General features: G+C 54.3%; 10 protein-coding genes across 17 annotated transcripts in view; 4 read left to right on the forward strand and 6 right to left on the reverse strand.

Moving 5' to 3' along the window:
* The first annotated feature begins 8,578 nt into the window (after positions 1-8,578).
* Rela (RELA proto-oncogene, NF-kB subunit) lies at positions 8,579-19,401 on the forward strand. 2 transcript variants are annotated; one of them, XM_051145912.1, is made up of 9 exons: positions 8,579-8,760; positions 8,917-9,065; positions 9,935-10,026; positions 10,562-10,693; positions 11,419-11,523; positions 11,701-11,913; positions 16,464-16,544; positions 16,759-16,833; positions 18,020-19,395. In XM_051145912.1, exons 1-9 carry the CDS (start codon positions 8,668-8,670, stop codon positions 18,637-18,639), a joined length of 1,560 nt encoding a protein of 519 aa, XP_051001869.1. In that variant the 5' UTR covers positions 8,579-8,667; the 3' UTR covers positions 18,640-19,395. The 2 variants fall into 2 exon arrangements, with proteins under 2 accessions (XP_051001869.1, XP_051001870.1); XM_051145913.1 differs by lacking the exon at positions 9,935-10,026 and having other exon boundaries at positions 8,633-8,760; positions 18,020-19,401.
* Positions 19,402-23,022: 3,621 nt separating this feature from the next.
* Sipa1 (signal-induced proliferation-associated 1) lies at positions 23,023-32,453 on the reverse strand. Its single transcript, XM_051145914.1, has 15 exons — positions 31,394-32,453; positions 30,706-30,833; positions 30,447-30,623; positions 28,165-28,339; positions 27,675-27,778; positions 27,230-27,387; positions 26,514-27,123; positions 25,937-26,211; positions 24,315-24,533; positions 24,115-24,226; positions 23,919-24,027; positions 23,732-23,833; positions 23,586-23,640; positions 23,336-23,414; positions 23,023-23,261 (listed from the first exon to the last, which is right to left on the reverse strand). Exons 1-15 carry the CDS (start codon positions 32,064-32,066, stop codon positions 23,115-23,117), a joined length of 3,123 nt encoding a protein of 1,040 aa, XP_051001871.1. The 5' UTR covers positions 32,067-32,453; the 3' UTR covers positions 23,023-23,114.
* A 3,062-nt stretch (positions 32,454-35,515) lies between these two features.
* On the reverse strand, positions 35,516-60,076 carry Pcnx3 (pecanex 3). The gene is made up of 37 exons (XM_051145917.1): positions 59,961-60,076; positions 59,324-59,595; positions 58,330-59,028; positions 57,779-57,966; positions 57,412-57,511; positions 57,254-57,293; positions 57,078-57,173; positions 55,455-56,582; positions 54,726-54,849; positions 54,466-54,644; positions 53,944-54,034; positions 53,424-53,559; positions 51,437-51,558; positions 50,262-50,415; positions 49,991-50,023; positions 49,591-49,762; positions 49,382-49,492; positions 48,578-48,669; positions 48,322-48,431; positions 48,042-48,147; positions 47,833-47,925; positions 47,556-47,706; positions 46,408-46,552; positions 45,919-46,096; positions 44,392-44,500; positions 44,148-44,277; positions 43,667-43,725; positions 43,356-43,571; positions 42,479-42,732; positions 38,310-38,540; positions 38,062-38,165; positions 37,677-37,824; positions 37,351-37,581; positions 36,992-37,266; positions 36,565-36,698; positions 36,186-36,484; positions 35,516-36,109 (listed from the first exon to the last, which is right to left on the reverse strand). The coding sequence occupies exons 3-37, from the start codon at positions 58,480-58,482 to the stop codon at positions 35,915-35,917; spliced, it is 6,087 nt and encodes a 2,028-aa protein (XP_051001874.1). The 5' UTR covers positions 58,483-59,028; positions 59,324-59,595; positions 59,961-60,076; the 3' UTR covers positions 35,516-35,914.
* Positions 60,077-60,522: 446 nt separating this feature from the next.
* On the forward strand, positions 60,523-74,218 carry Map3k11 (mitogen-activated protein kinase kinase kinase 11). The gene is made up of 10 exons (XM_051145915.1): positions 60,523-61,372; positions 65,761-65,941; positions 66,106-66,254; positions 66,344-66,519; positions 66,645-66,888; positions 67,327-67,440; positions 68,037-68,172; positions 68,274-68,365; positions 72,188-72,568; positions 73,384-74,218. The coding sequence occupies exons 1-10, from the start codon at positions 60,631-60,633 to the stop codon at positions 73,719-73,721; spliced, it is 2,553 nt and encodes an 850-aa protein (XP_051001872.1). The 5' UTR covers positions 60,523-60,630; the 3' UTR covers positions 73,722-74,218.
* Positions 74,219-76,817: 2,599 nt separating this feature from the next.
* Positions 76,818-79,893, forward strand: Kcnk7 (potassium two pore domain channel subfamily K member 7). The gene is made up of 3 exons (XM_051147055.1): positions 76,818-77,259; positions 78,847-79,245; positions 79,646-79,893. The coding sequence occupies exons 1-3, from the start codon at positions 76,941-76,943 to the stop codon at positions 79,876-79,878; spliced, it is 951 nt and encodes a 316-aa protein (XP_051003012.1). The 5' UTR covers positions 76,818-76,940; the 3' UTR covers positions 79,879-79,893.
* A 1,366-nt stretch (positions 79,894-81,259) lies between these two features.
* Ehbp1l1 (EH domain binding protein 1 like 1) lies at positions 81,260-99,678 on the reverse strand. Of its 7 annotated transcripts, none has more exons than XM_051145918.1 (20): positions 99,470-99,678; positions 96,268-96,325; positions 95,977-96,072; positions 95,214-95,267; positions 94,943-95,121; positions 94,732-94,862; positions 94,238-94,273; positions 94,073-94,144; positions 93,812-93,986; positions 90,910-93,643; positions 90,273-90,430; positions 90,134-90,182; positions 88,852-89,550; positions 83,454-83,523; positions 83,293-83,345; positions 83,070-83,193; positions 82,708-82,807; positions 81,873-81,946; positions 81,678-81,792; positions 81,260-81,552 (listed from the first exon to the last, which is right to left on the reverse strand). In XM_051145918.1, exons 1-20 carry the CDS (start codon positions 99,571-99,573, stop codon positions 81,453-81,455), a joined length of 5,181 nt encoding a protein of 1,726 aa, XP_051001875.1. In that variant the 5' UTR covers positions 99,574-99,678; the 3' UTR covers positions 81,260-81,452. The 7 variants fall into 7 exon arrangements, with proteins under 7 accessions (XP_051001875.1, XP_051001880.1, XP_051001879.1 ...); XM_051145923.1 differs by having other exon boundaries at positions 90,910-91,071; positions 93,946-93,986; positions 99,470-99,675; XM_051145922.1 differs by having other exon boundaries at positions 90,910-91,077; positions 93,946-93,986; positions 99,470-99,675.
* A 1,854-nt stretch (positions 99,679-101,532) lies between these two features.
* Positions 101,533-103,712, reverse strand: Fam89b (family with sequence similarity 89 member B). The gene is made up of 2 exons (XM_051145925.1): positions 102,699-103,712; positions 101,533-102,311 (listed from the first exon to the last, which is right to left on the reverse strand). Exons 1-2 carry the CDS (start codon positions 102,987-102,989, stop codon positions 102,033-102,035), a joined length of 570 nt encoding a protein of 189 aa, XP_051001882.1. The 5' UTR covers positions 102,990-103,712; the 3' UTR covers positions 101,533-102,032.
* A 42-nt stretch (positions 103,713-103,754) lies between these two features.
* Positions 103,755-105,121, reverse strand: Znrd2 (zinc ribbon domain containing 2). Its single transcript, XM_051147056.1, has 3 exons — positions 104,829-105,121; positions 104,620-104,704; positions 103,755-104,159 (listed from the first exon to the last, which is right to left on the reverse strand). Exons 1-3 carry the CDS (start codon positions 104,886-104,888, stop codon positions 103,816-103,818), a joined length of 489 nt encoding a protein of 162 aa, XP_051003013.1. The 5' UTR covers positions 104,889-105,121; the 3' UTR covers positions 103,755-103,815.
* A 9,238-nt stretch (positions 105,122-114,359) lies between these two features.
* Positions 114,360-130,435, forward strand: Ltbp3 (latent transforming growth factor beta binding protein 3). Its single transcript, XM_051145928.1, has 27 exons — positions 114,360-115,024; positions 117,696-118,025; positions 118,178-118,380; positions 118,563-118,668; positions 118,824-118,916; positions 119,082-119,204; positions 119,596-119,754; positions 119,850-120,035; positions 121,041-121,057; positions 121,134-121,206; positions 121,334-121,432; positions 123,366-123,491; positions 123,619-123,750; positions 123,858-123,986; positions 124,196-124,318; positions 124,454-124,576; positions 125,492-125,614; positions 125,815-125,934; positions 127,826-127,954; positions 128,183-128,350; positions 128,519-128,602; positions 128,833-128,961; positions 129,050-129,187; positions 129,567-129,728; positions 129,803-129,883; positions 129,966-130,097; positions 130,193-130,435. The coding sequence occupies exons 1-27, from the start codon at positions 114,703-114,705 to the stop codon at positions 130,342-130,344; spliced, it is 3,762 nt and encodes a 1,253-aa protein (XP_051001885.1). The 5' UTR covers positions 114,360-114,702; the 3' UTR covers positions 130,345-130,435.
* Positions 130,436-130,807: 372 nt separating this feature from the next.
* Positions 130,808-134,628, reverse strand: part of Scyl1 (SCY1 like pseudokinase 1) — a 12,982-nt gene continuing 9,161 nt past the window's right edge. The window contains exons 9-17 of the mRNA XM_051145927.1: positions 134,402-134,557; positions 132,811-132,999; positions 132,619-132,694; positions 132,218-132,382; positions 131,930-132,066; positions 131,531-131,602; positions 131,201-131,410; positions 131,058-131,118; positions 130,808-130,954 (exon numbers count right to left, since the gene is read on the reverse strand). Of these exons, the coding sequence (XP_051001884.1) occupies positions 130,830-130,954; positions 131,058-131,118; positions 131,201-131,410; positions 131,531-131,602; positions 131,930-132,066; positions 132,218-132,382; positions 132,619-132,694; positions 132,811-132,999; positions 134,402-134,557 (1,191 nt within the window). The 3' untranslated portion in view covers positions 130,808-130,829. The remainder of the gene's footprint in view (positions 130,955-131,057; positions 131,119-131,200; positions 131,411-131,530; positions 131,603-131,929; positions 132,067-132,217; positions 132,383-132,618; positions 132,695-132,810; positions 133,000-134,401; positions 134,558-134,628) is intronic.

Consider the following 134,628-nt stretch of genomic DNA (forward strand, 5'->3'; position numbering starts at 1 on the left):
TATCCCTCAGATTCCCCTACCCCGCACCACACACACACACACTCTGTTTGATTGTTTGGGTCTCAGTCTCTCTCTGTCTCTGTGTGTCTCTGTCTCTCTTTGTCTTAGAGACAGGGTCTTGCTATGAAGCTCAGGCTGGCCTTGAATGCCTGATCGTCTATCTACAACTCCACAGTACTTGGATTGCAGGCATGCATCACCAGGCTAGGTTCTGGCGTGCCATTTGAGCTTTGACATTTTCCTGTGCTCATCTATGCAGATGGCACCCTTGGGCAGCAGAGGTGAGTCATAAAGGATAGCATCAGGCTCTCGGGCAGACTGTGCTGCTAGGGCATGACATTGTGTGGGTGGGCTGGAGGCTTAGGTTTTTAACAAGTCTACTTTATTTAGAGTTCTTAAACACCTTTACCTCCCTTCCAACTCCCAACCCTTGGTAGGAGAGAAAGGTTAGAAGGAGGAAAACAGGGGACATAGACCTCTTTACTTCTTCTGGCTGGGTAGGGCTGTCTGATTCTTTTGCGGCAATGCCAATCTCAGCTGTCAACAGCAAACACAGCAAGCAGCCCTCTGTCAGTCCCCTCCAAACTGCTCCCTTCTCCCTTTATGCTTTCTCTTTTATACCTCCCAGAGTCCTTAGACGTCAACTCACTCCAGCTGGAAAAGACTGAGCCCTGCACAAGACAGTTATCAGCTGAGAACACACTAAAGCCCAAACTGAAATCCCACACTTGGGATTAAACAGAAACATATTTACATAACAGTTTACAAAGATACCAAAACTTCTATTATAGAAGGGTATATCAAATGCTTTTTTTAAAAACATTATTTTAGTATTTCTACGTTATGTATATGTGTGTGGTCCTGAGTGTATTTGTGTACACTCTATGCATGCAAGTGCCCAAAGAGGCCAGAAGAGGACATGAAATCTCCTGACGCTGAAACACAGGCGCTTAGGGGCCACTTGGTGTGGATACTGGGAACTCAACCCAAGTCCTCTGGAAGAACAGCAAGAGCTCTTAACTAGTGAGCCATCTCCCCCAAACCAGCATTATGTACATTTTTATGTTTTGCTTCAAAGTGGGTTTGTCAGGCACGAGCAGTTATAAGTGGAGGAGCATCTGTTTATAGACGCAGAAGAGGAAGTTTACTTTAGCAATTAGTTGATTGAAGCGGAGTCCCTTTGTTGTTTGAAGAGGTTGCTGTTTACAACTGGCCCTTGAGCTTCTGGAAATTCTCCTGTCTTTGCCTGCCATCTGAGTGCTGGGTTTGCAGGTGCTACTGGGTCCTGAGGATTTGAACTCAGGTCTTCATGTTTGCATGGTCAAGCATTTTCCCCATGAGTCATCTTCCTGGCCTTCTGGTTTGTTTTCATGAGACAGTGTCTGACAGTATAGCTCACACTGGCCTGGACTGTGATGTCCTTCTGCCCCAGCTCTCTGGGTGCTGGGGTCCCAGGCATGGGCCGCCACACCTGGCCAGTCGTTTCTTTCACTCTATGGTGCTGAATTGTCCTAGGAACCCTCACACGAATACTCAGAAATGTCTTTTCAGCTATCTGCACATCTCTTGGGCCATCATGTTGACATGGGAAACTAATAATTGTGTATTCACTGGTGAACATTTGTTTGCTTGGTTTTTGTTTTGTTTTTGTTTTTTGAGACAGGGTTTCTCTGTAGATCAGGCTGGCCTGGAACTCACAGTGATCTGCCTGTCTCTGCCTCCCGAGTGAGGGGACCCTATCTCCAAACTTAAGAAAGATAAAGGAAAGAGAGACATCCCTGAGTCAAACCTCGTTTTCTCTTTGAATAAGACCAATAGTAACTTATAACCAACTCTCAGTAAAAATAAATATCTATAGTCCAAGAAAGCAACCAAAAGCCTACCCAACCCCCTTAACGGAAATGGGGCATTGTTCTCTCTTTTTTGGGGGGAGGGTTTTGAGACAGCGTTTCTCTGTGTGTAGGCTTGGCTGTCCTAGCTTTGCTTTGTAGAGCAGGCTGGTCTCAAACGCATAGTGGGGCATCATTCTCTTAAGGTTTCTTCCATCTGATTTGTGATGAATAATAACTTTGTAGGAGAAAAAAAAAAAAAAGAAGGTGGAGGGGAATGGTTAAACAAGTTAGGCACAGCATTTGTGGTCCAGTTTCTAAGTGTTGAGAAATTCCAGGCTTAATTAAAGTCCTGTGTGGGACAGTCTGAATTGCTGGACCACTTGGGATCAGGAGCTTTCTTTGAAGCTGTACTGGGAGCTGTTGTGTTCTGATGAGGAACAGCAGCATGAAGGATACAGGATGTCAGTGTCCAGCACTTGGTGCTGGAGCGTGAAGGATGCAGGATGTCAGTGTCCAGCATGCTGTCAGGTCTGATCCAGCATCAGTGTCCGGTTCTTTTGTTCTGAAAACATAATTCCTCACAAGCATTATACAGCCCTAAAAGTATAAATATATGAGGCCTGCATGATGCACAAAACAATTAAGGCTGATTCTCTACTCTTTGTATGAGCAGAAGAAAGACATCAGGAGAGGCTCTTTTGGGTTTATTTGTTTGTTTTGATTTTCGAGACAGGGTTTCTCTGAGTAGCCCTGGCTGTCCTGGACTCATTCCGTAGACCAGGCTGGCCTTGAACTCACAGAGATCCGCCTGCCTCTGCCTCCCAAGTGCTGGGATTAAATGCATGCACCGCGACCACCCAGCCTAGAAGAGGCTCTTTTATCCATCAGTGGCTGCACCACTTTTCACGCTCCCACCTGCAATCCATAGTTCAGATTTCTAAGTCCTTGTCCTACCTTGTTATCTGTTTCCTGATAAGATGTCCCGCTGGGCTCTCTGTGGGTTTTGTCTCCCTGGTAGCTAATGTTCTTAACTGCCTTTTCATGACCTGTTGGCCATTTGTGTGTTTTCTGTTGAGAAATGTCTATTTAAACTCTGTGTCCGTTTTCCAATTGTCTGGAAGTGTTGTTGGTCTTCTTGTCGATATCAATGAACTACTTTCTGAATAGTGGGCTGGGGAGACAGCTCAGTAGTTAAGAACGAGTGCGGGTTGCTCTCGCAGAGAACCGGGGTTCAGTTCCTAGCACCCATCTTGTGTGGCTCACAGTGCTGGATATGCCCATTGGTCTGTGGAGTGGGTTGGATCTCAGAGGATCCCTCATAGACAAAACAATCTGAAAAGAGAACTAATCTGGAGAAGTAGCACTTCCTCATTTCAAAACTTACTACAGAGCCATAAGACAGTGCAGTGGCATAAATAAATGTGCATTGTAGGCTGGAGGATGGCTCAATGGTTTACAGTGCTTGCTCCCTTGCAGAGGACCCAAGCTCAGTTTCAGTGGGTGGCTCACAACTGTTTGCAACCCCAGCTCCAGGAGTTCTGCTGCCTCTTGCCCATGAGGACACTTAAGTGTGCATGCTCCCATACACACACACACACACACACACACACACACACACACACACACACACACACACATTATTTTCTTTTTGAGACAGAGCCCCACTGTGTCTTCATGGCTGGCCTGGAACTCATACAGATGGGTCTGCCTCTGCCTTCTAAGTGTTGTAATTAAAGGTGTGTACCACTGTACCCAACAATTAAAAAAATAATAAAATAAATAGGGCTGGGTATGGTGGCACATGCCTTTAATCTCAGCACTTGGCCAGCAGACATAAGATGGTCTCTGTGAATTTGAGGCCTGCCTATCATACAGAGAGAATTCCAGACCAGCAGGGCTGCACAGGTCAGGTCTGACTATGTAGCTACGCATGGCCTAGTACTTGCTATGTAGTTGAAACTGGTCTTGAACTTGCATTGAATTCTGTTTCCATTTCCTACATGCAGAAATGATAGGTTTATACCATAGCTGTTTTTTAATTTTTAGTTGCTGCTGTTGTTGTTTAGTTGTTGTTGTTTTGAGACAAGGTTTCTCTGTGTAGCCTTGGCTGTCCTGGCCTCACTTTGTAGACCAGGCTGGCCTTGAACTCACAGCTATCCACCTGCCTCTGCCTCCTGAGTGATGGGATTACAGGTGTGCACCAGCATGCCTGGCTCTAATTTTTTATGAAATAAGATTTATCTATGGTACTTTTTTGTTGACTGTGCTTTTATTCCATAGCCAAAAAATTATTTCCAAATTTGTCTATCCATCTATCTATCCATCCATCTATTTATCATCTATCTTTCTATCCATCCCTGTCCATCCATCTATAATACTGTCTTAGGTTTCTATTGCTATAATACAATACCATGACTAAACACAACTTTTTGTGTAATAAGGGTTTATTTTACCTTATAGCTTCTTGTCTATCATCCAGAGAAGTCAGGGCAGGAACCTGGAGGCAGGAACTGATGCAGAAGCCATGGGAAAATGCTGCTTACTGGCCTGCTTCCCATATCTTGCTGAGCCTGTGTTCTTATAGAACCCAGGACCAGCAGCCCAGTGGTGGTCCCACCCAGAAGGAGACAGGCCCACCCTTATCAGTCTTTTTTTTTTTTTTTTTTTAAGATTTATTTATTTATTATTATTATGTATAAAGTGCTCTGCCTGCACGTACACCTGCAGGCCAGAAGAGGGCATCAGATCACATTACAGATGGTTGTGAGCCACCATGTGGTTGCTGGGATTTGAACTCAGGATGCCTGGAAAAGCAGATAGTGCTCTTAACCGTTGAGCCATCTCTCCACCCCACCTCATCCCCTTATCAGTCTTCAATCAAGAAAATTCACTACACAGGGCAGGAGAGATGGCTCAGTGGTTAAAAGCACTGTCTACTCTTCCAGAGGTCCTGAGTTCAATTCCCAGCAATCACATGTTGGCTCACAACCATCTATAATGTGATCTGATACCCTCTTCTGGCCTGCAGAGGTACAAGCAGGCAGAGTACTGTATATATAATAAATAAATATTTAAAAAAGAGGAAAGAAAATACACCACAGACTTGCCTACAGGCTAGTTTTATGGAGGTATTTAACTGAGGTGCCCTATTCCCAGCGATGTCTCTAGCTTGTGTCAAGTTTACATAAAATAGCCAGCACACATGTGTGTGATCTGCATGTGTTGTATTCATGTTCCCATATGTGGGTGTATGTGTGTACAAGCTTGAATGTACTGGCATATGGAGCTTGACATGGCATGTTTCCTTGACCATGCTCCGTTGGGGACGCCCCCTGCAAGCCTCATGGAGGCGAAGAATGGAACTTCAACAGTGCCATCTTTGTAGATACTGGGTCACAGCCTTCCAGAGACTGACCTCATAGTTTACTTTCTTACACATTTAAACATAGTAGAACTTGTGACCTGTGACCTTCACAATAAAAATGAATTCTATTGGCTATTGGCCTTATGGTTTTTCTTTTCTCCTCCCTCTCTCAAAATCCATTCTGTAAAAAAAAATTATCCAGGCTGGGGGGCTGGGGGTGGGGTGGCACACGCCTTTTAATACCAACACTCGGGTGGTAAAGGCAGGCAGATCGCTGTGAGTTCGAGGCCAGCCTGGTCTACAAAGAGAGTCCAGGACGGACAGGGCTACACAGAGAAACCCTGTCTTGAAAAACCAAAACAAAACCCAAAGCAAAGCAAAACAAAAAACCATTTATTGTTTGTTGGATAGCTCAGCCGGTGGAAGTGCTTGTTGCACAAACCGAGTGACCCAGCTTCCATCCCCAGAACCCACAGAGATGGAAGAAGGAAATTCACTCCTCAAAGCTGGCCTCTGACCTCCACATGCATATATGGAATAGGCACACATTAATAATAAAACTATAAATAAGTAGATAACTAACTAAATGATTTGTGCTGTGTGTGGGAGTGCACACCTTTAATCCCAGGAAGCAGAGGCAGGTATTTCTCTGTGAATTTGAGGCCAGCCTGGTCTACAAAGTGAGTTCTAGGACAGACAGATCTGCAGAGAAACCCTGTTTTGTAAAAACAAAAAAAGGCACCTGTCATCAAGTCTGACAATCTGAGTTCGATCCCCAAGGTCCACAATGTGAAAAGAGAGAAGTGACTTTGACAAGGTGTCCTCTGACCTCCACATGATTATAACATGCTCCCCCACAGATGCACACGTGTTCATGTGACTAGGCTTTTTATTGTTTTTTTGTTTTATTTTGTTTCGTTTTGTTTTGTTTTTCGAGACAGGGTTTCTCTGTGTAGCCTTGACTGTTCTGGACTTGCTTCGCAGACCAGGCTGGCCTCGAACTCATAGCGATTCGCCTGCCTCTGCCTCCCAAGTGCTGGGATTAAAGGTGTGTGCCACCACCGCCTGGCTCCAATTTATATTTTAAATTATGTATCTAAGTGCATCTGTGTGTGAGTATGTGCACATGTGAATGCAGTTGCCCTCAAGAGCCCAGAACAGGATGTGGGGCTCCTGAAGCTGGGGTTACAGTTGTGAGCCGTTCGACGTGAGTGCAGGTTAACTGGACTGACTCCGATCTTTGCAACAGCAGTTACTGATCATAACCATTTCTCCAGCCTGTAGCCATTCTTTTTCAGAGTCTCAAATTACGGACGACCGCAAACTTCTGACCCCACAAGTGCTGGGATTACTGGTGCATCATGGTGTCAGGGTCAAACTCAGCGCTTCCTGCATGCTAAGCAAGCACGCTACTTAGCTGCCATTGCTAGCCCTTTTCCGTTAAGAACACTGGTTTTCGTCTTAAATTATACGTCCATTTTAAAAAGTGGTTCATGAGAGAATCAATGATGGCTGTGTGCCGTTAATCAGAGATCACAATTCATTCTGTCACCTTGAAGTCGCCCCCGCAAAACATTAAACTGCTTTTTCTAATCTGCGCCAAGTGAGAAACTGAAATGAGTGGGAGGGGCTGTAACTATTTTCACTTTTGTCTTCCTGTTTTTTTCAAAGCCTGGGAAAGCAAGTCAGAATTTCCAATCTTTTCCAATTCCCACATGATTTCCTAATTTAGAATGAATTCAGAGAAAATAAGTCTTTTTCCATGTGCTAAAGCTTCCACAGCCCTCGGTGGAGCCTCCTTATTATAGCACTTGGGATGGCAGCCCGAGGTGGAGAGTCCTCCAGCCAGGGTCCCCACATTCAACCAGGACACCTGCCCTTGGCTTAGGTGGCAATGTTTGCACCTTACAAATGCTTTTCGTCACTGGAGCCTGGGGTTAAGGAGAGGCCTTCTTGAGATGCCCCACCACTCCATGGCCTCAGTCAAGCCTCGGTGAAGCAGGCTAAGCGTGCACGACCACCACTCCCCCCAGTTGCTGAGCGCAACTGGATCTAGGTTAGGGAGCATATGGCCCGTAACGTGCCGCGGTCCCCAGGAGGCCCTGCACGGTTAGGAAACCTTGTACAATTCAGTCACCCGCCTCTGCGGGCGCAGCAGGCCTGGGCCTCTCCCTGCGCAGGGCGAATGGCTTCACCCTGCCAGCAGCCCTGGCTCTGCTCCAGACCCGGCCAGGGTGACATCACCAAACTCCTGCGATCAGAGCGGGGCGGGGAACGGGACCCGAAATCCCCTAAAAACAGAGTGAGTAATCGCGGGCCCGCCCTCCAGGCGGGGCCCCGACCCCGAGCCAGCAGCGCTGCGCAGCCCCGGAGCGGCCCTGCAGCCGGGCGAGCCTCGGGACGAATCGCCTCGGCGCCTTCGCGCCGCGCTCCGGCGTCCCCGCTCGCGCGCTGCACATCTTCACGCGCCCCGCGTGAGTTGCGCACTTGCCCTCGGGCCCCCACGCGCGTCGGTGACGGCGGCGCAGCGCGCAGGCGCGGCCGGATTCCGGGCAGTGACGCGACGACGGGCGCGCGCCGCGCATTTCCGCCTCTGGCGAATGGCTTCGCTTTAGCGCGCCGCGGGCTCAGCTGCGACCCCGGCCCCGCCCCCGGGACCACAGCCATGGACGGTGAGGCGGCCTTGTTGACCCCGCGGGATGGCTGCCCTCGAGCCCCCGGACCCGCGGCGGGACACCCCCCACCCTACCCCGCGCCGTCTTCCGCCCCTTTCTGCGCCGCGGGGTGCTGCGCAGCGAGCGGCAGGCCGGATGGTGGCACGGGGCGGGGCGGGCTGCGTGGGGTCTGACTCAGGTACCCCTCTCAGTGGAGGGAGCCCTGACTCAGTGTCCTTTTTGGGTGGGAGTGCTGCGGGTGAATCTTGACTCAGTTTCCTCCGCACCGCCTTCCCCCCCCCCCGACCCCCCCATGTTGATATGATTGATTAGTTCTGGCTTCCTTGTAAGGGAGAAAGTATCTGACTCAGTTTCCTCCTGAAGAGAAGAGGAGGCATAGTGCCCTTCCTCAGTGTCCCTTATGAACGTAAAACAGGCACTGACTCAGTTTCCCTGGGCAAAGGAATGCCTGTATGCCCTTTCTAGAGAGATGCTTCTGCCTTCTTTAGCCTGCTGCTTCCAGGCCAGGTCCCGGGATCCTGCCTCAGTTTCCCTGGGAGGAGCTTGGCTCTCTGTCAGGCCTTCCCTGGTGGGGGTGGGCAATGGAATTTACTGAGGATGTGCCTGTGTTTCCCTTTCAGATCTGTTTCCCCTCATCTTCCCCTCAGGTAAGCGAATCCTCCTTCCTCAGTATGTAGGGGCTGTCCTGGAGTAGGGGCCATGGGGCAGCACCTAATGGCTAGCTGTGCTACCCGCAGAGCCAGCCCAGGCGTCAGGGCCTTATGTGGAGATCATCGAGCAGCCCAAACAGCGGGGCATGCGCTTCCGCTACAAGTGCGAGGGTCGCTCAGCGGGCAGCATTCCTGGAGAGAGGAGCACCGACACCACTAAGACGCACCCCACCATCAAGGTAGGAACGAGCCCCCAGGGGTGTGGGTGGGGGACAGACGTGGTGCTCGAAGGCAATGTAGGGCCCCGGCAGCTTTGCCTCCCTGCCACCGTGCCCCCGCGCCTAGGAGCCAGCTTTGGGATTGCTGGCCCCTAGAGTGCTCTGTACTTTGGACAGATCAATGGCTACACAGGACCAGGAACAGTTCGTATCTCCCTGGTCACCAAGGACCCACCTCACCGGCCTCATCCACATGAGCTTGTGGGGAAGGACTGCCGGGATGGTTTCTACGAGGCTGAACTCTGCCCAGACCGCAGCATCCACAGGTGAGCGCCTTACAGGCCGGGCATGGCGCGAGGTCAGGACAGGAGTCAGGACAGCAGTAGGCAAGGCGGCCAGGCCTCCAGGGTTACTGCAGACAGAGGCAGCATCCAGAGTCCTTTCTGTCCCCAGGCCTCCTTTATCTTAAGTTCTCCAGCAGATAGGACTCCCATGGGATAAGGACCACCATATCCTCTTGGAGCCACAAGGCCCTTGTGGCTGGACAGGCTAGTCCTTTAATCTCTTGTCTCAGACAGATATCCATAACAGACTCTTCTGGAGCTTAAGTACCAGTTAGCAAAAGCGGGCGATAAATAATTGTACAAACAGATAGATGAGATCCTACTGGAAATAATCATTTCCGTAATGAGAAGAAAACAGTAAAAAATTGGAAGGAGAAGGAGGTTGGTCTCGTGACTTGGAGACCAGAGTCTCAAGTAGCCCAAGCTGGCCTCGAACTCACTAGGAGAGGCAGGTGACTGCCTCTTTCTTTCAACTCCAAGGATAATAGGCGTGTACTACCGTGTCCTGCCACAGGTCTCATGCCTTTGGTTTGGGAGGTCACAGAAGGCCTGTCTGCTAACACTTGAGTGCTGAGAAGAAGCAGACAAGTCCAAAAGAGCATTGTATGTGCAAGAAAGCAGTACAGTGACCTCCAGGAGGGAATAAGTTTAGAAGCTTAGGAGGAGAAAGAGCCCCCGTGACTGAGGGCCCGTGTGATGCTGGCTTGGAGGCTCACATGGGCCAGGTCCCTCGGTGGGTAACGGAGTGGGTCTCATCGCAGCACAGCGGGAAGCCGTGACCTGTGGCCCGGGGAGTGGGGCGGGAGGATGGGGTTCTGTGGGGACACGAACTGATGCCTAAGGCACCTCAGCTTCCAGAACCTGGGGATCCAGTGTGTGAAGAAGCGAGACTTGGAGCAAGCCATTAGCCAGCGCATCCAGACCAACAATAACCCCTTTCAAGGTAGGAGCAGGGGGCAAAGACAGGCCTACCTGCGGTACGCACAGCTCCTCCACCTTCCCTGGGCCACCAGCCCTCGTGTTCCTCCATGGCCACCCCAACAGGAATAGCGGAATCTTTTGTTAGGTTTTGTTTTTTTCAAGGCAGGGTTTGTTTTTGTTTTTGTTTTCTGTGTAACAGCCCTGGCTGTCCTGGACTTGCTCTGTAGACCAGGCTGGCCTCAAACCCCCAGCACTCTACCTGCCTCTGCCTCCCAAGTGCTGAGGTTAAGGGCTTGTACCACTATGCCTGCCCAATAGTGGAATCTTGCTGCCAGTTTGATACACACTCACATTTTACCATTGAGAGACCTGTAGACGGGTCACGTATCCCATCCAGGTCACGGTATGGCAGTGATGGGTGTAGAATCTCGTCTTCCTCCCCTAAGACTTCCATTTTACATCTCCTCAAATAGCCCTTCCTCTTCCTTCAGACCTCTCTGCCCTCCCTAACTCCTCCCACACCCTGTTTTTATTTTCTCATTTTTTATTTTTGACAGTTCCCATAGAGGAGCAGCGTGGGGACTATGACCTGAATGCAGTGCGCCTCTGCTTCCAGGTGACAGTGCGGGACACATCCGGCAGGCCCCTCCGCCTCACACCTGTCCTCTCTCATCCTATTTTTGATAACCGTAAGTGGGCAGCTGCAGTTAGGGGAAAGGGTGGGAGGGGGGCTGGGGCGGGTGTGGCCTGTGAGAAAAGCTCTGGCCTCCTCTAGTCATCCAGCTGTGCCACAGCAGGGGGCAGGGCACAGAAGACCCAGAGCTGCCCTCGAGGTGAGGCTTCCAGGAGCCTGATGGGAAGTGGCTCGCGTTGAGATGCTGGTGTGCCCGAAACTGTGCTCATGACTTTAGGAAACAAACTCCCAGGAACCAGATGGTGCTAGACAGTGATAACACAGCAGTAGCAGCCCAGGGGAAGCTCTCGTGACCTGGGCTGACCTTTAACAGGCAACAGGGTAAATGAAAATAAGAAGGCTTTGGAGTCCCAAGGACCGGAAACCAGTATGAACTGGGAGTGAGGAGGGAAGGACTGGTTGCCAGGGATGAACCAGAAGCTGATGATGTGCCCGGCTAGGTGGCGGGAGGTGGGTGTGGTCGGGTTGTTTCCTTTGGCCTGTAAGGTCTGAAGGACGAAGGACTGGAAATTGCGCTTTCTGAGCTCCTGTGCCCCTCTGGTCTAGAACCATGCTGCACACTGCAGGGAGAACAGGAGATAGGAGTGGGTGCGCAGAAGTGTAGTCAGCAAGTGGTGAGAGACCTCGACACAGAGCTGGGCGAGGCGGGGCCGTTACAGCTCCTTTGGAGTACTCTGGAGACCTGATGTTTCAGGGTTTCCTTCGTTGTCACACCCTCAGGCGCCCCCAACACTGCCGAGCTCAAGATCTGCAGAGTGAACCGAAACTCTGGAAGCTGCCTTGGTGGGGATGAGATCTTCTTGCTGTGTGACAAGGTGCAGAAAGGTACACACCAGCTTTTATGCTCCCAAGAGGGGAGGGGTGGGGCTGAGCAGGGGTGATCAGTGTCAGGTACCTCAGGGGAAGCGGGGTGGTATCTCATGGAAAAAGCATCAAGAGTTGGGGGACAGCAGTCTGATGATGGTCAGACATACTAATCCATACTTCCTGTGTCTCCTGCAGAAGACATTGAGGTGTATTTCACCGGACCAGGCTGGGAGGCACGAGGCTCCTTTTCTCAAGCTGACGTGCACCGGCAAGTGGCCATTGTGTTCCGGACTCCTCCGTATGCTGACCCCAGCCTGCAGGCTCCCGTGCGCGTCTCCATGCAGCTTCGGCGGCCTTCTGATCGGGAGCTTAGCGAGCCCATGGAGTTCCAGTACCTGCCAGACACAGGTGTGAAGCTGGGGAAGGGCGTGCCCAGGCTGCCGTGCCCTGCTAGGAGAAAGAGCAGGGCTGGATACCTGGGGCAGCCTCAGCACCCAGACAGACATACTGTGGTTCATCGCACGTAACATTTCTGTCGAAGACAGACCACATACACCACGGTGGTCACACAAGGCTGCACTGTCTAATGACATAGGTGTCTTAGTTTGTGTAAGTAACTGTAGGATGTTCATGTCATAAGCTGGGTGCTCCAGCAAGCATGTGTAACCAGAGCGCTCATGGCATGGAAACAGATGGGCCTCTAGAGCTGATTTGACAGCCCGCCTTGTTGAATCAGGTTGTTCCAGATACAGTGAGAGGCCGGGCATGGCGGTGCGCACTTTAATCCTAGCACTTGGGAGGCAAAGACAGGCAAAGCTCTGAGTTTGAGGCCCTCCTGGCTTACATATAAGTAAATATGGTGTATGGGGCTGGAGTGGTGGCTCGGTGGTTAAGAACACTTGCTGATCTTCTAGAAAACCCAGGTTTCATCTCCAGCACCCACCCGGCAGCCAATAACCGTCTCTAAGCTTATTTCCAGGGGCTCTGACACTTCTGAGCTCTACAGGCTGTAGGCATACACGTGTTGGCATACACGTGTTGCACGTAACATACAAGCCGGCAAAACAGGCTATACATATGTATGTCTTGAAAAAACAATAAGGTGGAGAGTGATAGAGGAAGACACGCAGTACTGAGCTTCGGCCTTGACGTGCTCATGCACACGTCTGCACATACTTGCATATGCCTACATGCACGTGCACATATACCACTTACATACACGATATAAAATATATGTCATAGCCGGGCGTGGTGGCACACGCCTTTAATCCCAGCACTCGGGAGGCAGAGGCAGGCGGATCGCTGTGAGTTCGAGGCCAGCCTGGTCTACAAAGTGACTCCAGGACAGCCAAGGACAGAGAGACCTTGTCTCAAAAAACAAAAAAACAAAACAAAAACAAAAATATATGTTCATACAATGACAAATTTTTAAAGCTTGTGTTAGGATGTGTCTTCATTGTTAAACAACATGTAATTATAGTCAGGATCCATTTCTTCCCTTAATTAACAGAGACACCCGTCTTACTCAGCTCTGTCTACTGTACCTCCTGCCCTTGCTGTGAGAGGTTCCATAAATGGCTTGACTTATTCTCTCATCACCTTTTGAGGGGAAAACTAGCAGTGAGAGGCAGTGGTACATATGAACCAAAGTCATTTGGCTCTGTGGACTTTTTGCCACCTGGTGTCTCTTGTCACTACCATATGACCCAGGTTTGTTTTGCTCAAGGCTTAATGTCCAGTCAGGGCCTGTGCTATGTACTCTAAACAAAACAAAACAAAAGAGAGCCGGGCGTGGTGGCGCATGCTTTTAATCCCAGCACTCAGGAGGCAGAGGCAGGCAGACCTCTGTGAGTTCGAGGCCGGCCTGGTCTACAAAGAGAGTCCAAGACAGCCAGAGCTGTTACACAGAGAAACCCTGTCTCAAAAAACAAACCAAAAACAAACAAACAAAACAAATGAGGCAGGAGCTGGAGAGATGGCTCAGTGGTTTAGAGCGCTGGCTGCTCTTCTGGGTGGAGCTGGATTTAATTTTCAGCATCTACCTGGTAGCTCACATGTGTAACTCTAGTCTGAGGGCACCAGGAATGCACATGGTGCACAGACACATGCTGACAAAACACCACACACGTAAAGTAAATAACTGAATGTTTTGTTTGTCTTGTTTTAATGAGGCAGATTCCCTGCCCTTCACACTGCTGGTCAGTAGACAGATTTGTGAATGACATGCCAAATGGGTGTGTGCAGAGTGCTGAGGAAGTGCAGGTCCTGGGAGCTAGCGATGGGGGAGCCGCACTCACCTGGGAGAAAAACCTGAAGTGGATTCTTCAGGCTAATGGCCTAGGCCTGGAAGGACAGGCTTGTTACCACATCCAGGGACATCCACTGTGGAAACTGTCTTCAGGCAGTTAGTAAGCCCAGACAAAGGAAGCCTTGTTAGGCTTAGCATGGCTGGTGTTTTTTTCTGAAAGCAACAGGGAAACACTGAGGATTTTTTTTTTCTTTTTGAGACAGGGTTTCTCTGTGTAGCCTTGGCTGTCCTAGACTCACTTTGTAGACCAGGCTGGCCTTGAACTCACAGTGATCCACCTGCCTCGGCCTCCCGAGTGCTGGGATTAAAGGCATGTACAACCATGCCTGGCCCAAGCACTTAGGATTTCTAAGTAGAGACTTGACTTGAGCGATCTGATGAAGCTGAATTCAATCCCAGTACCACTCAAACCAGGCGTGGGCCTGCACACTTGTAATCCCAGTACTGGGGAGGTGAAGTCAGGAGGATCAGAAGTTCAAGGTTAATAAGTTTGATGCCAGCCAAGGCTACATGAAATCTTGTCTCAAAAAAGAAAAAGAGAGTTGGCAAGATGGCCCTGAGTAAAGACATAGCAGCCGAGCCCTCGTGACCTCTGTCTGAGCCACAGGACCAAAGGAGATAACTGACTCTTGCAGGGTGTCCTCTGACCTCCTCGCTCTTGCTGTGACACACACACACACACACACACACACACAGAAATGTTTTTGGATTTTGGTTTGGATTTGGTTTTTGAGACAGGGTTTCTCTGTGTAGCTCAGGCTGTCTTAGAACTTGCTCTGTAGACCAGGCTGGCCTAGGACTCATGGCCTGCCTCTGCCTTGTGGGATTACAGGCATGCACCACCAGTACCCAGCAACCCACACATAAATGTAATTAAGTTTTTGGGTTTTTCTCATTTTGGGGTTTTTTTGTTTGTTGTTGTTGTTGTTTGAGACAGGGTTTCTGTGTGTAGCCCTGGCTGTCCTGGAACTCATTTTGTACACCAGGCTGGCCTTGAACTCACAGCGATCCACTTGCCTCTGCTGGGATTTAAGGCATGCACCACCATGTCTGGCTTCCAATAAATTAATTTTTGTTTTGTTTTTCGAGACAGGGTTTCTCTTTGTAGCCCTGGCTGTCCTAGACTCACTTTGAAGACCATGCTGGCCTCGAACTCACAGGAGATCCTCCTGCCTCTACCTTCCAAGTGCAGTAAGTTAATTTTTAAAAAGCCTAGGCTGAAGGCAGAGGCAGGCGGATCACTGAGTTCAAGGCCAGCCTGGTCTACAAAGGGAGTCCAGGACAGTCAAGGCTACACAGAGAAACCCTGTCTCAAAAAACAAAAACAAAAACAAAAAGCCTAGGCTGAGTTGGGTATGGTGGCACACACCTTTAATCTCAGCCCTCAGGAGGAGAGGCAGGCAGAGCTTTGAGTTTGAGGCCAGCCTGATTAACAGAGTGAATTCCAGGACTGCATAGGACTACATAGAGAAACCGTGGGGGTGGGGACAATTTGGAAGACAGCGCGGTAGTAGTTCATGTAAAGAAGATGGAGCAACTGCCTTGCAAAGGATATGGCAAAGGTACAGGTTCAGGTCTCCTATTCCTGTCCTCCTAGGTTACCGTTCGGCACCGTGGCCTCTTTGCCTAGCACAAACCTAGCAGCCTCACTTCAGCGTGTGTGTGTGTGTGTGTGTGTGTGTGTGTGTGTTTTGCTGTGGCCTCTGCTTTAATGCTTGCTTGGCTCTCAAACACTCACGACTGTCCCACGTTCCTGATCGCCTCTTGTCAGACTTCCCCACTTCACCTCCAGCACTGTCCTTACCTTGCGCACATGTGTGAGCTTCCTTGGCGCTCCTGCTTTTGTTTTGTTTTGAAGCAGGCTCTCACTATGCAGTCCTGTCTGGCTTGGAGCTCGCTATGTAGACAAGGCTGGCCTTCAGTTGGCAAAGATCTGCTTATTACCTCTGAATGTGCGTGCCACCACACCTGGAAACACTTTATTTTTTTCCTTAAATGTTTTGTTGTTGTTGTTTTTGTTTGTTTTTTGTTTTTCGAGAGAGGGTTTCTCTGTGTAGCATTGGCTGTCCTGGACTAGCTTTGTAGACCAGGCTGGCCTCAAACTCACAGCAGTCCGCCTGCCTCTGCTCAGGTGTCAGTTTTCAATTTTCTCCTTTCACCATGGATATCCCGGAGATTGAACTCAGCGTTTATCTGCTGAGCCATCTCACTAGCCCAGAGGATCTCTGTGTGGCCCTGGCTGTCCTGAAACTGCAAACTAGGCTGGCCTTGAACTCACATCGATCTGCTTGCCCCTGCCTCTCAAATGTGGGATTACAGGTGTGCACCACCATGCCTGGCTCACATGTCCCTTCTTTTTTTTTTTTTTTTTTTTTTTTTTGGTTTTTCGAGACAGGGTTTCTCTGTGTGGCCTTGGCTGTCCTGGACTCACTTTGTAGACCAGGCTGGCCTCGAACTCACAGCGATCCACCTGCCTCTGCCTCCCGAGTGCTAGGACTAAAGGTGTGCGCCACCACGCCCGGCCACATGTCCCTTAATTGGATGGGAGACTAGGTTATAGGAAACTGTGCCCCCACTGCCCTCCTGCAGGACCTGGGAACCGCAGCCCAGCTAAGGAGTGTGACCCCTACTGTCCCTGTTGTTTTTCCAGATGATCGCCACCGGATTGAAGAGAAACGCAAAAGGACCTATGAGACCTTCAAAAGCATCATGAAGAAGAGTCCTTTCAATGGTGAGATGTGGAGAGCCTGAGGGAGAGGAGCGGGCAGACAGGCCAAGCTCTAGAGTCAGGGAGGGGACGCCTGAGAGAGAGGAGCGGGCAGACAGGCCAATCTCTAGAGTCAGGGAGGGGACGCCAGAGGGAGAGAAGTAGGCAGACAGGCCAAGCTCTAGAGTCAGGGAGGGGTGCCTGGTGTCTTAAAGCTGACCTAGTTTTTGCCCTGTAGGACCAACCGAACCCCGGCCTCCACCCCGGCGTATTGCTGTGCCTTCTCGAAGCTCAGCTTCTGTCCCCAAGCCAGGTAAGGAAGTCCTTTTGTCCTTTTTGAATGAAGGTCATATTTGTTCAGACTGATGCTGAAATATCTTCTGGAGGGGACCTACATAGACACTGGTCTCACCTGCAGACCTCTGCAATCTGCTCTCTGTGGAGCCCATGGTTCTCAGGTGAGGCCCGGGGCTCTGCAAGGGTAATGCAGGTGTGGATTCTGAGCTCTGCCACAGACTGGTAAACTCAAGGCTCTGAAAGTGTGGCACAGTAACCAACAGTCTCTTGAGGGTTTCAGTGTCCATGAGAGTCTGCAACTGTACTCCAGTTAAGCTACGTCCAGGCCTTGTGTTAATAGTCTATATTCCCAGCCATTCTGGAGAGTGACAGGAGGGTCACAGGTCCAAGGCCGTCCTGGACTACATGGTTAAGTACAAGGCCAGCCTGAAGAACCGTGTCTCAAGCTAAGAAGTAAAAGCAGGGCTTGGGTACAGCTCGGTGGTAGAGTGTTTGCCTGGCATGTCTGAGGCTCTAGATGCAATGCCCAGTGCTGTGGGGTCAAGTAATCCCCGAGTTGGATGCCTCGAGATACAGACATCGGAAATGGATAGTCTCTGCCCTCAGCTCTTGATTGAATTTAGAAGAAATCACCTTCAAAGTAGTAAGTTGTGAGGCTGGAGAGATGGCTCAGAGGTTAAGAGCGCTGGCTGCTCCTGCAGAGGACTTGGGTTCTATTCTCAGCACATGCAGGGTGGCTCACAACCATCTTCAACTCCAGCTCTAGGGGATCCAGTGCCCTCTTCTGGTCTCCGGGGGCACTGCCTGCATGTAATGCATGTACATAAAAGCAGGCAACACACTTATATGCAAATAAAATACATATTTTAAAAAGTGATAGATTGTGAGTTCTAGTGAGTGTTTCAAAAAAGTGCCACCTGCTCACCACCAAGCCCACGTTCCATGGGTTTATCTCCTCAGGTAGTTTTGCAGCTGTAGCATGAAAGTAACTTGAAAAGATCAGGGGTGAGAGCTTTATGACCCCAGTAGTCAGGGGACACCTCAGTGTGGCCCTTGGAAGTAGAGCTACAGGCCAGGTCAGATTTTCCTAAAAAGGAACTGATTGCAATGCAAACACTATAGAACTGGGCTGAGTGCTGGTGGATGGGTATGCGTGACTCCAGCCCTTTTCTGACCCGTTGCTCTCTGTCTTTCTCCTGCAGCCCCGCAGCCCTATACCTTTCCAACATCCCTCAGTACCATCAACTTTGATGAGTTTTCCCCCATGGTGTTACCATCTGGGCAGATCTCAAACCAGGCCTTGGCTTTGGCACCGTCCTCTGCCCCAGTCCTGGCCCAGACCCTGGTCCCCTCCTCAGCTATGGTCCCAGCTCTGGCTCAGCCCCAAGCCCCTGTCCCAGTTCTAGCCCCTGGTCCTCCCCAGTCCCTGGCTGCACCTGTTCCAAAGACCGCCCAGGCCGGGGAGGGCACACTGTCTGAAGCCCTGCTGCACCTGCAGTTTGACGCTGATGAAGACTTGGGGGCCTTGCTTGGCAACAGCACAGACCCAGGTGTGTTCACAGACCTGGCATCTGTCGACAACTCAGAGTTCCAGCAGCTCCTCAACCAGGGGGTGTCCATGTCTCACCCCACAGCTGAGCCCATGCTGATGGAGTACCCCGAAGCTATAACTCGCCTGGTGACAGGGTCCCAGAGGCCCCCTGACCCAGCTCCCACACCCCTGGGGACCTCAGGGCTTCCCAATGGCCTCGCCGGGGATGAAGACTTCTCCTCCATTGCGGACATGGACTTCTCAGCTCTTTTGAGTCAGATCAGCTCCTAAGGCGCTGACAGTGACCTTGCTCCGAGCACCAGGTTTCAGGGCACTGAAGCCTTTCCAAAGCACAGATTCTGCGGTGTGTGCTCCGACTGCCCCGATGCCTTCGGGCAGCACCCTTTTTCTTTCATTGGCAGTATCTCACTCTCTTTTTGGAGGTGCTTAAGCAGAAGCATTAACTTCTCTGGAAATGGAGCTGGGAGAAGGCGGGCTCTTCCTGGTGGGGAACTCTGGGATCCCTCTTCTCCCATCCTGCAGCTTCTAGCACTCCTCGAGAGGGGGCAGCTGGAGCTGAGGCCTTAGGGCCAGAAAGCCTTATTATCAAGTGTCTTCCTCAACACGACTTCCTGTACCCCTTGATCCAAAGCAGTGCTCCTAACAGCAGCCCCTGTGTGGCGTTGCCTGACACTGGCACCTGAGGGGCTGCTTTTCTGGCCTGTGCAGCTCCTGCCTTGCCAGCTCTTTAATGCTGAGCTGTGGCTGAGGAGAACAGGTGGGACAGTGCTGGCCACCTTCAGGATCCTGAGGGAGTTTGGTCTGAGACATCCCTGCTCCCCCCTTTTCTCAAGTGCCTTAATAGCAGGGCAAATTGTATAGCATCAGGAGGGCAGGCTAGCAGCTCAGCTACGAGACAGTCTTTACTGAGAAAGCTATTGGACTCTTGCTCTTTCTAACTCTGAACTAATAAATGTGTTACCACGCTGGCGAGAGAATCGCCATCTTTCAGCAAACACTGAACACACTCTGCTGGTCATTTCAGGTTGGATGATGATGAAATAATTGCGTGACTTTGTACTGTCACCTGTGCCCTTGGGGATGCCTGCAGCAAATCCTTGGTTCCCATCCCTCAAATGTAACGGCAACTAGGGCAAGGGTCCCTGATGCAGAAGGCCCAGAGGGCCTGGTGGCTGTGAGGTGGAGTCCCTTCAGGAGATGTAGATCCTGCTTGCTCCAGGAGTTAGGTCACCAGAGGTAGTGAATGGCCTGGTTGGAGAGGTGACAGTGAAACCATCCTGGGGATAATGACAAACCCTGCATAGCAGTTGGGAGGTTTTGGCAGAAGCTCAGGCTGAAACAAAACAGCCGTTGTGCATCCCTAGTGATCAGCTCAAGGTCATCCTGAGAGCGTATTGAGTACCAGGAGGCAGCCTCCATTGTGTGCAGCACTCTCAAAATAGCTTGTTCATCCCTCTCCCCTCCCCCCCCAAAAAGCTGGGCATGGTGGTGCATGCCTGACCCCACAGGCAAAGGCAGGAAGATAAGTAAATTCAAGGCCAGTGACGTCTACACAGGGAGACTCTATCTCAAAAACAAAAATAAAAAAAAGCCTGCCACAATACTTCTGACACCACGTGCCAGGAGGCTACCTAAAACCTTAACCCACAGCCTCAGAAACCTAAGCAAAGGCCAGGCACAGCTCACACGGCAAAGCTGGATTTACTTCTGGCTTTGTCTTGCCCACGCATAGCAGCTAATGGTACGCACAGGAGGGCCCATCTTCTCTGGCATGTTCACGGTCGGTGAGCATTCAGCTTGGTGTAGTGAGGCAGTGCGGTCGGTAAGTGTAGGTAGGTGAGCTGCGAAACTTAGAACAGGTGCTTGTGCAGAGCCCGATAGATGGTCCCTGCGGGAGGAGATAGGGACAAGCAGCAAATATTGGGGAACTGGGAGACGCCTGTGGTTTCCTCATACAAACGTTGGATGCACATATCTAAGTACCCTGCTAAACTCAGCTCCAGCTGGGGCAGAGCCTGACCTGGCCTTGACCTAGTCTTGGAATCAGACCCCAGCGAACTTGCCTAGAGGCAGGACTGGGATTAGCCTCTGTCCTGGGGGCGGGACCCAGTGAGAGAGGCTGGCTTTAAACTCCAGGGCATCCCCCAGCTGTGCTTGGTGTAGGTTTTCTTGTTTTTTCGAGACAGGGCTTCTCTGTGTAGCCTTGGCTGTCGTGGACTCCTGGCCTTGAACTCACAACAATCTGATCCACCTGCCTCTGCCTCCCGAGTGCTGGGATTAAAGGCTCCTCAGCTTCAGTTTAGGCAGTGCCTTGCTCTTGGCCTTCCCAGTATCCGGCAGTGACCTCCAGTGACTCCTGGAAGCCCTTTTTTAGTCCTTCCCACACTAACAGAATGACCTCACCGTACTAATGGCCCATCCCTCCCAAATCTTTTGTCCCTAGGCCAGACTTCTGTCCCCTGGGCACTAGCCACTGGATAGTTCTACTCTGATGTCTCTCAGACTCACCCTGTTCCAGGTGACCACAGTCATCACAGGCTGTCCCTCCTGCTTCCTCTGTCTCAGCTATCACCCTCCCACCGGCCGGGGGCCATCACCCTGGACACCACTTCTCCCTTACCATCATGCATCCAGTGTCTCTCACAAGGTCTGGGAAACCTGTTCACTCCTCCCCATTGTCTCCCCCAGGGCAGCTTCCTTCCTCACTAGCCTTCCTGCAGCCGAGAGCTGACACCTAGACCTTCCGTACCGCACTCTCTCTCTAAACATCTATGACAAGGTCAAATCCAACCTTGGTCTCTGCAGACACATCCCCAGAGTGACCAGAGCCTCGCCTTCCTTCCACACTGCCCCATGTGTGATGACTGGCCTTGTCAACTAGAAGACATACGCGTAGCACGATTGCGAGGGACTCCAAAGTGGCTTAACTAAGCTGGGTGGTAGCAGCACACGCCTTTAATCTCAGCACTCAGGAGGCAGAAGCAGGCGGATCGCTGTGAGTTCCAGGCCAGCCTGGTCTACAAAGTGAGTCCAGGACAGTCAAGGCGACACAGAGAAACCAAAAGATAAAATAAAATAAAAAGAGGCTTAACTACTGGGAGGTTATGAGCGGCACCATTACCATGGAGTCCCTGAGTGAATAAAAAGGAGAGGAGAGAGGTGGGCGGGCATTGGTTTTTTCTGGGCTTCCAGGCTGGATACAATATATCTGCTCCCACTCACAACTTCACCACCACCTTGGATAACTCTTCTTGAACCAGAGCCAAAATAAAAACCCTTTTCCTTAATTTTTTGTTTTGTTTTTCAAGACAGGGTTTCTCTGTGTAGCCCTGCCTGTCCTAGACTCGCTCTGTAGACCAGTCTGGCCTTGAACTCACATCGATCCGCCTGCCTCTGCCTCCCAAGTGCTGGGATTAGAGGTGTGCTGGTCTACCATGCCTGGCTCCTTAATGGGTTTTTTGTTGTTGTTGTTGTTGTTGGGTATTTTATCACAGTAATGAGAAAATATGGCTGCCAACCAGGAAAGGCTAGGCTACACCTAGGACTGCTGACCCAGGATCCCTAGTGTACTTCTCATGGCCCTTTCTGACCCAGCTCAAGTCTCTTTAACCCTGGGTTCCTTCCTACTTTAGTCCAGGGGCCCCGAGACTGGTCCTACTGGAATACCTCTGACATCTGCTGGTGAACTCAATCCTCCTGTTAACCTCCTCCAAAAAGCTCTCACTGTTCCTGAGGCTCGCTTATCCTACCAAAGGGAGAGTTAGCCAACTCAGGGTCTGGGTTTCAGCAGAGGACGCCCTGGGTAGAGGCTGATGAGGCACATGGCTTGTGGCCCTAGCAGAAGCAGAGTGTTAAGACAAAGTCCAGGTTGGGACAGATGATGCCACCAGGCCCAGCCCGGTGAGGAACAGAAGGAGTCATGGTCAATGAGAAAGAAGTGGGTTGAAGGCCACTGTCCTCGGGGATACAGAGAAGCTGCCACCTCTGGAACTGGGGCGTATAAGGGGTGAGCAGGTGGAATTAATGGCACTCAGCAGCTGATGCCAGTGGGGCCTTCCTTGCCCGGCCTGCAGGCTTGCTCTATTCCCACTCCTGCTCCAAACAAGACAGGCAGGCGTGGAGCACAGCCAGCTGTTTCCACAGGGAACCCAATAAATGAAGATGAGCCAAGGGGTGTCCTGTCCTCAGAGCCCCCACCCTCTGCCTGGTGCCTAGCTCTAAGTCTCTGCTCTTGGGACTGGTCCTTGGTGTTGCTCCTTACTGCTCCTAGGACCTCGATGTGGCCATGGGGAGGGGACAGCGCCCTTGCCCCTGTATCTTGTTTTTGTTTTTGTTTTTTCCAGACAGGGTTTCTCTGTGTGGTCTTGGCTGTCCTGGACTCACTTTGTAGACCAGGCTGGCCTCGAACTCACGGCAATCCGCCTGCCTCTGCCTCCCGAGTGCTGAGATTAAAGGTGTGCCCATGTATCTTGAATACACAAACACAAATAGAACTGGTTTTTGTTCTTTAAAGTCTCTGATGTCTCCTTTCTTTACAGAATATTTACAAACAGGGAGAGGTAGGGGCACCTTAGCCACCAAATGGGCTGGGAAGTGGGGACAGTGCTAAGATGGCGCCTCAGCGCACGGGGGTGGGGTGTGTGTGGAAGAAGCCCTGAGGAAGGTCACCAGTGTGACCCAGGTGCTCTGAAGGGCCAGGCGGTTCCAAGCAGGTCCAGAAAAGACTGGAGCATCACAGGCAAGCCTCAGGCCAGGTCAGGAGTGGGTGACCCCAGCTGCTTGGAGGCCAGGAGCAGGCGGGTGGCAGTGTTCTCAGACTCTGCCAGCAGCCTCTGGTTGTTGTGCCTGAGGCTCCGTACCTCCTCCTCCAGGGCAGCCCTGTCTGCCTTCTCCTGGGGTGAGGAACAGTAGTCAGAACCCCTTCCTGGGGCAGCCTTGTGCTTCCCTGTCCAGGTCCCCTCCTCACCCTCTGCAGATCCTCCTGGAGCTTCCTGAGCATGGACTCGAGGTGAGAGACCTTTTCTGACAGGCTCCCGGCTTCTGGCCTGAGGAGATGGCATCAGAACTCAGCAGGGGCAGTGCGGGCTCCCACACACCCCCTGATGAGAATGAACCCCACCCTGCAGAGCCTGGATAGCATTCAACTCCAATGGGCAGGCAAGGAAGGGGGCGTGCATGCGCAACCACAGGGGTGGGCTGGGGTGCAGAAGCCTTACTCAGAATCACACTTTGTAGCTCCCTTGGGGTCTCTGCTCTCTGGGATGGGTTGTCCTATGGGAGAGAGAGAGAGAGACTGTGTGGGCATGTCTGAAAAGGATGAACCTCTTTCTGGCTCCTCTCCCTTGGGCCCTAGCGGCCTCACCCTCCCGGGACAGTGACTCCAGGATTATGTTGCAAGTAGAGGCGATCTCTGAGATGGACTGCCACTCATCCTCCAGGGTCTCACTGCCGGCTTCCGACATAACTGCAAGTTAAAGGAGAGAGGCTTAGAGGGGCCCCTGGAATTGGCGATGCTCTCCTCCCGTCCTGTGGTCTGGCTCCACACTCACTCTTACTGATGGAATTCCGCAGAGACAAGGTTCTGGGCAGGATGGAGGCCCTCAGTTCTGGTGCCGAGTCACTGGTGTCCTCATGGCCACCGAGGCTGCCCAGTTGGTCCTGGGGGCAGAAGTGAACAGCCAGACGGTAACTAACACCCATTCAGTCCTACAATTCATCTCCAGAGCCTGCCTGCTTTCTACTCACCTGGGAGGGGGGTGTCTCTCTGCCGGTACCGGGTGCTGATGGGTTGGTGGTGGTGATGAGGAGGAGGTCTGGAGTGGTGTTGGGTAGGACTGGAGCCTCATCCGACAGGGAGCTAAGGAAGGCAGAGGTGGTTCAGAACTGAGAGCCGCTTTCCCAGAGCTGTGCTTCCAGGTCCTTGAAGGCTGGCCCAGAGGGTGTACCTGCGTGGCGACAGGGAGTTGTGGCTGTGCAGGAACTCAGTCCTCTCCTCAGTCAGATCTCCAGGCCCCGGAGGGCTATTGCTATCTTTCAGGCAAAACCGCAGCAGCTGCTTCGTGGGGGGCTGCAAGACCGCCTTCACCGTCTCGTCCTGTACCAGCTCTGGGGCCACACGCCGGCTGGGTTCCTTCAGAGACAGCATGTACAGCTCGGAAAAGCTCCTGGAGGATGAGGGTGGGGGGCAGTGTCAGCTGGGACCCTCTAGCCCCCCCCATATCATCACCCCCCAAAGCAGAAGAATTGCATGCATCCCCTATCAATGTTTGCATGCTCCAGACTGCTTTCCAGACAGAGGCCAGCATCACTGCATTGCCTCATGGATCCTCGGCAGGTCACTAAGCTTTTTTTTTTTTTTTTTTTTGTCAAATATATGTACAGTTTATGGTAGGCATTGGGAGTTTCAACAATGTAATGTAAATTGATTAGCATCCACAGTGCACTGCTTGGAGCCAAATCCTGTGCATGCTTCTCCTTTTTATTAGCACACATGCCAGCTTTTGGAACTCCTATCAGCTAAGAAAAGTTTTTAGATGTCTTAAAATTTGCATTCGTGTGGGGGGGGGGAGGGGGCAGGCACATGTGAGTGCGTGTGCCTTTGAAGACCAGAAGAGGGCATGGGACTCCTGCAGCTGGAGTTACATACAGGTTGTTATGAGCCATGTGAATGCTAGGAATCCCACCTTGGGTCCTCTACAAGAGCAGCAAGTGCCTTTTTTCTTTTTTTTTTAAGACTTATTTATTTAATGTATATGAGTGCTTTATACCTGCAGGCCAGCAGAGGGCACCAGATCTCGTTATAGATAGTTGTGAGCCACCATGTAGTTGCTGGGAATTGAACTCAGGTCCTTTGGAAGAGCAGTCAGTACTCTTAACGGCTGAACCACACCTCTCTAGCCTTGTTTTTAGATGTTTTAATAACGGAAAACCATTTATAGAATATGTTGTGATGTGTAAAAATTACAGACAGGGCCTGGCATAGTGGCGCACACCTTTAATCCCAGCACTTGGGAGACAAGAGGCAGGCGGATCTCTGTGGATCCGAGGCCAACCTGGTCTAGAGAGTGAGTCCAGGACAGCCAGGGCTCTTGCTACCCAGATAAACCCTGTCTCGGAAAAAAAAAAATTACAGTCTGGACATATAACATATTTCCACTTGAAATTTTTTGGCCTCTCCACAAGATAAAGAGGACCTATACAAACTCCCCAAATTCCAAGCTCCGTGGGTTTTAGTGGAAGCTCAGCTACACACTCATTTTCCTACAGTGAGTCCAGTAACTGTGGCAGAGTAGCTCCAAAAGCCAAAAATGTTTACTTCTTGGGGCTTTATGGGAAAAGTTTGCCTACACTGGGTAGAATAGGGAGTGATCAATTAATGTGTTCGTGGGGTGGCGGAGCTAGTATCTTGAAATGATAGCAGAGGCTAGTTGATCTTCAGGGCAGGGAAAGCAGGAGCCTAATCAGCTTCAGTCTAGATGAGTAACATATGACTCAGTGCATGCTGATGTTAACACAGGAGGCCCAGCTGCCGAGTCCTCCCACCTCCCCAAATCCCGGTTGCCCTGACCTTCGCGGCCGGCCGCTCTCGTCTGGGGGCAGAACGGTGACGCAGACCTTGGGTGCGGTGCGCAGCTTCTGGGCAGCAGCTTCTGGACCCAGCTTGGGCAGAGTCTGGCCGCACACGCGCAGCAGGCGCGCTCCGGGCCGAAGCCCCGTGGTCTCCGCGAACGTGAAGCGCTCTACGTGCGTGATAAAGCCTTCTGCGTCCACTTCGAAGCCCAGACGGCCTTGGCCATCTCTGGGCAGGGCCAGCTCTCTGGTCTCACAGCCGCGGCTCACCAGCTGCAGGGATGGGCTAGGTGAATACGACCCTTGGGGGCGTGGCTTCCAGGAGAAAGCTCCCTGGCTCCGCCCCGGCCTCACTGTACTTAACACAGCTCGCCTGAGGTGCCTTAGCAACCCACAGGATGGTTGCATATTCGAGGCTCTGAGATTAGAAGTCACCTGTGCAAACCCTCCCCTCCCTCCAGTTTGACGGAGTTTCCAATAGGCTCCGCCTCCGACGTGCACCAAACCTGCGGAGGCGCCCGCCCTACTCCGGGAACTTGGAGACGCCGCTGCCTTAGTTTTGTACTCCAGCTTACCTGCAGACGTGCCACAACTTCGCCCACAGCTTGCCCTGGGGCCCCGTCCAGCCTTAGCGTGATCGCTTCCCCGCGCCCGTAGTAGAGATCAAGCTGGTGCTCCGAGAAGGTCCAGGCCAACACGTCGCGACAGGCACAGTTGAAAACCACGCGGCCGTCGCGAGGTGCCACCAGCACCAGCGTCTCTGCCGAGATGCCCAGCAAGCAGGGCACCTCGGCGCCGTCCGGGCAGCCGGTTTCAGCACCCGCTGCGACTCGCGCCCCTGGTGCCGCGCGCACGCCCCACATCAGTGCGCCTGCCGCCTGCAGCTCCGCTCCTGGGCCCCGAGGGGTGGCCCGGCGCCTGCCACCCAGAGATGGCAGGCCGAACCGCGAGGCTGAGTCCAACGATGTAGTGGTCACTTCATTGGTAGCTAGGTCCTGCAGGTACTGTTGGCGTGTGCGTGTAGCCATGGCGTGGAACTGGCGTGCATGACCAGCCGCTTGCTCACCATTGAGGGCCTTGGCCAACAGAAAGGCACGGAAATCGGCGTTGGCTGCGAAGGGGCCTCCGCCTTGTGGCAGCGCCGGCCCAAAGGCAGGAGTGTCCTGGGTGCGGCTGACTGCCACCCTGCATGGAGGAAGGCTGAGTGAGGGAGCGAGAGACGGAAGGGAGCAGAGAAGATGTGTCCAAAAATTGGTGCCCATGGGAGACCTGAGACCACCCTAACACCCACCTGTATGAGGTGTGTGGGGTACAGGGAGCATGAGCGCGCACCACTAAGAACACGTGCTGGAAGTGAGAGCGGATAGTTGCGGGACAGAAGGGCTTGCTACCGGGCTCCTGGAACACGATGGTCACAATGTCATTGCCAATATGACGCTTCCTCAGGAGCTGGGGGTTAAAGATAGGGAGATGAGTTTTGTGCGTCTCTCCCCCGCCCCCATCCCTCTTCATTCAGGCTGGGCAAAGGCTGGGCACCAATGGTTCCTCACCCGCCCCTGGTAAAGGTCTGAGGAAGGTATACCAGAAGGTGGTGCAGCAGGGGTGGGGTTGGGGAGTTGCGGGGGTAGGGGGGGAGTTGGGGTCAGCAGAGCTCATGCCGAGGTTCTTATATTGCCACTCAGGAAGTACCTGCCATGGCTTCCCAAATGTCTTTGACCTGTCCCGACCCCTCACACCTGTTGCTGGTTATTAGGCGTGTAAGGCAGCATCGTGGACACGTGAAACATGATCTCATGGTCTTGGTAGGTGGTGTAGAGTGAGTGTGTGCCGGTAGAATCCGCTGTAGCCAGACAATCGGGGAGACAAAGAGCACAAGGGGGAGGTGTGGGTGACTTCAGTGGGTCGCCCTGCCTGAAGGTTGTTGCTGACCTTTTCAGGCCACCAGCTAATGCCCAGGCCACAAAGTCCCAAGAGTCCCGTCCTTGGTGACTTCCCTCCCCTCTCCTGGAGGCTACAGCCCCACACCAGGGTGAAGGGGAATCAGGCTAGGGGTGCTGAGATAGAAATAACCCAGAAATAAGAAATCATCTTAGAGAGAAGCAGAGAGCCCCGCACCCTGGGGAGCTCAACTCCCACCCTCAGCCCCAGCCCCTGGCCAACACAGACTGAAGAGTGCTGGTAAAGTGAGGCCCCCTGCACCTCCAGCCCCTTCCCCAGGGGCCTCACTTTTGGTGTCCAGCTGGGCGCGGTACTTCTCGAAGCCTCTGAGCCGCACCACCTCGCCCAGCAAGTCGAGGAACTGCGTGAAGGCCGCACCCGCCTCCCGGTTGTTGTACATTTCCTCCTCAGAACCCTGGCCGGCCCGGCAGTATAGGACGCCCACCTTGCGCTGGAAGCTCAGCTGAGGGGGTCATGGACAACAGAAGACAGGGGCGTCAATGTCCTACCAGCCCCACCCCTGCCATGCTGGAGGGAATGGGAACCGCTGGCCTTGGGGGCTGGGCTGCTTTGGAAGGAACTCTGAGCCATTTGTGTGTCTTTGCTTGTCAAGGGTTCAACCTGCCCCTCTGCTTGTGCACAGGAGGGCAGGGCCGGTCACAGTTAGGGATAGGGAAGGCATGGAAGATTCAACTACTTTTCCAGAAACAAAGAGAGAGGATTCACAGGAAGGACCCTATACACCAGTGGTTCTCAACCTGTGCTTCCAGCCGTCCTTCCCCAGGGAGGAGTGGCATATCCTGCATATCAGAAAGTTACCTTACAAGTAGTAACAATAGCGAAAGTAATTTTCTGGTTGGGGCACTACAGCACGAGGAACTGTATTAAAGGGTCACAGCCTCAGGAAGGTTGGGGACCACTGCTGTGTACAATGCCTGCACTCGCAACATGGTCCCCTTCTTCAGCTCCAGCATCCCTTACCTCAACCCTGTGAGGCTTTGAGCCACTTCTGTTCCCTTCCCTTCCTTGCTCACTTTCACTTTCTCTGTCTGTCTGTCTGTCTCTGTCTCTCTGTGTCTTTTTGATACAGTATCATACATAGTCCAGGCTGTACTTGAACTCACTACATAGCTAAGCCTTTGAACTTCTGATCCTCTGTACCTCCAAAATGCTGGAATTCTAGACTCGTGCCTAGATTTTTTGTTTGTTTGATACAGAGTCTTGCTATGTAGCCCAGGCTGGCTTTGAATTCATTGGCATCCTCCTGTCTCAGTTGCCTAATACCGGGATTACAGGCACACACCACCACACCTGGCTTTTCTGCACGCTTTCTCTCAGTGTCTTCCAGTTGTGCGTAGATATGCACTACTGACCCCACTGAAGCAATCTCAGCTCCTCAGCTCTCAGCTCCCTCCTTCGTAGCTAACCTCGGTGGCTCGGGCCTTGCTTAGCATGCCTGAAGTCCTGGCTTCTGTACCCCAGGGGAGGTGGGGGGGTGCAAACAAAACCTACCACAGCACAACCCCCCACAGCCTATATGTATGGCCCAGCCTGGTACCCTGTTGGCCCTGATGATGGAGGACAAGACAAGGACTCATCTTGCTTGAAATGCTCTACTTATGTCCCCTCCATATTTTGTCCCTTTTCTCTCCCACATCTGCTTCCAGCTCAGACTTTCCCCAAAACTCCAGGTCTGGTCCACCAGCTGCGAGGTACCTTTCCAATAGCTTTTTTTTTTTTTTAAAAGACAGGGTCTCTATACATAGCCCCGGCTGTCCTGAAACTCACTATGTAGACCAGGCTAGGCTGGAACTCATACAGAGCCCTACCTGCCTGGCTCCTTTCCAATACCTTGACTCCTGAACTATGACTCCTCTGCCCTCTGCCTTTTCTTCCTCCTCCAGAGTCCCTGGGCCCAAAAAACCCACAACTCGCAGAGGCCAAGCAGCTAGGGCTCTCAACTTTCCCCACCTTTCAGTAGGTCACAAAGCACTAGCCACCTCCTTATTACGGTTACCACCACAGCCATGTCTAATTTGAACAACAGCTGCAGCTTTGGGCCTGTTTTTCCAGCCTACACCCTGTGGTGCAGCTAGAAGGGTCACTGTACCTCTCAGATCTGTTCCGAGTCCCTCTGTGGCTCCCAATAGCTGCAAGACCCTCCACCCCCCCCAAAAAAGCCTCCGCCATGCCAGTTCCAAAGGCCCTCCACCCACAGGAAGAAACATCACGTGACACGCATGAGATCTCTAAACCATCATTCTAGATCCTTCGGCTCAGAAAACCGTGTCAATCATGCCTGCCCAGAAAACAGGCGCCTGCTGGTCTGAGTGCTTGTGTTTTTCAGTGTGAAACTTCGACTGCTGTCAGCATCCACCGTTGGCTGCTTTACAAGACCCCCTTGGTCAAGCAAGTCTCGGATGACCTCGGATCAGGATCGGTCTCTCTGAAATGCTTGGAGTGGACCAGCTCTCCTGAGGTCAGTGCCCAAATCAAGCCCAGAGCCAGGGAGTTGTGGGAAAGTTAGGCTGAGTTCAGACCCACCTCCCTCCTTCCTTCCTGGCACTCACCACTTGCTCGTCTAGAGTAAGCAGGGTGCGGGGCACCTTGGGGGAGGCAGAACCCAGGCGCAAGCAGGCTAGGTTCAGCCGTGGAGCCACGTGTTCCAGAAGCTTCCTCGGGGATAGGCCCCTTGGGGGCCCTGGAGGCAGTGCATCTTCTGAGATGGTGCCACGGAGGGTCCGGAGCTGAGGATGGGATGTTGGGACATTCAATTTCTCCACGGGCTGTGGAGGGAACCCACCTCCTGAGCCTGTGACCGCAGCCCACCTGCGTGGTCCGTACGATGACCCGGTAGCTGTGTAGGGTGCCCCCTCCGCTGCCCTCCTTCTCCTCCCGTCGCAGGCTCACTGCCACTGGACCCAGCGACTCATCCAGCCCAAAGAAGTTCTGGTGTTCTGGGGTAGGGGTTGGGCGGTGGCCAACGGGTCAAACCCACTGACCACCCAATCCATTCTTGACCACGCCCACCACACCTTAGTACCGCCCTAGTCTCACCAAGTGCCATACCCTCTGTTGCAGTCTCACCCACATCAGACATTGTCCCAGCCCCTGGAAACAAATGCCTGAGCGCTCTCGGGTTAAATGGCGCCCTGACCCCACCAATGTTAATGTTCTCCTTTTCAAGACACCGAGGCTTCTTTTCCCAATAGTGGTGAGAGCAAGGTTTCATCACACGGACAAGAAAATAGGAAATCGCTCACTGGCCTGGAAGGCTATGGCTGGCCTGGAGGGTTACAGAGATGAACCAGATGGAAGGGGCACTCCCTAACTTCAGGTGTGACGCCAGGGCTTGGCTTTAAAGGGGTGGTTAGAGTTGAGCCAACAGAGCCCAATTTAGCTCCTGCTTTTTACAAAGAGAGGACAGCCCAGGAGCCTCGTACTGTGTCAACTGTAGACCACAGGGACCTCTGCCCCAGACCCTCTCCTGCTTCTCCCTGGCTCGCCTGCTCCTTACCTTTGCTGTAGAAGAACTTGCGGTAGTAGCCCGCACCCAGGTCTGCGTGCTCCAGGCTGTACGCTGTGGTTCGGGTCTGTGGCTCCTCCAGGACTGACACAGCCGCATTAGGTAGTGCAGGGGGCACAGGTGGGGATACTAGTCCACCCAGCCCTAGCTCGCCCTCACCGCCAAGCTCGCTCACAAAGCCAGGTGCCCCAAGCAGTAACTCTGAGGTGGCAGTCTGGTCTTCAGGTGAGGCCAGGGTCCCAGAGCTGGCCTCTGTATGGCTCCCTGTCCCTCGAGGCCGTGGAGCCCAGTCAAAGAGCAAGCTCTGCACATCATAGTGAGCAAACCACCGGGGTTCCAGCACCGGTGGGAAGGTGGGCTCTGGCTCCTCAGCTGGCAACCCCAGCAGTGCCAGGGGGTCAGTGAAGAGCCGGGTAGGGGTTGCAGCAGGTCGGCTGGCATCCTCGTGGCTGTGGGCACGGGCACGAGGGCTGGCGGGTGTAGGGGGCCTGACTTCGCCAGCATCACTGCCACTGCGCAGGAGCGGGCCCCGAAGAGGCCTTGGCTCAAAGGTATGCGGTGTCAGTGGGGGCCGAGCAGGTTGGCGCAGCTTACGGGCAAAGAGGTCATCGGTAGGTGCAGGGGCCATGCCCCGCCGAGGGCTCCCCACACCACCGACCCACATGGACGTGCTTTGTGGGCCTGACTCTCTCGGGCCCGCGCAGCATTGGTGAGCACGGGTCCTTGGTGCCCAGCCAAAAGGCTGAGGTTTCAGAGGTTCCTGCCCTGATGGAGGAGAGGGCTGCTCAGATGGGCCTGGGGAGAAAACAGGAACTCAGGCCCCCAGCCCAGTCTTCCACCACCCCAGTTGGCTTCCGGCCCCTTCCGGGACCATCAAAGCTGCTTCCGCTTTCCTGGCCACTTCCTTGTCTGCCTGGGGCTGAGGTTTCCAGCCCCCTCCCAGGCTTAGCACTGGACAAGGCTGAGGGCTGAGCTGTAATACATTTGGGAGTCCTAGCGCCTGGGCAGCAGGGGTCACCAGGGCCCCCCAGTTCCTACCTATACTCGTCGGCTGTGGTTGTGAGGGTTGCCACAAATTCTACACAGTTTCCACTGGGACGGAAATCAATGCAGCCACTGTTGTCTGGGTCTTGCCCACTTGACAAAGGGAGGACTTCCTGTCCCCAGAGACTTTCCTCCCTGGTACCTCCCACTTCCTCCAGGGTCCCTGAGGAGCTGAGCACCCAAGGCTTAGTCTCAATGCCCTGGTTCCCGCAGCCTTAATACCTCAAGGACACAGGGGCTCCTAGGGCAGCTACTAAAGGACAGAAGCAGTGTCGAGAGCACTTCCTGCAACACAGGAAGTGGCCCCAACTCAGCCCAGCCCAGCCCCCTGCTTGGCCCCTATATCCTGAGGAAGGTGCTAGGGTCACAACAGCTCAGTCATGAGACCCAAGACACCCGAGTCTAAAGGACACGACTAATACTAACTCTTGCAGGTTGCTATGCCCACTCCTGGGGGCAGGAGAGGGCCCAATCCCAACTCTGGATATCTTTCTACCTGACCTCACATGGACAGAAGGACAAAACAAAGCCCGCTTAAAGAGATGAGCTTGCCTGAGGTAGTTCCATGTTCAAACTAGAATTTGAATCTGGTCTGTGAACTTCCAAGGCAATGGTTTTCAACCTTCCTAATGCTGCGACCCTTTGACACAGTTTCTCAGGTTGTGGTGACCCCAACCATAGTTATTTTCATTGCTACTTTATAACTGTAATTCTTGCTACTGTTAGGAATTGTAATGCAAATATCTGATATGCAGAATATCTGATATGTGACCCCTGTGCAAGGGTTGCTCGCCCTGGTCATGGCCCACAGCTTGAGAAACGCTGCTCTCGTGCGTGGCAGCGCTGAACCTGCCGACTTGTGTGTGTAGGAGTGAAGGCTGGTTTGAGATGGGAGAGAGGTTACATCTCAGGCTCAAGGTCTCACAGGATGTAAGGCTGAGACACCCAAGGCCCCGGGGACCTACTAAGGACGGAAATGTGGTGAAGCTAGCTAGACCAGGCAGGTGCAAAAGGTGTGAGAAGGCAGAGGCCCGCCTCTGGGTGAGCATGGCTGAAGTCAACAGCTGGGGGCGGGGGCATGGGAACCCTCACTGCGGATGCAGGCCGCCACATCGTCCACAGACATCACACGGGGCTAGGCCAGAAGGGGGGTGGGGACCGGCTCCACGGTACCCCCTCAGCTGGGTCTCCTCTCCTGGGACGAGCTCTGATGCTGAACTTCTTGTTTTCTTTGAAGACTGCTAGGAAACTGAAAGGGTGAAGCCAGCCATATCTGTACGTGAACCATGCAGGCCCCAGTTCCATGGACCAGGCTGTGCGCACATGCAGGCTTGGCCTTAGGCCCCAGTGTAAGGAGTAGAGTGAGAGAAACGTGAGGGAGGGGGGTCTGTGAGGGCCCTTCTCCATATGAGCTCAGCTCTGTAAATGTGTGCAGCCAGGCCTAGGAGCTGCCTCTTGTTCTGGCCCTGCCTTAAGGGGTGTACTTGGGCTCTGCCCCCCATCCCACATCTTCACACAAGGTCCATTGAGGCCAGGACATTCCTTGCAGCCTGTGTCACAGAGTGGGGAAAGGGGGGAGTGCCCCGCCCCCACAGATCCGGAAGGCCTGGCTGCCCCAGGAGGAGGCGCTGGATGCTTCCCAGCACATCTGGAGGTCACGACCCTGTTTCTGTTGCCAGGGACTGCTACAGATGTTTCCTCCCAGGCCAGACCTAGGATTGGCAGACCAGGCTGGGAAAGCGATCACGCTGGGAGAAGGGGAGCCCCAAAATAAGGAGAGCCCCACACACTTAGCAGGAGCACTTGCCAGCACTGCTGAGAGAAGTCAAGAGCCAATGAATTCACTCAGTGGCTCCTGCAGAGGAGGGAGTGGGAGCTGCCAGCAGGAGACAGAACCCTGGACGCGCTGACTCGTGGCTGGACTAGGGCAGGAGGTGGGGGGGGGGGGGGGGGGGGGTGGGCGGTGCGGGTAGTGAAAGCAGCGAACAGTCCCGTTCCTCCCCACACTACACGGATCTACGTCCAGGCTACTTTGTTAGGTATCCAGCTGGAACCCGGTGCCTCCCGTTCCCTGATCCCCAGTACCTCTCGGGCTCTCGCTGGCGGCCGCTGTCTTCCGCACCAAGGTCCCGCTGCCTGCTTTCTCACCGCTCCCGGCGCCTCCGCTCCGCCTGGGGGCGGGGCCAGGATGGAGGCGGTGCAAGGCAGAGGGGCGGGACTACCCGGGAGCTGTCTAAGGCGGGAAGCACTACGGGTGGGGACCTCGGGCAAGGCTCTAGGACAGCCTGAAGTCCCATGTCCCAGCCTGCAGCCAGCCAGTACCCTCACGGAGAAATGAACAAATGCACCTGCCTTCCACACCAATTGGAGTGCTAGAGGAGGCCACCTAGTTTCCCACCGTGGCCCAGCAGACAGCAGGTGTTCAAGGCTGGGCCTAGGTACCTTCTACAAAGGCATTCTTTTGTTCTGAAAACTTCTCATGTAGGACAGGTGTAGTGGACACCATAGTCCCAGCACCCTGGAGGCAGAGGCCAGTGGATCTACACAGGGAGTACAGTGAGACCCTGTCTCAAATACAATCTATGCATGTGAAATCATGGGTGGGTGGGGGAAACAGGGTTGCAAGACCAGGTTTTTCTGTGTAGCCTTCGCTATCCTGGACTAGCTTTGTGGAGCAGGCTGGCCCCGAACTCAAGAGATCCGCCCGCATCTACCTTCCTGGGTGCTGGAATTACAGGCCTGCGCCATCACACCCAACTAGGTGTAACCCTCTTTAAGCTTGGAACAAATGAGGTTCAGAGTAAGGCTTTGGTCAAGATCTAAGCTCAGGAATATATGAGCCACTAGGGCTAAGAGCCTGTCCACACCCAGGACCACCTGAAAATCAGCTAGGCTGTCGAGGAAGGAAACCCATCCCACCCGATTCAGACTTTGGGGATCCAGCAGAGACTAACCCCATATCCTTCATCCTCTTCTGTGTTCATCCTCCCTGCCTTAGCCACCTTGACCAACCTCACCTGTTCTACATAAAAGAAACTGCCAACCAAAATCAAAAATAGTGTTATTAATTTGGTGTCTCTGAAGCACAGAAAAAAAAAAAAAAAAAAAAAAAGGAAAAGGAAAATGACAAAGAACAAACAAAACCACCCTTGCCACACGTCAGGCCCCCCAGGTGCAGTCTAAGGAGACCAGCCTTATAGGCAGTGCAGGTCCAGGGGCAAAGTCAGTCCTGGTCATGGGCTCAAGGGACCAGCCCATGGGTTTGGCTCTTAGGGCCTGGCTAGGAGGCTGCTGCCTCAATTTGGGGCATCCAGGCCACAGATCAGGGAAGAGAAGTCTGGGTCGCTTAGTTCTGACATTCCGTCTGAAGAGAGATCAGGGTGCAGACACCGGAGCCAAAGCCAGTTCTGTGGTCCAGCAGCGGCTCAGTTACTGAGTCCTGGGATGAGGCCAGCAGAGCCAGGCTGCTCAGTACTGATGCTCCAGCAAGGGTTGAGCAGCTGGGCTCTCTCGTTCCTCAGCGGGGGCAGGCCAGTCACCAGGAGCGCCGGAGGGTGTGCCACTCTCAGGAGCACTGCTGTCCAAGCAAGGAATGTCCTGGGTTGTTCTGGCAGGTGAGGCCTCAGAGCTGACATCAGGACTGAGGCTGAGGTCTAGAGGGGCCTGTGGAAAGGAAGGCCGATGAGCAGACAAGTAGACTGAGATCTCCTGGGATCTCATCCTCCCGTAGGCCCCTTACCTGAGATTTAGGGGTGCCTCCTTTGGGGCTCCCTGAGGCTGGTTCCCCATCAGGGCCTCCCAGTCCCTTCCGACCTCCCAGACTCCACTTCCCACTGGGCCCCTCAGAACTGAGAAGACCAGGGCCAGGAGGTCTTGATGGCCGGGGACCCTCAGTGGGAGCAGGTGAAGCAGGGGGCGGCCCAGGGAGCCGAGGGGGAGGCCACTGCAGCAGAGGAGGGGGCCGCCCATCACCAGAGCCACTGAGGGAAGGCCGTGGCCCCCAGCTAGGGCCTGGCGGGAGGGGCTGCTCACTGCTGCCTGTAGGAGACAGATAAGAGCAAAGACTTCAGCTGGGCTACAGTCTCACTCACAGGTTCAGCCCAGCTTTGCCTACTTACCTGCTGTGTTTTCAGGTGTGGGGTGAGCCAAGGGGGGATTATTGCTGAGGGAGGTCAGGCCGCCACCCCCACCACAGTCCGAGTCATCCACATTACCACCACTATTGCAGCCAGCGCCACAGCCCTTATGAAGCCTGGGTGGAGAAATGGGAGAAGTGGGAAGGAGGTCCTTCTGAGCCCTAGGACAGCAGGTCATCTAAGATCTGGGTCTCAAGATTCTCGTCTCTAAATCTGCTGCCTAGTTCATAAAACACTCAAGACAGCTCTGGGGGGAAGGGGCTTCTCTGGGTCAAGCTCACTGGCTCCAGTACTTCACTGCTGTGACCTGGGAGGGGGTGGCTTCATCTCAGTGCCCCTGACACCCTGGGATCCCAGAGCATCAGGCCCTCATGAAGCTGCCCAGGCTAGGGTGGCAGCCCAGGCTCACCTCTCCCAGCTGCGCAGGAGCCATCGGGCAATGGCGCCCAAGCTGACAGGGCCGCCCCACAGCGCCCGCAGTTGGGGGTGGCTACCAGCCAGAGATGTGGTAAGAGGGGACACGTAGATGGGGTAGCCCAGTGGCTGGTCGCAGGAGGAGTTGATCATGTTGCGGAGAGCCTGCTTGGCATTCTGGATGCTGCCACGCTCAGGGTTACGGTTGCGCAGGAACACCAGCTCCTGTTGCTGTCCAGCCCACAGCCCACGCACACACTCTCGGTTTACCTATGGAGGGCCACACCCAAGGTCAGGGCAGTGACACTGAGGAGGGGCCTGGGCTGCAAGCTGGGGTAAGGCCATGGGCCGCACCTTGATGACTCGGAAGCTGAGATGGCGCCGGTTGAGCATGATGACCTTGTACTCATCAGAAGCATCATCCATGACATGACGCAATGCCAGCAGGGAGGGCGTGTTGCTGAGGATGGCACTGCGCCAGGCAGGGTCGCCCTCATGGGAGATGACCAGCCGCTCCTCATTGGCCGCAATGGCGTCATATAGGGCTGCTGGTTCCTCATACTCATCAGGAGATGTGAAATGGTCCTGATTGGGAGCAGAGATCAGAGGTCAAGAAGTGCTGGCCTAGGGAAGGCTTCATCTCCCACCTACCCCTCTCTGCCCAGGCACATTGCTCCTACCTGGTGAAGCTTGAGAGCCATACGAACCCCAGGTGCCACCACTCGGTGAAGCAGGTCCATGTCAGCAAACACCCACTCATCGCGTGGGGAGGTGATGCGGAAGTCCCCCTTGAACAGGGCATGCAGGCCATAGAGGAAAGGCTCCAGGCTGGGAGGGGAGGAGATATGAGCACAGGGAGAGAGAGAGCCAGAAGGGGCTGATCCCCATCTTGCCAAGGAAGCCAATCTCTCTCTCACAGAGCTGAGAAGAGTGGGCAAAGCCAGAACTGTTAAGAGTCTTGTCCATGTGAGACTCACCAAAAGGCACATTCCCAACAGGAAGGTGGAGCTCTGTGGGGAAGGGCAGAAGGGAGAGCAGCATGCCCAGTTGGTTGTGCGCACTCACCTGGCAGACATGCTGTGTGAGGCTGTTCCCAGGGCCCGGCGACCCAGCACACACAGGCCAAAGCATAGTGTGACCAATGGTGAATTCCAATCCTGGTCCACAGGCTATGGCACAAAACCCCCAGTCAGCACAGCTCAGTGTAGGACTGGGGTCCTGACTGTGGGAGTCACCAAGTGTGACTGGAGAGCCCAGGAAGTCCAGGTGCCCAGAGTCTGGGGTGGGCAGATCTAAGGGACGGGTAAGCTGACCTGGCTGCGCCGAGAGGCACAGTACTGGATCCACTCCAGGTGCACAGCGCAGAAGGATGGCAGCGACAGGCCAGATAGGCGCAGGTCATAGTCCTCATCCACACTCAGGGAGAAGGTAGGGTCGGAGTCAGCGTAGCCGAGGGCTCGCACAGGCCGCAGGGCAGCCGCAATGCCCTCGTGGTTCAGCCAGGTCTCTAGCTTTGGAGAGCGGCTCACATAGTAGATGATGCTCTGGGAGAGGACGGCAGGTGTCAGGGGTGCAGCTCCACCCGTCCCAGCAGTGGGGAGGAAGCACTCCAGCCCAAGCTACAATCCTTCCTACGCTGCAGCTTCCGCAGCTCAGCCCAGCTAAGTAGGCAAGTGATTGCTCTCCTGGGACAGTGTGAGAAGCAGCAGGAAGCACCCCACTTACAGAGCAGGATCTGCCTGCTGTCCCCTTCTTGCCATCCCCAGAACCCAGCCCTTCTGGGGAACGGAGGCGCACACACAGAACAGTCTTGCCCAGTGTAATGTCACGTAAGAGGGCAAACTGAGCGGGAACGTGAAGAAACTGCAATACCTACCTCTCAGGGCTAGAAAGGTCAGGCTGAGACAGCACATTGCCTACAGCCCAGGGAGCCTACACGACCCAAGCCACAGGTCTTTAGGCAAACTACTTTAACAGATATGAGACCTCCTCTGATCTGGGTGTAGTGCTGACTGCCCTGGAACTCACTCTGTAGACTAGGCTGGCCTCGAATTCACAGAAATCCATGTGCCTCTGCTGGGATTAAAGGCACAAGGTCTCTCTGGGTATCCTTGGCCGTCCTGGACTCACTTTGTAGACCAGGCTGGCCTTGAACTCACAGCAATCCACCTGCCTCTGCCTCCTGAGTGCTGGAATTAAAGGTGTGCGCCACCACGCCTGGCTTGTCTGGCTCTTCTTAAGGAGCCTTCTTGGTGTTTAAGCAGGGGCTGAGCAAGTGGAGAGCAGCTTTGGGAAGGAGGTAGCTGGCAAGCTAGCGCAGCAGCTGGCAAACATCAAAGTTATAGGAATCCATGTATATCCAGAACCGAAGTTGATGGGGTTGGCCCTCTGCCTGGCTAAGTGGTGGGGAAGCCCAGGCTTAGGGGGACAGTGCAGCTGTCCACCGACACAGAGTTCCCGGGCAACATGGAACCCAGCAGGGTGACCGTGGTGGGACATTGGGAGGCTAAGAGCCAGGACAAAATGGCCAGGGTACGAGGCAGGAAGAGCTAAAGTGCAAACAGCTCTCCATTGGAGCGCATGGAACCAGTGACTACACACAGCATGTGAGGAGGGGGAAGTGTCCATCAGTTCCCTACACAGATGTGGCCTTGGCAGAAGTCTGTGAGAAAGATGTCTGGTGAGGCCTGGCTGCTGACTTAAGTCTTACTAACATAACGGAACAGGAATTGAATGGATGAGTTTTGGTCTCCAGATTGACTTTCATGCCAAGAGAACATCTCTGAAGTCCAGGTACCACCGCAGCCCCTGAGGAACTCAAAAAGCAAGCATTGTTTCTGGGTCAGGGAGGAGCAGACCTGGCATGTGCTAATACAGTCAGTTTTTAACACTATCACTATGTTCTGTGACACACCCTCTGTGTCACGCTCCAGATGACGCCACAGTTTAAGGCTTTCTAGTCAGAGCTCCTGTCTACAGCATTTTCTGTAACTGGCTGCATCCTAACGCTGCCCAGGTGCATCTCACTGAACATGAACAGGCTCAGGACCATGGTGCTTTCTTGCACTTGGCTCACTGCCTCTAAGGGGTAAGGTGACTGTTCCGCTGTGATGGGGCCATTACGCAGGCTCTACCTCTCCTAAGGGTCACCAAAGGATACAAGATAACATGCCACAACTGCAGACCTCCAGCATGAGGCGTGGCTGCCGGTGGCGCTGTAGCCAGAGGCTGCATTTCCTCTGTTACCTGGTATTAAGTGATGACCACAGGAAAGGCAAGATGTGAGCAAAAGTACCTCAGCGTAAGGTGCAAATACTGCCACAGCCTGGGCTCTGGGACAGCGGCTACCTCTGCCCCGCCTGTCCTTACAAGCTTTACCACTACACGCCTTTATCACATCTGCAGGTGCCACTGCTGTCCAGCTTCTCAGGTCTCCAGGCTGAGGCACATCGCTTCTTCAAGGGACAGTAAAGCCAACAAGGCCCCTTTCAGTCTGCCAGCCTAAGCCTGGCCAGTATCAGGTGCACAGCTACGTGGGGGACACGTAGCCCTGACGTGACCTGTGGGAATGGTGGGGTGCCTGAATGACCTGGGTTGGGAACGAGCCTCTGGACCACTTCTGGCCTTGCTCTTCCCTAGCACTGTCAGAGGAGTTATGGTTTCTCAGTTTTTCCAACACATGACTCTGGGCAAAAGGACAGACTTGGTCTGCCTTAAAGGGTTAAAGGAACTCTCAGTGAGGCAGGCTCACCTAACCCAGCAGGTGCTCACAGTTCCAGGGCAGATCATGAGACCTGTGGGGCCGGGACTGTGACCACCGACCCATCGCACTCTATGGTGGGTTGAATGAGAAAGCCTGCATAAGCTTAGATGTTTGGATGTTTGGTTCTCAGTTGGTGAACTGTTTAGGAAGGATTAGGAGTTGGAAGTTGCAAAAGTTCTGGTCATGTGGATAAGACATAAGCTCTCAGCTATGCATGCCTGCCTACTACCACGCTCCTTGCAACAATGGTGCTGTGCATGGATCCTCTGAAATGGTAAGCAAGCCCTGATTAGCTAAGACACTCCCATAGTGCCCCTCTTCTGACTGTCACAAAACCTTATTGTTCCTTTTATCCCGCAGGCCTGCAAGCCTGTTTCTCAAGTGGTAATACTCTAGGTTGCCTAAAGACCCTAAAATCACCACTTTCAACAGGTCTCAATACCCTGGGGGCTGACTTGGAGCCCCAAGGACAAGGCAGGAAACCTAGTGACTGAGATGCCAGGCCTGAGTCTAGAGGCTGGCTCCGTCACATTCTTTTTTTTTTTTTTTTTTTCAAGACAGGCTTTCTCTGTGTAGCCTTGGCTGTCCTGGACTCGCTTTGTAGACCAGGCTGGCCTCGAACTCACAGCGATCCGCCTGCCTTTGTGTCCCAAGTGCTGGGATTAAAGGCGTGTACACCACCACCGCCCGGCTCTCCATCACATTCTAATGCCAAAGCCCAACCAATCATTTCACTCTGCAAACCATTTGTGTCTGTGTGGATGGAGACCAGAAGTTCCATTGGGCGTAACTTCCTCAGCCACTCTCCACCTTGTTTTTGAGTCAAGGTCTCTCAATGAACGTGGAGCTCACCAATTTTGCTAAACAAATTGGCCAGCAAGCCCGAGAGATCTTTCAGTGTCCGGCCCTCAGCTCAGTGATCAGAGGGCATGCCAGTATGTCCAGCTTTCACAGGATCTGAATTTAGATCCGCGTGCTTTGCATGGCAAGCATCTGGCCATCCCCTACCCACCTCCAGTTTTGAGAGAAAGAGGGGGGCGGGGAGAGGGAGAGAGAGACAGAGACAGAGATAGAGAGACTAAGACTGAGACACTTTCACAAAGTCCAGGTTGGGCCTACCAAATTCTTGGATCACAGCAGAAGGCAGCTGCTGTGCCAGGCTATCTGTCTTCTCCAGGTTCTGTGGCAGTTTACCCAGCTTAGGTGAGGTAGCCCAGCACCTTCGGTATGCAGCCCTGCTGGGCTCCCGTGGTCACCCCACATGGCCACTGTCAGCAAGCACCACCGCTGTGACCTGCTAAGGCTGCTGGGTTTGTTTTGGTACTGTGAGTGGGATCTAGGGCCTCAGGCATGCCAGGCAGGCATGCTACTGCACTCCCAGCCCCGGGCTGCCACTCCTGAAGACATACTTCAGCCAACCGGCCGAGCTGGACCCAGCAGCCAGGGAGGGGACCCGTGAAATGTGCTGCCTGCCCACCCTCCACACCCAGGGCCTCAAAGAGGCCTTTGAAAAGGGGCAGCAAGGAGCTCCCACTTCAGACATCTGCTCCCCAAGACTTCTGTGGCCTGCTGTCTGATGGTAGCACTGTGAGGAACACTTCAACCGAGTCCTGTGTTTCCCGTGACCACAAGAGACTCCCAATATTCCAGCACTCGGCACGGTGGCAGTAGGTGAAAATTCACTAGGAGCCACTGCCAGCCAGTACCCATCCACCATACCTTCACATAGTACGTGATTAGGATCTTGCGGAGGTCAAACACCTGCAGCATGGAGGCAGCGTTGTTGTCGCTAATGCTGTAGCCTTCCAGCACATACTTGCTGGCTGTCACTTCCCAGGCCAGCCAGCGCTGCCCAAAGGCAGCATTGAAGGACAGGACCCGGGGCAGGTGGCCAGGCTCACAGCAGCAGCAGCCCTCATCCTCTTCCACACCTTCAGTGATGGCCTCCACCTCACGCTGCTGGCAGTATGTGCCTGCAAGACAGGGCTGCCCAGTCAGAGCCACCAGGATAATCTCTACTGGCCTCATCATGTACCCAAAACGGCACTAGACCTGCTGCCACCCAACTCCTGCCTTGAGACGCTGTGTAAAGGCAGCTAAATGAATGGATGGACAAAGTGAGACTCTTTCTCCTCATAATCCCAATTGCCAGAGAAAAATGGCTTCAGTTCCCCCATTTATGGAGGCAAAGACCAAAACGTATAAAGGAGTGACTTCCTCAAGGATGGAGCCTCCCTCACTGCCTAAAGGATGAGCTACCGAGAACATGGAAGCTGCTGCCCACAGTGCTGACATGGTGCTTATCAGGGGCCTAGGTAAGACCCAGAGCAGGCCGGAAGCTGGCACCAGAGTCTCAGTTTTCAGCAGTAATCCTTGGACTCCTATGAGGTCAAAGGCAGTATGTGCATGCATGAGTGTCACTGCAGAGTGAGAGGCCAGGCCAGGAAACCAGGCTTGGGGAGGTAGAGCACTTTCCCTGAGATCACCCAGCAGCCTCAGAGCTGGCCTAGAATGCAGTCTCAACACAGCACTAACTGTTGTCTCCCAGTCCAGGCTCTGGCCCCTACTGTCCCCTCAGCTCAGTCCTGTGGCTCACCCCGGAACTCAAGGCCACGCAGCTGGAAGGTGACGAGGCCATTGCCAACCTCGATGAGGTGCACCAGCGCGTTGAGGTAGTCAGAGGCCAGGACAAAGCAGTCACCAGGGCCATAGTTGCCCCAGCGGCCCAGCACCAGGTCCCCACACAGGGTGTGCTGCAGCGAGCGTGTCAAGTGCTCATAGAAGATGGAGTTGAGGTTGTTGTCATCAGCGCCTGGGACCCAAAACATAAATAGGCAATGTGTCAAGTAAAGAGGGTGCCCTCCAGGGGACACCTGCCTGTGAGCTCCTGGACAAGTAGCTACGCACCTGGGTTCCGGTCCAGCTGTGTCACTAAGCGGGTGTTGGAGTGATCCACACGTTTAGTGCTGTTCAGAGAGAGCAACAATGTTCTGGGAGGGCCAGGCAACCCATCAGCACATCCTCCCCTCAGGCTCCACCCTGCTCCTCTCTGAACCCACATCCCCAAGCTATGAACAGATGCCACTCGTGACAGCCCACTGCGCCTGACGGATAAGGAGGCTGAATCTCACAGGCATGAAGGGACTCACACAGGAGGGATGAACCAGGAGGGACTCACACAGGAGGGATGAACCAGGAGGGGGTGGGTTCTCACAGAGGCTAGACGGCCGCCACGAGGCTCCGGCCTTTACCAGACTCACTACCTTAAGTGTCCCCACTGAAGCCAAGCACTCACACCCTTGCTGTGGGTTTCTGGGTGCTGTCTGGCCAGCACTCCTAGGCCTCACCTCCCCGCTGGTCACCAGCTCCTGTCTCTCAGAAGACTTACTTGTAGTCCCTCTCCCAGAACTTGAGGGGCCTTGCGTAGGACATGAGGAAGACAGCGCTGCCCAGCAGGGGGTTGAGTGGAGTAGAGAAAAGCCCTGAGAGCAGGGCCTGGAGGAACAGCATGGCCGAGTCTGGGCTCAAGTCAAGGAGGTGACAGGCACATGGGACCCCCGCCTTCCTCTGCTGCGCAGCTCTCCACCCCACCCCCACCCCCACCCCCAAGGAGACAAGTAGAGGCTGGATACGTGGTACAGCGAAGGGCTGGGCAAAGGCATGGAAGGCCGAGCCCCAGGTGATCTGCCAGGGTGCAATGTAGGTCAGCACAAAGCGCAGCTTGTACAGCAGGTCCCACAGCTGCAGGGTCGTCAAGATGGAAGTGATAAAACACACAGTCACACATGATGGTGAGATCGGCCAAGCCTCCAGGCACCAGCCCCATGGGGTCGACCTCAAGACCACTCTAAGCCCATTCTTTCTGGACTTGGCTTGCAACACCTAAAGCCATGTGTGGCGGATTGAATAGGTTTGTCCCCCATAGACTCCTGTGTTTGAATGCCTGGCCCATAGGGAGTGACACTATGTTTGAAGAAGTGTTCCACCATGGAGGCGGGCCTTGAGGCTGCAGAGGCTCTGTGAGAAAGTCCCCCCTGGCTGCCATGCTTCCCGCCATGATGATAATAGACTAAACCTCTGAAACTGTAAACCAGGTCCAACTTAATGTTATCCTCAAGCTGGGCATGGTGGTGCACGCCTGTAATCCCAGCACTCAGGGAAATAGAGGCAGGAAGATCACAGTGAGTTCGAGGCCAGCCTGGTCTACAAAGCAAGTCCAGGACAGCCAAGGTTATACAGAAAAACCCTGTCTCAAAAAACCAAACAAACAAACAAAAGGATCACAAATCTCAAGGCAGCCTGGGCTGTAGAATGAGCTCAGGAGCACCTACATAACTTAGTAAGACTGCTTCAAAACAAGACACCAAAGAGGGCTGATGGACCATCTCAGTGGTAGAATGCTTGCCCAGTACAACCAAGGCCCTGGATTCAAATTCTAGTAAATAAAAAAGTTTTTTAAAAAAGTGGAAGGGTACAAGTACAAAAGCTTGCCAGCAAACAAAAGTCAAAAATAAGAAAAAGTCAGCTTTTAATCTCAGCACTCAGGAGGCAGAGGCAGGTGGATCGCTCTGAGTTCAAGGTTAGCCTGGTCCACAAAGCTGGTCCAAGACAGCCAGGGCTACACAGAGAAACTTGGTCTCAAAAAAACCAAACCAAACCAAACCAAACCAAAACAAAACAAAAAACCCAGTCAGGGTCCAATGTGGGTCCCAGTACCACAGCAGGTGGTAGGCCTCCCGGATGATTCAGGGATCTCACAGCCAAGAGACTAGCTATATACCCAGGCTCTCAGATGTACACTCTCAGCTCTGAACCCGCTCCAGGATACTACTGGGAGAGGCATCGAGCTCAGAGGCTTCACAGTATTCAGGGAACAAGGTCAGGCCTTGATACGGCTGATCCTGACGAAGGTGGTTGTGAGATCAGATTGGCCACCAATACCTAGGATGGAAGTTCCCCTGGAGGCCTCAACCCGATCTCTGCAGAGAGAAGTGAAGGAGGAACCCCTTCCCCAGGCCACTGCATGGGCTCACGGTTAAAGCTGTACAGCACAGCAGGCGACAGGGCTGCAGGTCCAAGACACATTCTTCCCTCCTCACAGAACAGGTCTACTCTGTCTGTTAATCAGCCTGGGGTCTAAGTCAAAGCCACCAGCTCACCTTGCTGCAGAGCAGGGACATGAGGAAGTAGTCGAGCAGAAAGCCCTGTGAGAGCCTCGGGTAGTCAAAGTGGAAGAGCAGGACGGTGAAGGCCAAGGTCAGGTACTGCTGGGGTGGGCAACAGAAGGCTGAGCGTAGCAACTTCAGCCCCGCCACAGTCATCAGCAATGCCCGGCAGCTGTGGGTGGGGCAGGCATTCAGACAAGGCAGGGCCTTAGGAGGAGTGGGCACAGACACACATCTCTCACCAATGGGCCTCAGTGCAACCCTAGGCACCTGCTATTGACTAGAATAGGGGGGCCAGTGACTCTTAGGTTCAGCACCTCTAAATGAGGTGAAGGGGGCACATTTGCTTCAGCCAATAGCCCATTAAGAGCTGGGCTCCTACTTTAACTCTGGCTTGCTGCCAGCCTTAGGGACTGCCCACTCCTCAGTGGCCACCAAATGAGGAAGCAAAGGAGAATGGCGGGAGGGGAGAGTGGTCCTCACTAGAGGCAGAATCTGTCTGGGTGGCTGACGACTGTGTGGGCGTCCACGGTGAGCGCGTTGAGGACCACAGCCGGGTAGATGAGGTACTTCTCAGCGCCCTGCAGGCCAGCACGGAGCTTCTCAAACCACATCACCTGGGCGGCGCCTGCAACGGGAGGCGGGTGGCAGCTAGCGCCTGGCCTTCCACGTGGCCCTGGGCCAGAAAGCACCCAGGAAGGTGGGCAAGCCAGCGTGCTGTCCTGGGCTCCTGGAGACTTTGGCTAGCGGGGAGGGAATACGGTGGACAGCTCCAAAGGAGGACGAAGAGGCCAGCGGGGCGGAGGCTCCACATGCCACTTAGCACATCATAGGCTCAGGGCAGGGGCTTTGCTGTTCTCGCTGTCTTTGGAAACAAAGCTGACAGAAAACCCCTTAGCCACCTACCAGAGATAGGCAAAGGCCACGTAGGATAGGCTGAGGGGTCAGGGTGACCCCAAGCTGCAGGCCCTTCTTAGGGGCAAGCTAATGAGAGGAAGACAGACGGGGATGCTGGCCCAAAGAGTACAGTTTGCCACTGTTTGAGAAAAACAAGGGCCACATATACATACAAGTAACATTCCATAGACCGAGCTGGCTGCATATGTAACAACAACTGGGGGCTACGGATGTGAGAGAGATGGGCACATGGGAAGGGTTGGGAGGAGGAAAGGGAAGGAAGTATATCTGTTTAAAAAGGGACACAACGGGTGACAAAATAGCCCAGCCACCAAGCCTAATGAGTTCAACTCCCACGAGAACTTCTGGAGGTTGCTCTCTGACCCCCATAGGCATGCAGTCATGTGCATACACAGACACAAAACTGTTCACATTGCTAGCAACAAGCACTAGATGGCTCGGTCCCACTGGTGGCAATTCAGGACATGAACCCCTTTTTAAACGTGTTGGGTTCCTGTCCACTAGAGAGAGCTGAAGGGCAAGGCACAGAGTAAGGTACAGCAGAGACCGTTCCAGGGCAGTGAAAGAAGGCATGGCGAGGGCGGACAGCAGGGTGGGTAGCAGGTGCTCTCTGCTGATGTCTTCAGCCAAGTAGACCACAGGTCTCATTAGAGTTGCTCCAAGCTGACTGCCCAATGCAGGTGATGGGGCAGAAGGGAGCAGGCAGTGCTCACCTCGCACTTCATACTGGCTGTATTCCAGTGGCTTCAGCACAGGCTGTGAGAGGCAGAACCAGGGCAGCTGTTTGCGGAGCTGCGGCAGCAGGTAGTGTGTGAAGAAGCCCACAGCGCCTGCTAGTGCATACAACACGAAGCCCAGCACCGACTGCAGGAGGAGAGGCCAGAGGCTCAGTCAGCCTGGGGCTCAGCCCACCAGGCTAGTGTGGGCTAGAGGGTCCTCTCCAGCAGGTGCTTATCAAAACCAAGAGGGGATGACCTGCACCACACAAACCTTCAGGGCAATGAAGACGGTGCTGGCACTGATGGCAAAGGTGAGCACGGCAATCACCACACACATCACCAGGTCGGAGTGCAGGACTTCTCGCTGCAGAGCCAGGAGAAACAGCTTGACTGCCTGGTGCGTGAGGTCACGTGTCCTTCCCAGACCCAGACCTGCCAGAATCCCACACTCCCACACCCGTGTCAGTCCCCGCCCCTCACCACCGACTGCCGCATCTTCTCAGGCAGCGGGTCTGGGGGCTCCGCCCGGGCTGTCTCTAGGCTCCGCTCCTCCAGCTCAGGGAAGAGCTTACTCCGGACTAGTGACCTGGAGGGAAATTGAGTCAGGGGCCACGGCATGCACTAATGCCCTTTCCTCACACAGATTCTGGAAGTCCCAGCTACATGCAGTGACTGCCCAAGTTCCAGCCATACACACACACACACACACACACACACACACACACGCGCGCGTGCGCGCGCAGATAGGCTCATCACCCACCAGAGCACAGTGGGGTCACTGCTCTGCCGGCTCAGATGGTAGGACAGTGCCACCAGCAGGCCACAGAAGACTGAGAAGAGGACAGGGACGTGCTGCTCTGGCCAAGGTGTCTAAAGGAGAGAGGCCAAGCTGGTCAGGGGTGAACAGAAGTGTTGGGAAGACCAGGGTTGTCCCCCATGAGAAGCCACGGCTAAACCCAACCTGTCCCAACAACCCCATGGGGCTCAGCATGCCCAGCCCCTGTAGGCACTCCTACCTTGATGGCCCCAAGGCAGAAGCCATAAAGCAGGGATGCAGCCAGCAGGCTTCGGGTGAGGCTGAAGACGGCAGCGAGCGGGCTGGTGGCGGCTGTGAGCAGAGAGAAGCAGGTAAAGCCCAGCTCTCACCTATGGGCATCGCCATCTCAACCTGTCCCACTGGCCCTCAATTCCCACAAGAACACCTCCCAGGACACCACTCTCCTAAACATGGCCTTCAGAGCTTCTAGAGTTCTGGGTGGGTCTTAAAACCACTTGCCTGAGGAAGAACAAGAAAAAGAAAAGAAGAAAAAAAAAAAAAAAAAAAAGAAAGAAGGAAAGGCAGGACAGGTCCCTTGCAGCCAGGCTACAGATGCAGGAAAAGGCTCTTTTAAGAACTACAGCTGGCCAGAGGCAGTTGCGCACGCCTGTAATCCAAGCACTCAGGAGGCAGAGGCAGGCTGATCTCTGTGAGTTCCAGGCCAGCCTGGTCTACAAAGCGAGTCCAGGACAGCTAGGGCTTATTACATAGAGAAAACCTGGCTCGGACAAAAACAAACAAACAACTCCAAAAAATAACTAGTGCTGGCCAGGCGCAGTGGCACACACCTGTAATCCCAGCACTTAGGGAGGCAGAAGCAGGTGATCTCTGTGAGTTCAAGACCAGCCTGGCCTACAAAGTGAGTCCAGGGCAGCCAAGGCTACACAGAGAAACTCTGTCTCAAAAACCAAAAACCAATAATAAAAGGAACGAGAGCTGTAGACCCAACCTGCGGGCAGAGCCTCCGGTCCCACGCTGTGCCTTACCACATATAAACACATACCTGTGCCCCCAAAGCCATGCATGTCTATCTGCTCCAGGAGGTACATAAGGCAGGTGTTGACTTGGGGCAGGAGGCCCAGGAGGAAGACGAACGGGAAGCACAGGGTGAACACTGCAGGAGGTAGGGAGTGAAGGCCCAGTTAGCCCACCAGCCTCGCCTTGGCCCACCCTCCAGACTCACTCCTTTGGGTCAATCTTGTCCCGCCTCACCAGTGGCCACATCTCGGGCGCAGAAGAAGAAAGAGGCAGAGAAGAGCGTGAGGCCGTAGAGAGAGACAGGTGGGAAGGGCTGAGCGGTACCCAGGGCGTCCAACAGCCAGATGAGTAGACAGCAGATGCAGAAGTAGACGGGCCGGCTGTATGCAATCACCCAGTTGTGGCCCTAGAGAGTGGGCCAGTGAGGGTTGGGGCCTTCCCCACTGACCACCCTGTTGGCATGTGCACACATTGGACATGCCCCAGGCTTGGCCACATCCAAGCTGGAAAACTGGGGAAGATGGGAGCAAAGCAGGTGGTGAGGGAACTCCGCCCCTCTCCCACCACGGCCTCGCATTTGGTCTCAGACTCTCCCATAGTCCCTTGGCCAGAGCACTGCCCCACAGGTACTCACATGCATGGGAGATGCCGCATCAGGCTGCACGCTCTGGAAGAGACGGGGCTGTGTTGGCAACAAGAATTGGTGCCCGCAGAGGGGTGGGAGCACCGAGACCTCCCAGCTCCAGCAGTGACCAAGGCAGGGCCTTATACTGTCCTGAGCCTCAGGGTTTATTTTTATCAGATGGGTAGCTGGCTATGGGGGACTATCTCTACTTCCCCTCACAGCTGGAACAAGGGAAAACGGATCGCCCAGGAAGGTTGTGCATTCGGGGAGCCAGGCTGACCTTGAGCAGGGAGTACTGACAGGAGGCGATAACCAGACAGAACTGGAAGACCCAGATGTCAGTGAAGAAGCCCTTGAGCAGCAACAGGTATCCCAGGAAGGCAACCAGGCTGCTCAATCCAACGCCAAAAATGTTCTCCATTATCCCTCGTGTCCTACGAAGACATGTGAGTCAGGACATGGCTTCCCAACCGTTTCTAAGGAATCGGGGAGACAGGACTCAGCCCTAAAGACCCACCCTCTGGGCCTCTGAAAAGCCAAACCCCTGGCCTCACAGGGGGTTCAGAGCAGTCTGCACTTGCTCTGAGAAACCATCCTGTTCCTGCCCTGAGACCCAATCACTGGCCATCTAGAGACTGAGAGTTCAACGCACCCACATCCATTTCCTGCCCATGCTGACGTGAGCGTGTGCACACTGCAAGGGTGCCATGATGTGTACATGGGCAGTACCCTTCCTGTCCCCAGTCACAGGAGTGACACAGGCCGATGGACAGGAAGCCAGCATGTGGGACATAGGCCCAACTCCTTGATGGCAATCAAAAGCCATCTGGCTTCTTTATCTGACTTTCTTCTGGCCTTTGTTTCCCCTCTGGAAAACGGGAAAGGTTTAGGTCACAGCACAATGCAATGGAAGGAGCGAAAAATTTGATTCTGGAGTGGAGAGCAGGTAAGATATCATTCGTTCTGAGAAAGTCCTGGAAAGGAGGGTAACCACTACACCCCACCTCTGTGCACCCCACTGCAACAAGGAGTGAAGGTTCACACCTCTAGTTCTAGAACTTTCAAGGTTGAGGCAAGAGGATCCCTTGAAGTCTAGATCAACCTGAGTTACAGAGTTCAGGCCAGTCTAGGATACAAATAAGACTTTGTCTCAAGAACAAAAAGCAGAAACCAAGCTAGATACAGTGGTGCACACTTGTAACCTCAGCACGTGGGCGGTGGAAACAAGATGACCAGGAGGTCCAGGCCAGCCTCAGCTACATAGCAAATCTGAAGCCAGCCTAGTCTATGATAGCCTTTTACAAAAACCCACTACAGCAGCTACAAAGAAACTCTCTATGGTCTCTAGCCATTGAGGCACTTAGGGTCTCTGATGGCGTGATCATCTCCACAAGTGTGGACAGCCAGAGTCTCAGCACCTTCTGGGGAGTGGGAATCAATCCTGTAGGTACTCACCGGTCCAACAGAGCCAGCAGGGCCAGACGCTCATAGCGCACAGAGGTCCAACGGCCAGGAAGAAACCAGTACTTGTAGCTGTGCTGGGCCCGGGGTGGTGCTTCCTCCATCAATGTCTGCTCCTGGGATTCGTGCAGGGAGTCCTGGTCCAGCAGGTCAAACTGCAGTCCCCACAGCCGCGGCCATCAGCCCCGCCACCCCCATGACCTAACGCCGCCCCTCCCCCAACACACTGGTCTGATGACTGAGCAAGAGCTTCAGCACGCCAAGGCCTGGCTGTCTCCTGGCCCTGGAGCCTGCCCTGACTCTCATCACAAGGGCATGCTCCTATAGGTTCCTAGGACACAGCTCAATTGCTGTGACAGGTGCCAGGTGCCTGAGTCCCCAAAGTATGTCCATCTTCCCCACTCAGGCAGCATCTTCATGGACGTCTACTTTGTCCCTCGGGACCTAGCACAAATGATATCGCCTCCAGGATGTGCCACCACTGTCACTGTGACAATCCCAGTGAGGAGCACGGACCGGCTGGTTGTGAGGACAGAGTAGAGCTGTGTGTCTCTGAGGAAAGTACTTAGCTTCTTTAGGCTGGGTGTACCCTTATTCAACAAGCATTTATGGAGAGATGGCGCAAAGGCTAAAAGCACCTGTCCCGTAAGCCTGACAGCCTGACTTCAATCTCTGGACTCTGAGGTGGAAAGAGAAAACTGACTCCTCCACATGCATGCTGTGATATGCCTGCGTGTATAAGCATGCATATGCATGTGTGCACACAGACACACACACAGGCACATACACACATCTTCAGGGTGCAACCAAGGGCCCAAAGAGGCCCAGCTCTGCCTGTAAATTACAGTTAGATGGGCAGCAAGGATGATGCTGTCAATCACACATAATGGTTACACAAAATAAATGTATCAAGGAAGGGTAGTCACGCCTAGCAGCAACGACTTGGAACCTTAGGTACTTAAGAGTCTGAGGCAGAAGGATCCCAAATTCAAGGCCGACCTGTGCTACAGAGTAAGGCTAATGGCAGCCTAGTCATTTAGTGAGACTGTCTCAAGATAAAAAAGGAATAGCAGCCAGGCATGGTGGCACACACTTTAATCCCAGCACTTGGGAGGCAGAGGCAGTTGGACTGCTGTGAGTTCAAGGCCAGCCTGGTCTACAAAGTGAGTCCAAGACAGCCAAGGCCACACAGAGAAATCCTGTCTCAAAAGCCAAACCAAGCCAACAACAACAACAACAAAAATAATAGTAAGAGGGGCTTGAGAAAGTCGCCTGCTAACAGAGCACCTGCCTCCTATTTAATCCCATTACACCACACGGACAGGGACAGACACGCGCTCGCACACACACACACACACACACACACACACACACACACACACACGGGCCCATGGAGGATTATAGATGTGTTCACGGTCCACCTGGGATCTAAGATGTTAGAGATTTTGGGTTAGTCTATTCCAGGACTATCCTCTGAACTCTGAGAGCATGTTTGGGGTGGTGTTTTTGTTTGGAGGTGTGGGTTTGTGGATAGTGTTTTAATAGAGGCAGGATCCCACTATGTTGCCAGGGGCTGGCCTTCCATTGAGCTTGGCCCATGTGGTTCTCCTATCTCAGCCTCTGGGGAAGCTGGGATAAGAGCTGAGGCACAGGACAAACTGAACTGCCACTTCTGCAAGTATCACTGTAAAACACCCAGTATCCTGCTGGCTGCTCCTGCTCTGGGGTCAGAGAGGTATACACCAGACATTTACAGAATAAGGAAACACAGGACTTTGGAAGCCATTCAGCTCCAAGTCTGTGCAACCTCTGCCAAGCCATTAAAGATGGAGACACAGTGGCACCCCCAAGCTGGCCCCTAGGGTCATCCATCTCTTCTGTGGTGCCCAGGCAGGCTATCTACCCAGGCCAGCCTTAGTCATCTGCTTACATGCACCTTGTCCCCTTCCCTCCGCACAACCCTTTCAAAGCTGCTCCTCACCTCTGGGATTTCCAGGGGCACCCTGCGCACCTGCATGCCCTGAAGAACGACTGGCCTGGGCTGCAGCAGGTTCAGGCCTCCTGTGGCCTCAGGCACATCAGCTGAGTGGAAGCTGGAGGAATGTGAGTGACGGTCCCTGTGGGTACAGCAGCGATGAAGGGGAAGGCCAGGGACAAAGCCTGGATCTTGATGAGATGGGAGCTGAGACCCAGCAGGCAAGGACACCCACTCCACGGCCAGGGTGCCAAGGCCCAGGAGCATGGAGTCAGCAGGAGTGTCTCTTCTGCAGGCCCTGGCCTATGTTCGGAAGCTGTGCTTCCATGCCCTCCTCCCCGGGAAGCCAGTACTGTGCTTCCTAAAAGACTTGGAAGCCCAGCATGACCGCATGCCCTCAGCTTCCTTTTGGTCTTCTCCTCCCTCCCCGCCCTGTGCTGCCCCACCACAGCAAAGGACGCTAGGCTCAGGGACTCCCAGAAATGCAGCCTGCCAAGCACACAAGCAGCCCTGCCTAGAGACTCACCAGGCCCCGTTGGCTGCCTGCTCCCCTGGCTGCCCCACAGGATTCTCGTAGCCACCTCCAGCAAGGCCGAAGGTATAGGACCGCCGCACACCTGGGACGGAGGCATAGTAATACCGTTGAGGACTGATCTAACTGGGCATCGGGGCCAACAAACGAGGAGGAGCCCTGTGGTCTGTCCCCTGCCATGCCGGCCCAGCCCCTAGGGACCAAGTATTAGATAGGAAGGGGCCTAAAGATCAAAAGCCTGGGCCCTGTGGTCAGCCTGCCTTGGGTATGGCTCTGTGCTACCACTAGCCCAGCCTGTGGCTTCAGGTGTGCCTTGGTTTCCTCGTCAGCAGAGCAGGGATGGTGATACCCACTCCTCAGAGATGCTGCAAGGTTGACATCAGGCAGCACAGGTAAAGCACTTGCCACAGAGCCAAGGGAGCCATCATCGACCAACAGTGCTCCTGGGTGGGTGGGTAGCCACAGACGCCTGTGGGAGGCATGGAGAGGCACTAGGCTGGCTGGGAAAGGGCTCACCGCTCTCGTCGTAGAAATAGTGCACAGCACCCTCAGAGGTGTCATCAAAATTGCTGGCTTCATGTACGTTGGGGCCAGCTCGGGTGAGCAGCAGGGAAGAGGCAAAGTGCAGAGCAGAGGGAAGAGTCAGTGCCCGGGAGTGGGAAGCAGCCCGGCCCCGCTGAGCCTCCTGCAGGCTGCTGGACAGGGTAAGTCCTCAGTTAGCACCAGGAAGAGCCAGTGGGCCCTCTCTGCCCTGCAGCCAGGGGGCAGAGACTCACCTAGGTGGCGAGCCCATAACAGAGGCCGGAGGGGTAGGGTTGCTGCCTGCATTGTGTCGTCTCCGGATGGCTTGAGCTCGCCTCACATTGCTGGTGCATTCCCGCTGGCCTGTTTCCTCAGGGGCTGCCCAGAAAGAAGCTCCAAGCGTAAGTGACAGGCTTGAAAGGGATGGGGTTGGAACAGATACCCCAGAACGAAGCTAACGGTGAGACTCAGAACAGCAACACTCGGTCTCGGGAGCCCTGTCAGAACATCTACAGCCATTCGTGCTTCAGTATCCTCATCTTAGAAAAAGGATGACAATGGCCTGCCGCCCCACTGGTGGGCAGACGATGTCCTCAGAGAACATGTGCTCAGGTGCTAACCACAGGCTTTGGGCACTGCTGACCCAAGAGGTGTGGCCCACGTTTCTTTTTTTTTCTTTTTTTCTCTTTTTTTTCCAAGACAGGGTTTCTCTGTGTAGCCTTGACTATCCTGGACTTGCTTTGTAGACCAGGCTGGCCTTGAACTCACAGTGATCTGCCTGCCTCTGCTTCCCAAGTGCTGGGATTAAAGACATGCACCACCACTGCCCAGCAAGGCCAAAAGTTCCTAGCCACTGAGTACATGTCCATCTGCCTCCTGAGATGGAGGCTAAGCTGCTGCTTACTAGGCCTTCTTGCAGCCTGCCCTCTACCCAAACTTCCCAGGTTACTGCCCACAGCCTCACCCATGGGGTCAACACTTACCTCCCCCCACAGCACCTTCCTCCTGCAGTTCCCCCCGCCAGCCAGGCTGGTTGGCAGCAGGTCCCCTGCGGGCTTCAGCAGGCAGCACAGCAGGCTCACCAGCAGCCAGCTCCGTTCCTGGCTGGGCCTCCAGCTCGGCCTTGGAGCCAGCTAGGGGAGCCCTTAAGACATCACCCCCTGCCCCATCCATGCTCAGCACCCGTGCATGAGTTTTGGCACTGGCAGTACTGGGTGTCCGCTGGGTCCCATAGGGTCGCTTAGGGGGCACAGCAGTTCCTTCTTCGGCCCCATGAGGGGCCCGCCGCTTCCGAGGACCCCCTGCTGCACCCTGGCAGCTCTCTGGGGAGTAGCAAGAAGTAGATGAGGAGCTATCAGTACTGTAACGGCGCTGAGACCGGAGACTAGATGCTGGACTCAGCTCACTGCCTTCGCTGGTGTCTTCATCTTCAAAAAAGCCTGAGCCCTCAAGCAAGGGCCGTCTTGGGGCACGGCCAGGTGGGGAGTGTCTTCGCATGGGGGGCCTTCGTTTGTTAGGCCGAAGCAGGGCCAAGTCCTTGGGCCGCACAACCAGGAGTGGCTCAGCTGGGCCTGGTGGCGTCCCTGCTCCAATGACTGTGTCAAAGGACCGAAGTGTATCATCTGATGGGACCCCGGCATCTGGGGAGGCAGGCAGCTCCGCCTCCGAAGGAGGGTCTGTGTCGCTGCCCTCGGGGGCATGGCCACCGGGCGGGCTGTCCAGGTGCGTAGAGTTCGTCTTCTCACTCTTGAAGCTGCTCAGAGTCTCCCTGTCAGTGCCACTGAAGCAGGAGTCGGAAGAGCCAGCTTTCTGGGGTGTGGGGTCACCTGAGCCCCTCCGGTCCAGGGGCTGGTAGCCTCCAGTTCCCCGACAGTGTTCCCGTCGACTACTGGTCCTCACCAGGGCCCGGTCAGGCCGGGTCAGCGTCAGGAAGCTCTTGCTTAGCTCCTGGCTGAGGCTCCCCTTCAGTAAGGGGCTCATGGGAGTATCAGCCACACTGTTCCCACCCCAGGGAACACCATCTCCAGCCAGGGGAGACCGCTCAGGAGAATCTGTACTGGGGAGAGAGGGGTCCGGGACAACCCCTGGGGGTGTCTGCGGAAGGTCTCCAACTGTTAGAAGAAAGGAAGTAAGGTAAGAGGAAGGCACTCAGAGCTGGTGACTGAGGGGTCTCACCCTCTCCACCTGACCCCACCCACACCCTCCCCTCCCCTCCCCACCCCATCCCACACCCTCCCCTGGCCCTCCCCACCCCACACCCTCTCCTGCCCCTTCCCACCCCACACTCTCCCCCCCACACCATCCCCTCCCCTCCCCACCCCATCCCACACCCTCCCCTGGCCCTCCCCACCCCACACCCTTCCCCACACACCATCCCCTCCCCTCCCCACCCCATCCCACACCCTCCCCTGGCCCTCCCCACCCCACACCCTCCCACACATACCATCCCCTCCCCTCCCCACCCCATCCCACCCCCACCTCCACCCCGGATATGGCCACAAGAGAAACAACAAGGTTATCCCATCCAGGAGTACAACAAGGTGCCCAAATTTGGGACTGGCGATCACAAGATATCCGGTCTTCCTGTCAGACCCCTACCCACTCACTCAGTTTCTCCTGAGAGCTGAGCTTCAGCATCTCTCGGTCGGCGGAGGTTACAATCACATTGTTGCTGCCTTGCTCCCGGACCAGCTCCTTGATATCTGTAACCACAGCACTGGAATTGTCACAGGGACTCTGGTGTCACACCACCACCATCCAGCCCACAGCAGCAGCCACCTACCTCTGAGGGGACCAGAGTCCTCCATCCTCGGCAGCAATTCCTGATTTTAAAATAAGAGAGAGCACAAATGAATGGAGCAAGAAGCAGGCTTGGAACAGGCCCGCAGCAGGGACTGGTACCCAGGACCACAGTGAGAAGCCCAGGCTGCGCGTACTCACCGAAACCTGGTTGAAGCCAAACACGGAATGCTGGGAACTGCAGCGTACAGGGGGTGTGGAACTCACTTTCCGGAACACTGTCATCTCCACACCAGGGTCTCTGCCACAGAGAACGGTTAAGCAGAGGCTCTCAGCTAATCTCCTCTCTCTTTACTGGTTAAGCAGAAGCTCTCAGCTAATCTCCTCTCTCTTTACTGTTTCCCGCCAACCTTAACACTCCTTCCTCAAGGTTCCCGTTTATAGCTCCAAGACCGACTGCAGTTAGTGCTTAGAGCCAATACTCCCTCGGCCCTCTCTACCTCCCAAGACACAGACACAGGCCCAAGCACAAAGAAACCATCCCTGAAGACCACCATGCCCTACTCACCTGGGAAGACTGCTGTCCCCCTGGGCAGCCTCTTCTTCCTGCTCCCCCATGGTAGAGTTGCGTTTCTCCACAATCTCGCCCTGGTCGAACATGGCATGCAGGCGATAGTTGACAGTCTTGATGGTAGCAAAGATGACAGCTACCACCAGGCAGTACACTCCAGCCACCGTCAAGCTGGGGGGCAGGACCTGGAGAGGACAATTAAGTTGGGTCCTTTCTCACGAAAGCATTCGTCCCTTGAGGGTGTACCTGCCACCACTGTCATCTCTAGGATTCATCAAGAACTTCATCACCCCTCCATGCAACAGTACAAACTCCGCCCCACCCCCTCCCCACCCCCGTTAGGAGCAGCCCTCTCTTTAACCGAAGAAATAGATGGAATGGGCGCTCAATGTCACCCCGTGTAGGAAAGGCTTGGTCTTCCCTCTATACATATCCAAACTCTACTCCAAACTGGTCTCACTGCACACCCTAGGACTCAAGATGTGGTACCCATCCCTGCCAGGCTGCCCTCCCTCTCCCAGTAGTCACAAGTGGTGGCAGCCTCTCACCATGTACAGCAGGAAGGGAAAGATGAGCAAGAAGATCCAGACATAGAGATGGAAGCAGTTGGAGAAGGTGCTCTGATGCGGATCGAAGAACCAACCGCCAGTGAGCGAGGCCCACACCCCCTGGCGCAGGATCTGCAACACCTGAGACCCCATGGCCCAGCCGCTGCTGCGCACGCCCTCCTCCCGGGACCCTCATGGGGGCGGCCCCCGGCCCATGCCCCGCTTGGCGCCCGAGGGTCCCGGGGCCCGACTTAGATCTCACGCCATGGCCTCCCCCAGCGGGGGAGGGGATTGGTGGGGCGAGGGCACGGACAGGGGGCGGGGCCGGCCCAGGCAGTTAGCCGGATCAGGCTGGGATACAGAGGTGAGACTGCATCAGAGGCGGGGCCTGGGCCCCCTCCAGTGGCCCCGAACTGTTGGGAGGGGCCGAGCCTGAAGGCAGGAGCAGGGCACGGGCTGGGCACCCGTCGGCGGCATCCAGAGGTGGGCGTGGAATAGGTGCTCTCGGAGTGCCGGTGATAGGTCCCTTGGCTCCGGACTGGGGAAAGCCTTGGGACCCTGAGGTCCACTTCCGGGGTCGCAGGTCACTCTTTTGGGGCTCGGCGTTCGTCCCGCTTCTACCGGTGCCGGCGCAAAGGGGAGGCCGGAAGAAGGAGCCGCGAGCGGCCAGCCTGCCCTGGCGCATGCGCCCGTTAGAACCTATTGGGACCCGGAAAAGGAAAACCTGAGGACAAAAGTGCGCAAGCGCAGAGAAGTAGCGATTTGACGGGATCCAGCAGTGTCTTAGGCGTGTGCGCAGTCAAATTCTAGAAAGCCCCCACCCCCGCCTCCAAAAAAAGGGGGGGGGGGGAGCGATTTGGCGCATGCGCATGCCTGGATGAGTCGCCATTGGGTAACGGCTTAAGGGTCGGCGTAAAGCTTTTCTAATGCATTGTAGGAGGCGGGGAATAGCTGGAGGCTGGGACTCCTCAGGGCTACTTCCAGTTTGCGTTACCGGGTCACACCCCCGACTCGAGCCGCCCCTCTTAGTGCTAGACCGTAAGTCACGGTCGTCGATGGGCTTGCGCCTCCTCTGCTTCCGGGTCAGAACTTAGAGGAAGAAGGATTCTAATCAGGCCTGAGTAGTCGAACAGGATGGCACTAGCCTTTCTTAAAGTGACAGACACAAGGCAAGCGAGATCAACCAACGAAGAGGTTGTAGAAGGCTCTTCTAATCCGAATCCAATCCTGGGCAGAGTTCTGGACAACAGTTTCAGGTTTCTGCCTCTTGGGAAAAGGACACGAAAAAGTGGGTTGTCTCTCAGGTGAAAGGAAGAGAATTTAAGTGGTTCCAAGAGCTTCAAGTGTAAGCCAATTCTAAAGTTCCCATCTGTCCTATCCCCATTCCCCTAAAAGCTGGGTATCTTGTTACTTCATAGGTTAAAAGAACGAGGCTAAAAGAGTTCTGCAACTTCGTAGCCAAGACCAGACTTGGGTTTTGGGGCAAGCACAGGGCGATGTTGTTGAGATCCAAGGATTCTGTCTTTGGCGAGATCCACTTTGACCCTGAGCAGAGAAGCACCTAACTTAAGGCTTTTCTTCTTAGAGCTGTGATGGTGGGGTCGGGGGGCAGTCGGGACTACCTTGCCCACCTTCTACCTCTCTTGGCCAACCTCCCCGGGAACTCCCGGGCCCAGCCGCCGGGAGCCTCCGGGAGGGGAGCGGTGCAACCCGCCCGCGTCATCTGATGCTGTTTCCTGCAGGAGGGAGAAGAGCGGAAAAAAGTGAAACTCCACCCTCCACCTCTGCCTCCCGCCCCCGGGGCCAAAGTACAAAGGGAGGAGGAAGAAGGGAACGGGGTCGGAGCTGTCGGGGCCGACGGCACTAGCCTGAGAAAAGGTAGCTTCGGCTCAGCAGGGCACTTTCTCTTCGCCTCTTGTGCCTGAAGATACAGCTAGATTCCAGGCGCTGACCCTGGCAGGCCCCACCGTACAGTAGGCGGGCGCTGGAACCAGCTTTCCAGGGCTTCTTCGGGACTTAGGGACTCTGCCGCTCCAATTCAGCCATGGTGAGGCGCCGGAGGCCAGGGGGCCCCACCCCTCCAGCCTGACCACACTGCTCTCGGTGCCCTCCTCCAGAAGCCCGAGATGCGGGGGGCCGGGGGGCCGACACTCCTGGCTCCCCAGAGAGGCGTGGGTCTGGGGCTGAGGGCCAGGGCCCGGATGCCCAGGTTCCGGCACTAGGACCTCAGAAGCCAGCGGGGGTGGAGACCACGGGCACCCGGAGAAGGTCCCCCACACATTCCAGCGCTGGCTCCGGGCCATGGAGCCCTTGAAGAACCTCTTCCTCAAGAGCCCGCTGGGGTCATGGAATGGCAGTGGCAGTGGGGGCGGAGGGGGTGGTGGTGGAATCCGGCCGGAGGGGTCCCCGAAGGCGGCAGCAGCGTATGCCAACCCTGTTTGGACAGCTCTGTTCGACTATGAGCCCGATGGGCAGGACGAGCTGGCCCTGAGGAAGGGAGACCGGGTAGAGGTGCTGTCCCGGGATGCAGCCATCTCAGGAGATGAGGGCTGGTGGGCGGGCCAGGTGGGTGGCCAGGTGGGCATCTTTCCATCCAACTATGTATCTCGGGGTGGAGGCCCACCGCCCTGTGAGGTGGCCAGCTTCCAGGAGCTGCGACTAGAAGAGGTGATTGGCATCGGTGGCTTCGGCAAGGTCTACCGTGGCAGCTGGCGAGGGGAGCTGGTGGCTGTGAAAGCGGCTCGCCAGGACCCTGATGAAGACATCAGTGTAACAGCTGAGAGTGTCCGACAGGAGGCCCGGCTTTTTGCCATGCTGGCACATCCCAACATCATTGCCCTCAAAGCTGTGTGCCTGGAGGAGCCAAACCTATGCCTAGTGATGGAGTACGCAGCTGGTGGGCCTCTCAGCCGGGCCCTGGCTGGTCGGCGTGTGCCTCCCCACGTGCTGGTCAACTGGGCTGTACAGATTGCCCGTGGGATGCACTACCTACACTGTGAGGCTCTGGTACCTGTGATCCACCGAGACCTGAAGTCCAACAACAGTGAGTGTGTCAGAGGGCACAAGGCAGGGAAATGGGGAGGTCAGGGGCATTGCTCAGCCAAGGCCCAGGGGTGACACGCATCTCCTAACACAGCCTAGTTGGGGACATGGAAGAGTCACAAGCTCCTTCCTGAGGGGAGTATTAGATATCCAGGGCATACCCATGGCCTATCAGTGACCCCAGAAACAGGAACCCCAAGAACCTGGCAAAGTTCTGCCTCAGCCCTTGAAGTCCTTTGGTCCTAGCCGGCAGCTACAGTATGAACAAGTTAAAGGAAAAAACAAAAACAAAACAAAAGACTGGGCTCTTTCAGGTGGACCATCAGCATCTTGTTTACCATGGTCATCACCTCAGGAAGTCTCCTGGAGGCTGCTACTCACAGCCGTCCCCTTCCCTGAAGTGCACCAACAGCATGATGTTGCTGCTCTCCCCTCCCCTGAGGCAGCTCCTCAGGACAGGGCTCAGAAGGGAAGACCTTCCTCCCTGCCTGGAGCTCAAGGCTGGGGTACCCTCCTCTTCCCTGTCCACATGGTCACCAGCATTAGCTTCTTATACTTAACTCAGAACCTCAGTTTCAGCTCCCTAGAATGAGAGTGAGGAGGAGGCCAGAGCAGCTTAAGGACCTTCAAAAGCCCTGACCCAGGCCGCACAGCAGGCCGGAGGGCCTCCGCCAGTGATACAGATATTTTTTGGCAGGATGGCCAAGAGGGTGTCGGGCAGTAGGGCTGAGAGCGCCTAGCGAAGAGAGACTCATCTCTCACTATCTTGGACTCCCATTCCCTGCCTATCATAGGCCAAAGATGAATTAGTGACAGGTTCAGACGGCTTCCTTAAGTGGGCAGGTTTCAAGCCAGTCCAAAACAGCCAGCATTTAGTGAGGTACTTGGTTGGATGTCTGGGCAGGGCCTGACCACAGTGCAGGCTCAGAGGCAGAATCTAGCTGTGTGGGGGACACAAGGACCTCGGTCTGCTGGAGCAGAGGGTGCAGGCTGGGGAACAGTAGGAAATGCAGTGGGAGCTGTGCTTGGTGGGGTGACCGGAGAAGAAAGGCAAGGGGATTGTTAGAGAGGATCTCAGTACAGACATTTTGAGCGTCTTGGCCAAGGCTCACTGTAAAGCAGGCCCTAGAAGTGAACAGCAGCACAACCGGTGAGAGCCAGTTCCCCGTCAGCGTTGAGCACCCCCAATCACCCATAGAGATGAGTGGGCCTTGCCATCTAGGGACCACCCCCGCCCCAAACTCCCTAACTAGCCTGAGGGGGATTCCCTGAAGGCCCAGGGGGTGGGGGCTCCTGTCTTCTGTTTTTCCTCCCTTCTCTTTCCAGAAAAAAATGGAACAATAGTCCGGGCCCCTGCTCCCCACCCTCCACACGGCTTCCTGTGTTTCCTGCTGCCCCTGGGCTGGCTTCCTGCCCCAGCTCCAGCCCCTGTTCCCTCCCTGGCCCAGCTGCCTGCAGGGGAGGAAAGAGCTGGGGGTGTGGGGGGGGGGGTTGGGAGAGGAAGGAGCCAGGGATTGCGCCCCCCAGTTGCCCTGTTTCTCTCTCAGAGTCTGGGTGGTAGTGAAAGGCAGACAAGGTGCTCTCAGCCTCTGAGCCTGGCATGCAACTTACAGACCCACTCCTAGGCCCAAGTTGCTGTCTGTGGGATTGGGCTGGGGGGAGTCCCTAGGCTTGGGGGGGGGCTCAGACAGGAAACAATGGCATGATTTTCTTGGACAATGGTGGCCTTGTGAGGAAGCCTGGCTGAGAGAGAAGGGGGAATTCTCCAGGCCCACGAGTCACAGGACAGACCAGCCAGCCCGGCCTGGACCTGACCTCCCCCAATTTGCCCCCAAACAACACCCCCCCCCCCAGTTAGCCCAGGCCTCCTAGAAAGGAGAAGTAGGGACCGTGAGAGGGAAGCGGAAGAGGTGTGAGCTGGCCAGGCTACTCCCTAGCCTGACAGAGGCCAGGAGGGGGTGGGGGGACCATAAGGAGGTGACCGTAAAGCTCACCCCAAGGCTTGGGCTCCCAGAGTGGCCCCTGACCTCCCGTGCCCAAGGTCTCCATTAAACAGCAAACTGTAACTTGGGTTGTGAGGAATTCAGGACCCCGGCGGGGTGCAAAACAACTTGGAGGAAAAGCTAGGGCTGCAGAGGTGAGATGCTTGACAAATACCGGGGGGGGGGGGGGTCAAAGTCCTGAGACTGGGGGAATGGCTGCCTCTCCTAAGAAGTCCGATTCCCCAACTGAAAAAGAGGGAGATTGAGCCCCTGCCACAGAAAATGGTGCAGGGTGTCATTCGCCTGTCTGTGGGCACCCACGGGTGCTAGAGACCAGATGAGAGGCAGTAAGAGCCCCTCTGTGGAAGGGTGGGTCCTGGCTTCAGAGAGAGCCCGTGCTCTCTCCCCATCCTGCCCCAGCCTGTTGTGGTTCCTCCTGAGATGAGCTTGCGCAGGCCTAAGGTCGGGCCCTGCTGCCTTCAGCAGCCTGACCTGGGCTAGAGGGCGGAAGTTAGGGTTGAGAGTGGAGAAGGGTGTGCTCCGGCAGACGCCAGCGCAGGATCACCAAGCCAAGTGACACTGAGAGCGGTTCTGCCACAGTCAGGCCCCAGGTTAAAGGCTTTTAACCGTCTGGACTGATCTAAGAGTCCTTGACAACCCTGTGAGGTGTGTTCGCTGTCATCGCCGGCTTCATCTATGCGAGATTTCATCCCAGTCCAGAAGAGAAGGGCATCCGGGGCTCAAGACTGCTCTGAACTAGAGGAAGAGACGGTCCGCCAGGCGTGGGCACATTAAAAGCCACGCAGGGCGCATGGATACTAGGCAGAGCTTGTCACCCCTGTCTTGCCTAGAGTGCCATGTTTAAAAGGTGCCATCTGGGAGGGGGCTGGCACCTGGAAGAGGTGATGGAGTCTGGGTTCTGAAGGCCACCAGAGTTGAAGCGGCTGAGAGTGGGAGGGGGCCTTCAAGGAAACAGTCGGCGGGGGCTCTGTGAATGGGCAGTGTGGGGAGGGGCTGAGCAGTAGTGCCAAACCGCCCGTGAACATGCAGGGTTTGCCCAGCAGCTGAAACAGAGCTCCTGACTTTAGGCCTTCAAAGATGAAAGCCTAAAGCAGGGCGTGGTGGCGCACGCCTTTAATCCCAGCACTCGGGAGGCAGAGGCAGGCGGATCGCTGTGAGTTCGAGGCCAGCCTGGTCTACAAAGCGAGTCCATGATGGCCAAGGCTACACAGAGAAACCCTGTCTCGAAAAACAAAAACAAAAAAAAAAAAAAAATGAAAGCCTAGTCTGACACCTCTTCCGAGAAGCCCTCCCTGGTTTACCAGACAACATAGGGGCCCCCTCTGCCTCAGTCTCAGTACCTATCCTGCCCCATTGCAGCCCTGACTGACATCCTGTGCCTGCCACATGTTCAAAGCAGACAGCCGCTAAAAAACGGACCCTTCGGACCCCTGATGAGCTTCTTGTTTGAGCTGTTTTTATCTTGGGGAGAGATGACTAAGTTGCTACCTCTAGTACTCAGAGGTGAGGCAGCAACTTAGAAGTCTCTCGACAGTAGGTCTGTAGTTCTGAGAGTGGTAGCCACAGTTGGATCAAAGCCAAACACCCTTGCCAAGTCTGACCCAGAACCTTCACCCTCCCTTTCTCTTCACACCCCTCTCCCCTTGTAGACAGCTTCTGGAGTCTTCTGCTCTGAGAGGCTTTGATAGTCACAGCGCTGTGGGCACCAGGAGGCCTTCCATGCCCATCTCTCTGTTCTGTAGCCTAAGTTCTGATGGACACTCCTGCCTCAGCAAAGTGGCAAGAGACTCACAGCTCACTTGCTCGCTCTTTGTTTTTCAAGACAGGGTTCTCTTGGAACTGGCTGTCCTGGAACTCACTCTGCAGACCAGGCTGGCCTCGAACTCAGAAACCCACCTGCCTCCCAAGTGCTGGGATTAGAGGGTGTGCCACCATGCTTGGCTCAGGTTTCCCTGGGAGGCAGAGCCACCAACACTGAGAACCTACCCCACTGAAGTTTTTATTCCATTCAGCCTTTGGGGAAAGCTCGACCATTAGTTTAGGAGCCATGCGCTGAGTGGCTTTACTGGCAACGACCTTGATCATGTCAGTTCCCTGCTATTCTATCGGTGCAATGATATTCCTCTGTTTGCTTGTTTCATTTGGTTTAGTTAGAACTAAGTGTTAAAATTTGGCCTCTAGTACTCAGAAGAGAGGCAGCAACTTAGAAATCTCTTGCCAGCAGGTCTATGCCACTAGTCTCATCCCCAGCTGTGAACTTGACAGCCACCCCTGTGTCCCCAGTACCTGGCCGGGATGTCCAGCAGTGGCTGCTGCTGCTCTGTACCCTTCCCGTGCCCCGTTATCCCCTTCCCACGCCCACAATCCTGCTGCGTTTCTTCCCCAGTTCTGCTGCTGCAGCCAATTGAGGGGGATGACATGGAGCATAAGACCCTAAAGATTACTGATTTCGGCCTCGCCCGAGAGTGGCACAAAACCACACAAATGAGCGCCGCCGGGACCTATGCTTGGATGGCTCCTGAGGTCATCAAGGCCTCCACCTTCTCGAAGGGCAGCGATGTCTGGAGGTACAGCCTGTGTTGGGACTGGACAGTCTGGGGCGGCAGAGGGTGAGAACGGGGTGCTTAAGACCAGGGGCGGCAGGACAGGCTGAAGGCCGGACCCCAAGCTATATAACTCCTCCTTGCTATGGAGTGAAGAGAACACACAAATCCCTTGTCTTCCCCCACAGCTTTGGGGTGCTGCTGTGGGAACTGCTGACCGGGGAGGTGCCCTACCGTGGTATCGACTGTCTTGCTGTAGCCTATGGTGTGGCTGTCAACAAGCTAACTTTGCCCATCCCATCCACCTGCCCTGAGCCCTTCGCACAACTCATGGCCGGTAAGAGGACAGGCTGGGCGGGTGAGGGGCAAAACTCCGTGGCTTCAGACACATATACCACAGACTCGCTTCTTATCCTGCCCCGCTAGACTGCTGGGCACAGGACCCCCATCGCCGGCCCGACTTCGCTTCCATCCTGCAGCAGTTGGAAGCGCTAGAGGCGCAGGTCCTACGGGAGATGCCGCGGGACTCCTTCCATTCCATGCAGGAGGGCTGGAAACGTGAAATTCAGGGCCTCTTTGACGAGCTGCGGGCCAAGGAAAAGGTGCGAAGAATGGGGCCGGGGGGCGGGGGGATGTGCGGCACAAGATGGGGCACAGAATTGAGGTGGAAGGTCCGCGTCCAGTCGACGCCCGGCTGACTCCACTGGCTTCACTGTCTGGGCCACAGGAACTACTGAGCCGCGAGGAGGAGCTGACGCGCGCGGCCCGCGAGCAGCGGTCCCAGGCAGAGCAGCTGCGACGGCGCGAGCACCTGCTGGCGCAGTGGGAGCTGGAGGTATTCGAGCGCGAGCTGACGCTGCTGCTGCAGCAGGTGGACCGAGAACGCCCCCACGTAAGGCGCCGGCGCGGCACCTTCAAACGCAGCAAGCTCCGGGCACGGGACGGCGGAGAGCGCATCAGCATGCCTTTGGGTAAGGGGCGGGGCTCCAGGACGCCGCTCTGCCACTGGCTGTGGGCGCCAGGGGGTGTGATCAAGTTTGTCCGCTGGCAGTTTGGGGATTGGTTTTGGGGTTTTTTCTTTCTTTTTTTTTCTTCTGTCTGTGGGCGTGTCCTGACGGGAATATTTGCAAGTCCAGCTGTGAGTGGTGCTCCTGAAAGTTCTGAGGACTAGAGGGTGGGACCAGCCTGCTGGCACAGTAAACATTTCTCTACCAGTTTGTCTCGGTGGTGAGGGCCAAACCACACGGCTCTCCTTACTTCATAGCATTCCTAAAGACAGGAGTGTAGTGAAGCATCCCCAAGCACACAGCGGCTGTTGCCACTGCCGGGGAGGCCTAGGAGCCGCCCAGGGGGCCCTGTGGGTTATGAGTGCTTCCTTTTTACCTGCCCTTTTCCTTCCCAAATCCCAGATTTCAAACACCGCATCACTGTGCAGGCCTCTCCTGGCCTTGACCGGAGGAGAAACGTCTTCGAGGTTGGGGCTGGGGACTCACCCACTTTCCCTCGGTTCCGAGCCATCCAGTGTAAGAACTTGGTCTGCCTTGCTTTCCCCGCAGTTCCTAAACTTGCCCTGATGTGTGGAGGTGGATCCGCCTCCCCTCAGTGTACCCTATACCTCTGATTCCCGGTTCCTTCCTCCTCTTCTAGACTTTTACCTTTAAGTCCCCTCCAAAACCACTTTACTCTCTTCCCTAGCCAAGCAATTATATAATACCATGTTTTGGGTTTTTTGTTTGATTTGTTTTGCTCAACTTTGTAGCCTTGGCTAACTTGAAACTCAAGAGATCCACCTGACTGCCAGGATTAAAGGCCTGTACCACAGCATACTTGGTCCATATATTCCTTATTTTTCTGGATGCTTTGCCAATATTAACTCAGTAATTCTAGTGAATTCTCAGTGTAGGTGAGACAAGTAAAAAGAGCAATTTTCCATGCAGCCAATAAGTGACAGAGCAAATATTTGAACTCAAGCAGAAGGACGGGCTTCCACGTCACTCCTGGCCTAGGGCCTAGGGCCTCGTGCCACCTGGCCCGCCAAAGCCCACCCCACTCTACCCATCCTGGCTGTCACAGCATAAGGGACATGGACCGACTCAGACCCCTTTGTGTTTCCTTACAGTGGAACCCGCAGAATCCGGCCAGATTTGGGGTCGCCAGTCTCCCAGGCGTCTAGAAGATTCAAGCAATGGAGAGAAGCGTGCTTGCTGGGCCTGGGGTCCCAGTTCCCCCAAGCCGGGGGAAGCCCAGAATGGGAGGTAAGGGCTTAAGCGCCCCCCTCCCCCAACCCTGGTGTTCTGCTCTTCTTTAGAGCCCTAAGATGCACAAAGTGCGCCTTCCCTTCCCACTCCCTCTCCAGGAGAAGGTCCCGCATGGATGAAGCCACATGGTACCTGGATTCAGATGACTCGTCCCCGTTAGGGTCCCCTTCTACTCCCCCAACACTCAACGGTGAGTACCCGTCTCCCCTATCAGATCTGGCTGGATCCTTTCTGCGAGCGCTAGGTGGACTTTGAGAAGCCACCGGGCAGGGATGGACTCCTGCCTTGAGGGCTGGAGACTAAGAAACTAAAGCTGAGGTGGCACAGAACCAGACCTAGAACCCAGGTCACCAGACGTGGACTAGTCCTCCTGTTAAGGACTTTGGGGCCCTTTGCAGCACTATACCCTCAACAGACCCTGGAAAGGGCACAAGGCAGGGAATGGGTTCTTCCATTTGGTACCCAGAAGAGGCGCAGCTTCTGCAGTGCTTTACAGAGTCCCTTCTGGGGAGACCTGTGGGTGGAGAGGATAAATTGAGACCTGGGACTCTCTTCTGCATCTGGGGACATTCAGGACTGTTCTGTTCTCTTTGATAACAGCGTCACTGTAAGGGGACAACATGTCTGATGCCCGGGTGAGGAGCCCCCACTTAGATATAGAAGGTGAGGCTCCAGGAGGCTCCAAGCTACCTCAGATCCCCAGCCAAGGACTCGAACCAAGAGAGGCAGTGGCTTCCACATTCCCAGCTGGCTTCCTGGAAAGCCTTCCTTGTATACAAACTACTTAGGAGCACCAGAGGGGTGAGGGTTCAGCTCCACTCAACACTGCTCAACACTGCCCAGACTCCACAGAGCCAAGGAAGTTGTGATTGTCTGTGGGACCCTAGACCAACCAGGGGCCGTCCTCAGGAGTCCCAGCCCTACGTGCTACACACAGCGGAATGTAGACCCTAGACCAGCAGTTCTCAACCTGTGGGTCATGACCCCTTTGGGGGTCGAGCAACCCTTCCTCAGGGCTTGCCTTAGACCATGGAAAAGCACAGATACATTATGACTCTTGACAGGAGCAAAATGACAGCTATGAAGTAGCAATGAAAATAATGTTTTGGCTGGGGTCACCACAGCATGAGGGGCTGTGTTAAAGGGTCGCAGCATTAGGAAGGCTGAGAACCACTGCCCTAGACCCTGCTTTAGCAGCTTTCAGGCTGGAGTTCTGTTCACCAAACTGTTGAGCTGTGCTCCCTCAGCACCCCCACACACAGCCATCCCCTCTGTTTGCCTTTTTCTGTAATAACAGTTAATACTTAGGGCTTTCTCCTATCTGCCAAGTAGGCATCATTGGCTCCCTTTTCACAGAGGAAAAAACTGGGGTTCAGAGGCATTAAGGGGTTTACTGTAGGGCACTGGCAGAACAGTGGTCTGAACTGAGGCTGGTCTGATTCCAGAGGCAGGCCCTTGGCCTTCCCTCTACTAAGAATTTTTTGTTAAACTATTGTTTTGTTATTTTATATGTATGTGTGTTTTGTGTGACTGTGTTTGAGCACTGTACGCATGCATTGCCTGTGGTCACCAGAAGAGGGCATCAGATCCCCTGGAACTGAAGTTATAGGTGCCAACCAGCCACCATGTGGGTGCTGGAAACTGTACCCAGGTCCTCTAGAAGAGCAGCCAGTGTTCTTAACCACTGAGCCATCTCTCCCTGTGGTAGGAGGATTGAACTGAAAACTGGAAGACCACAGGTGTTGTATTCGTTTGTTCTAGAATGTACCAGCAGGACCAAAGGAAAATGCGAGGGCTTGTGGACCCAGGTATAGGTCAGATCAATCCTTTGACTGTGTCCTGCCAGGCCCTGGCCATGTGTTCCCTGAGAGCCTAGGAGGGACACGACACTTGGATCCCACCCCTCTCCAGCTGGTCCCTCTTCTTGAGAAGGCACCACCAATCAGGTCACTATGAAGAAAAATGACCTTGACCTCCATATCCCCACACTCAGGAAACTGGCTGAGAATCAAGGAATGAGGTCTCCCAGAGGCCCTGCACTCAGAGCATCTCACACACAGGCCACTACAAGAATTGCTCAGCCGGAAGCCGGGCGTGGTGGCGCACGCCTTTAATCCCAGCACTCGGGAGGCAGAGGCAGGCGGATCGCTGTGAGTTCGAGGCCAGCCTGGTCTACAAAGTGAGTCCGGGATGGCCAAGGCTACACAGAGAAACCCTGTCTCGAAAAAACCAAAAAAAAAAAAAAAAAAAAAAGAATTGCTCAGCCTATCCCTAGATGGAGGTTCTGCCTTGGGAGCCTGGCCACAGCGCTGCTCTTTGGCAGCCAGCACTGATAGAAAACTGCCTAGAGGGTGCTGCCAGGAGCCTCTCACCAACCCAGAGCCCTTGGAAACAAACTCACATTCATCCCCAGGTCAAGCTCATCAGGGTGTTCTCTCCTAAGCAGCAGGGTTGCTAACTCTGACATTCAAGGAGCTTAGAGGCAAGTTACCTTGAACCACACTTTACTTCAGGAACCTCAGAACTGGCATCCGGAGCTCCCATTCACCTTATTGGGCTATGGTTTCCACTCTTAACTTCTTTTTGTCATTTTCCTCTGGCTTATTTTTAACACTTTTAGAGTCTTTTGTGCTTTTTTTTTTTTTTAAGATTTATTTACTTATTATATATACAATGTTCGGTGCCTATATACCAGAAGAGGGCACCAGATCTTGTTATAGATGGTTGTGAGCTACCATGTAGTCACTGGGAATTGAGCTCAGGACCTCTGGAAGAGCAGACAGTGCTCCTAACCGCTGAGCCATCTTTCCAGCCCTTTTGTACATTTTTATTATTAATTTGTCCCAGGGGGTGTATTGCCCTCTTCTGGCCTCTGCAAGCACCAGACATGCACGATAGTGCACAGACATACATGTAGGCAAAAATATTAATACAAATAATTTTTTCAAAAGAGGACTCCCTGGGCTGGAGAGATGGATCAGTGGTTAAGAGCACTGACTGCTCTTCCAGAGGACCTTGGTTCAATTCCCAGCACCCACATGGCAGCTCACAACTGTCTACAACTACAGTTCCAGAGGCCCCAACACCTCACATAGGCATACTTGTCGGCAAGCCACCAATACACATGAAATAAAAATAATACACTTAAAAAAAAAACAGAGCCGGGCGTGGTGGCGTATGCCTTTAATCCCAGCACTCAGGAGGCAGAGACAGGTAGATCGCTGTGAGTTCGAGGCCAGCCTGGTCTACAAAGTGAGTCCAGAATAGCCAAGACTACACAGAGAAACCCTGTCTCCAAAAAAACAAAAACAAAAAAACAGGACTCTCACCAGGCATGGCGGTGCGTGCCTTTAATCCCCGCACTCAGGAGGCAGAGGCAGGCGGATGGATGTGAGTTCGAGACCAGCCTGATTTACAAAGCGAGTTCAGGACAGCCAAGGCTACACAGAAAACCCTGTCTCGAAAAAAAAAACAAAAAAAAAAAAAGAGGACTCCCTGGGCCAACAGAATTCTGAGCTAAGCCCTGCTCCCAGGAGCAGCTCACATTCTCCAGCCTTCTGTCTTTGCCAAGACTGGCCAGCTAGGTGCCTGGCACATGGAGGGGAAGGGCAGAAGGAAGTAGTCCCAGAAGTGCCACGATGGTAATGTGGGTTGAAGGACTTTGAAGACAGCTGGCTGGGAGGTACAGGAGAGCACCTAAGAATATCAGGTGAAGGTCCCGGGACCCTCCCAGACCCCTCCTGTGTAGGACCACAAACAAGCCTGACCAGGGAAAGGGAGTCCTGCAAGAAGCCCCAGCTACTCTGTTGAGGTGCTCTGCTTGGAGGACAGCCTTCTACAACACCTGCTTGCAGGCTTAACCCCTAGTAGCCGCCCCTGCCCCCAAGGGTTCTGCGGACCCGGAAGAGCTGAGGGAGATGGGCGTGGGAAGCAGAACTGGGCTCTTGTTCCAAAGCCACCCAGGACGCTCACCTGGCAGACATAGTCTAACCTGAGCCACTGCTGCCCACAGGTAACCCTCCGCGGCCTAGCCCCGAGCCAGAGGAGCCACGGCGATCCGGGCCCACAGAACGGGGCAACAGCTCCGGGACGCCCAAACTGATCCAACGGGCACTGCTGCGGGGCACTGCCCTGCTGGCCTCCCTAGGCCTCGGCCGTGACCTGCAGCCTCCAGGAGGCCTGAGCCGTGAACGCGGGGAGCCCCCGCCAGCACCACCCCCTGCACAGATGCCCACACCCTGCCCAGCTGAGCTGCCCTCCACTCCCCTCATCCGCCTCTCACCCTCGACAGCTGATGCCCGTGGCCCGCCCACCCCAGCACCCTTACTGCTGGACCTAGGTGCTCCATCTGGCCAGCCCTCAGCCAAGAGCCCTCGGCGGGAAGAGATACGTGGTGAGTGACCCTAAGATTGATGGGGAGGTAGAGGCCATCGGAGAAGGGAGGAGTGTCTAGGAACTCAGAGGACCACAGACAGCTGCTTGGGTACCCAAACTAAATCCTCAGGCTCTGGGGTCGGTCGCTGCCAGAGCTCTAGGTTTAGCTGTAACAGACTCCTGTTGATCAGTTGGGAGTACTGTAGCCATTCTGTAGAGAGGCTAGTACATGAAATTACAATCTGGGGATGAAGCATTCCTATGCCCAGTTTTGTTTGATTGTTTGAAGCAAGGTCTCCCTGTGTAGCCCAGGCTAGCCTCAACTCCCCGCCCTCCTGTCTCAGCCTCCCAAGTTCCTACTTGGCAGGTGTGTTCCACCATGCAAGGCTGGATGAGGAAATTCATTTCTTTCTACATTTATTTATTTATTTATTCACTGTGGGGGTGCACATATGCCACAGTACAAATATGCATAGCTTTTAGGAGTTGGTCCCCTCCCTCCACCACCTGGGTCCCAGGGTTTGAACTCAGGTTGTTAGTCTTGGCAGTAAGAACCCTTAACTGCTAGGTAGGCTGCCTCACTAGGAGCACAGAGCATAGAGATGAAAAGGCTCAGGGTTCCCACAGCTAGCAAGTCGCCAAGCCCAGATAGGTCTAAGACAGCCTGACTCTGAAACCGATACACGATGGAGCATAAACAGCCTTAGAACCCATGAGCCAATCGCTTATCTCACTGTATTGCAAAGCTTAGGCAAGAGCCGGGCAGTTTCTCCAGGGGACACCTAGGAATTCGTAGATGCCTAATTGTGTTTCCATCCCATTTACACCCCATAGGAAGAACTGTGTCACCCCCACCAGGAATATCCCGCTCCGCTCCTGGTACCCCTGGAACCCCTCGCTCACCACCCCTGGGCCTCATCAGCCGACCTCGGCCCTCACCACTCCGTAGCCGTATTGACCCATGGAGCTTCGTGTCAGCGGGGCCTCGGCCTTCACCACTGCCCTCTCCACAGCCTGTGCCCCGACGGGCACCTTGGACCTTATTCCCAGACTCAGATCCCTTCTGGGACTCCCCGTCTGCCAACCCCTTCCGGGGAGGCTCCCAGGACTGCAGGACGCAGACCAAAGACATGGGTGCTCAGGCCCCATGGGCGCCAGAAGCAGGGCCCTGAGTGGGCCAAGCCACACCCCCATGCTCCAGCCGCCTTAGAGGAGGCATAGCATACACTGGAAGAGAAGCCAGGCAGGCCCCCCTGGGGGTCAGGAACACTACACTGCACAGAAAGCCTTCACACTGGATGGGGGGCTACACCCCACATGCCTACAACCTGTAGGTCCCCTGACTTACCTGCCCCACTGGGGCCTGACACTGTACCTAGCTGGTTAAGAGGACCAGAGCCTGTCTCAGGGAATTGCCCCCAGGAGTGGTGCAGGGAGGAGGGGAGGTTCAGGGGAGAGGGGCCAACCTCAGGTGTCACCAGCACTTTTGACTAAATCCTGTTACTGTGGGCCCTGTCTCCAAGGCCTAGTTCCTGGACCCCCTACCCTGGAAATGATTGGAGCCAGGGCTCTCTGGGTGCCTTTCTGCTGCCTTGGCCAAGGTTGGGGCCTTGGCCTGGGGAGCCAATGAAGCCAAATAAACTCGTAAGCTGTCTCCCCAAATGTAGTCTGTCACCTTTCTTTTTCTTTTTTTTTCTTTCTTTCTTTTTTTTTTTTTCAGTTTCTTTTGAGACAAGGTTTCTCTATGTAGCCCTGCCTATCCTGGACTTGCTTTGTAGACCAGGCTGGCCTAGAACTCAACAGATATCCACCTGCCTCTGCCTCCCAGAGTGCTGAGATCACTGGAGTGTGCCACCGACCCAGTGTCTGTCACCTTTCTTGGAGGTAATCTAGTGTCCTTGTCCTCATGCCCCTAAAACTATGGGCAGACGAATAATCTGAGACAAAGCAGAATGCCTTGTGGCACACTCCTAGGACCAAGCCCACCATCCTGATAGTAACTAAGTGAAGGAGAGATAAACCTGTTTTTTAGGATCCCAAGTGCAGGATCGGATCAGTCTCGTGAGAGAACAGGTGAGGTTAATTCACTAGAAGACCAACCAGCTCATGCAGGGGCTTAATTGTTGCCAGCTGAAAAGATCCCGTGACCAGACTCTGGGAGGAGATATATAAATAAGCCCAGAACTGGAGGCAGGGTTTTTTGGAGACTTGGGATAGTTTTGGCTGTTCGTCACTGCACTTCAAGATGCTCCTAGAGAGAACTGCTCAAGGGAAGGCTTCGGGGCTCCGGCTCCTGCTAAGGTTCTGGGTTCTGGTCACCCCAGGTTCCAGCAGAAGAAATCCTGCGGCTCACGCCTGGAGAATCGTTCCTCGAAACTGATATCCTTAAGGTTTTGTTATTGTGTCCATTAATCCTCATTTCCTATTGTTTTGGTTAGTCGGGTTATAAGTGACGTATGCTTGGTCACTAAGTTGTTAATAAAATATATTGGTTAAGAAAATTGAGCCTACAACTAAGGGCTCACCTGAGGCCCCTAACACAATGCATTCTGATCTCGTCCGTCTTCCCGCCATTAACAGGCTTTGTCCACTGCACATGTGCACTGGAGCCATTTCCATCGTGCAAGCGATAGCTTGCCCTGACGTTCCTTGTTGCTGGGTGGTCCCTGCCTGTCACCTCTAGGAATCCTTCCTGGTCCGTGCTGTCCCCCCCCCCCCCCAGGTAGCTCTCACACCCATATAGCCCTCTGGAGTTTTCAACACAGCCTTGGGGCTCTATGCTTATCCGCTCCTGCCCAATGCCTTAGACCCACGCTACTCTGTGGTTTATGAGTGAACCTCTCCCATTCACACAAGGCAGCCGTCGCGGGTCTGCAGTCCAGCCGGGCCGAGGCAGGAGGTCCTCAGCAAGAGCTGGGACAGGAAGCCTAGCAGCGTCACCTCTCCATAGTGCTCTTACCTCATGCTCTCCCCCAGCGACTTCCTTCTGCATCCCACAATCCCTCTCCTGCTCTCTGCTTACACTACCACTGTCCCACCCCGAAAGCCACAGCCTCCTCTAGATGTCTCCTTTGGCCCACGTGACTTCAAAGCCCTGCGTCCTCAACCCTTCTGCATGGTTTGTCTCTTGGTTGCTATGACTGACTTTTTAACTTTATCCTTTCATTTTTATTTGATTCTATTTATTTTGAGACGGTCTTACTCTGTTGCCCTAACTGACTTGAATGAAACTCACTATGTAGACCAGGTTGGCCTTGAACTCAGAGAACTCTGCCCTATGCCTCCCCAGTGCCGGGATTGAAGGTGTGCACCACCACAATTGGCCCTATATATTTCCTTTTGTTGTTGTTGTTGTTGTTTTTTAAGTATTTATTTATTATTATTAATACAATGGCTCTGCCTGAATGTACACCTGCATGTCCAGAGGAGGGCATCGGATCTCATTATAGATGGTTGTGAGCCACCATTTGGTTGCTGGGAATTGAGCTCAGGACCTCTGGAAGAGCAGACAGTGCTCTTAACCTTGGAGCCATCTCTCCAGCCCCCTTTTGTTGTTTTTAAGACAAGGTTTCTCTGTGTAGCTTTGGCTGTCCTGGACTCACTATGTAGACCAGGCTGGCCTCGAACTCACAGAGGTAAGACTGCCTCTGCCGCACTCCTGTTCCCCCAGTCCTGGGATTAAAGGCACGCGCCACCACACCCGCCTAAACTTCCTTTTTATATAGACACTTGTTTTCCCTGCATGTATGTCTTTACCACAAGTGTGCCTGGTACTGGAGGAAGCCAGAGGAAGGAGTCAGAGCTCCTGGAACCTGAGTTACAGTAGGTTGTGAACTGCTGTGTGGGTGGCAGGATTCAAACCCAGGTCCTCTGGAAGTGTCACCAGTGCTCCTTAGAGAAGAGCCCCCTCCCAGAGCCGTTCTCTGACTGGGATACTACTACTTCCTTCAAAGAGCTTTCCTGGGAAGCTCACCCTCCCTGCAGACTGCACCCTGGTGGTTTCTCAACAGATTTCTTGTGTGAGCACTGGATAGGGAGAAGCCTATGTCTGTCATATTTACCCTGGTGTCTGAATGAATGAAATGGAGTTTAGATGTGACTGAGGAAACCTGACTTTGAGTAAGGGTGAGGCCCTCTCCAGGCTTGGTTTTTCTCACCCAGGCTTCTCACCAGTGTCTTCCTCCGCCCACCCCCAGTGCCCCAGCTGCCATGTCTTGCCCCAGAAACTGGGAGTGCTCCAGCTCACCTCCCTCCCTCCACACTCACCCCAGTCATCTCAGCCACCTGCCCACGCAGCACCTCCTCCCAGCCACACCCTTTCGCAACCCCTCCCTGGTGCCTGTAGTGGCTCAGCCTGCTCTCTCTCGCCATCCCAGACTTAGTGCCATGCTATGGGGAGCCTGAAACCCTGGGCCCGATACCTACTCCTGGCTGTGGCGCACCTGCTGGCCATGGGCCTTGGGGCTATGGTGTTTCAGGTCCTGGAAGGCCCTCCAGCACGCCAGCTCCAGGCCCAACTCCAGGCTGAGCTGGCTACCTTCCAGGCAGAGCACAAGGCCTGCTTGTTACCTGAGGCCCTGGAGGAGCTGCTAGGTGCAGTCCTGAGAGCCCAGGTCCATGGAGTTTCCAGCCTGGGCAACGGCTCAGAGGCAAGCAACTGGGATCTGCCCTCAGCTCTGCTGTTCACTGCCAGCATCCTCACCACCACCGGTAGGCCACCACCACCACCACCAGGCACTCCAGGAGGAGGACCTGAGAGCCATAGAGTGCAGCCCTTCCCCCATCCCAAAGCTCCCGACAAAACGAGGGCTCTATCAGGCCTGACATCACAATTGGGGCTCCCCACAGAACACACCCTAACTGGTGCCTCCACTTAAGCTGCCAGGAGGGGTGTGGCCTCCCCAGCCCAGATCACATAGGCCTGAAGCCAGGCAGAGACTACAGCAGGGCTGGGATGGACTCTTGGATGGAGAGATGCTGTAGGGAGCACAGCCTAGAGCCTCGCTCTGAAGAGAGGGTGAGGAGAGGAAGCAGTGATGTGCTTGGAGCCCAGTCAGCAGGGAGTAGAAGTAGATAGTGTTAATGAGATTCCTGGCTCAGAGAACAGATATGCTTAGGCACAGAGAAATTAAGATCTAAATGCTTTTTAAAGTGAAATATGTATTTCTAACTTCATTTCCAATTGGCTGGAGCAGAATGGGGCCAGCCTTTAGGACACATGCCCACTGGCCTACCTAGTCCTCACTATTCTCTCTCTCTCTCTCTCTCTCTCTCTCTCTCTCTCTCTTTGTTTGTTTCATAGCCTTGGCTGTCCTGGACTTGCTTTGTACCAGGCTGGCCTCGAACTCACAGCGATCTGCCTGCCTCCGCCTCCCGAGTGCTGGGATTAAAGGCGTGCGCCACCACCGCCCGGCTCAATCCTCATTATTCTCTTACCTCACATCTAACTCCTATGAGCTTTGGAGTTTGCAAGCTGTGGACCCTGCCTATCCTGTTCTCCCAGCATGCCCCACTCTTCCACCTCCATCTTTCTTGTTCCTGTTTCTCTGGCTCTGAATGCTGTCTCTCGTGTGTGCTGTCTCTTTGCAGAACATCTCGGTTTCTTCCCTGCTCCCCTCACTGTAAACTAGTGCCTGGGCAGGTTTAGATTCAGTCCAGCATAGGATATGGTACACAGAAAGACAGGATATACATTCGGGGAAAGAGAGCAGATGGCACACCACTGGTTGTAGATTTGGAAATATCGGTTAAGATAAGAACCAATAAGCCCCAGGAAGCCAGCCGGGCGTGGTGGTGCACGCCTTTAATCCCAGTTCTCTGGGAGGCAGAGGCAGGTGGATCCCTGTGAGTTCAAGACCAGCCTGGTCTACAAAGTGAGTCTAGGACAGCCAGGGCTACACAGAGAAACTCTGTCTCAAAAAAACCAAACCAAACAAACAAACAAACAAACCTAGGAGTCCAGAATCAGGCTAGGGGTACACACAGCAGTTGTAGAGCCCTTGCCTAGACTGCGGGAGGCTCCCTAGATTCCATCTGAAGTACAGGGAAGGAGGGGCGGGAAGGGAGGATAATGTCGGCTCTAATTTGTTCCAGCTACAAAATGTCTTCAGGATTAATTTTCCAGGAAAGACAACAGTAACCCAGTGAGGTTAAGGGACCAGACCACCATCCAATGAAAGAGGATCCCACCCTGAGGCATTTGTGTCATTTCTGTGGGAGGTGATGGAGAAAACGTGACCCCCACCCCCATAGACATCTCACTCAAAAGCTCACTGCCAGCTCTTCTCTCTTTTCCAGGCTATGGCCACATGGCCCCATTATCCTCGGGTGGAAAGGCCTTCTGCGTGGTCTATGCAGCCCTTGGACTGCCAGCCTCTCTAGCGCTTGTGGCTGTCCTGCGCCACTGCCTGCTGCCTGTGTTCAGTTGCTCAGGTGCCTGGGTAGCTGTTTGCTGGCAGCTGGCACCAGCCCAGGCTGCTCTACTGCGGGCAGCGGGACTGGGCCTCCTGGTGGCCTGTGTCTTCGTGTTGCTGCCAGCGCTGGTGCTATGGGGTATACAGGGCGACCGCAGCCTGCTAGAAGCCATCTACTTCTGCTTCGGTTCACTCAGCACGATCGGCCTAGGGGACTTGCTGCCTGGCCAGGGACGTGGCCTGCATCCAGCCATTTACCACCTTGGGCAGTTTGCACTTCTTGGTAAGTCCAGAAAACAGGAGGGTAAGCCAGGCGTGGTGGCACACGCCTTTAATCCCTGAAGTTGGGAGGCAGAGGCAGGATCTTCCTGTGTTTGAGGCCAGCCTGATCTACAAAATGTGTCCCAGACAGCCAAGGCTACACAGAGAAACCCTGTCTGGTTTGGGGGGGGGTGGAGAAAGAGGAGGGTAGAGGGGCCTGGACTACAGCTCCCATAGATCACTAGGGGCTACAACTCAAAGAGAGATCCTACCCCAAGACACAAGATGGATGTGTAGTCCAAAGAACACTGGGGACCATGTTGAGAGTTGCAAGTGGCGTCCGGGTGGATGATCACACTGGGAAGTGAGTGAGGAGCAGTGTGAGCATCCTAAGAGCTGCCCCAACTGCCTCTTCTCTCCAGCTTACTTGCTCCTGGGGCTCCTGGCCATGCTCTTAGCAGTGGAGACCTTCTCAGAGCTGCCACAGATCCGTGCCATGGTGAAATTCTTTGGGGCCAGTGGCCCTGGACCCGATGAAGACCAAGATGGCATCCTAGACCAAGATGAGCTGGCTCTGAGCACCGTGCCTTCTGACAGCCCAGCCGTGGAACAGATCACGTCAGGCCCAGCATCAGAACCGACCCCAGCTTGCTGATGAAGTCAGGCGGCAGTGCAGCAGGAAGGGGGCGTGGGGATGACGACGATAAGGAATAATGGTGATGTTTAAAATTAAATGGGCTGCTTAGCATGCACCAGGGGGGCTCTGGGTCAGTCTTCCAGCACCAGAAGAGTTCAGCTGTATGAATATGTGTGTGGCAACAACAGAAAAAGTAGGGGGCAGTGCACTTGTGCATGGAGGTGTGGAGCATGGCCAGAGGTCAAAGGACAACCTTGTGAGGTTGGTCCACTCCTTTCATCTTTAGGTGGTTCCAGGGATTGAACTCAGATCCTCAAGCTTGCCCTACAAATGCTTTTTTCCACTGAGTTATCTTTTTCCCCCAAAGATTTATTTATTCTGTATAGTGTCTGCCTGCATGTACACCTGCATGCCAGAAGAGGGCATCAGATCACACTATTGATGGTTGTAAGCCACCATGTGGTTGCTGGGAATTGAACTCAGGACCTCTGGAAGAACAGCCATGGCTCTTAACCACTGAGCCATCTCTCCAGCCCCCACTGAGTTATCTTAATAATTCATATCAATATTTTTTTTTCTTTAGGACAATGTCACTGAGTTCGAGGCCAGCCTGGGCTACAGAATGAGTTTGAGGACAGCCAGGGCTACACAGAGAAACCCTGTCTTGAAAAAGAAAAAAAAGCCAGGCGTGATGGCGCATGCCTTTAATCCCAGCACTTGAGGCAGAGGCAGGCAGATCGCTGTGAGTTTGAGGCCAGCCTGGTCTACCAAGTGAGTCCAGGACAGCCAAGGCTACACTAAGAAACCCTGTCTCCAAAAACCAAAAAAATAAAAAATAAAAAATAAATAAAAAAAAAAAAGAAGAAGAAAAGAAAGAAAAAGAAAAACAAAAACCCAAAAAAGAACAATGTAAACACATATAAACCAGGCTGGCCTTGAACTCAAAGCAGTCTACCTCCCTAGTGCTAGATGTAAAAATGCATGCCACCCACCAGCATAGGTGAGGCTGGCCTTGAACCCCTGACCTTTTGACCTCCACCATCACCCCAAATACTGGATTTACAGGCATAAGCCACCATGCCTGTGTTTAGGATTTTCTTTCAAAAAGCTTTTCCTTTCTGCCCTCACTCTTGGAAGGACACATCTGTGAACCGCTGAGCTCAGCCCGCTCCAGGTTAGAAAGCATACACAGCGTTATTAGTCTTAAGTCCCGCCCTCCTCCTTCTATTGAAGCCCTACAGAGAAAAGGCAGGCGCAGGTTTGTCCTAGTCCAACTTTATTGCTCCAGACACAGAAGGGAAGGAGGATGTGGGCGGCATCCCCTGTGCCATGCCTTGGTAGACCTAGGGGAAGAGATCTGTGCAGCGCGCCTGGGATCCTGGCCACCGCCAAAACATTCACACACACACACACACACACACTCAGCTGAATAAATACTGCCTGGCATGTTCGGCTGCTCCAGTCCCCAAGTCTGGGTCGGCCCTGCTTCTACCCGCTGGAGGAGCATGGGGCTCTGTCTTCTGCTGTGCAGGTCCGGGAGTGGCGAGGCGGGTCCATGTCCAGAGAAAGAAAGGGCGAACCAGGCAGGAGGCTCAGCTCAACGTGCAGCGTTCCCGCCTGCTCAGCTGCCGGCTCACCTTGCGACGTCGCTGCTCCAGGCCGCGTTCCAGGCGCTCATCTTCCTCCAGAGCGCTGGGGGCAGATGGGGGTGGGGTGGAAGGTTGTTCAAGTCAGTCTCCAAATTTGGCCCTATTTGTAAGCCCTCAGAATCGAGGCATGGCGTTCCAGGGGTGCGCCCATCCAGGTCCCCCACTCACATCCGTTCCTTCTGGTCCAGGTTCCGGACTAGTTCATCCCTCTGGTTCACCAGTGACACCAGCTCCTCCAACAGGAGTTGCTCCCGGTGCTGCTGTGCGACGGTTTTCTGCCACTCTAAGTCCAGAAGCTTGAGTCAGGAGGGTGCCGACCCTAGCCCCTGCTCCACCTCCAGCCGCTGCCGTCCCATTTCCCACCTTCAATGGCCAGCATGGCCCGCAGCTCCCGGCTCAGCAGTTCAAACCTCCGCTCCAAGTCCTGCTCCTCGATGCTGATGGGGAGGGATGCCGTGTTAGACCAAACCGGATGCAAGTGTCCAGGGCTGGGACCACCACATCTCTACTGCTTTCCACGGAGGGCTGGGAGAACCTCGGTGTTCTGTCCAGTGCTCCCTTCAGAGTTCAGCGGCCCTTCAGTTACACTCCGGATATGCCTGCTGCTCCCTTCCCACGCCTCTCTTTTATACAAAGACACCCCCCAAAAGGAATATTTGGATGAAAAATGTAAACTAACATTTCTCTGGGGGAAATGGCTTAAAATGCAAGAGGGAAGCAAAACTGCCTCTGGTGTGCAGGGCGGTAAAGGAAGTAATGGGGAGAGTGGCTCCACCCCACTTGTTTGGTTGGTTGGTTTTTCGAGACAGGGTCTCTCTGTGTAGCCTTAGCTGGCCCGGACTCGCTTTGTAGACCAGGCTGGCCTTGAACTCACAATGATCTGCCTGCCTCTCCTCCGGAGTGCTGGGATTAAAGGCATACTCCACCACTGCCTGACAGCCACCCGGCTCCTGAACCTGTTCAAATTCCTCTCAGGCTGTTTTCTAACTCAGGAGTACCAGTTCAGTAAGTTAGAAAGACAAAATATTAATAAGATGGTTGAGCAAAATCTTTCCAAAAGATCTTTGTAGAGGGAAGAAAGAAGTGACTAGCTCTAACCGAAGTACCCTAGGCTGCTTCTATCCTCCAGGCAGTCCTGGACCAGCTAGGCAGCCCGGTGGGTGGGAGGGTGAGCAGGAGGCTTAGTGCCCAGACTCACAGCAGCTGCAGCTGGTCCTGCCTCCGGATGAGTGCGTTCTTCTTGTTGACCAGAGTGAACCATTCCTGGATCAGCACCTCCTCCTGCAGCCTGTTGGCACCTGAATTAGGCCAGGACAGTCACCAGAGCTGCCTCCTGTCAGGGCAGAGCAGCCGAGGATCGGGGAAGGGAGCTTGTGTTCCCCCCTCCCCCTCACCACCCCCCACCCCTGACGTAGCATCTCAGACTTCTGAGCTACATGCCTCCAACAAGCGTCTTCCAGTCACTAAAGGGACTCTAGCCAGCCTCCTGCCAGCTCCTCCCAAGGTCAGGGCAGATCTAGGGAGGTTGTTGAGGAGTGAGCCCCCAAATGCCGGTCCCACCTGATTCCATGAGGCTCCTCAGCTGCTTCTCCACCTCGGAGGCTCTCCCGTCTATCTGTCCCTGCTCCTGCTCCAGGGCCTGCAGCTCTGCGCACACATACTGACTTGTGTCCTGGAACCGTTGCTGGGAGTGGAAGTGGGGGGGAGGCAGTGGGCCGGTGAGTTCATCGCAGGCCTCACTCAGAAAGTACCACGACAGTCCCGCCCACCTAGCCCACCTTACCAGACCAGCCTCTTCTGCGCTGGGAGGTGACTCCTCTGCAGGAGGGCTCCCACCTGCAGATAGAAACGAGGCTCGGTCCCTCCAGCTAGCAGAAAGCCCTCAGGAACTCCTCTGGATGATTTGTGAGATCGGTCAGCACCCCTACCTTCCAAACTACTCACCGGGAGGCTGCTGTGGGGTTGTGGTTGTTTGTGGGCCAGAGTCAAGGCTGGAGTCGGGGTTTGGGCCTTCCTGTGGAGAGAGTCAAAGGAGAGGTGGGATGGGCTCCCCACGGCCCCAGCCGCTGCAGATAACCATGCCGCTCACACACAGCGGAGGGAGGAACCTCAGTCTGTGGCTCCAGGCCCATAGGCACCTCCTTCAGGGTAAAGGAAAAGCCATGCCTTCACTCTCGTCCCCTCTGCTCCTTTGGTGGCTTTGAGTTGAAAGGTCTTTTAGGGTAAGTCAGTGGTAAAAGGTTTGGAAAGCCAAGCAGGGACCCGGCCATTCCCTTTCCTTCAAAGAATCCCCTCAGGTCACCTGGCTCTTGTCATTTAGTGATGGCACCCATGGGACAGCGAACCGCCTTATTAGGAGCTAGGCTATCCTGAGTCAGTATCTACCTTCTGGCCAGAAGGGGGCGCCCTCCTACCTGATAGGATCCTCTCTACCAAGAGCTGACAAAGCTCTTTGTAGAGACTGAAGAATTTTATTCTGGAAAATCTAAGTCTGGCCCTCGTTGTACCCCATTCCCTGTTACTAGGGCCCAATTGTTTTTTAAAAATATATTTATTTTATGATATGAGTGTTTTTCCTGTATGTATGTGTGTGCAGCACATCGGTGCCTAGAAGAGGGTATCAGATGGCCTTGAAGAACCCCTGGAACTGGAGTCATGAGCCACCATGTGGATGCTGGGAACCAAAACTCTGCAAGAGCAGCCAGTGCTCTTAACCCTTAAGCCTACTGTCCAGCCCCTGAGGGCTAACTTTTAACTCACCTAACAGTCTGGCTCCTAAGACAATACTGTTAGCCACTCTTCCAGGTCAGAGGTGCAGAACACAAAGGAGTTGCCCCAGTGGTCACCCCAATGTGTGCCCCTCGGACAAGTCTTCCTGGCCCAGGTGCTATTCCTGTCCGGACTGGATTAGCAGTGATGTCAGCAGCCACCGCCCACGCCACCGCCGTGCCACCACCATGCCCTGCCAATCACTTCACTCCCAAGCTGAGAGGCCTTCCCAAAACATTTACCCATGGTGCCTCTCTCCACACCCCATCTCATCCCGGAGTCTCACTGCTCAGGACAGTGGGGAGCTTCCGCCCCACTCCCCTTACCACTGCAAGTCTCACAAGGTCACCACCCTCTGGTCACAGCAATGGACTGTCAGTTCCCTAAAAAGCTTCCTGGCTCTGAAACCAGCCTCCAGCTTGAGTTGCTCCAAACCAACAAGACCTTTCTGGCCCAGCATGGACCCTTCCTGCAAGGGGCCCCTCAGACTTCCCTCCACACCCCCTGCCTCTCTTCCTGGCCATCCAGCGCCTGGACCCCCACTGAGGCAGAGATCTCCCACCCTACACAGCTCCTCATGCTATTGGTCACTGTGCCTTCTCTAACTAACCAGAGGTGGCCCATTTATTTGGGACAGGGTCCACCTGCCTCTGTCTCCCAAATGCTGGGATTAAAGGCATGTACCACCTGACTGCCTTTAAATATTTTTTTTAATTTTATTTTTGTTATTATTAATTATATACTAGTATGTGTGCGTGTATATGTGTGTGTGTGTGTGTGTGTGTGTGTGTGTGTGTGTGTGTGTGTGTGTGTGTACATGAGTGAGTGTGTACAGAGGCTAGAGGTCTCAGATCCCTCTAGAGCAGAATAGGCCCTTGTGGACCACCTGATGGTGGATCCTGGGAACCGACCTTGGGTCCTCTGGATTAGCAGTAGGTTGTTTTTGTTTGGTTTTTCGAGACAGGGTTTCTCTGTGTAGCCTTGGCTCACTTTGTAGACCAGGCTGGCCTTGAACTCACAGAGATCCGCCTGCCTCTGCCTCCTGAGTGCTGGGATTAAAGGGGTGTGCCACTACCGCTCGGAATGTTTAAAAAATTAAATATTTATTTTTAATAGTGTGTGTGTGTGTGTGTGTGTGTGTGTGTGTGTGTGCATACACCCGTACAAACACGTGCCACATGTATGTGGGCACCCTCAGAGGCCAGAGGCACTGGATAAGCTAGAACTAGAGTTGTAGAGTTGTGAACTGCCTGTCTTGTGTACTTGGAACTGAACTTGGGTTCAGAAGAGGGTGTCAGTCCCTGTGAGTTTGAGGGCAGCTTGGTCTACAGAATGAGTTCCAGGACAGCCAGGGCTAGCCTGCCCCACTGGGCTTGAGTGTGTCTTTGTGTGTAAAACGGGGACAGATCCCAGCCCTGATGCAGGCAGGACTCAGACAGGCATCTAGGGAACCATCTAACCCCCACTTTCGACATCATGCTGTGATGGCTTCATGACACTTTACAAAGGGTTTTCACGATTTTGATCCTTGTCATCAGGAAGAGCGCAGAGAGGTGCACCTGGGATGCTGAGCAGAGGGGAGGAGCCGAACACAGCCTGTGAACTGCGTGGAGCCCAGCAGAGGGCGCTAATTAGTACCGCAGGCTCAGAACCCAGGTTCATAGCAACAGGGCCCTTCACTCCTTTCATCGTCTCCCTCGACTAGTCCCAAGCTTAAAAGGCAGGGAGGGGCGCTCCGGGAAGCCGAGAAATCCTGGAGACAGCCCACCTGGCAGAGTAGGCAGGATAGGAGGTTGGGATGGCAAACCTCAGCAGCATTCATTCTTACTCACACCAGCCCTGGTAGGAACTGCGAAGCTTCTTCCTCATGTCTGACCCAAATTCCTCTTTCTACACTCTCCTTGCTGGCTGAACCTAGAAGCACTCATGTCTCTCACACAGCTGCTTCTATCCCCGCCTCAGCCTCAAGGTGCCTGACCTCATCTTACTCCAGGCCTTGGGGAGCTTCCAAGGACGGAGTCAGGCTGAACAGCCTCCGGAAACAGTAAAAGCAAAGTCAGCCAATGAGAGAGCCTCTTCTCTCCTGGGTCAAATATCTCTTGCCAGGGAGATGGCAGGAGGAGGGCCTGGCTTGGAAAGACCAGACTCAGCCCCAGAAGGGTGAATGTTGTATCCTCCCCTTTGTGATTTAAGGAGCCACTGACTAACAGGGCTGGAAGTCAGACCTCCAGGACCTCCTGCGGCAGGAAATGCCTTGCTACTCCTCAGACCCAAGTTCCCCAGTCTCTGGACCCTCCCTCGGGGCTCCTAGTCTCAGACTGGCTGCAATGCTACCTGGGAACTTCATGGAAGTGACTGTCAGTTCCCTAAGTGAGATCTGAATGTCCTCGATGCCACCTTTTTGTGTGGGTCTCCGCATGTTGTATGTTTGGTTGTGTGTGTGTGTGTGTGTGTGTGTGTGTGTGTGAGAGAGAGAGAGAGAGAGAGAGAGAGAGAGAGAGAGAGAGAGAGAGAGATGGATGACCTGAGACCTACAAAACATGAGAGTGGAGCCACTCTCCCAGGCAAGAGCCCCACCTCCTAACTCCCATTAAAGCTCAGGGGTTAAATACTCAAATATTCAAACCAAATATCAGCTGTCTTCCTCTACCACATTCCACCTTGTTTTCCTTCTTTCTTCCTTTTTATTTGTTTGTTTGGTTTTTTGTTGTTTTGTTTTGTTTTGTTGAGACAGAGTTTCTCTGTGTAGCCTTGGCTGTCCTGGACTCGCTTTGTAAACCAGGCTGGCCTCAAACTCAGTGATCCGCCTGCCTCTGCCTCCCGGGTGCTGGGATTAAAGGTGCTCACCACCACACCCGGCCCTTCTTTCTTTTTAAATTAGATTTATTCGGCCCCACAGTGGTGGCGCACGCCTTTAATCCCAGCACTCAGGAGGCAGAGGCAGGCGGATCGCTGTGAGTTCAAGGCCAGCCTGGTCTACAAAGCGAATCCAGGACAGTCAAGGCTACACAGAGAAACCCTGCCTTGAAAAACCAAAGACAAAAAATAAATTAGACTTATTCATGAATGGGGGAGTAGGCTAAGTGCCACATCATCTGCATGGCAGTCAGAGGACAACTTGTGTGAGTTGGTCCTGTCCTTCCATCAGGCGGTTACCAGGGACAGAGCTTAGTGACAAGAACCTCAACCTGAGAAGCCACCAGACTCTACCTTAGTTACTGAGGCAGCATTTCTCACTGAGCCTGGAGCTCATTCATTAGCTCTACTGGATGGTCAACAAGCCCTAGGGAGCCCCACCTCCACCTCCCAGTACTGAACTACAGGCGCATGCGATCACACCCGGCTTTGTACAGGCATTTTACACAGGGCTGGGGATCCAAACTGAGGTCCTCCTGCTTGTGCTGAGAACACATACCAACACACACACGCACACACACACACACACACACACACACACACACCCCAGCCCTGGGATATTTTGTTTTGTTTTTAAATGGCCTAAACTTCTGACCTTTCTGCTTCTACCTCCCAAGTGCTGGGTTTGCAGGTAGCAGTCCCCACACCCAGTATTTTGTTGTCATGTAGTGACACTGGGGTTTGAAACCAGGACCTCTTAGGCAAACCTCTACCCCTGAGCTATTTCCTTAGTCCTCGATTTTTCACCAGGGAAAACTGCCCATCGAATCAACTAACTCGAGGCCCAGCAGCTTCCTCCACAAAGCCTTTCTCAGCTCATTCCTTCCAAACGCTTGGACCCATAGCTGGGCAGCTGCAGGGGTGCAGCAGCCCATTCTGTGGTCACCCTCGGATTGAAAGTCTGTGGCCAGAGTTCATCTTGGGTCCCTGAGCTTCCTGTAGTACCATCTCTCCTTTAACACACTGCAGTGTGTGTGTGTGTGTGTGTGTGTGTGTGTGTGTGTGTAAGAGAGAGGGGGAGGGGGAGGAGGACGAGGAGGAGAGAGAGAGAGAGAGAGAGAGAGACAGAGAGAGAGAGAGAGAGAGAGAGAGACAGAGACAGAGAGAGAGAGAGAGAGACAGAGACAGAGATGACCTGAGACCTACAAAGAGGCATGAGCCCCACCTCCTAACTCCCATTAAAGCCTCAAGGGTTAAATATTCAAGCCAGAGGATCTGGAGGCTGGGAGGAGCTACTGGGGCCACAAGAGGGCGGTAAGTATCCCTGCCCCTAGCTACAGGGCAAGGAGGTTGCTAGGTGACACCTTAGGCCACACACAGAGAAAGAAAAAAACCCCAAAAGCCAACGCTAAACTTGGAGCCTTCTAGGAACCTCGGACTACAGCCTATAGCTCTATAAACTGGGTACCAAGTGTTAGAAACTGCTCACATACACAAAACTGGCTACAGTCTAGGTGTTCTGGATCCGTGGGCTTTGTCTCCTGACCAGCGGACCCTTCTGCAGCATCAGGGTCCACCTAAGGGTGTCCCAGCATCCAGCTAAGAGGCTTCTCTGCAGCCGCCATTTCTGCAGCACCCTTAACACAGGGGCTGCTCCAGACCCTTCTCTGAGAACTCCCCACAATCCTATGCTGCAGCAGGCTAGGGGTGTACTCACCACAGCCCCGGATCCTGCAGGTCCCGGTCCCACTGCAGCTCCAGAGTCTGGATCATCCACAGAGAACGAGTTGCTATTCCGTAGCCTGGATCGCCTCTTCTTTAGCAAATCAGCGTCACGCACGTGGGAGAACGAGCCGTGTGCTCGGGGTGGCGGTACTGGCCCAGCCTCCCCATTGACCGAGGACCGTCTCAGTCTCGCACCACTCACACCACCTGCTGCCCCGACTCCGTTCACCAGCCCCTCTGTGGGGGCCACGGGGGACGTGGACGACCGGGCTCTGGTGCCGTTGGAGGGCACCTCTGGGGGGGTTGCTTCCTGGGCAACTTTGGCCTCCCCATCCTTCGAGGTGCAGCTCAGGTCCGTGTCTCTAGAGTCCGCCTTGGGTACCGCCCCAGCGCCAGGGTTCATGGCCTCTTTGGGCTCAGTAGGCACTTCAGCCCCATGCTCTCGAAGCCGCTGCGCCAGGTTGCCTGCGTCCAGGCTGTCGGGCAGGCTTGGCTGGGCGTTGCCCACGCGATAAGTGCCAGACCCACCGCCGCCCTCCAGTTGCACCAGCTGCAGCTCCTGCCCAGTGCAGAAGGCGCGGATCTGACACAGGTACGTCATGACGATGAGCTTGTCAGGTACAGACAGAAGCACCATGTCCACAGGCTCCAGCAGCCGAGACACGCCCAGGGATGCGAAGCCATCAAAAGCCTAGAAAGGGTGTACTCTGGTCAAAAGCACAGAGATCCAGCGACTCTCCAGAACCAAGCCCGCCAGCCCCCGGGGGGTCCCTGACTCTTGAGCCAGGATTTGCTTAGAAACGCCTTCACCCTCCCATAGAGGGAAATCTGACATCAAGGCCCGCCCTTGCTGTTACCTAGCAACTGCATATCGCCTACCCAGTTATCAAAGGATGATTTGGGGAGAAAAAAATTTTTTTACAGAAAACATGCTTTTAAAATTAAAAACGCCAGGCATGGTGGCACATGCCTTTTATTCCAGCACTTGGAAGGCAGAGGCAGGTGGATCGCTGTGAGTTCAAGGCCAGCCTGGTCTACAAAGCGAGTCCAGGACAGCCAAGGCTACACAGAGAAACCCTGTCTCGGAAAAACAAAAGCAAAAACAAAAAACAAAACAAAAACAAAACAAAACAAAAATTTAAAACACCAAAACAAAAACTAGGGCAAACAATGTAATAGCCAAAAAGATTTAAAAGTTCTGAAAGCCATGGCCCCTGCACCTCAGACTCTCCAGCCAGCAGCTGACTCCAAGCAAAGCTCCCTCCTCATCTTACCTGCTTGTTGTTCTGTTTGATGTCCAGTGGGTCAAGGGAGAAATAGTCACTGCAGATAGAGAATGCTGGTAAGAAATGGATGGCACTTATATCTCAGCAGGCCCAGTCCCCATCCATCCCCAAGTCCCCAGCAGCTCACATCTTGTCTGGGTAGAATCGATGTAAAATAGCACAGAAGGCCAGGCCGTTGCGCCAGGATGTGGTGAAATTGGTGATGCACACACCACGGTAGCCACTGGTGACCTCTTGGCACCACTCCAACAGGGACTGGCTGGAGCTGACCAGGGCGGGTGGTGCCTGGGGACACAGGGTGGATTAAAGGATGTATCCTAAGGACTTATATCCTCTGCCCCTTGGAGGAAGCTCAGGCCTGGCAGGAAACCACCCCAGCTCTGAGTTTGCAGAGATCACCATAGCACTGGGGTCAGGCAAAAGGGTTTCTGGCTTCGGGTAGGGGAGTTATCTGCCAAGTTCACCTAAAAGGTCAGTGGCACCTAGGCAAGGTCAGAGGTCACCAGCAGCCACACCTCAAAGTCAGCTCAGAGATTGATAGCTCCATGCAGCCTAGCAGGGTAGGAGGGCTAGGGCATCCTGGGAGAGGAGGGATGAGGGACCTTCTTGAAGCTGAATCCCACCCTCCCAACCCCCACCCCCACCCCGACACACACTAAAAACACACATCTTGGTCCACTAGGTGGGTCCATGCAGAGCCACTGTTCAATCAGCCCCAGGTTAGTGGAAGAAGCGGACTGGACCTCAGTGGCCCCCATCCCTACCTGGCTGCCTTGCAGCCTCCTGTCCTCTTCAGGCTCCTCTGGGGAAGCGGCCCCCGAGGGCCTGGGTACCTCAGCCCCTGCCCCACTGGCCACTTGTGCCTCTTTGAGGCTTTCATCAGCTTCTTTTCCCTTTGCGGTTCCCAAGACCCAAGATTCTGCTTCCTGGGCCTCAAAAATATCAGATTTATTCTCGGGAGATGCAAACCCCTCCATCTCTAATTCCTGGGACCCCAAAGTCCAAGATTTGGTCTCTACTACCCCTACAACTTTAATTTCTGTCTCTTGTACTCTGGGTACTGCTGACCCTGCTTCCTCAGCCCCCGAACCTCTTTGCTTAGTCTCTGGGACTCTTGTGGCCTCATATTGAAGAGCTCCCAAAGCTCTGGGCTTCTGGACCCCAGAAATGTCAGTCATTGCCTCCTCAGACTGCAAAACTCCAGTTTCTGCCCACTGGGCCCCCAGTACCTCAGCTTCTGGCCTGGAGGCCCCAGAATCCCCTGGGTCTATTTCTTGGGCCTTGGCAATCTCAGCGTCTGCTTCCTCAGTCACTGCTCCCAGGAGCCCTGACTCCCTGACTGCTGTCTCCTGGGTCTCCAGAACCCCAGACTTTACGGTCTCGCCTCCTAATCCTGGGTTCTCCGAACCCCCTAATTCTGCTTTCTGGATCCCAAACAACTCAGCACCCACTGTTTCTGTCTCTACCTCTGGGGTCTCCCAAATCCTCCTTTCTGTTTCCTGGTCCTCCAGTATCTCAGACTCTTCCATCTTAGCTTCCAGCCCAGGAACTCCTAACCCCTCAGATGCTTTTTCCTGGGTCCCCAGTAGTTCAGCTTCTGCCCTTCCGACCTCTGTCTGTGATACCCCAGTGCCTCCCACCTCTGTCTTCCGGGGCTCCGATATCTCAGATTCTGTTATCTCAGCCACAGAACCCCCAGATAGCTCCTTGGCCCCCAATGTCTCAGGAGTTCCAGAGACACAAGCTGAAGAGGCAGCCTCTACCTCCAGGACTGTGGGTGCCTCAGTTCCTGTTCCCAGTACCTCCTGCACCCCAGATGGGCTCTCTGGAGTCCCTAAGCTCTCGGCTTCCACTGTCCCAGGGTCTACCTCCTGAGTCCCTAGGTCTCCTTCCCCTGTCTCCGGGGAGCCATCAGTCTTGGATTCTGGTGTTTCAGCTTCTACCCAAAGGACTCCACAACCTGCAGATATCTCCTGGGTTCCCAGCATGCCATCTTCTGTGGTCTCTATCACTGAAACATCTGTCCCCTGGGCCCCTGCTGTTCTAGATCGCATCTGTGGGGGCCCTGAACCCTCAGATGCCACTTTGTGGATCCCTGATATCTCAGTTAGTGCTGTTTCAGTCTCTGCTCTTGGAATCTTCCAAGTCCCCACCTCTGTCCCCTGTGTTCCCAACACATCAGACTCTGCCATCTCCACCGCTAGAGCCTCCAAAGCTGCGGCCACCACACTCTGGGTCTCCAGTATTCCAGCTTCTGCCTCTCCAGCCTCTGTCTTCTGAGCTCTCAGTATGTCAGCCTCCATCTTCATCCTGCCAGCCCCCCCATCTGCCATCTCCTGGGCCTCCCATATCTTAGTTTCTGCTGTCACTGTCTTGGTACCTGGAACTGTAGTACCCCCAACTTCTGTTTTCTGTATCCCAAATTCCTTAGGCTCCCTTATATCAGCCCCTATCCCCAGCATCCCCAGAACCCCAATCTCTTTATCCTGGGTCCTCAAGACCTCCAACTCTGCTGTTCCAGTAGCCTCTGACTCCAGGGCCTCTGATCTTGTTATTTCTGACTCCTGGGCTTCCAATATTTCAGATTCTGCTGTTCTAGTCTCTAGATCTGGAGGCTCTGGTCTCCCAATATCTGTCTTTGGCGTCCCTATAGCCCCCTCCCAAGGCACCCACTCGGCCTCTGTTTCTAGAACCCTTGGCTCCCCAACTTCTGCCTCCTGGGCCCTCAGATCTCTAGATATTACCCCATGGCCAATTGATAGGATGCCCTGAATGCTGCTCACCTGGGGCCCAGCACTCGCTACTCCAGCAGCAGGGCCCTGCTCCTGGCCTGTCCTCCCAACAGCAGGGGCTTCACTCCTAATCTCTGTGCTTTCTCTCTCCTGGCCAGCAGGCCTGGCACCCCGGAGATGCCCTAGATGCCCTTCAGGCTCAGCTGGAGGTGGGTTCAGGTCACTGGGAGCCTCTTCCTGGGAGCCTGCCCTCATCCTCCTCTGAGCACTCCTAGGAGGAGCCTCAGGAGTTTCCCCGAGTCTTGCCTTAGGCGTCAGCTCTGTAGCCTCTGGTCCTTCCATGGCTATAGGTTGTACCTTTGACTTCTGCTCAGCAGCTACTTGATGAAGTTTTGAGCTCTCTTCAGCCTCTCCAGCTGTGGTACATGACTTCTTAGTGTTCTTCTCTCCGTTTCCTGCCCCACTAGGCCCTGGCCTGTCCTCAGTGTCTCCCTCTTCAACTTTGGATCTTTCTCCTCCCAAAGCATCTCTGGAGCCTCTGACCTCAATGTCTGGTTCTGGTCTGGCTCCATGGGCCTCTGTCCTGTCCTGAGAGCTTATCTGGGCTTGGGTCTCCCCAGAAGAACCCACTCCTGTTGGAGGGTCCTCTGAGGTATTAGGGACTTCATCTTCCCTGTAGGGGACTGGGGACCGGGGTACATCAGGGCCTTTCCGGAGCCGAGGGGCTGGGGTGGGGACCATGTCCTGGCCAGGCTGCCTGGTAGACCTGAGGAAAGAGCAGAAACAAGTATTGTGGGGGGGGGGTCTTCTTTTGGGACCCACTCTCAGCTCTGCAGCACCTTTTAGAATGTTATAGCACTTGAGAGGATGGCAGAGACTTGGAGGGGGGGGTTGTGTGTACTTGCTTCTAACGGCAACGGGGCTGGTTCCTTACCTTGTCTCTGGTGGGGTTTGTGGGGGCCTTGGGGTTTCAGGACCCGCCTGGCCCCCGGCTATAGCAGCTGGTTCTGACCCCTGGCCCCGGGAGGCCCTGGCCGGGGGCGCAGGGGCACTCACAGGGGCACTCACAGGGGCAGGGCTGGTATCTTCAGCACAAGAGGGTCTGGCAGCTAGGGGGGCGGGAAGGAAGGGGATGCTGAGGCCTGCATTGTGACATAGGTCCAGTCCCCAACCCCAGTCCCAGGCCAAGCCTCACCTGCCTGCTGGGGCCGTGTGTGGCCTTCATCATCATCTTCCTCACACAGTGACTTCAGCTCTCGGGAGAGATCTGAAGGGAGACCCATGGGAGGGATACAGTCAGCCAAGGCAAGACTCTACAGTTTGGGCCCCACCATGACCCCAGCTAGAGTTCAGGGCCTACCTGGGAAACGCCCCAGTCTCAGGGCACAGCCCCGGCCTTTGAGAAGAGGCAGGCCCACAGATGCAGAGAGAGAGAGAGAGAGAGAGAGAGAGAGAGAGAGTGAGTGAGTGAGAAAGAACCACAAAAAAAGGAAGGACAAAGGGCTTTGAGGAGGAGAGGGGAGTGAGAGCAGAAGGGAGGGAGCAGACAGAGGGGAGGGGGATAGGAGACTGGACAGAGGCCACAGTTCCTGTGACACAGCTTCTCTGAGCATCTACCTAGGGATGAGATGACCAGGAACTTGGGGAGACACTGGGGAATCCACTCTGCTCAAGACTGACACGCCTAGGACCAGGACCAAGCTGGGACAATCAGAGCTGCTGAGCATACTGAGCTCCTATCACTCAGCATGCATGAGGCAGCCCTGGCCCACAGCAACCAGCACTGGGGACCCAGGGATGCTACACCCATCGTAGGCCATAGCACTCTCAAGCCACAGACAACTGTGAGCCCACCTGACTGGGCCCCTCGAGGAGCCCCAGGACCATTAGCTTCATCCTCGTCGCTCTCAGCAAAGTCATCCAAGTTCCCTATGTCGCTGGGCTTTACGCTCATGAGGCTGGCCAGACTCTGCATGTCATCATCGCTGTGGGTTTGAGGTCAGGGGTGAGAGGGCTGGAGTCTCTGACCACAGGCCAGGGCCAGGGAGGTCGGGTGGGAACTCACGTGGCACGGCCTTCACGCAGCAGCACCCCAGAAAGGGTGAGGCTCAGCTCGGCATGAACTACCTTCACAGACCTGGGCTTCAGCCGCAGTCGAAGCGGAATCTGAGCAGGCACAGGCCCTGCGTGGCGGGCCAGGTTCACATCAACCGTGGCCAGTACCTTCCGCTGTCCCTTGGACTCCTGTGGGTGGGAGACGTGGGGACAGAGGGAGAAGCATCAGTTGCTGTCTTGAGGCCTCTGAAGTCACAGGTCCAACCTACCCAGACACTCACGTTTTCAATAATAAAAGTCCATTCTTTGGCTTCATACTGGTCCACATGAGGGTCCTGGAGAGGAGAGTACTGATGAGCACAGGGTTTCAAGGAGGGCAATGCTGGAAGAACAATCTGTACTGGCTGGGGGCGTGGGGGTGGTATGGGGTCATCATAGCTGATGTTGGAATGCACTTTGGCTTCTCTGAGTGTGTATATGTTGTACTGGACCGAACCCAAAGCATCATGCATGCTCTACCACTGAGCTCAGGTCCAGCCAGCTTTGTACTCTGATTCCTTTTTTTTTTTTTTTCTTTGTAAAATATGTATTTATTTTCATTTTATGTGTGTGGATGTTTTGCCTGGATGCATATCTGTGAACCACATTTGTGCATTGCCCACACAAGACAGAAGAGGGTGCTGGGTCCCCTGGAACTAGAGTTGTGAGCTGCCATGTGGGTGCTGGGAATGGAACACAGGTTCATTGGAAGAGCAGCCAGTGCTCCTGACTGCTGAGCCGTCTCTCCAGTTCTTGTACCCATGTACCCAGGCTTCTGATCCCAGGTGACTTTCTTTTTTTTTTTTTTTTTTAAATATATATATTTTTTTTCCAGGTGACTTTCTTAACTACAGGTTGGGTAAATGCTGCCCCGTCTAAAAAGACCTCTTCAGTAACTTGCAATAAACCCACGAACTTTTTGGTCCTACCACTTGGTTCTTCGCTGTGGGTGAACAGGCCACCAGGAGTGCCCCCCGTGGCTACCCAGCATCACCAGAGACTCACTCTGTACAAGGTCACCGAGATGTCCACATTCTCAGGCACCATCCACACCACAGTGCCACGGTATGGGTTCTGGATGCCAGGCTGCCAGCTGTGCGCCTTCAAGAGAAAGTAGGAGTCCCCCCTGAGTACCATCACCCCCTTTTCTTCCTTCCCCCATCTTCCTTTCTCCCCGTAGACACCAACATGACTTGAACATGGTTACACTCTCCCATCGACTACCATCTACCTCCCCCTTGGCCCTGCCTTTGACTCCATCCCAAGCTGGACCCCCCATTTGCCAATCCTTCTCACCTTGGAGCAGATCCGCCGGTTCCTCCGAGTCCATACCACAACCAGCTTGTCAGGCTGCCTGGAAGGAAGGGAAGAGCCGCTTAGCCAGGCCCACTCTAGCTTCTCCGTCTTCTCTTCCTCCTCTCCCTAGCTCCCTGGGGTCTGTCTGGGTCCTCTTCCCAGGGAGAGGGCATGGGCAGCTTCTTATCTAGGCCACAAGGTGTAGGTGGGGCAGCTCAAGCAGGGCGGGGCAGGGACTAAAGGGCGCAGGGCCTGGACAGATTGGAACATCATGGCCCCGCAGGGTCCGTGAAAGACAGGGACAGACAGGGACAGCCACATACACAGGTGTGTGCACACATGGAACCATGGGGTAAAGTCTCAGGGGTAAAAGAAGTCCATTTGTTCAGAAATACTTCTAGAAGTTCAGCCCTGTTCTGAGGGCAAAGCAACTGAGAAGAAAGACTCGGGGGCTGAGAGAAGACCCTTTTCTTTTTTTTTATTTAAAGTTTTATTTATGCCGGGCGTGGTGGCGCACACCTTTAACCCCAGCACTCGGGAGGCAGAGGCAGGCAGATCGCTGTAAGTTCGAGGCCAGCCTGGTCTACAAAGTGAGTCCAGGATGGCCAAGGCTACACAGAGAAACCCTGTCTCGAAAAACCAAAAAAAAAAAAATAATAATAAAGTTTTATTTATTTATTATGTATATAGTGTACATCAGATCTCATTATAGGTGGCTGTGAGCCACCATGTGGTTGCTGGGAATTGAACTCAGGACCTCTGGAGAAGCAGTCAGTGCTCTTAACTACTGGGCCGTCTCTCCAGCCCCCTGAGGGAAGACCCTTAAGGGTAAGGAAGGTAGAAGAAAAGTATAGGCAAGAAGGAAAAATAAGCCTGGCTGGCTGGTGCAGATCTTCAGTGTTAGCATGTGGGAGGCAGATGGAGGCAGGTCTTTGAGTTCAAGGGCAGCCTGGTCTACATAGCAAGTTCTAGGCCAGCCAAGGCTACATGGTGAGATGCTATCTCAAAACTAACAAACGAACAAAAAAGTGGTGTGTGTGTGTGTGTGTGTGTGTGTGTGTGTGTATGAAAGAAAATAAATTAGCAAGTGACTCTTAGGGGCTGTGAAAGAGCCTGCCTGGGCTTTGAGGCTGGGAATCTGAGCAGAGCCAGGAGTGGAGGAAGTGGCTTTGTGTGCAGATCCTCTGAGAAGGCTCCAAGGGTAGGAACTGGCCAAGTGCTAGGATCTTAGGGGAGTGGCAGAGGCAGAGCAAGGGTAAATGGACAGAGTAAGGCCCGGAGTGAGGGCCGAGAAGCGCAGGGTTAGCTTGCCACTAGACACCCCCACATACACAGCTGGTCTGCTGTGGCTAGCCCTTTGTTGTGTTCAGTGGGCCTGAGCAGGGTCAGGCAGGACTCCTACTTCCTCCAATCCAGGGACACTGAGCATTGCTCTGAAGGGGTGATGGCGACAGAGCCCAGGGAAGGTTCGAGGAGACTTCCATGGGACAGTTCCACTGAGCAGCAAGTGTATGTTGCACAGACTTGGGAGAGCGAGACAAGCAAGGAGAGAGATATGCAGAGCTGGTCCTTGACAAGGTGCTGACATGTGGCTGGGCCCCCTGAGGACAGGGCCTCTTTGGGTTAACATCTAACCTCTGCCCAGGAGGGGGTGGGGTTGGCCAAGAAAAGGATCAGATGAGGGTAGCACAAAAGACCCCCCCCCACCCCCTGCCTATTTCCAGCCCCACACCTGGGGACTTAGGTCTGCCAACTCAACACCTCTCTGGAGGCCGAGGCAGGACAACCAAGTGGCTTGCTGTTAACCCTTGAGGTTTCTGAGAAACAGAAGTAGGCCAGATAAGGTCACACAGATGAGTCTCCAGTCCTCTGACCCAGAAGTAAGCAACCATTCTCGGGCCCCAAACCACAGGCAAGGGCCCAGCAAAGCCTTCCCAGAAAAGAGAAACAGCAGGGGTGCCTAGGGAGGGTGTGGCCTGCTTGGGCAGCCTGACTCAGGCCGGCACGCCTTCTTGGGAAGCCATGACCTAGGCAGGGGCAGCTTCCTGTCCTGGGCTCCTGGTTAAGAAGGCCAGCAGGCCTTACCCATGCTGCTTGTGACTCAGCCCACAGACACTGTCTGTACCTCTGTCTGCTCACCAGAACCATGCCCAGCGTCCCTTTGGCCTCACTCAGAATGCTAGAGCAGGAGCCAGAGGCCAGAGTTCAAGTGCCAGCCCTGCTGTGTTACCTAGCTCCTATTCTCCCCTAGCCTTTACTGCAGAAAGGGCCTCTCAGGGGCACAGCAAGTTCAAGGCCAGAGATCATGGTGACTGTCCCAAGCACCCTAGCCTCAGCCCACTCCTCTCCATTTAGGCTTCATGGTTCCGGCCTACCCCAGCTCCCCCCGCCCTGGGAGTCTATATTTAGCCCCGCCTGGCCTGTGAGGCCCCTACAGCTGTGCCCTAATCCAGCCAAGAGAAGCTGACACCAGTGAGCACATATATTTAGGGTGTGACGAACAGACCAGGGCAGCTGCCTGGTGGGGGCAGGTGAGCCAAATACCCCCAGGGCTCTTTGACAGTCCGAGACAAGGCCTGTACTCTCTCCTGTGTTGTCCCCTGGCCCAACTACTTTTCCTCCATAGACCTTCTCCTCCTGGACCATCTCCTAAGACCTCAGGCCCCTTTAAGCCTCTCCCCGCCTCCCTCCTCATCCCTCCAAGCTCAGTTTCCCCTTTTAAGGACATTGTGGAGACTTCTCCAGCCTCTGGGGCCCACTCTAGCTGAAGGGGGGAGGGGCAGAAAAAAGAGAAGGCCACATCTTCACTCTGAACCAGACTAAGACTCATGAAGTCTTTCCCAGCCTTGGCCACCTGGAGACTTAAACTTGTTCTGTTTTCCGCTGCCACCCTGCACCACCGCTCTTGGCTTGAGGAAGCTCAAGCCTCCCTCCCTCCCGCCCTCAGTCCTGACCACAGCTGATTTAAATGTAGGCACAGATTCTCTCGCCTGCCTGTGACTCTTGCCTCTGACAAGGCTCTCCACACCTCGAAACTCCTGGAATCCCCCAAGCTGCAAGGCACTAAGGTGCCCGGAATACCTAGAACAGGAACCGCTTTAGCCGTTAGACTTGGGGGGATTTGCCCAGGCTCAAACAGGTCAAGCTAAATGGAGTCCCACATAAGTCTTGGGGTGCCCCTTCAGGCCTCCCTTCTACTCACCACTTCTTGGTGCACTCCAACACCAGTTCATGGTAACAAGCCACAAACTGGAACTTGGCGGCCCGCTTGCCCACCCTCTGCAAGCGCTTCCACACCGACGTCATGGCCCAAGCAGCTCTCGCCGACTTCTTCTCAAGCTCGGGGCTCCCGCTTGCCCCCAACTGTTGGCCCAGCCAGGGTCCCCATGGTCTCTGGTGCCCTTTTCTGCGTCTCCCGTCCTGTCCGCCCCGTCTGTGTAGATGAGTCTAAGGTTCGGACCTAGGCTGTGCTTGCTGGGGTGGCCGCTGGGGTCTGCCGGGTAGGCTGGCTGAGTTTGCCGGGCTGTCCCGGCGTGTCGAGCTAGCGCCGAGCTGCGAGAGCACCGTTTCCTGGAGCCGCACCCCCGGCCGAAGGCGGGCGGGGCTGCAGCGTGGGGCGGGGCGACCTTGCTTCCGGGACCTAGCGTCGCGACCCAGACACCCGGGTACCGGGTACCGGGTGGAGGGTACGAGTCCCGACCGCCAAGCCGGCTTGGTGAGAGCCCGCGAGCCGGATGGGGCTGGGGAGGACATGTGAGCTCCAAGAAATAACAGCCCTCAACTGGGTGCCACGCTCCAAAGAGCTGCCCCAGCCGCCTCCCTTCCTGCCTGCAGCCTTGTGGTACTGATTGGTACCCCGTTTCCCAAGTTTGTAAAGCAGACACCTATAAAAGGAAAAGGTTCAGGGTTCTGAGCCAATGGTCCTTAAGACACTCATGTCTTAACCAGAAAAGAAAAACGCAGCGTCCAGGAGTGAGCCGTGGTGGGGTGTACCTAGTGTGACTTCCCAGCTGGCACGAGGGAATACAATCCCTCACTTCTCACCAGCGGCAAAAGGTTCAAATACTGGGTTCTACTCAAGAGTGCCACCTTGGACAGAGAGAGTGCTAACAGCCTGAGCCTCAGTTTTGAAGTCTGTTAAATAGGGCCAATTATAGTTCCATCTTTTATGGTCATAGAAGATTGAGGCTTGGGAAAGGGGTTAGCTTAGGGACCGGCTAGTTTTGCCTTGTCTCACTAAGTGCATTCCGTTATCAGAGCTAAAAGAAAATGTGCACATGGGTGTTTTTTCCTCCTCCCCTGGGAAGTCCCTGGGGCGTTAGCTGCTGTGTTAACGCCTAGATTAGCCTTCTTATCACTCATCCATCCGCCTCGCATGGTAATGTGCCTCAGCAAGGTGTTTTATACCCAGTTAGAGAGGTGCCCTGGGGCAACATATGAATATGTTCTTTCCCATAGGACATCTGGTCTTTTAGGAACACCAGCCGGATGGCATCTCCAGCAGGCAAGTGACTATGGTAGGGAGTGGGGAGCAGTGGCGGGGTGCAACTTTGAGAATGTGGCAGGCTTCTTTCAGTGCGCTAGACTGGTTTTGTCTCTATTGGTGTGTGGTCCTTGGCTTCCTCTGTAAAGAAGCCCTTTATGTACCACCCTACAGGTCCTTCATGCTGAGGTCCAGGGGAGGTTGGGTGGTCTGAGACCGCAAAAGAGGTGCCTAAACCCTGCTGCCATGTCCCTTCCAGGGCTTGTCTGCGAACTGAAACTTGCTCATCGGCCTCCGCACCTCTCCCTCCCTCCCACCGCCCCCCTACAACCCACAGGCACGGGCTCTTCATGGAGCTCCCCCAACTAATAGCAATAGGCCCCTGGGTCAGCCAGCTCCGGCCCACCCATTTCCTGTGCCACGAGAACTCCACCCAGCACTGGAGGTGGAAAGTTTCTCTCCTCAAGATGGGCGGTTCCTTCCTTCCGGGAAGGCTCAAAGCAAGGAGGAAGGGCAAGCTGGGCTCCAAAGCTTAGATCCCAAAGAGAAAAGACTTGCCCGGCGTCATACAGCTACGGGCCGGGCTCTAGCGGCCTGGAATACTTCCAACCTTGTTCGCCCCTCCACACGCCCCCCGCGCAGGGAAGATTCGCATCCCGCGCCCCAAGCCTTTCACTAGGGGGGATCTTGGGCGCCACCTGCCGGCAGAACGTGGACCACACGTGCCAGAAAACACTATTCCCAACCCAGTACCAATTAACCACGCATTCAGAATACAATGTTGAAAGTGTTTATTTTCCCATCCAGGAAATGGCCTCTAAACTTAAATATCCAGCATAGAGACCTTGGCCTTTCTGGCCATGAGTGGCTGCAGAGATGGGTCCTGGAGCCCTTGTCCCAGGTAGTGGAACCCTGGGGCCACAGGTAGGGATGCCCCTGAGCCAGCAGCTGCAAGTAGCAGCAAAAGACCAAAAGGAGATGGAAGCTAGGCACTCATCCCAGTCCCAGAGACGCCGACGGAAGTGCAAGATACTTTGTGAGCTCCATGGTCAGACTAAGGGCTGGCCAAAGCTAGGGTGCACACACGTGGGAGAAGTGGGTGCCCAGTGCACTGGGCAGAGGCTGCAATCTTGATCGCTTTGCCAGATGGGTAGGTGCCTTGCCCTCCTGATGTGAGGTGAGGTGGTACCGGTGAAAGAGCAGGCACTGTCGACTAAGGACTTGCTGAAGGGCAAGTTTTGAGCCTTTTGTACGGGTGCGCATTCCTATCCACCTTAGCTTTTCAGAGACTGATCTGGAAGGCGTCCTGCAACCACTGGTCACGGGCATTGTGAGTCTGGGGCACGGTGAGGGGTGGAGGGTCTGGGGGCAGACTGGCATCAGGAGGCTCATCGTCATCAGACAGGCCGGCATCAGGTGGGTAGGAGCTGTCCGAGTGCAGGGAGGATGACAGGTCCTGGCACAAGCTCAGGTCTTGACACAGATGCTTGTAGTCCTGGATCGACTCATACAGGCTCCACAGCTGGCACAGCAGGGACATATCCAGCTGCCGCAGCCCCACCTGCAGACAACTGACAGTGGGCTGGAGTTGGGGTCCAGGCCACCCCCAACCCCAAAGCCCCTAACCTGGGTGACAACCCTGTCCAATCTTCCTGCGCCTTACGTGAAAGTTCTGAGACCAGATGACACTTGTCAACTGTGAAACCTTTAAGCCACTCCTTGGTCCTCGTTTATACAATAGTATAATATTCTCCAGCAAGACGAAATCTTTTTAAAATGCAAGGTTTTAAAAAATGCAACAATTGCTACACATTGTTACTCTCTTAGCTGTCCTAAGCCCTGCGACCAGATGTTGCCTGATGGACCCGAGATGAGGACACTGGTCCCAGACTTATCTCTGTCCTCCCCTCAGAGCAACACTACCATGGCGGGGCGCCCACCTACTCACCATCTCTTTGCGCAGCGCGGCTAGTGCCGAGTCGAGGTTAACCGGGCGGCGCGGGCCGGCTGCAGAGCCTGAGTTGGTGGCGCCGGCGGCGTGGCGGGGACCATCCGGGACGCGGGCGGCACGGCTCAGCTCGTCGTGGATGCGGCTCCGTTGACTATAGACGCGCTCCAGCTCCCTCCAAGAACCCCCACTAGCGTTAAGGAGGCCGCTGAGGCCGCGCGGTAGCGGCGGGAGCCCGGCCAGAGCGCAGCCCGCGCCGCCCGGCGCCTCAGCTGAGGGCAGCCCGTTCATAGCCGGGTCGGCGCGGGCCGCGATGCCGCCTGGACCCCCTCCAACGTCCTACTCGGGCTGTGGACCCCAGGCCCCGTTCCCCGTGGTCCAGCCGCTGCCGCCCGCAGGCCGCGCTTTGTTCCTTCCCAGACTCCTCGGACTCCGCCTGTGCTCCACCCCCTCTGCATAGGCGGGGCTTCCCTTAAGGCGGCGACGACTGTGGGGGCCCGGCAACCCACCAAAGGAGAACTGGAAGGGTGGGGTGAGGCCGAAAGGGTCAAGGATTCTTTGGCCGCTCTTTTTGCTGCCTCATTCCTGCGGGATTCCTCTGCTAAAGGAAAGATTCTAAAAATGTGGGGGTGCGGGGGTCGGAGTCTGGAGTTAACACTGTGCCTGCCTCTTGAAGTGCATTGATGGGTGGCCCCCACAACGTGTCAACATCCCAGGGGGTATAGGATGGACTAAGATGATAAAGCCAGGATGCTCAAAGGAGGAAAAGGAAGCCACCAAGGAGACCGAAACCTCAGGTAGCACTCAAGTCCAGAAGGTGGAGGATAGGGGTACTAGATCAGACAATGCTAGTGGCCCACTCTTTGAGAAGGGTGAGGTCACTCCTTGTAATAAGGTGTCCCTGGTCCCTCTCTACCGTTTATCCCTTGTCCTGAATGCAAAAACTCATCACTCCGATAGAGAAGACCACGGAAAGGTGAGATGCCAAAAGAAAAGAACAAGCATGGTTAGCGCTGGGGCTTGCATGACCGCTCAGAACTAAGGAACAAAGCACACGGAGAACAGCTGTTTTTCTAGAGGGTTTTTCTCAGGGGAACAGGGGTCAGGGCGGGAGCTCTCACTGCTGCAACTGCTTCAGGCTGGACAGGGCCTCAGCGCAAGCCCTGATAAGCCCACACAGCTGGATGCTAGTCTCCAAGGAAGCGCTAGAGGCCAGCTCAACGGAAGCCCAGGTTAGCTTCTGCAGGAGGGCAGTCTGGGTGGAAGCTACCACATCTGCCTTTGGAGGTGCGGCAGGAGGCGGAAGGCCCTGGACTGCCTTGAGGCCTGCTGCAGCTCCCTCACAGTGCTCTGGGCGAGGTACTGGGGGCTGGGGTGTGGGCCGAGAGCCCGTGGCAGGCTCTGTACCAGAGGCGAGCTGGTGTTCCCGAGCTTGAGAGAGGGCAGCCTGTGCGTTCAGAGCTAAAACAAGAGAACAGGTAGGAGAGTCAGGAGGCCAGGCCCACCTCTGGCCTGAGCCATTTGCTCTTTACTGGCCCCTCCTGGGCTTCTGGTGTCTTTGTCTTTACACATCCCAGGTAAGCACTGTACCGCTGAGTTGACACTTGCATACCAAGTCGCCCAGCAGTTTACCTAGTCTGTGTACTTCCGTGGTAATGCGCTTGCCTGGCACACGCAAAGCCCAGGGTTGCACACCCACTCTACATGTGGGGGACGGCTACATTTAGCTAGGACTCTTCCCACAGCGTCGGAGACAAAGGCTTAGTGTTTTTCTTAAATGAATCTCCTCTCTGGGGCTGATAGGAGAAGGTACCTTAATCCCTCCGCACGCAGACACTTCGTCTGTCAGCTCCCAGGCTTCCTGCTCCCGGGTAACCATCACTGCATTCCTTCCCCCATCCGTGCCCACTCTCGCCCTCACCCGGGTTGTCTTTATCCACGTCCGAATCGAGCTCCTGACAAGCCACGCAATAGATTTTTCGCTGCTTATCTTGGAGGAGGATCGTCTGGGAACCAGAAAGTACATGGACACGAGTGAGCCTGGGCGACAGGATCCACAGGAGGGAGAGCAGAGGAAAGGACGTGCAGCCCAGTCCGAGGCCTCATCATCATCATCATCACTGGCCTCACCCCGCAGTCCGTGCACGTGTCGCCCAGCATGCGGTAACCACGGAGCAGATAATCGCCCATGAGACGAGAGATGCGATCCTGCCGCTCCCGTCGCGCCTGCAGCACCTTCGTCTCAGCCTCAGTCGGAGGCTCCCAGGTGAAATCGTCGACCTCTAAAGGAAAGAGGCACGGGGAGGAGAGAGAGTCAGGGCGGAGAAACCCGCCTCCCTCACCCCACGGCCACAGCCCAAGCAATCCAAGACCTCACCTGCGCCGTTCAAGGCCATGTTGCCGGGGTCGCTGCTGGACATATAGGAAGTGACGCAAATAAAACGCGTCCCCACTACAGTTCCACCACTCTCATGTGGGCTGCAGAGAGCGGAAGTGACGCTTACCTAGAGCTCCTGGCGCGTCTCAAAGAGGGGCGTGGCTGCTCCGCCTTTGCCCCTGGCTTGGAGGCTCCGCTAGCTATCGATAAGTACTGCAGTCTCCCTGTATCCGGAGATGTATCCGGAGGTGGCATTTCAGAGTTTCCTTTTCTACTTTCCCCGGATACAGTGACCCTTTGGTCTGAGAAGTACCTGGTGGAGCAGAGGGCAGGCGGGACCGTGGCGTCTGCCCAGCAAATCGCTGCAAAAAAAGGCACTCTGCGAGTGCGCAGAGCCTCTTAAGGCCTCTTGCATTAGGCCCGGATTGTGGTCGTTTTCTGTCTATTTCAACATCCCTGCCTGTTGGGTGTCCAGTTTGTCCACCTACCAATGCCTAGACCTGCTTGCCGTCTTAGGGCTACTGTTGCTGGGATTAAACATCACAGTCAAAAGCAACTTGGAGAGGAAAGGGTTTATTTCACTCACAGTTCATATAACAGTTCATCATTAAAGACAGTGAGTGCACGCCTTTAATTCCAGCGCTTGGAAAGCAGAGGCAGGCGGGTCTCTGAGTTTGAGGCCAGCCTGGTCTACAGAGCGAGTTCCAGGACAGTCAAGGGTACACAGAAGAACTCTGACTCAAAAAAACGAAACGAAACAAAACAAAACAAACAAACAAAAACAGCAGGAACTCAAAGCAGGCCAGGAACCTGGAGGCAGGAGTTGATGCAGAGGCCATGGAGGGTGCTGCTTACTAGCTTGCTCACTCTGCTTTCTTATAGAACCCAGGATCACGAGGCAAAGGATTTCCCCCCAAAAAATGGGCTGAGCACTCACTCCCCCACCAATCACTGCAGGCGTATCTGTGGCCTACAGGTGTATATGTGGGCAGAGCAATGTATACATAATAAATAAATCTTTTTTTAATTTATAAAAATAGAAAATGTTCTACAGGCTGGCCCACTGAATCTTTTATTTTTTAATATATTTTATTTAATTTAAATTTATGTGTGTTGGTGTGAAGGTGTCAGATTTTGGAGTTACAGACAGTTGTGAGCTGCCATGTGGGTGCTGGGAATTGAGCCTGGGTCCTTTGGAAGAGCAGTTAGTGCTCTTAACCACCTAGCCATCTCTCCAGCCGAAGCCCACTGAATCTTTTTTTTTTTTTTCCCACTGAATCTTATGAAGGCATTTTTCTCAAAGTTTTTCCACCTCAAATGACTATAGTTTGTGTCGAGTTGTTGCAAATCTAGCCAGCACATCTGCCTCCAAGCAGGAGTATTTTGTTCTAATGAAAAATGTCACATCCTTTGCAATGATCATAATAAGAAGCCTGTAGATTTTTCCAGAGCAATTTAGAAAGTCCCAGGCTTCACATTCACATTCCAGTACATGATGTTTCTTTCATTTCACCTGGTCCCGGGCCAATTCTGTTTTGCATGTATGCATGTCTGTACTCTACATGAGTGCTTAGTGCCCGTGGACACTACATGGGTGCTTAGTGTCCGTGGACACTACATGGGTGCTTAGTGTCCGTGGACACTACATGGGTGCTTAGTGCCCGTGGACACTACATGGGTGCTTAGTGCCCGTGGACACTACATGGGTGCTTAGTGTCCGTGGACACTACATGGGTGCTTAGTGCCCGTGGACACTACATGGGTGCTTAGTGCCCGTGGACACTACATGGGTGCTTAGTGTCCGTGGACACTACATGGGTGCTTAGTGTCCGTGGACACTACATGGGTGCTTAGTGCCCGTGGAGGCCAGAAGAGGACACCAGATCCCCTTGCACTGGAGTTACAGATGTTTGAGTCACCATGTGGGTGCTGGAAACAGAACAAAACAGTGAGCGCTTTTAACTGATGAGCCATCTCTTCAGCTATTGCTTGACTGTCTGACTGACTGACTGACTGACTGACTGACAGGGCTTTACTAAATAACCCTGGCTGGCCTAGAATTTGATATGTAGACCAGGCTGGCCTCAATCTCAGAGATCCTCTGCCTCGACCTCTTGAGTGCTGGGATTAAAGACTGCCCTCTCTACTTTTTTCTTGTTCCCCACAACATGAATTCTCCTGATGTTTATGCTAAACAGGACAGGACTGGGTAGACTGAAATAAAAAGAATCCTCAGATTTTGGAGTGTGTGTGTGAGTTGCCGTACTTGAGCTGGAACCAAAACCTTAATGTGCTAAGTAAGAACTCTACCACTGAGCTGTATCACAGCCAGTTCTCTCCAGAGCAGGTATTGAGCTCAGAGCTTCTCAGGAAAGTATCTCAGTTAAAAAAAAAAATTTTTAAATATTAATTAATTAATTAATTTATTTATTTATTATGTATACAACATTTTGCCTGCATGTACGCCTGCCCACCAGAAGAGAGCAGTAGGTCTCATTATAGATGGTTGTGAGCCACCATGTGGTTGCTGGGAATTGAACTCAGGACCTTTGGAAGAGCAGACAGTGCTCTTAACCTCTGAGCCATCACTTCAGCCCTAAAAAAAAAAAAAATCATTAAAAAAAATTTATTTATTTATTTTTTATTTTTTGGTTTTTCAAGACAGGGTCTTTCTGTGTAGCCTTGACTGTCCTGGACTCACTTTGTAGACCAGGCTAGCCTCGAACTCAAGCGATCCACCTGCCTCTGCCTCCCAAGTGCTAGGATTAAAGGCATGTGCCACCACCACCCGGCTTAAAAAATTTTTTTTTAAAGATTTATTATTTATTTATTTAATGTCTATGAGAGCTCTATCTGTATGTGTGCTTGCAGGCCAGAAGAGGGCATCAGATCACATTACAGATTACAGATGATTGTGAGGCACCATGGGGTTGCTGGGAATTGAACTTAGTACCTCTGGAAAAGGAACCAGTGTTCCTAACCACCAAGCCATCTCTCCAGTGCAGCTAAATATTTTTTAATAGGGTCTTGTATTTCCCAGGCTCAGCTGGAACTCAGTATTTAATGGAGGATGACTTTGAACTCTGGGCTCTCCTGCCTGGCTTACAGGTGTGTGCGACCACACCTTATCCTGGTTAACTCTCTGGGTGACATTAAGTTAGATCATAAAATCATTCCAATTTTTTTTTTTCGAGGCAGGGTTTCTCTGTGTAGCCTTGACTATCCTGAACTCCCTTTGTAGACCAGGCTGTCTTTGAACTCACAGCGATCCGCCTGCCTCTGCCTCCCAAGTGCTGGGATTAAAGGTGTGTGCCACCACACCCGACTCCATTCCAATTTTTTAAATAAGGAAGCCGAGGCTTGGACCAGGTAAGAGATGTTGCCATGGCCACGCAGCTGGGACGGTCACTCCATCCTGGTAATCAGTGCTCCTCTGGGTCTGAGTTCTCACCTTTTCCTGCATGTGAAGTGAGAGGAGAGGTGCAGCAGCAGAGACTCTTTGATGTATCAAGTGTGAAGAGGGCCGGCAGTGTGGCTCAGCTGCAGAGCACTGGCCCAGGGTGCTGGGGTTCTAGGTTCAATCCCCAGTAAAGGTGGGGAGTGTGAAGGGAAGTCTGAATATCCAATCCTGCCCGTGCTCATTACCTTAGTAGCCATGGTAAGTGATGTGCCTGAGCTAGCCATGGTAGCTGTAATCACGGCACTCAGGAGACCAAGGCAGGAGGATTGCTTTGAGTTCAGAGCCAGCCAGTTACATTGTGAAACTCTAGCTCAGAATATAAAAATTGGCTGGGAATGTGGCTCAGGGGTAGCCTGCTTTCCTACTACGTGCAAGGGCCTGGGTTAGACCCTGACCACTACCAAACCCCATCGCCAACAGAGCGTGGCAGGCACATTCAGTGTGCTATCTTTCGAGATGGCTCTTCAGGAAACAGTTGTCTCCCCACAGCCCTTGTGATGCCATCCTTCTCTTTAGACCTGATAAGCAGCCAGAGATGCCAGCACATACCCATAATCCCAGCACTTAGAAGGCATCGGCAAGGGGATCAGCATGGTCTCCATTATGAATTCCAGGACAGCCATGGCTGCACAGCAAAACCTTGTCTCAAAAAACCAAGGGAGAGCCGGGCAGTGGTGGTGCACACCTCTAATCCCAGCACTTGGGAGGCAGAGGCAGGTGGATCTCTGTGAGTTTGAGGCCACCCTGGTCTACAAAGCAAGGTCCAGGACAGGCAAGGCTACACAGAGAAGCCCTGTCTCAAAAACAAACAAATAAACAAAAGCAACAATGGGGAGGGGAGACTAAGGAAGCAGAGGCATACAGAAACTGAAGGGCTTTTCTAATTTACATATCTGGCTTACGGTGCAGCCAGGATGATCAATGCTGCAACCTCCATCCTTTGCTTTCTCCTTTGACTCACCTGCCATCACCACTCTCCAGCCTGTTCCTTATCAGGATCCTACACACCAAGGGTTCCAGTCATGTCTCCTCCATTGGTGTGCTGTGCAACCGTGGTCCAGAGCCTTGCTGTCTCTGAGCCTCAAGAAATTGAGTGATCCACACATTCTCTGAACCCAGATCCTGTTCTTTGCTATCTTGTTGACCTGTCTACCTACCTTCAGGACATTTGTGGGATTTCCAGCCCCATCCCTCCTTCTTGGAGCATGTGTAGCCTTAAAATCAGACCAGCTGGGGGCTGGAGAGATGACTCAGAGGTAAAGAGCATAGGCTGTTCTTCCAAAGGTCCTGAGTTCAATTCCCAGCAACTACATGGTAGCTCACAACCATCTGTAATGTGATCTGATGCCCTCCTCTGGTACACAGGCACACACACATGCAGGTGTAATACTGTATAAATAATAAATAAATCTAAAAAAAAAAAAAAATCAGGCCAGCTTTAGTTTGGTCCCTGCACTAACTAACCGGGTAACATGAGCTTTGGATTCCCCGACGCAATGTCACTGATTGGGTGGAATGGTGTAACTGGGTAAAGTCAATATTCTAAGTGACAGAAATCCTTGCCACCCTTCATGTGGTCAGGCAACAAACTGCAGCAGCCCCAGTGCCTGCTATTGCACTGGGATCTGGAGACATAACTGAGTCTTCTTTAGAGGGCGGGGAGGTGGACAACCAACAAGAGAACAGACCTGAAGACAGTCCCAGGGCTGGGGACGCTATGTTCATCCCAGTGTTGCTTAGACATGGTGTGGCGCGGCGTGCGTGCAAGGCCAAAGCTGTGGAGGTAGAGGTGGAATAGAGGGCATCCTAGCCAACATCTGGAGTTTGAGGCCAGAAATTCTTTCTAAAAACAGGAGGTAGCCAGGCGGTGATAGCACATGCCTTTAGTTCCAGCACTCAGGAGGCAGATGCAAGTGGATCCCTGAGTTCAAAGACAGCCAGGGCTACACAGAGAAACCATATCTCCAAAAAATAAGCAACACACACACACACACCCCAAACCACACTTGCTTCTCTTGCAGAGGACCCAGTTTCAATTCCTAGCACCTATGTAGCAGTTCACGATCATCTGTAGTACCAGGAGTTTAGGAGATCCAGTGCCCTCTTTTGGCCTCTGAAAGTATGGGATTAAAGTTAGAGAGAGTGCACAAACACACACGCACACACAACAAGTAAAAATAAACAAATATAGCAAAGCATGATGCTACACGCCTTTAATCCCAGCACTTGGGAGGCAGAGGTAGGCAGATACCTGCGAGTTCAAGACCAGCCAAGGCTACATAATCAGACCCTGTTTCAAAATAATTTTGTTTGTTTGTTTGTTTCGAGGCAGGGTTTCTGATGTCATAGCTTTAGAAGTCCTGGAATTCACTCTGTAGACCAGGCTGGCCTCAAACTCATAGAAATCCGTGTACTTCTGCTTCTTGAGTGCTGTGATTAAAGGCATATAACTCTATGCCCAGCTCTCAAATTTAAAAAAAATATTTAATTAAAAAAATACTTTATGGGGCTGGAGAGATGGCTCACAGGTTAAGGGCACCGACTGCTCTTCCAAAGGTCTTGAGTTCAATTCCCAGCAACCACATGGTGGCTCACTACCACCTATAATGTGATCTGATGCCCTCTTCTGGTCTGCAGGTGCATATGCAGGCAGAGCATTGTATAGATAATAATAAATAAATATATTTTAAAAAATATTTTATGGGGCTGGAGAGATGGCTCAGAGGTTAAGAGGTAAAGAGCACTGGCTGTTCTTCCAAAGGTCCTGAGTTCAATTCCCAGCAACCACATGGTGGCTCACAACCATCTATAATGAGATCTGGTGCCCTCTTCTGGCCTGCTGGCTCCATGCAGGCAGAATACTGTATAAATAATAAATAAAATAATTTTAAAAATAAAATTAAATATTTTATGTATATTAGTGTTTCATTTGCAAGTATGTCTGTGCACCACATGCATGCAGTGCCCACAGAGGCCAGAAAAGGGCATCAGATCTCTGGAATTAAAGTTAAGGAGAGGTGTGAGTTGCTGAGTGGATGCTGGGAATTGAAGCCCAGTTCTTTGGAAAAGCAGCCATTGATTCTCAAAAGAATAACAATGCTGTTAATTCCTGAGCCAGATCTTCATCCCCTGAAAGAAGTATTTCTTTTTGTTTGTTTTTTGTTTTTCTTTGGATTTTGTTTAGTTTAGTTTTTTGAGACAGGGTCTCTCTGTGGAGCCTTGGCTGTCCTGGACTCACTTTGTAGACCAGGCTGGCCTCAAACTCACAGTGATCCAATCCACCTGCTTCTGTCTCCTGAGTGCTGGGATTAAAGGATTGCACCACCAAGTCCGCCTTTGTTTTTCTTATTTATTTATTTATTTTGGTTTTTTTGAGACAAGGTTTCTCTGTGTAGCCTTGGCTGCCCTGGATTCGCTTTGTAGTCCAGGCTGGTCTTGAACTCACAGCGATCCACCTGCCTCTGCCTCTCGAGTGCTGGGATTAAAGGCATGCACCACCGCCCGGCTTTATTTATTATTTATACAGTATTCTGTCCATATGTATGCCTGCCCGCCACAAGAAGGCACCAGATCTCATACAGATGGTTGTGAGCCACCATGTGGTTGTTGGGAATTGAACTCAGGACCTCTGGAACAGCAGACAGTGCTCTTAACCACTGAGCCATCTCTCCAGCTCCAAGGATTCCTCTTTGAAACAAGCTTTTCCATCAGACACTGGAGGGCATTACTGAGGGGAGCCTTGCAGAGATGCTGGGAAGCTGAGGAGGGTGAAAAGGAGACTGCAAAGGGTCATGCAGAGGAAAGTGTGTGTGTGTGTGTGTGTGTGTGTGTGTGTGTGTGTGTGTGTGTGTGTATCTTCTTTATCCTTTCCAAGTCTGAGGAAAGGCCAGGGGAGCAACAGGGAGGGCTCACAACCATCTGTAATGTGATTTAATGCCCCTTTCTGACATGCAGGTGAACATAACAAATAGAGCACTCATCTTAAAAAAGAGGAAGCCTGAGCTGGGGCTAGTGGTGGTGCAAGCTTGTATGTAATCCCAGCACTCAGGAAGCAGAGGTAGGTGAATCTTTATAAGTTGGAGGCCAGCCTGTCCTACAAAAAGAGTTTAGGATAGCCTCAAAACACCAAAAAAGTTTAAAAAAAAAAAAAAAAAAAAAAAAAAGGAGAAAGAAGAAGCCCTGGACCCCATAGGCCACCATTGGTTTTGCTCCGTTTCTCAGTTGGGTGACTAAATCTCATTTCATGAACTAGAAATCTTAGGCTTGGAGAGATCAAGAATCCAAGCCTGAACAGTTTCACTGCACTGTGTTCCAAGGTGAGCCTCCGCCTACTCTGGAGGCGGGGGGGTTGGGTCAGGTTCACACGAATGTGAAGGAAAAAATGAATATAAAATGTTGAGCACCACTCCTTCCTCACTGCCTGCCGCAGACTGTGACTAGAGCAGGAGGGAGGGAGCTCCCCCTCACAAGTCTTCCTGGACTCCTCTGGGGACACACAGAGGCCACCCAGTCCCAGCACTGCAGCACTGGGCTGTATTGAACAGGACCTGAGCGATTCAAGCAGAGTTCATCAAATGGCCAGTCCCTCTGAGTCTACCCAAATAAACTCAGCCTCAAGTGAAAACCATTAGCTCTTTGGAGAGGTGTGCCTAAAGCTAACCCCAAAGCTCTCTTCTCATTAGCTTTCCATGCTGTGGGCTCCCCCCACGAGAGGGTTATAGCATGAAGCTGACATGGAGAGGTCCTGGGTCCTGACCCTGGTCACCCTAGACCTACTAAGTTCTTTGAGTCAGACACTGGATCTTGAGGGCCCCCTCCCAGCTTGCTCTCACCCTATGGTCCAGAGCCAGGACACCACAGCCTCCCTTTCAGACGACTAGTAAACCTAGCTCCTCTCCAGCCATAAGCAAATTCAAGACCCTTCCCCCAGCCCCTGCCAACCCTTACCCCAGGGCCCTGCTGTGCTCCTCCTCAGGCTCCCCCCCCCCCCCAGCACTCAAGTAGCGCTCCCCTTCTCCGGCTGTTAGCCTGGGAAGGGGGCCAGGCCCTGAGCTCAGACCTTGGCGATTCCAGAGTGTCTGAGGCCCAGAGCCAGCACCGCCAGCCAGGCCAGACGACTGGGAAGGGGGGAGGTGGCAGGGTGGGCACCAGGAAGCCCTCTAAAAGGGGGGCTGGCAGGGAAGTTAGGTCTCTAACTCTGTTCTTTCTGCTGTGCTTCCGGACCCTCCAGGCTTCTTCCTGGGACCTCAGTGAACCTTGGCCAGAAAGTGCCCTTGCTTAAAATCCTTTCCTTTGAGAGAAGACAGGATTAAGGAGCCATGATTTGGGGGCTTAAAAGACCTCTAAATATACAAAGGCCAATGGGCAAAAGTTAACAGGCCTCTGGTCCTCCAATGCAAGACCCATCTGCCTCGGTTTCCCCGTTTTGATTGGATAGGAAAGTAGCTCGGCGGGGAGGTGTGCGCAGGCCTCTGCACCCCGCCCCGAGGAATCTGGCGGGACAGGCCCGCGAGTCCCAGGTGAGGACTCTCTGGAAAGGACCCAGGTCGGTTCCTGCGCGGGGCGGGCACCTGGGGGGGACGAGCCCCACTTTAGCCCGCGCCCTCACTGTTGGACACCTTCGCTCCTCCGGGCAGCAGCGACGACTCTTGAACCAGGGGGGGGGGGGGGGGGGAGAGGGGAGAAAAAAAAAAAAACCCGTCTCCCTGGCCCGGGGCCAGCGTCCCAGCCCCCCTCGCCGCCGGCGCGCTCCAGCCAGGGAAAACAACTGCTCACTTCTCCCTGCGTCCTCCCCGCGCGCTCCCTGCTTCCCGGCGGCCGCGGGAGAGGAGCCCGGCCAGGGGGAGGCGCGGAGCGGGCTGGCCACCCGGCCTTCCTTTCCCCTCGCTCCTCCTCTCCGCCTCCACTTGCTCCGGCCTCCTCGCTCCGGCCGCAGTTCGGGGCCTGGCTGGGTTTCTCCCGGCCAGGGAAGTTTCTTCGCTCTACCCGCAGTGCAGCTTCCATCCTCTCCCTCGCAGCAGGGATCCGGGCCGCTCCTGCTGTCCCCTCCTTCCCCTCGGCCTCGGCTTCTTGCCCCGCTCTGCCCTTTGCAGCCCTCTCCCGAGCTCCCAACACTCGATCCCCAGCCCGGGCTCGCCTCCCGATCCCCGAGGGTCGTGCGGCCTCGGATGCCCGGGCCCCGAGGGGCTGCCCGCGGCCTGGCCCCTGCGATGCGCGGGGCCGGGGCATCAGGGGTGCTGGCGCTGCTGCTGCTGGCGCTGCTGGGCCCGGGCGGCGGGGCCGAGGGGGGGCCGGCCGGCGAGCGGGGCACAGGCGGGGGCGGGGCGCTGGCCCGCGAGCGCTTCAAGGTGGTCTTTGCGCCGGTGATCTGCAAGCGGACCTGTTTGAAGGGCCAGTGTCGGGACAGCTGTCAGCAGGGCTCCAACATGACGCTCATCGGAGAGAACGGCCACAGCACGGACACGCTCACCGGTTCTGGCTTCCGCGTGGGTGAGGGCCCGGGGGGCTCTGGCTGGGGCCATAGGGAAGGACAGGCAACAGCACCAGGCAAAACCAGAGTAGAGCATTGGGCATAAGAGCTGGGGAGCTGGGGTACAGCGATCGCAGATCTGGGGGCCAAGAAGCTTGAGAGGCTGTAGTTCTTGAAAGCCAGGGTTGAGGACAAACTGCGTGGAAGCCTGGATTTGAAAGTATTGGATACGGTTTGAGGCTTGGGCTGGGGTCCCGGATGACATAGGCTTCCTGGGAGGTGCTCAGCTACAAGCGGGAGCATACAGGGGGTTGGGGAGATAAGAGCAGGGGTAGAAAGTCGGGGAGAAGGGAGTGAATATTTCCCCAACAGAAATCCTTTAAAACTGTCTCAAGTTTGGCCTGGTGGAAGGAGACACCTGCGTTCTCAGGAAGGCGGAGCTATGCTTAGGACTGGGAGGGGTGTGGGGGGGCTTATTGATAAAATCTAAGGGGAAAGGCTTTGAGGCCTAAGAAGTAGGGTGCTAAGTAGTGACACGGGCCTGGTGGAGGGGTCATTTTGGGTCCTCAATCAGCTAGCCTGTTTCCTATATCCCTCAGAAATTCCAAACATCTGAAAGTCCCTCAGAGCTGTCTCCACCCCAAGTCTGAGGGCCTCCTGGTCAGCCTGGAGCCCACCCCCTCTTTAAAAGAGTAGGCCTGGGGCTCAAAACTCCTCCCCCAGGGTCCTGTGGGCCAGGCAGGGGGGAGGTGCCCCAGCGGTAATTACCCTCCTGGACAGGGTAATTAGGCCGTGCCCAGGATGGCACCAGGAAAACGGCCCCTCTCACACATTCTTACGTTCACTCAGAGCTACAGACCAAAGGAGTCCCACTCAGAGCTCTCAGGAGGGTGTGCTCTCTCTGTCCCTGTCCCTGTCTCTCTCTCTCTCTCTCTCTCTCTCTCTCTCTCTCTCTCTCTCTCTCTCTCTCTCTCTCTCTCTCTCTCCCGTGTGTGTGTATGTGTGTGTGTTGTGTGTGTGTGTGTGTGTGTGATGCACAAGGCTTTGGCATGACACGCACGCTGTGGTTAGTTCAACTTCTGTGTGTCTCGGGTGTGTATTTACAGTCACCGTCTGGGAGTGTTTACACAGCCGATATTTGTGTCAGAATCAGTCTGTGTGTGACAGGATGACGGTGCATGTGCTGGGTGTGTACCCAGCCTCTCAGGCCCCCTGTCTGGTCATCCTGTGCAGGCTGCATCTCTGTCCATGCTGCCCACATCCCCCAGGCTCAGTGCCCAGGCCACAGTGGGAGGGTGTCACTGAGAGGTCACTCTCAGCACTATGGGTGACTCACTGGAAGGCAGGAAGGAGCAGATCCTGCCTCCCCTGGCCGGGGACACACCTCTGTTGCCCTTGAGGCCTGGTTTTCAGAGAGTAAGCAGGACGGGTAGGGCTGGTCTGGGATGCTCTTAGCCCACCCTGAGGATCAGGGGTGCGTTAGGCTAGTACCCAGGAAAGCAGCACAGCCAACTTCCCTCCCCCAGAAAGTGGCGCAGCCTTGGAACAAGCAGGAGAGGAACTGGGGATGGAACTGAGGGACTCAAGACTAAAAGCACACATCATTTCCTTATCCCCCTGAACCTCCTCTGGGACAAGGAGCTGAGGACCACCAGGCGCTGCCCTCTAAAATGCCTTTTATAGTGGGAGAGGCAGATATGACTACAACCCGGGGAAGTGCCAGCCAAGCTGGGCAGAGGGTGGAGAATGGGGAAACCTCCCTTCTGGAAGAGAAGCTGGGCCCAGAAGGTTCAGCTCTGGACATGCAGCAGCTGGCACAGACCCTGGACCATAGGAAAGGCTAGAGATAAGGCCATGAGATACTGGCACACTAGGAAGAGATGGGTAGACCCTGGGCCAGGGGTGTGCAGGGGAAGAACAGAAGGAGCTGGCCTAAAAGGAGGTTCTGGAGCATGGCCTCAAATGTTCAGCCAGGGAGTAGAACAGTAAGATGAGTGAAGAGGCGGGGTTATTTTAGCTACAACTTTGCCTGAGGTGCGTTCTCCCCACCCCCACCCATGATGGGATTGTGGACAGATGAGAGAGAGGCAAACGCCTTGGGGAGGATCAAAGATGGGTTCGAGGACACTATAGGGGTTGTAACTGGGATGCTGGTGTCTGTTGCCTGTGGGTTTAGCGGACAAGAACCCCCAGGGGTGAGTCCAGGTGGATAGGGGTGTTCATATGCTGGGCCAATTGCTGCTGAGGTTAGACATGGCACGCTGTACTGGGGTAGGTAGCAAGATGGAGAGAGGGAGGCAAGGATGAGCTAGGGGAGAAACCTGAGACCTGAACTAAAGGGAGAGCTTTAGCTGTCCCTTCTGCGCACTCTGTATCACACTGGGCCAAGCATCTGTACAGACATTGCTCATTCTGCTGAGAAGCACGGGCAGGAGAAGCACGGGCAGCGGAAGTAAGATGCTCGAAGGCACAAGGGCATGTGGCCAGGCTTTAAGAGTCCATAATCTGTCATGGAGAGAAAGGTGTTGGGGACCTACAGAAGGCTGTTTCCGTGTGAGTGACCGGTTATCGAAGTCCGCTTCCCAGTTAGAGCAGAGCCAGTGGATGGCAAGGAAGTCGGAACATTGAGCCAGGATGTGGGTGATGACGGGCTGAAGAACAACCAGACCCTGACCCGTGTCTCCTCCCCAGTGGTGTGCCCTCTACCGTGCATGAACGGTGGCCAGTGCTCCTCTCGAAACCAGTGCCTGTGCCCCCCGGATTTCACGGGACGCTTCTGCCAGGTGCCTGCCGCAGGAACTGGAGCCGGCACCGGCAGTTCAGGTCCGGGACTGGCTCGGAGCGGGGCCATGTCCACAGGTCCGCTGCCGCCCCTTGCTCCAGAAAGCGAGTCCGTCGCTAGCAAACACGCCATTTATGCGGTGCAGGTGATCGCGGATCCTCCCGGGCAGGGGGAGGGACCCCCTGCACAACACGCAGCCTTCCTGGTGCCCCTGGGGCCAGGACAAATCTCAGCAGAAGGTACTAAGAGACGGGCAACCCAGGGGTGCTGAAATGGGCGGGCAATAAGGGTGGCCAGATCTGGGCACGGGCCAGGCCTTGGAGGAGCTCAGCGCCGCGACCCTCCAGAAGCGGGACAGCCCTGAGGCCACCGCGCCCCGCCCCCCCCCCAGTGCAGGCTCCGCCCCCTGTGGTGAACGTGCGTGTCCATCACCCTCCTGAAGCTTCCGTTCAGGTGCACCGCATTGAGGGGCCGAATGCAGAGGGCCCAGCCTCCCTCCAGCACCTGCTGCCTCATCCCAAGCCCCCTCACACGAGGCCACCCACCCAAAAGCCACTGGGCCGCTGCTTCCAGGACACACTGCCCAAGCAGCCCGTGAGTGAAACCACAACTCCAAAAGAACAGCCCTTCTATCTCAGGGTCACCCTTGCTAACTCATCAGAACTGTATGAAATTGTGTGTCACAGATTGGGGCTGGAAAAAAGGAAAAAAGCCTCAGGAGGGAGGCGAGTGGGGGCGGGGCACTCTGTGATTCGGCTCCATATTCCTCCGCCTAGTGTGGCAGCAACCCCTTGCCTGGCCTCACCAAGCAGGAAGATTGCTGCGGGAGTATCGGTACTGCCTGGGGACAAAGCAAGTGCCACAAGTGTCCACAGCTCCAGTGTGAGTGCCTGGCTCCGTGCAGTATCCTCCATTGGGTGAATGGGTTACCCCGCTCTCTTTCTGCCATAGAAGTCTCCAACCCACTGCCCACCAAACCCTTTCTCTCCTCCTCTGCAGACCACCGTGTTACCACCATGTCTGTCCTTTTTCTACAGATACAGGGGTCCAGAAGCCAGGACCTGTGCGTGGGGAGGTGGGTGCTGACTGCCCCCAGGGCTACAAGCGGCTCAACAGCACCCACTGTCAGGGTAAGGTCAGCTGGAGAGTCTCTGGACAGTGAGGTGGGCCAGTGGTCATGGTGGGGGTGGGGGGTCCTAAGGTGGGAGAGTAGGGCTAAGGCAGAACGCTGAAGTGTGGAGCAGCTTGCTGGCGCCTTATGGCCACAGCTACAAGAATCAAACTGCTTATCACAGACATCAACGAATGTGCGATGCCCGGCATGTGCCGCCATGGTGACTGCCTCAACAACCCTGGCTCTTATCGATGTGTCTGCCCACCCGGTCATAGCTTGGGCCCCTCACGCACACAGTGTATTGGTGAGACTTGGGGGCTCCTGGTCCTGGGAATTCACAACATTGGATGGATGGGAGGGTCAGAGGTCACAAGAAGTCAGGGCAGGTTAGGGGTTGATAGCAGAAAGTCTCAGAGCAGATGCAGTCAGTGATGAGTCACATGAAAGCTGAGGTTAGAGGTCACACAAGGTCAGGGAGATCAGGGTCCTATACATCACTGGTTTGATGAGAAGGACAAATGACATTTAGAGCAACTTGAATCGGGAGTCAGTGGTCATATAGGTTTCAGGGGGTCACATGAGGCCAGCACCACATAGACATTGGGTTGACAGAACCAGAGAAGTAGGGTCTGGAGCAACTGGGTGGAGGGGCAGGGGCAGTGTTGAGGCACTGCCCTCCACTACCACCCCTGCAGCTGACAAGCCAGAGGAGAAGAGCCTGTGTTTCCGCATAGTGAGCCCCGAACACCAGTGCCAGCACCCTCTGACCACACACCTCACCCGCCAGCTCTGCTGCTGCAGTGTGGGTAAAGCCTGGGGTGCACGGTGCCAGCGCTGCCCAGCAGATGGTACAGGTAAGCCAGGGGCACGCAGGGAGCATGATGGGGGCGGGAGACGAGCTGCATACCTGTCCAGGAATTCACTTGCCGTGCCCACATCTTGACCACAGCAGCCTTCAAGGAGATCTGCCCGGCTGGGAAGGGGTACCATATCCTCACCTCCCACCAGACACTCACCATCCAGGGCGAAAGTGACTTCTCTCTTTTCCTGCACCCTGATGGGCCACCCAAACCTCAACAGCTCCCTGAAAGCCCCAGCCGAGCACCACCACCTGAGGACACAGAGGAAGAGAGAGGTCTGACTTAATCCATAACTCCGTATCTACAGATAAGACTATCTTTTTCAGATTTACCTTTTCAGACATTAAGTCTAACCTTTTCAGGCAGTGGTTCTCAACCTGTGGGTTGTGACCCATGTAGAGGAGGGTCACATTCACCTCAGACATCCTGTATATCAGATCTTTACCTCAAGATTCGTAACAGTAAGCCGGGCGGTGGTGGCACACGCCTTTAATCCCAGCACTCGGGAGGCAGAGGCAGGTATATTGCTGTGAGTTCGAGGCCAGCCTGGTCTACAAAGTGAGTCCAGGACAGCCAAGGCTACACAGAGAGACCTTGTCTCGAAAAACCAAAAAAAAAAAAAGATTCATAGCAAGTAACAAAATTAGTTATGAAGTAACAATGAAATAGTTTTATGGCTGGGGGTCACCACAAACGTCAGAAACTGTATTAAAGGGCTACAGCATCAGGAAGGTTGAGAACCACTGCTCTAAAAGTACAAGTCCTCAGCCCAAACCACAGATGCCCTCCCCACAGATGCCCCCCCACAGATGCCCCCCGACAGATGCCCTCCCCACAGATGCCCCCCCACAGATGCCCCCCCACAGATGCCCTCCCCACAGATGCCCCCCCACAGATGCCCCCCCACAGATGCCCTCCCCACAGATGCCCCCCCACAGATGCCCCCCCACAGATGCCCTCCCCACAGATGCCCCCCCACAGATGCCCTCCCCACAGATGCCCCCCCACAGATGCCCCCCCAAGCCTTAGTCTCTCACCCTCACCCTCCATCTGACATTAATCTATCACCTCCTAGGCCAGCAGTGGACAAACCTAGCTCAACCACTGCTCTCTAGACCACAGCAACTAAACAACCATACCCGATCTCAGGGTCTAAGCTTTGACCCTTGACACAAAGGCATGGCTTTTGAACTCTCAGAGAGTGCTCTCCCAAGCCAGTAAAGCCCTAGCCTTGACCTTGACCTCCCACCCTGACACTTAAAGTTTCATCTCTGTTTTAGGAGTAACCATGGACCCAGTGAGTATGGGAGCCCAGGTGGAGGGGCGGGGAGCCGAGGGAGCCAAGGAGGGCTTATAGTACCTATCAACCACAGCCAGTGAGTGAGGAGCGACCCGCGCAGCAGAGCCATCCCACTGCCGCCACCTCACCTGTCCGGCCTTACCCAGGTGAGCTAGGTCCTTCCCTGAGAAGTGAGCAGGGGCAGGGAGAGGGGTGCTCCAGTGAGCAGTGAGTGCTGAGTGGCGGCTCAAGCACCAGCCTCGCTCTCTGAAAAGCCCCTGCTCCTGCCTGCAGAGCTGATCTCTCGGCCCTCCCCACCGACCTTTCACCGGTTCCTGCCTGACTTGCCCCCATCCCGAAGCGCAGTGGAGATCGCCCCCACTCAGGTCACAGGTAAGGCCTGCCAGCAGGGCCACATTCTGCCTAGGCTACACATAGTTTCCCTCCCTCACCACTCACAGGCTAGCACTTGGCCAGAGCCAGGAAGCTCCAGTAAGCAGCAGACGCGTCTCCTGGCCTTCCGGTGGACCTGCTAGTGTGATGACAAGCTCAATCTGAGAGCACTCATTGGTCAACGGATGTTTATTGAGCACCTACTGTGTACCTCCCAAATAACACCCCCTCCCACCACAGCAAACAGATTAAGCCAGGTGTCCTGGCTCACACCTATCATCTCAGTACTCAGAAAGTGAAGGCCGAGGATTACCTAGAGTTGAAGGGTCAGCCTGGGCTGTGGTATGAGGCTCACAAAGTAGATAAGTCATTAAAGTCCAGCATGTCTCATAAATGCTACGGAAAGTCAGAAAGGACAGGAAGTCTGTAGGTTGTGATAGTAGGTAGCAATGAGAGAGTGGTGTGTGTGTGTGTGTGTGTGTGTGTGTGTGTGTGTGTGTGTAACATTTTAAAGATTGCTAGACATTCAAGAGGTAGGGGAGGGGCATGCAGACGTAGAGAAAGAACATTCCAGGGACGTTAAGTCTGGGCAAAGGTGTGGAGAAGTCTGAGTCACTGGTGGAGGAGGGGTAAACCACAGGAACCAGAGGAAAGCCAGTTCATGGAGCCGCCGTAACAGGCTTGACTCTGATGCCAAAGGCTATGAGAAGTGGCTACATGGACTGGGCATTGCAATCATTGCTAACGCAGGCCGAGCCTCTGTCTGCCAGGCTCGACGTCAAGAGTGTCACAGACAGAATAGCATTTCACTTTCTCATACTCTCAAAGGGAAAAAAATGCTTACCTCATTTTCCAGGTTAAAAAAGCTCAGGTTCAAAGAGGCTTAACACCGGGCGTGGTGGCGCACGCCTTTAATCCCAGCACTCGGGAGGCAGAGGCAGGCAGATCGATGTGAGTTCGAGGCCAGCCTCGTCTAGGACAGCCAAGGCTACACAGAGAAACTCAGTCTCAAAAAAACCAAAAACAAACAAACAAACAAACAAAAAAACAAAGCAGCTTAACAACTGGTCCCAGGACCCAGTGAAGCCAGATCAAGCCTATGTCATACAGAGTCCAAAGCCACAGTCATTGAACTTGACTGAAACCCTGAGCCTACATGAGCTCCTGAGATGAGGGATCAGGTGGAAAGTGACTGCCCCTGGGAATCATGGGAATGTGGAGGACAAGGTGCCTGGAAGGGGAGCAAGGAACCAGGCTGAGAGCAACCTACAGAAGCCCACTGGTCAGGTGTCATTTGGCAGAGCTAAGCTTAGCATCACCCTGGCCTTTGTGGAAAAGGTGGGAAACAAAAGGGCAGAGGAAAGGAGGAGCCGTCCATCTGACCATGCGGACACGGTTCTGGCATAAGTCGACTTCCCAGGGACTGACTGGTATCTGCCTCAAGAGGGGAGCTAACTGACCATGGAACATGGAGGGCCCAAGGGGTGTAGAAGCCACTGGCTAGAAGATATTAATAACCCCGAGACTACAGGGTTTAAACTGTTGAGGTGACTGGGGAGAATGTTATCGCAGAGACTCGGGATAGGGCGCTTAGCCAATATGGTTTGATTAGAGGTGACAGGGGTCAGGCTCCTGGAATTCTCTGTGGGGATGGGATGGAAGCAACAAAGGTAGCAGGGATGGATGGCAAGGACGAGAGAGTTGTATGCGGAGACTCTCGGGAACAAAGACATTAGCATGACTTGAGATAATGTTTAAGAACTCCTAGGACTCAAATACCAGTGTACAAAAGCAAGGGGTCACTATGTGACCAAGCTCTCCCAATCAGTAAGGCTGGCATCATGCCAGCCCTTCCATGTGGCAGAGAGCAGTACTCCCTGATCATCCCCTTGACCCGATCCCCCACCCACCCACCCCGCCCCCCATGCCACAGAGACCGATGAGTGCCGATTGAACCAGAATATCTGTGGCCACGGACAGTGTGTGCCCGGCCCCTCAGATTACTCCTGCCACTGCAACCCGGGCTACCGGTCACATCCCCAGCACCGCTACTGTGTTGGTGAGCAATGGGGGTTAGGAGCGGGAACTGGGTGAAGGTGGTAGGAGGAAGCCTAGAGCGGGTAGCCCAGGGGTGGCAGCGGCTTACAACATGCCCTCGATGTCTCCTGGCCTGCCGGTCCTTCCAGACGTAAATGAGTGTGAGGCTGAGCCCTGTGGCCCAGGGAGAGGCATCTGCATGAACACTGGGGGCTCCTACAATTGTCACTGCAACAGAGGCTACCGTCTCCACGTGGGTGCAGGAGGACGCTCGTGCGTGGGTGAGTGACGCCAGTCAGCCCCGGGCTACCCTGGGTATACTGGGTGGGACCGGTTCCCAACGCCCACCCCATTCTCTATTGTGCACCTCTGTCCTGTCTTCGCTCAGACCTGAACGAGTGCGCCAAGCCTCACCTGTGCGGCGACGGTGGCTTCTGTATCAACTTTCCTGGTCACTATAAATGCAACTGCTATCCTGGCTACCGGCTCAAAGCCTCCCGACCACCCGTGTGCGAAGGTGGGTTGCTCTTCCAGACGGAAGTGAGCATCACTGCCGTCCCTCGGCTTAGGATGGGTGCGAGAAGACTGCACCCATCTCCGATCCTCTCAGTTTAGGGTCAGGGAAGCCCTAACCTGTCTATTTTGCTTGATTTGTGACGGAGGGAAGCCCTGTCGAACAGCCATGTTGTCCCCAGACCTGTCCTCTTCCTTTTCCCTTCCGTGCAGACATCGACGAGTGTCGCGACCCTAGCACCTGCCCCGATGGCAAATGTGAAAACAAACCTGGCAGCTTCAAGTGTATTGCCTGCCAGCCCGGCTACCGCAGCCAGGGGGGCGGGGCCTGCCGTGGTGAGGACCCATCTGGCTGCACGTGGGGGGCGGGCCTCCTGGGAGTAGAGCCCCCCCTCTAGCCCTGGGGAGGGGTGCCTTACCCCAGCAGTTTGCAAGTAGGGCACAGTTTGATGCTAGGGGTCCTCCCTGCAGATGTCAACGAGTGCTCTGAGGGCACCCCCTGCTCTCCTGGATGGTGCGAGAACCTTCCTGGCTCCTTCCGTTGCACGTGTGCCCAGGGATACGAGCCCGCACCGGATGGCCGCAGTTGCGTGGGTGAGCTCCAGCATGCCCGGGCCGGCCAGAAGCTCTGTTCTCTTGTTAGAGAGTGGGTCACCCTGTAAAACCAGCAGTTGGTAGGGTTGCTGGCTCACTGGGGCTTATGTTTTCAGCGATGCAGCTGGACCTTGGAGGGCAGATTTCTTATGTGTATAGGTATTTGGCCTGTACGCGTGTATGAGCATCATGCACATGTCTGGGCCCTTGGAAGCCAAAAAAAAAGGGGACCAGATCTGGAAGTAGAGTTACTGACCTCTGTGAACTCCCAAGCCCCAGCCATGTGTAAGAGCCCTTAAGCCTCTGTAGGTGGTGCTGTTCATTTGGATTAGGGTCCCTAGGACTGGGACTTTAAAAGGGAAGATGCTGAGCCTGTTCATGTTAGACAAGCCCAACAGGGTGGTCCATTTGGGGCTCTCAGGCAGAGATGCCAGTAGAAGCTGAGCAATGTAGGTTGGGAGTCTTGGACCAGACACGGCTCTCTGGAACTATCAGTTGTGGACTATGGGGGCGGTGGAAAGTTGAGGTGCGCCTGCTTACCCAGGGAGGGAGAGTTCGATAGGAGAGTATTTCGCAGAACCTTGTAGACACGGACGCTAGGAGAAGCAGGGCGATGAAAGGCCATCGGGAGATGGGAGCAAAGGCGTGGTAGGGATAACGGAAGGGGGCGGGGCTTTCAGAGCACCACGCAAGAAGCTGGGGGAACCAGAAGCAGTGTAAGAAGCGAGGGTACCTCTCTTTAGCACCAGACAGGGTTGAGGAATCCTGGGAGTACCTGCTTGGACACCTATGTACGTTTTTTTGTGTGGAGCAGGGTAAAGGCCCCTCGGCGCGGCCTCTGCTCTGTGCTCCAGACAAAAAAGGGTACCGGAAGCCTAGGGCAGCCTGGGCCCTAACCGCCTCTGTGCCCTACAGACACGGATGAGTGTGAGACTGGGAACATGTGCAACAACGGCGTCTGCACGAACACACCAGGATCCTTCCAGTGTCAGTGCCTCTCTGGCTACCATCTGTCAAGGGACCGGAGCCATTGTGAGGGTGAGGGACCCTAAAGCCTGGGCGCTGGCCTGCTCCTACCCACCCCAGGATCTCTTCTGCCCAGGTCCAGTCCCCATCTAGATCCCACTTGTGGTTTGGGGTGTGGGAGTGGCCCAGAGTTCTTGGAGTAGGGAACCCTCGTAACTCCAGGCTGTGATGGAGTCAAGCCACGAGAGTCTCTAAACCGGCATCTCCTGCAGACATCGATGAATGTGATTTCCCCGCGGCCTGCATCGGGGGCGACTGCATCAATACAAATGGTTCCTACAGATGTCTTTGTCCCCAGGGCCATCGGCTGGTGGGCGGCCGGAAGTGCCAAGGTATGAGGAGTTGGCTGAGAGCTGCTGAGCCGGAGTGGCTGGGCTGCGTAGTCTGACACATTGTAGCCTTTGTGTAGCCTTTCTTTCCGTCCATTTATTCGTCAATCCATCTAAGTCTCTCACACCTTTCCATTCCTTCTCTAACAAGGGCCGCCCTGGCAATGGCAGTATTTCTGGGTTGCTTACTACAGTTAAGCTCTGTTGGCTTTGTAGCTTTTGTTGTTGAGATTTTTACTTTATGTGTGTGTGCACTTGCCTGAGTTATGTCTGTGCATTGCATGCAAACATGCCTGCTGAGCCTGGAAGAGAGTCAAAGATGGTTGGGAGCGGACACGTGGGGGTGGGATCGTCTGGAAGAGCAGCCAGTGCTCCTAAAGGTGGAGCCACCTCTCCAGCGCCTCTGTTCAGCTCTTCACAGATAACAGTAGTCTGACCCACTAACTCACCCCTGTACATTCACCACCACGTGATACCTGCACACCCCCATCTGCCAAGTGCTGTGCTAAATGTTTCAGCAATGATCTGGGGCTCCTCTATTGGAGTAGGGTGTGAAAATGAGTCTCAGATTCAGGGCGAAAGTGCCCAGAATTTCTTTTTTTTTTTTTTTCGTTTTGGTTTTTCGAGACAGCCCTGGCTGTCCTGGACTCACTTTGTAGACCAGGCTGAGCTCGAACTCACAGCAATACGCCTGCCTCTGCCTCCCAAGTGCTGGGATTACGGGCGTGCGCCACCACGCCCGGCTCAGAATTTCATTAAAGGGAGGTGACTGGGAACTGGGACTTGAAGCCTAAGGGGGTCTCTCAGCAGGGCCTTCTGGGTAGGAAGGGGTCTCTCAGCAGGGGGCTCTGGGTGGGACAGTGGGGGTGTCTCTCAGCAGGGGCTTCTGTTAGGAGGGGTCTCAGCAGAGACCTCTTCATGAGAAGTCCCTCTGAAGGGTACTCTGGTTAATAAGGGTTCTCTTATCGAGGGGCTCTGGGTGTGAAGAGGACTCTCAGCAGGGGTTCTGGGGTGGGAAGAGGTCTCTCTGGGTAGGAGTCTACCTCAAAAATAGCTATGGCAAAGTTCCCATGGTGTCTTTTAGAGAGGAGGAGACAACTCTACCCTGAGCAAAGTTTTGAGAGGAGTGAAATGTGATTAGTTGCCCGGCGTGGTGGTGCACATGCATACCTTTAATCCCTGCACTCTGGAGACAGAGGCAGGCAGATTTCTGTGAGTTCGAGACCAGCCTGGTCTACAAAAAGAGTCCAGGACAGCCAAGGCTACACAGAGAAACCCTGACTCGAAAAAAGAAAAAGAAAAAGAAAAAAAGAAAGAAAGTAAAGAAAAAAGAAAAGTGATTAGTCAAGTCTGGTGACATGAGCTGGGCATGGTGGCGCACGCCTGTAATCCCAGCACTCAGAAGGTAGAGGCAGGCGGATCACTGTGCGTTCGAGGCCAGCCTGGTCTACAAAGTGAGTCCAGGACAGCCAAGGTTACACAGAGAAACTCTGTCTTGACCAAAAAAAAAAAAAAGTCCAGTGGCATGTATGTGTCATCCCAGCTCTACGTGAGGCTGAGGCAGGAGGATATCAAGTTAAACGCCAGCATAGGAAACAGATGTTGTTTCAAGAAATAATAGGACAACTGTGATGAGACTAGATGGCAGCTGACGGTCAGGAGCTCGCTCCATTGCCAGGAGGACCTAGGGTTTTCAGGGCTGACAGCAGTAAGTGTCACAAACCTAACCACACAGACAGACCCAGGGGGACTGTGTTGTGTGCACTTTGAAACCAAAGCAAAAACTCAGGTTCTGAGCCTGTGTCAGGCCTTTGGGTACATTCCAGGGAGATAGGGGCTGGGTCTCTCCAAAGCTGAGCTTGCTCTTGCGTCCCACTCTCCTCACAACTCGCAGATATAGACGAGTGCAGCCAGGACCCAGGCCTGTGCCTGCCCCATGGGGCCTGCGAGAACCTCCAGGGCTCCTATGTCTGTGTGTGCGATGAAGGCTTCACACTCACCCAGGACCAGCACGGGTGTGAGGGTGAGTACCCTCCCTCCCCTCAGCCTGGTCACCCTTGGAGCTACAACTGATGCCACCCTTCTGAAGTCCTAGGACAGGAAGAAATCTTCTTGGCCTAGAAGTGGGTGGAGCTAGACCTCTCCCTGGGGGCGGAGAGGGCGGGGCAAAGGGAGAGAGTGGATGCAGTTTTGTGTACAACAGAGCCAAAGCTACTATCTCCATGAACTTGAACTGTCACTCCCTTCCCAGAGGTGGAGCAGCCCCACCACAAGAAGGAGTGCTACCTTAACTTCGATGACACAGTGTTCTGCGACAGTGTATTGGCTACCAATGTCACCCAGCAGGAGTGCTGTTGCTCGCTGGGGGCTGGCTGGGGAGACCACTGCGAAATCTATCCTTGCCCAGTCTACAGCTCAGGTCAGAAGGATACGCCTACCCCTTCCCCGAGCTCCCATTTGTTCATCGGGAAATCAAAGGGCTTCCCCTATGGGTAGATAAGACCGGAAAAGTGGAAAAGCAGACGTCTGGCAGGCGCAAACTCAACCCCCCACGCCCCGCCCCACCCCCTCTTCTCTCATTTTGCAGCTGAGTTTCACAGCCTCTGTCCTGACGGAAAGGGTTACACGCAGGACAGCAACATTGTGAATTATGGCATTCCAGCCCACCGCGGTAAGCTCTGACCTGGCACCTCGCTGTTCCTCCCCATTATGGTCTGGCTTGGTTTAAGGGTGCTCGCTGGGTCTGCCACTCAGCTGAGTAAGCCCCGCCCCTTACCCCTGCTCAGTCCCAATAATCTGCCCTGGGTTCAATTTTCCCCGCCCATGAGTCCCAGCCAAGGGGCCCAAGCCTCCAAGTATAGAAGAGGCTATTGGGCATTCACGCTTCCCTTGGTCACACAGACATCGACGAATGCATATTGTTCGGAGCAGAGATCTGCAAGGAGGGCAAGTGCGTGAACACGCAGCCCGGCTACGAGTGCTACTGCAAGCAGGGCTTCTACTACGACGGCAACCTGCTGGAGTGCGTGGGTGAGCACAGACAGCTGCAAGTCGTGGCCCTGCGGAAGCAGCCACCCTCACCCAGGCCCGCTCCTGTCACTATCCATTCTTTCCACAGATGTGGATGAGTGCTTGGATGAGTCCAACTGCAGGAACGGAGTGTGTGAGAACACACGCGGCGGCTACCGCTGCGCCTGCACGCCGCCTGCAGAGTACAGCCCTGCGCAGCGTCAGTGTCTGAGCCCGGAGGAGATGGGTGAGACCTGGAGGATCAGCGTGGGGAGCAAGGAGGGACCAGAGCACAGACTGAGCTGTGATTACAACCCCTACCCACCCCCTCGATGCCCCACAGACATGGATGAGTGTCAAGATCCGGCTCTTTGCCACTCTTGGCCGTTGCGTCGCCTCGCAGGGCTTCTACCACTGCAAGTGTCACGTGCCCTGGGGGCGGGGAGGGGCGCCCTCTGGTCGCGACTGCCAGCTCCTGGAGAGCTGGGGTGGATGAGGGCGACATTCGTCCTAGGCTGATTTTGAGTACTGTCAGGATAGAGCCCCTGGGCCACAGGCAGCGGGTGGGATGAGACTGCAGTGGGCAGTCCTTGATTTCCTCCTGCTAATGTGGTTCGGTTCCACAGAGCACTCTCCAGAGCGACGCGAAGTGTGTTGGAGCCAGCGAGGGGAGGACGGCATGTGTATGGGGCCTCTGGCGGGGCCTGCCCTCACTTTTGATGACTGCTGCTGCCGCCAGGGCCGTGGCTGGGGCACCCAGTGCAGACCGTGCCCGCCTCGTGGCACCGGTGAGCTACCCCCTGAGGGACTAGGGATAGGGACTGGGGTACAGCAGTGTTACTGACTCTGTACTCACTTCCAGAGTCCCGGTGCCCTACTTCGCAGAGTGAGAGCAATTCTTTCTGGGACACAAGTCCCCTGCTACTGGGGAAGTCTCCGCGAGGTGAGGCCAAGGGAGCAGAGGTGTGGATCGGAGGCCATCGGTGGCAGCGCATGTTGACACTGTATTCTTCTGGCCCATATAGACGAGGACAGCTCAGAGGAGGACTCAGATGAGTGCCGCTGTGTGAGCGGCCGCTGTGTGCTGAGGCCAGGCGGGGCAGTGTGCGAGTGTCCTGGCGGCTTTCAGCTGGATGCCTCCCGCGCCCGCTGTGTGGGTGAGCAAGGCGGGAGGGTCAGAAGGGCAGAGTCAGCAGGGATTGGGCAGCACCACAGTGGAACTTAACCTAAATCTGTCACCCCCACCTTGCAGACATCGATGAGTGCCGAGAACTGAACCAGAGAGGGCTGCTGTGCAAGAGCGAGAGGTGCGTCAACACCAGTGGCTCCTTCCGCTGTGTCTGCAAAGCTGGCTTCACCCGCAGTCGCCCTCATGGGGCCTGTGTGCCTCAGCGCCGCCGCTGACGCCGTTTTGGCCCCCATGTCAGTGATCATTGAGGGATTTTTCCACTAGTAGTGGAGACAAGTACATCCTTTGCTCCTGTCCAAATGAGAGCATGGACCCAAGGATCCTCTGGGGCCCACAGATCTCCTTCCTGCACCCCAACACCCAAGGGTGCTCCTGTCTGCAGGGCGCTGTCTGCTTTCCTCCCTGAGGGTGATTCCTAGAAAATGCAAGTCAGATCTGCCCCTTTAATTTACTCTGGGCTTTCAAAGCAAATTGATACTAACATCCAAAGCAAGTTGGGACAGCAGCACCAAGACGTACTGCTTGGGCGGGTTAGGCCGAGCTGGAACCCAGGATGTGAAATAGAATTTATTGTGGCTCTGATTATGTACACTAGATGTGCCTGGTCTGCTCACCAGGCTCCCATGGTTTGTACAATAAATACATCCACCGGGCCTGCTCTCCAACGTTGGAAATGCCCGGGGGGTTGGGGATGGGGTTGTCAGTCCAGCTTCCGGGCTCCCAGCTTCATGGGCCCCTTGGTGGCCTTTTTTTCCGCCCGCTTGGCTTCCATTTCTCTTCTCCGTTCCTCACGCTTTTTCCGTGCCAGCTCTGCCTTCACCTGTCCTGGATCATGAAGGAAACGATGACTCAGCTGACCAGTCTCAGCTCTCTGTCCTCACACCTGCCCTACCTAGGCCCCTGTCAGCCCCTCATGGGAAGCACTCACTGCTCTCAGCCTCCAAGCCTTCCCAGTTGTCTTCACCCCAGGAGTCTGGGTCTGGCCTGGGCTGAGAAGGAAAATACAGGCTATAGTGGGGGCTGACTCCCAGCAGCACTCCACCCTAAGATGTGCTCTTAATGGGCCACTACCTGAGTGCTAGGACGAACAGACAGGGCAGCGAAGGGGTCACCCTTGTCACTGGTGGGCTCTGTACCACCCCAGTTATATTCGCTAGCTAGCCGAGTGCCTTCTGGGGTTGGCTCCACAGAGCTGGGCTCTTGCCAGCCCTGGTCCCAGGAGCCATCAGCTTCCCAGCTGCTCCAGTCTGATTCCAGAGATTTTCGGTCTGGGTGGCTGACCTGAGTGAGCAATGGGAGACAGGTAGGCTGGTAGAGTGAGGAGTCAAACGGTGCTCCGTATGTACACAGTGCTCCATATATAAACGGTGCTCGTATATACCCCCGCCCGACCCAGCCCACCTGTCCAGTTCGGCTCCCTGGGCCCTTGGCACTCCAGTCATCCTGCTGTGCCAATGCAGATTCAGCTTCTTGCTGCCAGGTAAGGAGAAAGGCATGACCAGAAATATTCTCAACCCCCAAGAGTCCTCCTAGCCATGGCTCGGCACTTAGGGTTTTTTGTTTGTTTGTTTGTTGTTCTTTGTTTTGACCTACCAGCCCTCTCCTTCCTGACCCAGCTCTTGGGGAGTTGAACAGGGGCTCAGTGGCTGTTGCTGACCTATCATGAGCAGTCTGGGAAGCTCACCTACCTGGGTCCATGCAGCTGAGGGCAGGCCCAACTCTAATCTGTGTGTGTCTCTGAAGGATGGCCTGTGGCCTCAAACTGGGGTTCCCTGGTGAGGCTGCCTCAGCCCTGCTCACCTCCAAGCTGCCCCAGTCCTCATCATCCCATCTGTCAGCAGGGCTGCTGTCTTCTGCTGTGTCCTTGTCTTCTTCCTGGGTCTCCCAGTGGCCTGAGGTTGCTGGGGTAGCCGGGGCAGGGGCTGGAACAGGATTTCCTAGAGAACAGAGAGTCTGGGCTCTCAGGGTAGATGTGACTGAGACAGGCCCCAAGGCCACATGCCTTATGTCCCTGTTACTACATCAGGAGAGCCTGACATAACAGCTCCCAGCCCTGGAGCACTGATGCAGTGAGCCTGGGACACTCACCCGCTGGCACTGGTTTCTGGGGCACAGTGGTCTCGGATGGCATAGGTGTGGGGTGTGCACGGATCAGCTTGGAGGTAAGTGAGGACACCCCAGTCACAGCCCAGCCTGCCCAGCTGGCTGCAGCTCCTCCTGTTCCAGGGCTGGATGCTGCATGGACATCCTTCTCTGGACAGTGAGAGACAAGCAGGTATGGGCCTTGTGGAGAGGTAACAGAAGGGCCAGCTCTGCAACACAGTGATCACAGCAAAACCTCCCCTCCTAGGCCCAGTCCTCCCATCTATGGACATCCATGGCCACTTGCTGAGGTTTTCCCAGCTCTCAGATGCTCCATGGGGTGGGATATACCAGGGGACACTAAAGGACACAGCAAAGGGAAAGAAACACACGTGTGGGTCACTCACCTACTTCTGCCAGCTGGGTAGGATCCTCTGACACAGACTCCAATTTGGATAGGAAGCTTCGAATGGTCTTAAAGGCCTATGGATGAGCAAGAGGACAAGCTGGATGGTCCAGCATTCCCAAGGGATTGCCAGGCCTCTGGGAGACTAAATATCCAGAGCCGAGCTCCCGGTTCTGCCCTGGCTGGGCCTTACCTGGTCTCGCACAGACTTCTCAGGGTCCACAGTAAGGCCACAGAGCACAGGCAAGATCTTGTGGGCACAGTCATCCATCGAGTAGAGATTGTGTGTGGCAGCAAAGCCCAGGACACCCGCAACCCGAGATGGTGCAAACGGGTCCTTAGTAGCCCGGCTGAAGGCGGAGGTGAGGACCCTGTGTCTAGTCTAGAGCAGGGTGAGCAGGGAAAGGGTGCATGAATAAAGAGCACCAACAGAGTGCCCACAACGCCTTACTTCCCGACAGGGGCTCCCACTGCACCCAAGATCTGAAGTTGTAATCTGGAGAGGTGGCTCAGAGGTTAAGAGCACTGACTGCTCTTCCAGAGGTCCTGAGTTCAATTCCCAGCAACCACATGGTGGCTCACAACTATCTATAATGAGATCTGGTGCCCTCTTCTGGAGTGTAGGCACATGTGTAGGCCGAACATTGCCTGGTCTACAAAGTGAGTCCAGGATGGCCAAGGCCACACAGAGAAACCCTGTCTCGAAAAACTAAATAAATAAATAAATAAAATGCATCTTTGAGCCGGGCGGGGTGGCGCACACCTTTAATCCCAGCACTTGGGAGGCAGAGGCAGGTGGATCGCTGTGAGTTTGAGACCAGCCTGGTCTATAAAGCAAGTTCAGGACAGCCAAGGCTGCACAGAGAGACCCTGTCTCAAAAAACAAAATAAATAAATAAATAAGAGAATTTACTATGCGCAGTGGCACACACCTTTAATCCCAGCACTCGGGAGGCAGAGGCAGGCAGGTCTCTGTGAGTTTGAGGCCAGCCTGGTCTACAAATACAAAGTAAGTTCCAAGATAGCCAGGGCTACCCAGAGAAACCCTGTCTTGAAAAACAAAAACAAAGGAGGCGGGCGGTGGTAGCGCACACCTTTAATCCCAGCACTCGGGAGGCAGAGGCAGCCAAATTGCTATGAGTTCAAGGCCAGCTTGGTCTACAAAGGGCGTCCCAAACAGCCAAGGCTACACAGAGAGACCCTGTCTTGAAATAAAAAAAAAAAAAAAAAAAAAAAAGGAAGAGAATTTACAAATATGGACCTAGGCTTCTCCTGGACTATGGGGTTCCACACTGCCCCAAGGTGTACGGCCAGAGCAGCTAGCCTGAAGCCTCCCTTCTTCCCCACTGCTGACCCTAGTCAATCACTCATTTGTGGGGTTTTTTTGGTTTTGGGTTTTTTTTTTTTTTTTTTTGGTTTTTCAAGACAGTGTTTCTCTGTGTATAGCCTGGCTGTCCTGGACTCTCTTTGTAGACCAGGCTGGCCTGGAACTCACAGTGATCTGCCTGCCTCTGCTTCCCTGAGTGCTGGGACTAAAAATGTGCATCCCCACACCCAACTTCCATTCATTCTTGTTAACTGTCCAGACTTGACAGGAGTTTATTAGTGATGTGTGAAGACTTGGGAGTCACATAGATCTGGGTTCAGAATCCATATCTAACCCCTTACTGCCTGGGTGGTCTACAGCTGACCCCACCTCAAGAAGCCCAGGCATTAGACCTGCTGCTCTGGGACAAGGACCCAACCACATAGCTGTCGCCTTCCACAGCTTTCCTGACACTCACACCAGCACTGAGGTAGGAGCCGATCTTCCCCAAGCAGACCGTGGTGTTGCAGCGGATGGGACCCTGGTCATCCTTGGCTTGCAGCCTTGCAAAGTGCTTCATCAGCTCCATATTGAGGTTGGCCTCATTCAGCTTTGGGGCCAAAAGCAGCATGGACTGTAGAACAGAAGGGACAGAGGGTACTGTGAGCAGGGGCAAGAATGGACTCCTGGGAGCCGGCAGAGGTG

This window comes from Acomys russatus, chromosome 5 (assembly GCF_903995435.1).
Source record: "Acomys russatus chromosome 5, mAcoRus1.1, whole genome shotgun sequence".
NCBI classification, from domain to species: Eukaryota; Metazoa; Chordata; class Mammalia; order Rodentia; family Muridae; genus Acomys; species Acomys russatus.

Coding starts and splice junctions, on each gene's coding strand:
- Rela (XM_051145912.1), top strand. CDS start 8,668: ATGCGCTTCCGCTACAAGTGCGAGGGTCGCTCAGCGGGCAGCATTCCT. Junction 9,066..9,934: donor CCAGACCGCAGCATCCACAG/GTGAGCGCCTTA, acceptor AAGGCACCTCAG/CTTCCAGAACCTGGGGATCC. Junction 10,027..10,561: donor CAACAATAACCCCTTTCAAG/GTAGGAGCAGGG, acceptor TATTTTTGACAG/TTCCCATAGAGGAGCAGCGT.
- Sipa1 (XM_051145914.1), bottom strand. CDS start 32,066: ATGTGGGTCGGTGGTGTGGGGAGCCCTCGGCGGGGCATGGCCCCTGCA. Junction 28,340..30,446: donor TTACTCTAGACGAGCAAGTG/GTGAGTGCCAGG, acceptor TGACCCCCTCAG/CTGAGCTTCCAGCGCAAGGT. Junction 23,641..23,731: donor GGAGTCACTGTCCCGGGAGG/GTGAGGCCGCTA, acceptor TCTCTCCCATAG/GACAACCCATCCCAGAGAGC.
- Pcnx3 (XM_051145917.1), bottom strand. CDS start 58,482: ATGGGGTCTCAGGTGTTGCAGATCCTGCGCCAGGGGGTGTGGGCCTCG. Junction 50,024..50,261: donor GTCAGTACTCCCTGCTCAAG/GTCAGCCTGGCT, acceptor CGTCTCTTCCAG/AGCGTGCAGCCTGATGCGGC. Junction 37,582..37,676: donor TGGCTCTCAAGCTTCACCAG/GTAGGAGCAATG, acceptor GCTCCCAATCAG/GACCATTTCACATCTCCTGA.
- Map3k11 (XM_051145915.1), top strand. CDS start 60,631: ATGGAGCCCTTGAAGAACCTCTTCCTCAAGAGCCCGCTGGGGTCATGG. Junction 66,255..66,343: donor CTTCGCACAACTCATGGCCG/GTAAGAGGACAG, acceptor CTGCCCCGCTAG/ACTGCTGGGCACAGGACCCC. Junction 66,889..67,326: donor GCGCATCAGCATGCCTTTGG/GTAAGGGGCGGG, acceptor CCCAAATCCCAG/ATTTCAAACACCGCATCACT.
- Kcnk7 (XM_051147055.1), top strand. CDS start 76,941: ATGGGGAGCCTGAAACCCTGGGCCCGATACCTACTCCTGGCTGTGGCG. Junction 77,260..78,846: donor CAGCATCCTCACCACCACCG/GTAGGCCACCAC, acceptor TCTCTTTTCCAG/GCTATGGCCACATGGCCCCA. Junction 79,246..79,645: donor TGGGCAGTTTGCACTTCTTG/GTAAGTCCAGAA, acceptor TCTTCTCTCCAG/CTTACTTGCTCCTGGGGCTC.
- Ehbp1l1 (XM_051145918.1), bottom strand. CDS start 99,573: ATGACGTCGGTGTGGAAGCGCTTGCAGAGGGTGGGCAAGCGGGCCGCC. Junction 83,524..88,851: donor CTGCAGGATCCGGGGCTGTG/GTGAGTACACCC, acceptor CTCTCTCCACAG/GAAGGCCCAAACCCCGACTC. Junction 81,793..81,872: donor GGCCATGCTGGCCATTGAAG/GTGGGAAATGGG, acceptor TTCTGGACTTAG/AGTGGCAGAAAACCGTCGCA.
- Fam89b (XM_051145925.1), bottom strand. CDS start 102,989: ATGAACGGGCTGCCCTCAGCTGAGGCGCCGGGCGGCGCGGGCTGCGCT. Junction 102,312..102,698: donor CCGCGCTGCGCAAAGAGATG/GTGAGTAGGTGG, acceptor AGTTGTCTGCAG/GTGGGGCTGCGGCAGCTGGA.
- Znrd2 (XM_051147056.1), bottom strand. CDS start 104,888: ATGGGCGATTATCTGCTCCGTGGTTACCGCATGCTGGGCGACACGTGC. Junction 104,705..104,828: donor ACACGTGCACGGACTGCGGG/GTGAGGCCAGTG, acceptor TCTGGTTCCCAG/ACGATCCTCCTCCAAGATAA. Junction 104,160..104,619: donor CGTGGATAAAGACAACCCGG/GTGAGGGCGAGA, acceptor CTCTTGTTTTAG/CTCTGAACGCACAGGCTGCC.
- Ltbp3 (XM_051145928.1), top strand. CDS start 114,703: ATGCCCGGGCCCCGAGGGGCTGCCCGCGGCCTGGCCCCTGCGATGCGC. Junction 118,026..118,177: donor AGGACAAATCTCAGCAGAAG/GTACTAAGAGAC, acceptor CCCCCCCCCCAG/TGCAGGCTCCGCCCCCTGTG. Junction 123,987..124,195: donor CCGACCACCCGTGTGCGAAG/GTGGGTTGCTCT, acceptor CCTTCCGTGCAG/ACATCGACGAGTGTCGCGAC.